Below are 144,179 nucleotides of genomic sequence, written 5' to 3' on the forward strand. Positions count from 1 at the left end.
TTCGGGTTTGATGTTAATAAATATTATAAAAAGTTTTTTTTACACAAGGTGCCCGAGTACGAATCTCTTTTTGCAAGATGTATGTATAAGACATTATGGGACTACTTTGTTTCTTTGTATGCTTGGGTATCAAGGAAAAGCTTTATGGCTTCACTTATTTAAGTGGTATTGGATTATGATTGGTAATTGGAGGCAAACTTCGGTTATTTCATTTTCATCGACGAGATTAATGTGCTTGGTTTCATTACACCAAGAATATGAAGGGATGAGGAGAGCTTTCCAAATACTTAAGCGGACTGGTCGAGTAAAAGAAGAGTGGCTTTGTTGGATTATGGGAAATGTCATTTGGTTCGGAGTCAGCACATTAAGCGTGAATAGGACAAGTGAAAAGGGCATTGCAAGTGCTAAAGTGTATCGTTTTAATGGCAGTTTGTCTTTTTACAAAGGCGATATGTGTTGCTTTGAAATAGGAATGGGACTGATTTTGGTACAAGGTCAATTCAGGGTCTCATTATACCTGGCTGCTTATATCATGGATGCAAATCCTTAATTTTTTTTCTTTTATAAAAGTTTTAAGTTGGAATTGTCGAGGAATAGGTAGTAAATGGACTATGAGTTATCTGAGAGAGATATAGCACAAACATAAACCAGATTTTTTATTTTTATCAGAAACAAAGCAGGAGTTTGAATTTGTACAGAGATTTCAACTTCACTCTGGATTTGATAATCTGGTTACAGTGGATCCAAATGGAAGGAGTGGTGGATTAGCACTTTTTATAATAATGAGTATCAGATAAAGATTCTATACTCAAGTAACCGGATGATAGATGTGAAAGCAGTGGCTCTGGGGAAAAGGGTGTTTCTAACATTTGTTTATGGAGATCCGGTCCAAAAAATGAGGGAACAAGTCTGGGAACGATTAATTCGGTATGGGCTTTCAAGATCCGAACCCTGGTTTATTATTGGTGATTTAAATGAAATTATTGGAAATCATAAAAAAGATGGAGGAGCTTTGAGAAGTGTGGATTCGTTTATTCCCTTTAATGATATGATAAGAAACAATGGCTTGTTGGAGTTTCCGGCCTGGGAAAACAAAATTTCAGGGCAAGGGAGAAAAGGAAAAGGAAAAGGGGCAGTGACGGTTAGATGTCGTTAAGATTGCGCCCTAGCAAATGAGGAGTGGCATACTCTATTTCCCTGTTCTTATACAGAATATTTAGGGATGGTGGCATCTGATCATCGGCCCGTGGTGGCGTACCTAGAGGATAAAGTCCCCATGAGGAAGGGGCAATTTCGTTTTGATAAGAGATGGGTTGGACAAGAGGGTCTCATGGAATCCATTTCATTGGGCTGGTCAGATCATAGTGTAGGAAGAGAGGATGATATAGTGGCAAAAATTAGCAATTGTCGCCACGAAATTGCAAAATGGCGGGAAAACAATCCACCTTACGGAAAGGAATAGATTAATGATTTACAGAAAGCTCTCAAAGAAGTACAAACAAATAATACTAGATCTCAGGAGGATATTGTGTAGGTGTCCAGGAAATTACAAGATGCATATAAGGATGAAAAAGATTATTGGCATCAGAAAAGTAGGAATATGTGGTATTCTTCTAGGGATCTTAATACAAAATTCTATCACGCTTTAACTAAGCAACGACAAGTTCGTAATAGGATCGTTGGATTACATGATGCTGCGGGGAATTGGATTACAGAGGATAATGGGGTGGAAAAAGTGGTTGTAGACTACTTTGAAGATCTATTCAGTACCACTTCACCTATAGAGTTTGAAAGTTTTCTCGCAGAGGTAACGACGGGGATCACTCCTCAGATGAACCAAATTTTGTTGAGGTTAGCGACTGAGAGTGAGGTTAAAGAGGCTTTGTTTATGATGCATCCAGAAAAGGCACCAGGACCAGACGGCATGACAGCTCTCTTTTTCCAACATTCCTGGCATATTATTAAGAATGATTTGGTAGAAATGGTAAACAATTTTTTGGTTTCCGGATAAATGGATCCAAGGTTAAATATTACTAATATCTTATGATTCCAAAAACGGAGAGACCAACAAGGATGACGGAGCTGAGGCCAATTAGTCTATGTAATGTAGGGTATAAAATTATCTCGAAGCAACTGTGTCAGCGGTTGAAATTATGTCTTTCGTCCCTCATTTCAGAAACTCAATCGGCATTCGTGGCTGGGAGGTTGATAACTGATAACATTCTTATAGCTCAAGAGATGTTTCATGGGTTACGGACTAATAAAGCATGTCAAGGAAAGTATATGGCAATTAAAACGGATATGAGCAAAGCATATGATAGAGTGGAATGGGATTTTATTAAGGCTTTACTAGAAAAGATTGGCTTTGATCTTCGTTGGATTAAGCTAATGATGGAGTCTATATCATCGATTAAATATTGGGTTCTACTAAATGGCCAACCATATGGTCTAATTATTCCACATAGGGGGTTACAGCAAAGAGATCATTTACCCCCTTATCTATTTATATTGTGTATTGAGGCCTTGATTGCAAATATTAAAAAGGCGGAGAATGGGCAACAACTGACAGGTATGAAGGTAGCCATAGCATGTCCATCGATCTCTCATCTGCTCTTTGCGGATGATAGTCTTTTCTTTTGTAAAATCCAAAGAGAAGAAAAAGAAGAATGTCAAAATATTCTTCGGATCTTAAAGGAATATGAGATGGTATCAGGTCAACTCATTAATTTTGATAAGTCTTCGATCCAATTTAGGCACAAGATTGAGGAATCAATCAGACAAGAATTGAGAGATATTTTGGGCATTCAGAATCTTGGAGGAATAGGAACTTATTTAAGATTACCAGAAAATCTTGGGGGTTCAAAGATTCAAGTTTTCAGCTTCGTGCAAGATAGGCTAAATAAAAGGGTTAACAAGTGAACTTTTAAGTTTTTCGCGAAAGGAGGAAAGGAAATGATCATTAAATCAGTGGTTACGGCATTACCAAATCATGTGATGTCTTGCTATCGATTACCTAAAGCAACCGCAAAAAAACTGACAAGCGCGATCGCACAATTTTGGTGGAGTCCAGGGAAAGCACAAGAGGAATGCATTGGAAATCATGGGACAAAGTATGTGTTAGCAAGGAGGAAGGGGGATTGGGGTTCAAAGACATCACTGATTTCAACACAGCCATGCTTGGTAAACAGTTATGGTGACTGATTGAGAAGCCAAATACTTTATTTTCTCGAGTTTTCAAAGGTCGATATTACATGAACGCCTCACCCCTGGAACCGATTCGTTCCTACTCTTCGTCATATGGCTGGCGGAGTATCACATCTGCTAGATCTATGGTAAGCAAAGGACTAATCAAACGGGTAGGATCATGATCATCTATCTCTGTATGGAATGATCCCTGGCTCCCAACCACTCGCCCGAGACCAGCTAATAAAAACCAACACAATCATTATCCAGACCTCACAGTGGATTCTCTCATTGATCCTACTTCGCAAAATCGGAACTCGCAGGCACTTCGGGCTTTAGTGGACCCACAGGATGTGAAAATTATAGAAAGTCTACCACTGAGCAGAACTCAGATGGTAGATAGAGATGGATGGCATTTCACAAACAATGGGAAATATACGGTCAAATCAGGTTATGAGGTAGAACGGGTTTACCTACACAGGGAAAGATCACCAGTAATGTTTGGACCCACAGTAGATGTATTGAAGTCATTCTGCTGGAAAATACGGTGCTCACCAAAGATAAAACATTTCCTATGCAATTGGTGACAGGGTCTGTAGCAGTCAAGAAGAATTTGCAAGCGCAAGGGATAACTGGTGATATATGTTGTGCAAGATGCGGAACTGACGAGGAATCGATAAACCATGTGTTTTTTTAATGTCCTTTAGCACTTTAGGTTTGGGCTCTCTCAAATATACCATCAAATCCAGCAATTTTTCCAACAAGGTCTCTATTTACAAATATAGATCATCTTTTCTAGAGAGTCTTCCTGCAATTAGATGATCATCAGTTTGCATGGATACTATGGTATATTTGGAAAGGAAGAAATAATAAAGTTTTTAGCAATTTGGATATTGATCCTAGGGATACGCTCAAATTGGCAGAAACGGAATCATCACTTTGGGCGGAAGCGCATATAGTAAATGAACAGAGGACAGTATCACATGTAGAGGTTACGTCTTTACCGTCAATTCCAGGTATATTGTGTTTCACAGATGGTTCCTGGAAAGAGAATGATATTTTCTTCGGACAAGGTTGGTTCAGTACTTTAGAAGGGTTCGATGGGCTGATGGGGGCGATGAATGTTTGGGTTAGTCTTTCTCCTCTCCATGCGGAGGTAGAAGCACTACTCTGGGCAATGAAATGTATGTGAAACTTACGTCAATTTCAGGTTGCGTTTGCAACAGATTATTCTCAATTGGTGAAGATGGTTTCGGAACCAGAAGAATGGCCAGCTTTTGCAAGTTATTTGGAAGATATTAAAGCCCTGAAAGAAAGTTTCATCCAATTAGAGATTGTCCATGTACCAAGAACGCAAAATTCAAAGGCGGATAGCCTAGCACGCAGTGTCAGGAAGCAACCGTATTTCCTCGTTCACATGGATCAATATCTCCCGGTTTGGTTTACAGAGTCTGTATAAGTTGATGACAAAAAAAATCATTGATTGTCATATATACGTTAATCATTTTAGAGAATTTTGTTTCAAATTAAACGATGTTTTCAAATTCCAATACTAATTTTATTAACTGTACATGTTATATAACTTTAATATTCTGTTTATTTGTATTTTTTGACATCGAACGGCTATTTTATTACTCAAATTTGAGGTGGTTTTGGAAGTCACACTGGAATAGAACAACCTACATAATAAAGTTTCCTATAGAATGATCGATAAGTTCTAGCTAGAAAATCAGAAATCATATTTTGCCTCTGTGGAACATATGAAATCTTGAATGCTTGGAATTGACTTTGAAGGGTCTTTATCTTTTTCTACTCCGTTGAAAAGTTTGGTCATGCATGAAGCTCTTTAATCATTATGATCAGGTCTTTGCAATCTGTTTCAAAGTTTATTCCTAGCGTCGAAGGTTACTTGTCCCTAATAATTGGTTTTCTAAACTTGTTTTTCCATATGCAACCGCAACCACTGAATTGAGTGGGTTGAGTCCATGATTCATCTACCTAACAAATGTTCTCCAAACATATGGCTTGTGAGTCATTGTTATATAATGGATGTGATGTTGTTGGAACAATCACATTCACTGAAAACCAAGCTTGGCACTCTCCTTTCGCGTGTCTGAATAGATCTTAGGAATCTATATATATTCCTCTAAATAGTTTATCGTTCCTAACTTTCCAGAGACACCAGATTATCCAAAGGTAAGGATCACTATCTAGCTTTGGGTCCTCAAAACTATTATTCCTCTAAAAAAGATAATCCATATTGGCATAAACACTCGGTAACAAAAAGATGTTTTGCCAAGAAGGAGTTGCTAATAGTGCACATACCTATAGCAATACATGGCTGGTAATCAGCTGCGAAATAAGATGGTGCATCTTCTGAGGAGCTTTTATTCTCCAAGCAAAGATTTGTAGCGCGGTGATATTGGGCTTTGAATAGACTTCCTCTGTCTCAATTTTGAAGACATTCATTGCCACCTAGTATCCAGAATTAACAGTATATCGACCACTTTTTATTTAGCTCCAACAAAACGTATCTCGGTAAGTGGTTCGGCTTATGGTCAGAATTTGATACGGTGAAATTGTGAATACAAAACTATTGTCCTTCTTTCAAAACTGAAGCACATATCCAACTATTTCAGGATGAGTGGTAGAAACTTCAATCTTCCAACCCTAAAGTTCAAATAATTGATAAGAACACAATTATTTTATAATAAAAATATAATGTGAACAAATTTGCAGGCATTAACTTACTTCATGATCAATTAAGATGCATGAAATTAAAATCTTCACCGACTTCATTACATGTTTGCCATATTTTAAAGCTTTTACATGTATGTTGTTTCTCCATGGATGAAGGTCTAAATTCTGAAAGGGAAGCACAAGGAAACAATATAAAAATTTATAATAATGTATAAGTTTGAAAGGATGATAGGAAACATTCTTTTTGATTAGGTAAAAGAAGATCTCTATAATATTAATTACTAGGATCGGCCCGGGCTACGCCCGAATTTTTTATTTAAATATTAATTATAATCATATATTTATGTTATTTTGATATATAAATATTATATAAATATAAGTAGCTAGATAATTATAAAATTTTATTTTATTATTTATTATTTTCTGTCTTATGAATTTCAATTAACTCAATTTTTACAATAAATTTTTCCGTTGATTTATTTATTGAATGAAACTTGTGTAACTTAAAATCATGCATGCATTTAAGCTGAATCGAATATAAACTAAACCGAAGTAAATCCGGTTATGTTATGTCGTTTTTCTTTGAAACAAAAGGCTCAAAAGAAAAGACTCAATGAGAATTGAACGCATTGCTTCCTGTCTATTTCCCTTTTAAGTTTAAAATATGTATCTCATATCTCACCAACACGCATGTCTCTGCGCGTGTATGACACTTCCATTCATGTTAATTCCCAATAACTAATTAAAAAATGAAATAAAAACCTTTGATTGCTTCCCTTATCTTTTTATGATTCGTTCGGAGCAATCTTAGCTTTGATAATATCTATATTTATTTGGACAAAAAAAAACTATATTTCTCTCTTGATCGAGTCATAGCGGAATTGAGAAACCGATCTGATTTACTCGTCACCGCTTAAACTATGGAATATTTTTATTAATTGGCTCGATATTCTTTTTAACCTCTTCAGTGATGTTGCTCATCATCCTCTTCTCTTTGCCAATAACTTTAAACTCTTGAATGTTATTGAGTTACGGCGGCGGCGAAATGAACCCTCACCGTTGACATCGCCTCCAACCAAGGCGAAGTCAGTAGCATCCAGAAACTCATGGTACGCTCCTTCTTTTCCTTCTCGTTTCCAAAGTTTCAGTATTTACAGATGTTTTCATTATAGTGGTTATCTCTCTGTATTTGGGCTTATATCACGGTGTGAACAAAAAGCCCACTAAACCGTAAAAAATTATGAAACGCAGCAGCCCACATCAAAACTTAATGAAACGATGAGTTTTAGGCAAAGAAGACAGATGTCGCACTCACAATCAACGACTTTATGACGTGGCGCAACAGGAGAGAGGCAAACATTTTATATATATAGATTACAAAGTTTAATTACAAAATTATCCATAATAAACTACAAAGAGTATACCTAAGATTTTTAAAATGATTTTGATTTATTTTTATTCAATAATTTTAATTAGGTTTTAAATTTATTTACTTTTTCTTTATATTTTTTACAAAGCACATAAATAATAGGAATCAAATCAAACAATTGAGTCTGGCATTAATTAAATTCGTTAAGGGAGTCTATAGAAAATGAAACAAATCTTTAGAATATTAAGTAATTTTAAGAATTTGTAAATATGTGGCAAGAAGATATGAGAAATAGTAAATAAATCCTAATTAAATAAATTCATGGCTAAATAATAATAAATATATGATAAACGAGTTATTCTATCAATATTAAGAAAAATTGTAGCCAGGAGAAACAAACCATCAAATCACATTTTAACATATCAGTTTCAATAAATTTTATCGCAAAAACAAATATGCAGAAACATAATTAGTTTTTCAAATTTAAGAAAATGTTTTACTATATCAAGCTCGTGAAGATAGTTTTGAAATCTGATGCAATATACGTGAAAGAAATACAAAAACTGGAAGAGAGTTTCAGAATTTTGAGATAAAACACATTCCCATGATTCAAAATACGATGGCAAATAATTTTGTGCATAGTGCGAACAGTCAGTAGCGAATCTAGACAGAAGTAACGAAAGCATCTGCCTCTGGCCACTGACAATATATATATATATATATATAACTTTTGGCTATTGTGTAAACGTTATAATTAGCTTCAGATTGTTAAAAACTAGATGGTATATTGGTTATAGCCTTATAGGTGGTAGGTTTCAAAAGACAGTCTTTATTATTTTTTCTTTTTCAGCCCATATTTGTTTTGGGTTTTTCAGGCCGGGGCATGAGAAGATTCAACTACCTTAATTTATCCATATATATACTAAATCTCCTTTCTAGATAAAATCTATATATATATATAAAGTAGACATGAATTCTCTTCTCCTCTTTCCACCTAAGAAAATAGAGGAAGGAGAGCTCGACACGTGTCCACCTTTATTTGAGTTTCGTTGCGTTTTGTTTTGTTACTGTTAACGGGCTTCCACGAGATTTTTACTTTTGGTTTCGTTACTCTTATTTGGGCTAAAAGAATTGAACAAAACCTTAGCTCATTATCATCTTCACCTTCCTCAATAACGAAGTCACTAAATATTTCTACGGTCCTTCCTGTTTTCGACCTTTCGTTCATATCGATTCCCTGGATAGAGATGTTTCAATGTCATTTCGTATCATTTTCTTCTCCTTGGAACCGTTACAGACTGAGTTGATTCACTGACATTAACAAGGTACTTAAGTCCTTTGACCCATTTCAACCACGATTTCTCATTCATTACATCTTTCCTCTCTTCCAAACTGTGCATCTACAGCTATAAAAAGGTATGCCTACATACATAAACATCATCCTCACAAATCCTAATAACAATTGAAACTTCTTTTTGCAATAGAATGGCGAACACATCTCTCTAAGAAAAAACGAGGATATAGGATGGAGTAATCTGGGGTTAAGAGGTGATAAAGAGATTATTGATCTGAAACCTGAGCAAAGCTGAAGAATTTAACGAGCCAATCAGAGAAAGAGATTACAAGTGGAAAAAGCAAAGCGTGATCTGAATTTAAGATATGTCCATATAATCTTTCTCTTAAATCATTTGCTATCTCTTATAATGCTTTCTTATATTCAGTTTTCAGTTTTATAATGATGAAAACAGGGAATCATGCTGACAAAAAAAATCAGCGCTCAGATACGCCAGACGATCCGGTCAAAAATGTTGTTGTTTTAAAAGCTTTAAGCTAAGGTGGAGTTTAAGAGATTGAAGAGGATCCAGTAAAAATGCAACAAAATCGCTGGAAAATCAGATCATCAATCAAGTTGAGGCAAGTAATGAAACCATGATTCTATGTTCCACCATTTGCTTCAAATATTAAGAATCTTTCTGATCTCCCTCTACTACTGCTGTTTCACATCACATTTGTATGCTTCAATGTTTTCACAATCAATTATGTGGACAGAGCGTGGAGTTTTTCTGCAGGAGAAGTTGAGAGTATTGATACTGCAAAAGGTTGGTGCTACACCTCATAATGCTCTAAAAATCTTTCATATGGTTCTGCATCATTTACATGCGGAGGATGTAATGACGACAATGTCGTTGGGGTTCTAAGGTAATACTTCTCAAGCTCATGGTAAATGACATTAAACGGGAATACACAGCAGCCATGAACCACCCAACTCTAACAAATCTCAACTCACTATCACATATGCAGGTACCATGTCCAACTATGTGTTTCAGATGGTTCAGACTCTGCATTGTTTATGGCTTTTGACGGTGAGATGACAAAACTCACCAACACCAGTGCTATTGGTACCATTATGGTACCATTATCCAATAACCATTTTAATTATTCTATCCTACCCTTGACCACCACATCCACCTAAAATCTTAATGCTAGCTTTATGGCATGAGCATGATGTTACAGACCCAGATCAAAGGTCACTTCCCAGTGCATTCAGGACTTGGTCGGCCGCACTTACACCTTTCACTTGAAGCTTTCCTCGTTCAACTTCTCCACCAAGCATGAATCATTCACCATATCATGGATCTTTGACCGCAATCAGCGCTCACAACCATTGTCCATATGTGTATCTTTGTTTTATTTCTAGCTTGCTAAGAATGTCATATGCTTGGTTCGCAGGGGGTGATAACAATCCCATAGACGATATTCCTGGCGTTGGATCAGTAAAAACCAAAGCCTCGAATGGTGTAACCATCGCCCCAATTTTGGAATGATGATTCTGTAGTGATTAAGGGGCTACATCCACTATTGGTGTCTTACCATGGTGAACCATTTACTGCTGGAATCACTGTTTGATCAGCAGCTCAGCCTTACATACTCATTTGTTCTTCAAAATTTGGTCTTTGTAGTAGCCATGTTCAAGGATAAATAAATTAAATAAAAAATCGGTTTACAAATGACTTGGTTCGTTTCCACTGGTAACTTATATACTTTAGACAGATTAGTGTTAGTAAATCAACTTAGATTATATTTATTAAAACCCCATTTGTAGGCTCATTAGCCATGTCCAGCATCCACAAAGTTCTACAACTCCAGACAATCAGACGTTACATTATATTATTTAGGCGATCCCAAAAATCTGGCAACATATAAGTAAAACTAACAGAAAGGAAATGTTTTGAAAAACAGACCGGACATTGACTCGGCATTGTAGTTGGATCAATGGCCAGACGGGTCCCACCGGTTCAACCGGGGTTTTAAGTTTAATTTAATTTTAGATTAAGTAACTATATATGTATATGTATAATTATAAATCTATTTTTATAAAATTTATTCATTGTTAGGATCTAAAAATGATACGAAAATAAAATAAAAACTTGAAAAAATAATATTAAATATAATGAAACATAGTTTTTTTAGATATCTATTTAAAAAACAATATGAATTTCTTATGAAATATTTTTTTAAAATTTGCAGTTTTTTATATTTTTTAACTTGAATTTGAGAAAAACGAGTTTTAATATTGAACTGGGTCACCGGTTTTAGCGAGTTTCACCAGTTTTTGACCGGATTTGCCGGTTTAACTCAAATCCGGTTTTTATTACAACTCGAAACGGGTAAAAAGGCTGAGTCACGGTCCGACCGGTCCGGTTTTCAAAACACATCAAAAAGGGGTTGTCCTCTACATATAAGCATCTGCAAAAAAAAATTGCCTCAAACTTTACATAATCTACGCAAATGCATGTTTGGCAATATGGTGAAAAAAACTCTACACAGAGCAGACAACAAACTCCAAGACTCCAAAAATCGAAAATGTACATGAACTCAAAAAAGGCTCACAAACTCAACAGGTTCAATACGAAACCATTTAGATAGAGAAGGTACCCTCGAGTTTCATCATTCCGCTACACATCACGTGGACTGTTCTAAACAATACTTTCCACTTTAACGCTACGATATTACCAAACTCAGAAATTAAACTAAAACGGAAAAGTGCACATGACCACACAGTCAACTCTTTCCTTTATGTTCTCCCAATAAAATTACTTACTCACTACTCTGTAACAACCCTCATCGACTTACAACTCCTAATATATACATTATCTCATATAATTAAACAACCCCACAAGTTATATACAAGAGTATAGGTTCCACTAACATATATCATCACATTTCCTCACTTTCAGTTCATCCCATAATTACAACCGTCCAGTTGTTACGACCAAATACATAAGTAACAAACAACAACATATCCCGCGCAAAGTGCGGGCACGCCCTAGTCTATCTATAATAATAAAGGATATTTTTCTACTTCCTTAGGCCGCCACGTCAATATGGAAAGGTGGGAAAATTTGGACACGTGGCTTACTTTCTTAAACCAGACTGCTTTTTCAGTGGCTTTAGTTTTAATTTATCCATTTAGTTATTATTCATTCACATTTTTCATTAGCCCAACCAGTCTGGCCCATCGTATGTCTGAAATCTAAAACTCTATGCAATCTAATTGTGTAGTCTTCCTCAAACTGAACTGTTACTGTCGGTTCCGGTTCTTCTCTTCAGCGTTTGCTTCCCACTTTTACTCTCATAAAGCTCCACTCTTTACTGCAAGAAACCAAATTGCATAAATCTATTCACATACCCTCGGCTCAACACTTTATATATCCCTCTTCTTCATGAGTTTTCTCTTTCGCCCAAATCACGCAAACCTTTTTTTCAGAGCAATCGATGGTATCCATAATGGCGAAATCTACCGGCCAATCCCTTTTGCTTTTCGTTTGTGTGTGTGTAGGTGGAGCAAACAGCAGGTGAGAGATCATGCCCCTGAATTGTAAAAGCTCTCTCACCAATTTAGTTTAGTAGCGAATCATTTATCGTTCCTCTAATTGACTCCCTTGATAACTTACTAATAAATGGTTTTGACAGCTTCAAAATCTTAGACGAAAGGCACAGCTTTAAGATGTTGAACTAGAAGAACAACCAAACAACTAAAGGAGACACTAGAAATTTCTAGCGAGATGCAAGGCAGCCAAAGAAGTTATTAAATAAAATTACCGCTCAGCTAAAGTTGTCCCCTCTGCTATATGAGTGCGTGCAAAAAAAAAGAAATCATGTATGCAACTTACTGATTGTTTCAATGAAACCATGCAGTTGAAAAACATGGCTGAAAGAAACCTTTTAAATCAGCTCCGGCCATCAAGTGTTCTTGTCATAACTCATTTGGTTTCAGTCATGATTACTTTGCCCCTTCTTCTACCACATTAAACTGTAAGGGTCCTTACAGTCGAGAAACAGAGCCTTCTGTCTCAAAAACTGTCCCAGCATTTTCTGAGGGACCAGCACACCTGTTTTTGGTGGTGAAATTTACCTTCATCAAGCGAATCAAGCTGCTGAATCGATATATAGGATCAGCACTCTCACAACCTTAGCAGGAGGGGCAAGTGATATCAGATTCTCAAACGCGTCTGTTTCAGGTACATAATATTCTTTCTTCTTATTTTGAGGGATTAGGTTGAAGATGAAATGAACTTAACTTGATGATGATAGTGATGGCAGCCTAAAGTGGTTTATCGAGAAACAAGAAGAAGAGTTGTGGGCGGAGAACAAAGGACGTGTTTATGAACAATACAAAGTATGGATAATCACTGACAAATCAAGTGTCAGTTTAGGAAGTGGAGACTTGTCTCATCAATATTATTATTCAGTTGAGCGCATGGTCGCATTCAACATCTTCTGGGTGGCATTGCATAACCGAAGAATCTTCAGATTTTCTTGGTTTGGTTACACTTTGTTTACTGCATTTTATGCAGTTATAATTAAAAAAAATTATGACGCAGGACAGAAACCAGTTCCAAATAAGATCAAAGCTTTAAACCGGTAAAGGCAAAGCTCCTTGAAAGATTTCACTCACAACTCGGTCATGTCCGAGCTTGAAGCGAACATTTTGGTAATTGAGTTAAGACAGGTTTAGGTTCCATACATTCAAAACGAATTGTGGTCTCAAAGGTCATCTCTATGGTAAGTTATATACTGTTATCTACTACAATTAAATCTGGAAATAGTTTGTGTTTGATGGAAGTTCAAACCACCCTCCCGGTTGCAATGTTTCTCCTCTCCTGCGGTCTACCAAATCTATTGCCCTTAAGTTTTCAGATTCTTCTTCTGGAGTCCCAGTAAGATTACTTTGTTGTTTCGTCTTCAAGCCTTTTCACTTTTGTATTCAAGTTTGGTTTAAAATGTTTTTGAATGAAAAGATCAATCATAATAACCGGGAAGCCTTAAAGCGTTATCTTTTTGTTCATTTCACTGATGCACACAGTATAATGCAAATATATTATTACTTTATATTAGTTTAGAAACCCTTGGAGGGAAGTCATTGTTGATGTCGTATTTTCTCTTCTTCACAGACGCTGGACGAGAGGGAGAGTGTAAGCAGCTAGGTCATGGTTGTCCTTCAATACGGTTCTACTGTTCTTATCAATGCGCCAATGCCATTGTCTCTTATCTCAACATGGTTCGTGGACGTGCTGCTGGGCTGTTTATAGAAATGAGAAAAGATGATCATTGTCCTATAACCTTTCTGTTAAAAATTATAGTCTTACTTCATTATTTGTCAAGTTTTACGATGAACAACCCTTATGTTGATGTTGTGTTAGATTATGTTTTAAGTAGAAGCCTCTATTGACTGAGGAAATGCAGGTGGCCCTGACTACATTGTTCTAAAAACAATTTTCTTAATATATAAAAATATTAAGTTTAGCTTTCTTGTCAACAAATGTTGATCAAACTCCTCTGTCTAATTCAAATTAACATAATATATATACTCTATTTTATAGTGGTTAGACAACAATGATGTCCAATAAATAGATTTTTCTTTTATCACAAATAAGAAATTAAAATAGTAAATTAGTCAAACTCACAAATTAAATCTCCACAAATTTCTCTTATATTTTACAAATATAAAGATCATATAAATATGGTAAACGACATTTTGTCTCTGGCTATAATGTGTTTTTATACATAGAACTTTGCATACGTAAATCGTTTACATATAAATTTTGTCCCTGTCTATAATTGAATTTTAAGAAGTCAATTGTCAAAGAAAAAAATGTAGTAACCACCAAACATATACAGCCTACGTTTCCATCACATAATGTTATATTCATTTCAAAAGAACCTATTTAAGTTAAATATATAATTTATGTGTCTTAATATCAAATATTAGTATGTATACATATAAATGATACTGATATTTATATCAGTCTACTTTTAAGAAAATATAAAATTTTAGTCCTGAAAATATTAAATATTAAAATATAAATTTAATTAAGTTTATTAACTTAATATTTATCAAGAAGTTATGTTAAAAAATATTTCTTATTTAAAAGTGTATCTAATTTGGATTTAAAATATACTGTTACATATAAAATATGGGTTATTAGGTATATATCTGATTCAAATAATAAGAGGATATGAAAGATGTATGATTTTATTCAAAAAAATGTTGATATGTTGTTTTTAGTTTAATATTTAATGATGTAACAATTAATAAATAATAATAATAATAAAAAATAAAACAAATGAAATATGATTAAACAAAGTACAAATTATTTCAACTTCAGTATTTATGTAGAAAATGGTCAATTTTATTTATTGATTAAAATCAATTTAAATAAAAATATATATTATGATAACTAAAAGGGCAAATCTCCAAAATATCACATTTCTAATTTTATGTCACAAAAATAGTCCTCAAAAACTAAAATGACCAAAATAGCATTTTATCTTTTGAAAATTTTAAATTTTTTTTATTTTTCAAAATTTGAAATCTTATCCCAAAACCCCACTCCCCAACTCTAAACCCTAAAACCTAAACTCTAAACCCTAAACCCTAAATCTTAAACCCCACCCCTTAACTCTAAACCCTAAACTCTAAACCATAAACCCTAAATCCTAAACCCTAAACCCTAAATCTTAAACCCCACCCCTTAACTCTAAACCCTAAACCCTAAACCCCACTCCTAAACTCTAAACTCTAAACTCTAAACTCTAAACCCTAAACCCTAAATCCTAAACTCTACCCATTAACTCTAAATCCTAATGTCTAAATTAATTTACCACTGGGGGTATAAGTGTATATTTATCTTTTTTTATAAAACATTAAGTGCTATTTTGGTCATTTTTATTTTTAGATACTATATTTGTGATAAAAAAAATTTTATTGCTATCCTAGTTCTTTTCTCTAACTAAAATAAAAAAATTTGAAGATAAAATTGACAGAAATAAAAATAAACCATTTAAATATAAAATCAAATTATTAAATGATAGATTTTTAATAGAGTAAAACTACTAGCGAAACGAGAAAAAACCTCTAGTAATCTTAATAAAATTTGTTTAAGGTGATAACAAAAGAAATGTATAGATGTCGCCAAATTAATATAGATCTATATGGATAAAAGTTTATTATTTAGGTAACAATGAAATAAATATGTTGAATGAGAAAACTGTAAAATACTGCTGAGTTGGAAAATATGAACAAAGTTTTTGCTGACAAATGATTCGAGAATACTGAATACATTAAGCATTTAAATTACTAATTAAAATAAATTAAGAGTTATTCTAGAAACATAATGATGAATTACAGTCTGACAAACTTCGAATCTGACTGGGTTTTTGTTACCGTCCGCAAACGCAACTTTTGATGTTGGTAACGGTTAACAACATTTCAAAACAATCATACAAACTGTTACAAATTGTTTTAATCCGCTTCAAACCTATTAAAATCAAAAGCTGGTTCGAGCTAGTATTTGTGGTTGTGGATGGTTGCGGTTGGGTAAATAAATATAATATTTTTGAAAATAGAAATATTATAAATAAAAAATATATATATATATATATATATATATTAAATTCACAAACATTATCATAATTTGTTTTATAAAAACTTTAAACTAACTATTCATTAGAATTTTTAAAAATTGATATACATACATATATAAAGATATACACATATATAAAACAAAACAAAATATTCTTTTAAAAGTTTTAATATAAATCTTCAAAAAAACTTTATTAAAGTTATAACTTTCAGCTAATTTTAAAAATTAAATAAATAAACATAATATTATTCTTAATTACATTATATTGATAATTATTATATTTTATCACAATAGTATGTTTTTATAATGTTATAATATGTTAATATTGGTAATTTATTATTAAACCGCTGCAATAATTTATAATCAACCAGTCACAAATATCCGGCAAACACAATAATTTTTAAACGTTGTGTCACTTATACAAAACGATTTATAACACTTGAAACCGCAAACACCTGCATCCACAACCACAACTGTTGCCGGTCTAGCTCTTAATATAATCTCCTATAAATTGTTAAATTGATTGAGCAAGATGCTTTCTTAGTCGTCCGATTAGTACCTAAGAGAACTTCCAATGGTAGTATTAAGAGGATTTCTTAGCATTTAAAGAAAAAAAAGAAATGAAATTAAGAGAGAAAATAAGTAAAAAAATTTAGTTATGAATTTTTGAGAAATTATGGGATACCATAAAAACACGTGTCATTCAAATAAATGATTAACTAGTTTAAAGAAAATAAAATATAAATAAATAATTTTAATACTAATATTTTTTTTGTTTTAGAAACCTTATCTTAGAAATTTCAAACATCGATAACAACGCTTACACGTTGATTAGTCCCACCAATTAAATGTATTCACCTAGCTTCATTGACTTTTGTTCCTTTTTTAAAAGGGTTTTCTGCGGAAAAAAAAACCTCAATGTAGTTTTTTTTGCAAATTAATCCGCGATCTCAAAAACCCACGGATCAACCCTCTAAGTGCCAGTCAAACCGTAATATAATTTTCGGCCATATTTATGTGTATTTGACTGTGTATAATTTTAACATTTTCTCAATACTAGGTCGTTTTGGCGCTAATTTTTTAATGAAAAAAAATTGTTGAACTCGTGGTTTGAAATTTGAACCTTAAATACCATGTGCATGCTATATAACCATCTCGGCTAACAAATATATTTGTTTATTTAACAAACGCAATTATATAGATTTCTAAAACGAAATGACCTTGTTTTTCTCGGACATGGGAGCTTGCGTAAATGCACAATGAAGGTGGGGTTCAAAACCCAGAAAAACACTTTTTAAAATACAACTAATTTTGTTAGTCTCTGTTAATTTGAGTTCGTGCATTTATATCTTTCACAAGTCCCAACGACACAGAAACGGTCGACGACACGAACTAAACAATTCCAAGAAGTTAATGGAAGATCCTCTTTTACCGGAAGACGAGCAGTGTACCACCGGGAATCCAAAGCCAACGCCGACATGGCCGATAGATTTTACGGCGGAGCTGAAGAACGTCAGCCGCATGGCCGCACCTATGGCCACCGTGACCGTTGCTCAGTTTCTATTGCCTCTTATATCGGTCATGGTAGCCGGCCACCGTGGCGAGCTCCAGCTCTCCGGCGTTGCTCTAGCCACCTCCTTCGCTAACGTCTCCGGCTTCAGCATCATGGTAATTACATAACCTCCTCTTATTACAAGAGCCGTCGTAAGTGCTTGGTTTCGGCTTTGGACCATAGGTTGTACTTATGTCTTTTTAGTCGACGTTCAAAATCTTGAAACGCTAAACTTGTTTTTGTGCAGTTTGGGTTAGTGGGTGCCCTTGAGACTCTGTGTGGCCAAGCTTATGGAGCCAAACAATACTCCAAACTCGGAACCTTCACGTACTCTGCAATCGCCTCCAACGTACCCATTTGCGTCCTCATTTCGATTCTCTGGATTTACATGGACAAATTATTGATTTCCATCGGAAAAGACCATGACATCTCCAAAGTAGCTGGCTCCTATGCGGTTTGGCTTATACCGGGTTTGTTCGCTCAAGCGGTGCAACAACCTGTAACTCGGTTTCTCCAGACTCAGGGTTTAGTTCTACCTCTTCTCTACTGTGCTTTAAGCACATTGTTGTTCCATATACCTGTTTGCTGGATTCTGGTCTACACTTTTGGTCTCGGAAGCAATGGAGCAGCCTTGGGTATTAGCCTGTCTTACTGGTTTAACGTATTGAGTCTCGCTTGTTATGTGAGATTCTCCAGTTCTTGCGAGAAGACTCGTGGCTTCGTGTCAGATGATTTCGTATCTGGCGTCAAACAGTTTTTCCAGTATGGAATACCATCAGCAGCAATGACTTGGTAAAGACAATTCATCATCTTTATCTTTGGTACATGTTGCTTTCATCTCGCTGCTTTATTCGTCTGTTTCTTTTCCTGTGTGCAGCTTAGAGTGGTGGTTGTTTGAGCTCCTTATATTGTCCTCAGGACTTCTCCCTAATCCGAAACTCGAGACCTCTGTTCTTTCTGTTTGGTAATCTATGATACTCTTTTAATCTGACACTCCCCTTTTACATACCTCAGGATTAAATTAACATATTTGTCAAGTAAATGTTGTTAACTTAAACTAAATTCGTTTTGAGTTAGAATGTATATATATATATAACCAAATTTTTGGTGTACATTTCATTAATGAGAGAAGGAATTCAAATCTAATACCTGTTTTCCAAATTCATGACAGTCTTTCAACAGGATCTTTACACTATGTCATACCAATGGGTATCGCGGCTGCTGTGAGGTATGATTTCGATAAGCCATCTCAAAGTTTAGTTTGAGAATTTTGCAACCGATTGGGCCCTGTTTTACTTTTGGCAGCACAAGGATTGCAAACGAATTGGGTGCTGGGAATCCGGAGGTTGCTAGGCTTGCAGTGTTTGCTGGTATTTGCCTTTGGCTCCTAGAGGCTGCCATTTGTAGCACAATTCTTTTCATTTCCAGGAATATTTTCGGCTATGCCTTCAGCAACAGCAAAGAAGTTGTGGACTATGTGACAGAGCTAGCTCCTTTACTCTGTCTCTCGTTTATTGTAGACGGGTTTTCAGCAGTTCTTGGTGGTAATAAGATACCCATATCAACTTGTAGACGGTAGAAAAGAACTCCCAGATCAAATCTTGTTTTATATACTTGGCTAGGTGTTGCTAGGGGAAGTGGGTGGCAACATATTGGAGCTTGGGCAAATGTGGTGGCTTATTATCTCATTGGAGCTCCGGTTGGACTTTTCTTAGCGTTTTGGTGTCACATGAATGGTAAAGGGCTATGGATCGGTGTGATCTTTGGTTCTTCATCGCAAGGCATCATACTTGCTATAGTCACTGCTTGCATGAGTTGGAACGAACAGGTCAATTCCAATCTATTTGTTTTCTTTACTCTTTGTTTTTTTCTCTACTGAAGTTGCTTTGCTGCTATATAATAATTGCAGGCTTCCAAGGCAAGAAAAAGAATAGTTGTAGGGACTTCTTCGTTTGGCAATGGAATTGCTTGAATGGTTCTTTATGTATTTTTGATACAATTCACGGAGATTTTGCTTTTCTTCGAATATGGGATATTATCATGGGCAGCTGTTTCGCAAGAGAAGAGAACATCGGAGGGTGATAATGGAGGAATACTATCATATTATGTCACACCCTTAGTCCCTCACACACTATACTGAAAATTGCTCTTTACTTGATGATCCATTCTTAAATTGTTGCTCATCACACATGGTTATCTACAGAGCTCTTTCAGACACAAATTTTCGGAAATACAAATACATTCTGTGATAGATTTAATTTATTTGTAGAAAATTTGTCAAAGATGACATAAAAGTATTAGTTTAAATAGAAAACTTTTTTTTTTACCACGTTTAAATAGAAAACTAAAGCGCTTCATTCCCAGCTATTTGAAGATATTATACAATCACTTTTTAGAGAAAAATAAAATATATTTTAGTTGGATTTGTTTATAGAAGATTTTAATAATCAACTAGATCATGCGGGACCGCGCATATTTTTTTTAATCAAATAAACCAAATTAGTAAATGTATGGGTAATAGAATAAATGTAAGAAATATGTATATCTATCTATCTATTATTATAAAAACATGTTTCTTTCTTTCTCCTTCATCTACGTCATCTGCCACATAGATAAGTCGATGCTTCTCATCGCAACACGTGTCAAATCTATTATTATAAAATATGTTACTTTCATTTTTCTTCACCCACATCATCTGCCAAATAGATAAGTCAATATCTCTCATCGCGACACGTGTCAAATCTATTATTATAAAAACATGTTCATTTCCTTTTCTTTCACCCACGTTGATGTGCCCTAAAATAGGGAAGGATCACTCAATCGGACTAAAGGGATATGAACTCGCCAACAGTGAGAACTGATGGATTGAATAGTGACACAATGGATAGCGGATGGCCCAATGATACTACCAGACTTCAGTTGGTGCTTGATATGACTCACAAGTCCACCAAAAGAAGGATTTCTAAATGTTGCCTGATATGACGCACAGGTCCAACGAAATAGAGATTTGTTTACTCGGAGATAACCTCACCAAGAAACGAAAAGTGTTCTACAAAGAACAAAGAGATAAACTCAAATAAAAGAAAAAAGGAAAGCTTTATTTCGTGGCTCATAGGCCATATTTATAGGATTACAAGTTGTAGAAATCCAAAGAAGAATGTGCTAAAAACAAGACATTGAAAATAGAAACAAAGACTTGACTAAATAAAGTCTTTGACTGAAACTTGGACTGCCTCTTGATATAGCCACGACCAGGACTTTGAAAAGTGAAGAATATGCTCCTGATATGGGCCAAGACATGTCTCTTTAAGGCCTGGTCGAAATCCATCTCTTTTCCTTAGCCAATTTTTATCGGTTTCTCCATTTGGCTCAAACAAGTATGTTTTTTATTCTTTTTTGTAAACCATCAAGCCCAAGACTTTCTTGGACATTTTGAACATGAATAATCACCTTTAGCATGATTGAATTGGTCATTGGTTCATCAGAAAGAAGGTTAGTCATTTCCAACTTCTCGGGTGGTCTGAATTCACGAGAACTGAAGATCACTAGATTTGTAAATGGCATAACTGTCACATATGAACTTCGTTTGATCTGATTCTTCTTCGAGGAGCTCCGTAATTGAGTTGAGAACATTATCCAAGTAATTTTCTGCGTACAAGCCTCATGGTTTGGAAGATATGAGTCAAACAATGAACATATATCTTTACTGCTTCCCATGATCAAGCCATGCATGTCTGTTTTGCGCGGTGCGCTACCCAAGGGCACATCATTCCCTCCCTCTTTAAAAGGATTTGACCTCAAATCTATTTTGCCTGTATCAAAAGAAAATGAATCAGGAATAAAGAATCTAAAGAACATGTAAAATATAGTGAAGGAAAATTTTGGAAAGAAACTTCCTTGGAGTTTTGAAGTTGTTTTCCTCAAGTACTTCCATCTCCAAATCTCAAACTTATAAGCACGATCTCTGCTTCGGTTCCTGACACCTCTTGGAGACTGATCCTGTTTATCCAGGACACTCAAAACAAACATTAAAATACAAGGATCATATGTGCAAGACAAGTACTTGTTCATATCAGAAACCAAAGTTTCTTTCTCTTAAACATGTAGCACACGTTTCAGATCATCATGAAGCCTATCAAACTAAGTGTTGTACACCAGAATGGTGTCAGGGCACGTGATAGCACAGTTACTAAAGAACAAATTCAAAACATGCGCAAGTTTCTCAGATTTAGAACACAAAAGATCAATTTCAAACCGAGAATTACTTATCCAAGGATCATCACTTTTATCAAAGAAGGTGTTGTAAATCAGAATGCTTTCAAGGCATGAAATATCATAGGACATTTTCAAAACGTACCTAACATGATCAGAATTAGAATACAAAAGTTCAAGATCAGATTTCAAAACAGAGTCACAACAAAAATCGGTTTTAGCTCTAAGTGATTTTTGTTCCAACAAATTCTTAACCATAAATTCGTCCAAGGCACAAGTGGATGCAAACAAGTTACCAGTGATCAGTGCATATCTATAACAACTCAGATTAAAGCTATTTTCTTTGAAGAGAAATGAATCAAACGAATTTCTAGCACAAAAATCAGGTTGTTGCAAATCAAGCTCAAGAGACTCTTTAAAATGATCAAAACCTTTGCTATGTTTCAAGAACTGATCAAAACTCAAAACAAATCCAGAATTGATGCCATTGTCATGTTGAAAACGTTTTTGATCAAGAAGTTCATCAGGTTCAAACACTTTAAAAGAATTAAACATGTTTTCAAAACGTACCTAACATGATCAGAATTAGAATACAAAAGTTCAAGATCAGATTTCAAAACAGAGTCACAACAAAAATCGGTTTTAGCTCTAAGTGGTTTTTGTTCCAACAAATTCTTAACCATAAATTCGTCCAAGGCACAAGTGGATGCAAACAAGTTACCAGTGATCAGTGCATATCTATAACAACTCAGATTAAAGCTATTTTCTTTGAAGAGAAATGAATCAAACGAATTTCTAGCACAAAAATCAGGTTGTTGCAAATCAAGCTAAAGAGACTCTTTAAAATGATCAAAACCTTTGCTATGTTTCAAGAACTGATCAAAACTCAAAACAAATCCAGAATTGATGCCATTGTCATGTCGAAAACGTTTTTGATCAAGAAGTTCATCAGGTTCAAACACTTTAAAAGAATTAAACATGTTTTCAAAAACAGAATCTGAAACACGAAATTCTTTAACCTTGTCAAAACCAAAACGTTACACATCTTGAGAACTGATCTTAACACACATTTCAGACAGAAAATTAATCAAATCAAGTTTCTCACATTGCTCTTGAATGTCTGTGGTCAAAGGCGTAGGAGTTGTGCCAAGATCAAAGCAAAGATGATTCTCCATGTTGATGGATGTCATGCTTGGTGCTTTCTCATCAAAGGTAGTACCAAGTTCGTGTTCCTCATCAAAGATGGGACCTAGGTCATCGTCCAAGGGTCTCCTAGTATTAAGAAGCGGTCCTTGATGTGGGTAGTCGAATGGCTTTTCCTAAAAATCCTGTGAAAATAGAAGAAGACTACTCGGATGCTCCGGTTGCAAAAAAATTAGTTCTGCAATAGTCTGTTCTTCATCAAACATAAAATCAGGTTCTGGAAAAGGAAGATCACAATTATCCTCACAAATCATCAAACTTTCAATGAGCTCTTCATCATACTCATCAAAAATTGGTAAAGAATCTGAAAAATCTTTTAGATCTTCAAGGTTGTTTTCAGATTTACCTTTGGGTTTTTCATTGATGAATAAAGATGGCTTAGCTACAGGTGCACGTGTGGTTGTGCTCTTCTTTTGGATCTTACTGACTTCCTTGAGGGCTTTCACCACACCCTCCACAAGGTTGTCACAAAACTCCTGGACTTCAAACTGACTGAAAAGCCTTCTTTGTTCAGCTTCAAACATCTTAACCTGAAAGTTCTCAACACAAAAGGTTAACAGATAAAAATAGTCCTCACACTCTCAAGTGTTTGATCTCACCCACACAAGTGTTTCTCTCAGATTTTAGTGGTCACTCAAGAGTCTCCTCTCAAAGTTCTAAGAGAACAAATCAAGTAACCCAATGGATTTCTCCAAGCAAGCAAGAGATGAAACACATGATAGAAAGATAAGAGAATTGATTTTGAAATTCGTATTAACCACTCCAAGGCTGGATTTCTCCTCAGCCAGCAGAATTTCTCTTCCACCACCTAGCCAAATAAATCAAAACTTTTCGATTTTTTCTTTTTCTTTTTTTTGATAAATCCTTTTCTTTTCTTTTCTTTTCTTTTCTTTTCTTTTCTGTTTTTTTTTATAGAAGAATGGCGATAGGTAAGGTAGTGGCCCGAATTTGAGATAGAAAGAAGAAGAAAAAGTGTTTAGAAATGGAAGATGAGAAAGATGGATAGATAGTACCGGTTGAGTGGCTCTGATACCACTTGATGCGCCCTAAAATAGGGAAGGATCACTCAATCGGACAAAAGGGATATGAACTCGTCGAAAGGGAGAACTGGTGGATTGAACGGTGACACAATGGGTTGCGGATGGCCCAATGATACTACCAGACTTCAGTTGGTGCTTGATATGACTCACAAGTCCACCAAAAGAAGGATTTCTAAACGTTGCCTGATATGACTCACAGGTCCATCGAAATAGAGATTTGTTTACTCGGAGATAACCTCACCAAGAAACGAAAAGTGTTCTACAAAGAGCAAAGAGATAAACTCAAATAAAAGGAAAAATGAATGCTTTATTTCGTGGCTCATAGGCCATATTTATAGGATTACAAGTTGTAAAAATCCAAAGAAGAATGTGCTAAAAACAAGGCATTGAAAATAGAAACAAGGACTTGACTAAATAAAGTCTTTGACTGAAACTTGGACTGCCTCTTGATATAGCCACGACCAGGACTTTGAAAAGTGAAGAATATGCTCATGATATGGGCCAAGACATGTCTCTTTAAGGCCTGGTCGAAATCCATCTTTTTTCCTTAGCCAATTTTTATCGGTTTCTCCATTTAGCTCAAACAAGTCTGTTTTTTATTCTTTTTTGTAAACCATCAAGCCCAAGACTTTCTTGGACATTTAGAACATGAATAATCACCTTTGGCATAATTGAATTGGTCATTGGTTCATCAGAAAGAAGGTTAGCCATTTCCAGCTTCTCGGGTAGTCTGAATTCACGAGAACTGAAGACCACTTGATTTGTAAATGGCATAACTGTCACATATGAACTCTGTTTGATCTGATTCTTCTTCGAGGAGCTCCGTAATTGAGTTGAGAACATTCTACAAGTGATTTCATGCGTAGAAGCCTCATGGTTTGGAAGATATGAGTCAAACAATGAACATATATCTTTACTGCTTCCCATGATCAAGCCATGCATGTCTGTTTTGCGCGGTGCGCTGCCCAAGGGCACATCACATGTCATCTACCACATAGATAAGTCGATGCCTCTCATCGTGACACATGTCAAATGAGAATAAAACTATGTGTTTCATTAAAACGTGTTTTGTGATGGGTTTGCATGTTAGGCTCCGAATAATAATCATGTTACCGGCCCTAGAGGATATGTGCTTTGCATTCTAATCCTAATTGCTACATCGTGAAGTTGCAGATCGTCTTCCCATTCCAAAGGCGGCGACGCGTGACGTCTGAGATTTTTCATTGATTGAAACGGGTGGAGTTGTAACTTCGTGTTTATTCCAAGGATCGGCCTTCTCCAAAAATATACTTCATTGAAACCCTAATCGATGATTCTCTTCATCTTCCTGATTGTGAAAAATTGGAAATGTTTCGTGGTTAGGCTCAAGCGTAAGGTCGTCTCAACGCAGTCATCAACCATTGTCGATGTATCATTCAATGCTTCCTCACTTACTGCCTTCACCAAAAACTTCAACTATAAAAAGCTATGCTTGACCCCGTGAAATTCATCAGTTATTTCTTCTCCTTCTAGATGCAAAGGTAATTCTGGCTTCACTATGTAGTTTTTTATTTTTACTTTTTATCATGTCTTTCGTTGATCATGCTTTAATTATCAAACTTTCAACCCTAATAGTTCGTTCAACGGAGATCGATTTGTTCATGTCTTCATTATCAAAATCATTTCCCAATTTTTTTTTTTTAAATCATGCCAGCTTGCGGGGAGAAGCGAGCTTGAAGTTCCTTACTTTGTTTATGGCTGTGGAAGTTCTTCTCGCTATCCTAAGCCACAAGGTCCTAACATACCTAAGCAGAAGTTTGAAGTAAAAAGCATTTGAACTGGCTGAACAAACCCGATGTCAAGAGCATTCAGGTCAGATAAATCTTAATCTAATATCTTTTTTTTTTTAGTATTTTCTGCTTGGACTGATTTTGGTAAGTCTCATAATCCAGTTTCTATTTCTTTAGCTTTTGGTTTTGTTTATTTTGTTCTAATTGAACAATACGTTCAAATTGTGATAAAAAAATCCCCCAAAAAGAGATGTAATTGTTGTGTTCCTATCACAAAGCAACCAGATTTTTATCATCATTTCCTCAAAGATCATAAGATTCAGGTACATAGATACAACGTTGACACATATTTTATTTGGGCTTTGTGTTTTATGTTTTAAGTGCTGATGTTTTGTTTAGTTTACTTGCAGTTCCTTTTTTAGATGAAGCACAATTACCATCCTGAAAGACTCTTTGATAACAACAAAGTGTCTTTCTGAAGTCAGAATAGAAAGATGTACATATCCCTCAGTTATGGCATCAATATGGTAAATGTGCCAAAGGAACCATTCCAATGAGGAGAACAAAAGAACATGATGTCTTGAGAGAAAGTTCATTCAAAAGATATGGCAAAACCAAGCATAGAACTTTCCTGTTTCTTAAATCTGAGGAACCTGACCTCATGAACCAAAGTAGTCATCAGATGAGAGAAAAGTTTTTTTTTTGTTGATTTATTGATCTGAGATGTGTTATTTGTTTTGGTTTGATGAGCTATAACATGCCATTGCTTACGTGGAAGGGGATAATTACTATGAAGTATCATCTTTATTACTAGACGGTTCATAGGGGTTCTTTCAAGTCTTATCTCTCTATTCAAACACAAATTTATTATCGGATACTGTTTACTCTCCGTTTCTCACATGTGCAACTACAAAGTGCTTCTTAACCTCCTCACTGAAGTAACTGGACATGTTATAATACGGGCTCATCTCTTATAATTTTCTTGGATCCTCACAACAGAGGTTCAAGTCTTTATGTCTGTTCCTGGAATTGTTAGGTCATTCCAAAATTATTACTCTTCTCTCCCCATTTCTAAATCCTAATCATAGTTTAAATTGGTTAGCAGTAATTTAACTATAAATTGTTACTGTAAGTCCATAACCACAATTATATATACAGATATACAACCAATGTAAAAAAACTTATACTACAAAAGGAAATCAAAAATAATATAATCACTAATTATACTTTTAAAAGTAATCAATAATATTTGTTTTAATAAATCTTTAAATAGTAATGTGTTAAGTTATCAAGTTGAATTAAAAAATGGTAGTTAAAGTTTACTTTTTGCATAATTTAAAACAATGGATTTTACAGAAAATCTGTAAAATGTATTCTGAAACAAATTTATATTAGAGAGAAAACAATTAAGTGTTGAATCTCAACTGTAACTCTAAATAATTTAGAGGCAAAACCAGTATTGAAAAATGTAATATAATTACATGATTAAAAATGAAAATTTTCTTATTAGTTCCAATAATTTTAAATAATAATAAAAAAACAAATGGTGAATATATATTAAAATCACTTTCAATTGAGAATAAACTAAATATTATTTTAGTTCTTCATTTTTTTAGTTATGTTTTGATTCACTCTAACTTCCTCCAAAAACTTATTTGATATGAAGTGGTATATAACTAAAGTAAAAATTTGCTATAGTATACTATTTCATTAATTTATAAATTACTATTTAAAAATAATATTTCAAAATATCATGAGAAAAATTCCTAACAATTTATTTTGTTACTAAACAAAGTTCAACAAAAGATATACTAAGTTACAAACATAACCAGTAAAACACTAAAGTTACATTAATAATTCATTCCAGATATAATTATGATGTGAAACAAGTATATTTCAAAACATCATTTTTCCTGTTAAATTAGAAAATATTAATTATTACTTATGATATTATTAAGGTCCTATTATTAAACTATATATATAGTATTTTAAAATTTAGATTTAATTATTTTATCAAATTATATAATATTTTGGATACAGACAAATTTATTAGAGAAATTTCCTAGAATGGCATTTTTTAACTTTTTGTCACAAAAATAGCCTCCAACGAAGAAAATGAGCAAAATAAGTTTTATTAAAGAGTAAAAATACATTTTTACCCTAGGGTTAACTAATCTAAACTTATGGTTTAGAGTTAAGGAGTTAGGGTTTGGGGATAGGGTTTCAAATTTTTTAAAAAAAATATTAAAAATTTTAAAATAATAGGAAGCTATTTTGGTCATTTTTTTTTTTTATGGCTATTTTTGTGACAAAAACTTAAAAATGACTATTTGAGAGAATTGCCCAATTTATTATCATAAAAGAAATAATTTGTGTAAAAGTGTTTTAAAACTCAATATTTTTGAAATAAATTTAGTATTACTTATTTATAGTTTATATATTTTTATTATGTCAAATTGAAATATAAATAATAGTAATATAGATATTATTATATTTTTTGAATTATGTTTTTGCTATTTTTTTCTAAAAATAGAGAATAATGAAGGTTACTGTTATTTTAATCCAAACTAAAAATATTTATTAAAAACAAAAATATTATCTCAGAATTATTTTAATTATATTTTTTGTTTATAATATCGTTTTAAATCTATAATTATTATAAATATTTTATACAATTAATATAAATTCATAAAAAACAGTTTTTATTATAACTTCTCGCCCGTAGGGTGGGCATACCCTAGTGAATTATAAATTAAAAGATATAACTATCAAAAGATACATTATTCATAAGAGAGGGATATTTAATAGATAAATCTATAAAAAATGTTGGTTTATAAAGAAATATAATTAAAAGTGTTGGATGTTTATTTTCTAACACTTGAATCATAAGGAAGGAATAATTAATAGATATATGTAGGTATAACTTTATAATCGAAAAATGTATTTAATTTAAAATTTTACAAAAAACAGTTGGGTCAGATAGAATGTTTCAGTTTTAATAAGATAGATGAATTTTAGTAATTGAAGTTTGTATTCTGGTCAGTTTCTAGTGCACCGTGGATTTGATCGCTTAGATTTATTGAAGGGAATTCATATAATATTGGATGAGAATTCATACAAGTCTCGACGTATGCTCTTTGATTGAATGAGAATTCATATAAATGAACGGTGCTAGTTGAAGATGACAAATCACTGATGTTATCTTTCTCAATGTGTATATATTCAATATTATCCACATACTGGATTTTCTGACGACTATTATGCATAGCTTCAATCAAGTCAAAACGAAATTTGCTGCTCTTACATCTACTTCGGCTGCACGTTTGACACCGTCTAGTTGTTAGCGTCTTAGTCGTTGCTTCGTTGTCGTTGGTAAGAAACGTGCTCCCCAAGTGTTAATTATTATCATGTATTTATTTATTTTTTATTTTTTTGAAAAAGGGTTGCAAATCATGTATTTATTTTCCATGCACTTTTTACGATAATATTATTATGCGCTAAACATGAAATTAAAAATTGAATTATATAATATTGTATGTTTATAAGTTTGTTGATAATGTGATGCTAACTAGTATTTTTCAGGTAGTTAACAAGCTTTTTAGTCTTTATTAACTCTTTTCAAATTAAAAGATGGTGTTGGATGAAGTATACAAACTTTGGAGTGTAAATAAGTAAAACAAATAAAGAAACAAAGAACTAAGAATTTTTTGTCGGGAACTTGTGGTCAAGTGGCAAAGGGAAAAGTTTGGGATGTCAATATATTTTAGATTCGATCCATCATGCGAAACAAAGTCACATGTTATCTCGATACCCTACATGAATATGGGCTTTTGCTTTTGGTCCATTTGAATACCCGGAAAAAATGATCTATCCATGGACTGCACCTCTACTTAGGAATTAGTTTGGGCTTTTCCATAAATCCGGAATACCCCAAATTAATCAAAAAGAAAAAAAGAGCTATGGATCGGTGTGATCTTTGGTTCTTCATGGCAAGGCATCAGACTTGCTATAATCACTGCTTGCATGAGTTGGAGCGAGCAGATCAATTTGCAATCTATTTTATTTGTTTTTTTACTCTTTGTTTTTTTGTCTACTGAAGTTACTTGGCTGCTACCTGAATATTCCAGGGTTCCAAAGCAAGAAAAAGAATAGTTGCAGGGACTTCATCTTTTGGCAATGGAATTGTTTGAAGAGTTATTCTTGGGTTCACCCCAAAGATGAATCTATAGGTTCACTAACCAATAGTATTTTGTTATGAGTTATTTTTGGGTTCACTCCTATAGTTTCAACCAACCAATAGAAACCAACCAATAGAAATTTGTTATTTCATATTCAGTATCATTTAAAAAAAGAAACAAAGTATTACCAAGTTATATTATGTTTTTAAAATAAAAAGGTAAAAATAAATGAAAAATAGTAATAGTTGCAAAAAAAAAAGAACATTTTTAAAAAATATTTTTAAAACCGTCAGCAAAACACTAAACTCTAAATCATAAACCATAAACCCTTGGGTAAACCCTAACCCTTGGATAAATCTTAAACCCTACATCAGAAACACTAAAAACTAAATCATAAAAATCCTAAGCCCTTAATCCTAACCCCTAAATCCTTAGATAAAAAAAGTTGTAGTTGCTAAAGAGAATTTTTAAATATTTTTAACGGCAAAACACTAAACCCTAAATACTAAACGTTAAACTCTAAACCCTTGGATAAACCATAAACACTAGGGTTTAGGATTTATCCAAGGGTTTAAGGGTTAGGATTAAGAGTTTAATGTTTTTAAGATTTAAGGTTCAGTGTTTTTGATTTAAGATTTATGATTTATCCAAAATTTTAGGGTTTGGGATTTAGGTTTTACCCAATGGTTTAGGATTTAGGTTTAAGGTTTAGAGTTTTGCTGATGGCGTTATAAATATTTTTAAAAAAATTCCAACTAGTCCTATTTTTTTATTTATTTTTTACTTTTTATTTTATTGTAAAAACATAATATGAAGATAATATTTTGTTTACTTTTTTAAAAGATATTGAATATGAAATAACAAAAGAGCTGTTCCTGGGTTACCAACCAATAGTATTCTTTTTATTTCATATTCAGTATCTCTTAAAAACGGAAACAAAATATTATCTTTATATTATGTTTTTAAAATAAATAAAAAATATGACTAGTTGGAAAATGTTTTTTTAAATATTTTTAACGTCATCGGCAAAACACGAAACCTTAAACTTAAATCGTAAAACCTTGGGTAAAACCTAGGGTAAAACCTAAATCCTAAACCCTAAACTTTTGGATAAATCCTAAACCCTAAATCAAAAACACTGAACACTAAATCTTAAAAACATTAAACCCTTAATCCTAACCCTTAAACCCTTGGATAAACTCTAAACCCTAGGGTTTTATGGTTTATCCAAGGGTTTAGAGTTTAGTGATTAGTGTTTAGGGTTTAGTGTTTTTCCGTTAAAAATATTTTAAAAAAAAATTCTTTAGCAACTACAACTTTTTTTATATCTAAGGATTTAGGGGTTAGGATTAAGGGTTTAGAAATTTTAAGATTTAGTGTTTAGTGTTTTTGATTAAGGGTTTAAGATTTATCTAAGGATTTAGGGTTTACCCAAAGGTTTAGGATTTAGGGATTAGTGTTTTGCTGACGGTTTTAAAAATATATTTTTTTAAATGTTATTTTTTGCAACTATTATTATTTTTAATTTATTTTTACTTTTTTTATTTAAAAAAAACATAATATAACTTGATAATAGTTTGTTTCTTTTTTTAAAAGATATTGAATATGAAATAACAAATTTCTATTGGTTGGTGAACCTGTAGGGATAAACCCAAGAATAACTCTTGTTTGAATGGTTCTCTACGTATTTCTTATACAATTCATGGAGATTTAGCTTTGAGTTATTCTTGGGTTCACCCCGTATGGTGAACTTCTAGGTTCACCAACCAATAAGATTTCATTATTTCAAATTTGATATCTTTTAAAAAAGTAAACAAAATATTGTCAAGTTATATTATGTTTTTAAAATAAAAAAGTAAAAAAAAAGTAGTTACAGAAAAAAGAATTAAAATAAAATATTTTTAACGTCGTGAGCAAAACACTAAATCCTTAATTCTAATCCCTAAATCCTAAATCTTAAACCCTAAACCCTTGGGTAAACCATAAACTCTTGGATAAATCATAAACTCTAAATAAAAACACTAAACACTAAAACCCTAAACCGTAAACCGTAAACCTTTGAGTGTTTTAGTGTTTAGTGATTTTGATTTAGAGTTTATGATGTATCCAAGAATTTAGGGTTTACCCAAAGATTTAGGGTTTAGGGATTAAAATTTCGGGTTTAGTGTTTTGATGACGACGTTAAAAGTATTTTTTGTAGTTATTACTATTTTTTATTTATTTTTTAATACTTTTTAATTTTAAAAACATAATATAATTTGATAATATATATATATATATATATATATATATATATATTTTTAAAGATATCAAATATGAAATAACAGATGAACAGCTGTTTCGCCAGAAAACATCGGAGGGCGTTAATGTAGGAATACTATCGTACTATGTTAACCCTTAGTCCCTCACATACAATACTGAGAGTTGTTCTTTACTCGACGATCCATATCATACCCATTCTTAAATTGTTGCTCATTGAAGAGCTATTTCTGACACAAATATTTGAAAATATAAATACATTATGTGATATATTTAAATTCTTTTTTGGAATTTGTCAAAAATTGACGTAAGAATATTTGATTAAATAGAAAATTATAGTCTTTCATTCCCATCTATTTGAAGATTTTTTTTTTTTTACATCAAAAGACTATTCTTTCATTCACTTGAAGTGTTCTTAATAACTAAAACGGAATAAAATAACTAACAAAACAAAGAGCCGTATAAAAAAACTAAACAGTTGTAGCTAAAAAGTCAGCAGTTTCATTATGTTTCCGAAAAATGCAGGATATCCTGAAATCTTTTCTTTGAGCTTGTATCACCTTTAACTCTGTGAAAAAATATGGTCATGCTAAAAGTTTCTTTATTATCTCTATCAGATCTTTAAAATATGTCCCAAAATGCTGACCTTCGTTGAACTTATTGTATCCACTCCTATTGATAGGTGTATATTATAGTATTTATAGAAGAATCAATACCAAGACAATCTTACTTTTACAAAAGATTAATAAAATTCATTAATGACATTTAAGTCTTTTGGTTTTGGGCCTACAAATACACCTAAATAGATCTATAAATAATGGACCTATATATATTTAAATGATATACTAACTTTAAATTTAATATAAGTTTAAATATATTATGAACTATAAATAATTAACAAACATGAAAATATCATTTTCTTAAATATATGTATCAATATTCAAAATAGATCATTTGAATATTATACAGATTTTCAATACAAACCAAATCATATATCCTACACCATATATCATATACATATTTGAATATCATTTTTTCATGTATAATGTTATTTTATACATAATATTGATATGACAATTACGGGTGTTCAAGAATATTTTAAAACTTATATAAAAATCAATTTTTAAATCTAAAATAAAAACACAAACTTATAATAGGTTATTAATATCGAAAATAAACTAATATTGTCATATCAATAAGTTTTTTTTTTTTATATTATCATTTTTTATTTGGATAATATAATAAAATTTCATCAAACTCTAAGGAATCACTAATTTATGTAATATTAAAATATATGAGTAATTTAATTAATTTTTAAAAAAAATATTATCAGATATTTTGTGTTTTATCGAATCAATGGTATCATATTGAAGGTTAATAGTGAATTTTTGGGTTTTTACAGGGTTATTTTTAATTAACGATTTTTTCATTAAATCCGAACCGGATTATAGACAATGTATCAGGTCTATAGGTTCAACCATGAATCTAGGTCGGATATGAAAACAAATTTTAAAACTCAAACATTATTATAGAACAACTACCATATTTCGAACAAATACCATATTTTGAAAAGAAAAAAAAACAAATGATAAAACATTATTATAGAACAACTACCATATTTCGAACAAATACTATATTTTGAAAAGAAAAAAAAACAAATGATAAAAACCTAAAAACTCAATTGTTATGGTTTGAAACAAAAATAATGGTAGTTTGCAAATCAGTTCTAAGTGCGGATCAAAATCTAGTTTAATATTTAAATCTCCTGAAAGCTGGCATATTGAATATCACAATGGTATAAATCTGTTTTAGTTTTTGAAAATCAATGGATTTAGTAATTGAAGTCGGTATCTCTGGTACACAATGGATTTGATCGCTTATATTTGTGGAAGGGAATTCATATAGGATTGAATGAGAATTCATATAAGTCTTCACATATGTTCTTGATTGAGTAAGAACTAAACTTTGATCTGCGGGGCGCGTTGATGTAATTTTTTTTTATAAAAATAAATAACTTATATATTTAATACTATAAATATAACATTTACCATATTACATATCTTTTTTATATAACATGTCTGCACATAATATTTTTATTGTATTTGGATCATCAATATATTATATTTGGTTTATAAATCTTCTAAATTAGTATGGTTGTCTAAATAATCACAATATACATTTTTCTTAAAGCAAATTTATTATGATTTGAAAATAAATATTAATTTGCAAATGTCTTTTTGTCGAATTAATTGTTCTACAAGTAATTTTTCAAAACTTGAAAATATATATAACATAGTTATTGTGATTACCACAAAGTGAGAATTATATAAATAACATAATATTGTAACTCTTGAAAAGAAAAAAATGGATCCATCTATATTATGGAAAAGATTGGAACTATATTTTGTGCTAATGTTAAATCCAATGTCATGTTAAATTAATGAATGGTTCATATAGTAATATAACTAATTAGCTTTAGAAAATAACAGTTATATCAACGTTAATAGAAAAAAGAGACAAAGCGATCATAATATTTGTTAGGATTTCGTTGATTCCTTCCAGGTCCTTCAAATTTTTTTTGTTATTTATACCTAAATAAAGATTTAAAAGCTTTTAGGATTCACGAGTATGTTGAAGTACCTTTGGAAAATAACTCTTAATAATTATAACTTGTGCCACTTATTTAATAATTATTAATTAATTAACTATAAATTATTTATTTTGTTAGACTGCTCTCTAACCAAATTTACCATTTATTCTTTAACCAAACAAACCATTATTTTCCAACCGAATTATTCTAATCGATTCTTACAATAAAATTAAATAGATTTATTTAAAATGTGACATGCAAACTTTAAACATTAAATATAGAGAAGTTGAAAAGTTTAAACAGATATTCATACCTTAGAAATAAATAAATAAAAACTAAAAAGATAACAGAAAATATACAATAGTTTCTTAGAGCAACTTTGGAACACCAGCAACGGGGTATTGTGATTGAATCTCTAAAAAAGTAAAATATTATTTTTAATTATATAATTGTATTTATTTATTCTTTTAAATTAGTAGAGTACTTATAGGATTGACATATAGAGACGAGAGACTTGATTCTCTTTATGAGAAACCATTTTCTTTCTATTGTATTTATTTTCTATTTATTCATTTATTTTAAAAATATTGAGAAATTCATAAATTTAACACTATGCATGCTTTTATTGTTTGGTATCTCAAAACACGTATCTAAATCATTTAATACAATTATTCTAATACATTTTGTTTGTATAACTAAAATTTAAAACGTCTAAACGAATTAAATCAATATGGGTGGACAATAAATAGACATGTGGTATCAAAGGTTCTAATGAGTTTCTTATAATTTTGAGAACCCAAACTCATACTATCTCATATTGTTTCAATTTTTGTATTTATTTTAATAGTGAGATACTCATTCAGATACTTCCATTAAACAAAATATATTAAATAACCAAAAAAAATCTTACACAACATGTTAGCTTTTGAGTGGTTTGATTTCTTAAAAAAAATCTAACACATGATAAATATATATAAAATGAATATAGGGTTCAATAACAGAAATAATTTTTCAGTACGCACTTTTTTTTGGAAATTTTTCTAGAAAACTTACACTTCTTTCAATCTTTCTTGTCATGAGAATTGATTTTATGGTAGTTAGTGCTCCTTAGGACTGAGAAAAATGTATGTAAAATTTGATTTGATTTGTTATCCGTTTAGATTCGAATAAAAAAATTAAATATCCATAATTCTACGAAGCAAAGCAAGTACTAATATGCAATATCCGTAAGAACAAAAACTAATTTTTTTTAAGAACAAATATCTGATCCAATCCATTATATACATATAAATACATATATTCAAAGAGCTCTATATATGAATTAAATAATTATTATATTTTAATATTTTATGTACGTTTTACAATATTTTATTTATTAAATTGATTATTTTAGTTATTAGAATTTTAAAAAGTATGTAAATTTTTTATCTTTGTAATAAAATATGAATATTTATATTATCTATGATTTTTTTAATTTATATGGATCGGGTAATCGGTTAATAATATAAATTTTGGATATCCACACTGAATACCCAGATAGCTACATATCGAATCAGATCGGATAATTGATTATTCGGATGAAACAAATAAGATCATGAATACCTCTAAAACCCCGGATATATGATTTGTGCCCACTTAGTGTTCCTCACCGTTTTGAGAAGATGTTTTATCTCTTCCATATATTCATTTTTAGTCGTGTTTTAAGTCTTCTATGTCGTGTTTCCTCTAGAACAGATGATCTAGAAAGGTGTATATATTCGATATCAGAAACACTAATAGGAAGGATGGTGTATTCAATAAGATCCAAGTTTGAAAACCTATAAGACATTCAAAAATTACACGGTTTATTGATTTGTTTGTAGCCCTATATCGAGAACAACGATTATCGCATATGACAGTGCATGAAATTTTATGTAATCGTCAAGTGGCCAGTCGTTATGGCGTATATTTTAAGGTGCATTTATTTTCAGGCAAAGGCTTGAAGTTGATGTATGCCAACATCTGTACACATAGATATAGTTTCTATGGGGGTGATTGGTAGTTGCTGTAGGTGCTGTCCACAACCCTATTTATTTCTAAAGCATCAAATTCAGAGCAATCAAGCTTTAAATTTTTTTTTGAAACCACAGCTCTTGAAATAACCTACGGCTGTACAAGTGCTCTGCAGAGCCAAATATCTAAAGCAATTTTTTAGTGCTTTCCATAAAATTATACAGCAATAAAATCTAAAGCCACAGCAAAAAGTTTACAGATTTTTTTCTACAGCAAAAATTTTAAAACTACGGCCATTACCAATCAGACCCTATGTTAAAGGATATTTTTGACCACCTAATATCCAAATTTAACAGTATACCGATAATTTTTTGTATAGTTAACAGAACTCATCGATGTGCAGTGATTGACTCACTTCCAAACTTTGTATCAGTAGAATATCGCCTGACACCACTAAAGCTTCCAATGTCTCATTATTCTAGTTCTTTTCGCCATAGAAGAAATCACTTACTGCCATCACTGGATTAACAACTGGCGAAATAGCTTGAGCAGGTCTAGCTGGGTTCGTTGGGATCCAAAGATATTTTCAAGCTCGGATCTCATGGCTATAATGAACTTTTGCCTAATATCCATGGATAATAAAGACTTTGCTGCTGAAATACTTATATAGACGTCTGATGAACTATAACAAGGAATATATCACAATGTTGAACTAAGTTTGTAATACTTACCTCACAATACCAGTACTAGAAAAAAATTGGATATTGAATTAGCCTGTACAATTGTTTAGCTTACAAGACAATATTGAATTCATGGATCGAAACAAACACTAGACCACTTTTATCTTTCATTTACACATTTCTCCCATTTAGCCCAGTAAACTCCTTTCTAGGTGGATTTGAAATCTACGAGAACTATGTAATGGTATTTGCAAACTTTTATACAATTATTTAGTGGAAATAAAAAATTGGACATGACGAGACTGGAAGATGGAAGAAGAGTCAATGCTATATAGGTTGGGACAACTCTAAGAGTGAGGTTAAGAGAAATTAATAACATTAGTGAATACAATATTCATATATTAGATTAGCCAATAACATATTTAGAAAAAAAACAGGTCAAAACGAATTTGATATCTTACTCTTCGGCGTCACGTTTGACATGATTCCAAAGTATGCTGTCTAGCTAGTTGCCTTTGTTGTCTTAGTCGTGGATAACTAGAACGTGATTCCCAAGTATATTATCCTGTATATATTTTTCACGCATTTCCGTACAATTAGAGTGATGTTATAGTTTAAAAAGATTCAGTATCATCTGAAACCAAAGGGCAAAGGCCTTCAACACTAGGAAGACTGACAATGGAAGAGCCATTTCTTATAAGAGAGGAACAGTTAGTCCCCAGTACAAGGACATGGCACAGAGGTCAGCTCACCGTGGAGCTGAAGAAAGTATGCCGCTTGGCCGCTCCTATGGCCACCGTGACCAGTGCTCAATACCTTTTACCTGTCATCTCAGTCATGGTGGCCGGCCACAATGGGGAGCTTCAGCTCTCCGGCGTCGCTCTTGCCACCTCTTTCACAAACGTCTCCGGTTTCAGCATTATGGTAACTATGCTATGACTCTCTCCACTCCGCTTCAGTTATAGAATCCAACTGACTCTGAAATCTTGAAAACTCTTTTGCGCAGTATGGATTAGCGGGTGCTTTAGAAACTCTCTGTGGCCAAGCTTATGGAGCTAAACAATACGAGAAACTCGGAACCTACACATACTCTGCAATCGCCTCCAATATCCCAATCTGTTTCCTCATATCAACTCTTTGGATTTACATGGACAAGCTCTTGGTCTCTCTTGGACAAGACCCTGACATCTCAAGAGTCGCTGGCTCCTACGCCTTTTCGCTCATACCGGCTTTGTTCGGACAAGCCATTGTCATACCACTGACTCGGTTTCTTCTGACGCAAGGGTTGGTTCTTCCCCTTCTCTACTGTGCCGTAACCACCCTTTTGTTCCACATCTCCGTTTGCTGGATTTTGGTTTTCAAGTTTGGTCTGGGAAGCAATGGAGCTGCTTTGTCTATTAGTGTGTCTTTCTGGTTCTATGCTGTGATACTCGCATGCTATGTGAGATTCTCCACCTCTTGTGAGATGACACGCACCTTTGTATCCGATGATTTTGTGTCCTGTGTCAAACAGTTCTTCCATTACGGAGTTCCATCAGCAGCAATGTTGTGGTATGCCAATTTAAATTTCTTGTTGGTCAAGGTACATACACGAATGCTTCCTCTTATCTCAATTGCATTTTTTTTCTTCTCATCTTTTTGCAATATAGCCTAGAATGGTGGCTTTTTGAGCTACTCATACTCTCCTCAGGACTACTCCCAAACCCGAAACTTGAGACCTCTGTTCTTTCAATATGGTAAGTAAAATATACACATTCTTTCTAAATGTTCTTCTCTTATCTGTTTATTGAGAAAGTATTAATCATATTTGTTTCATGCAGTCTTACAACAGAAACATTGCACTATGTAATTTCAAATGGAGTTGCCGCGGCTGTGAGGTACGATCTCAATTCCTAATCCAAAACATCTTCAACCTCCTTCCTCAATATTAGTCATCATCTGTTGGTTTCTTGCAGCACACGCGTGGCAAACAATTTGGGAGCTGGGAGTCCTCAAGTTGCTAGGGTATCAATATTGGCAGGGCTTTGTCTCTGGTTGATAGAGTCAGTTTTTTTCAGTACACTTCTCTTCACATGCCGGAACATCATAGGCTACGCATTCAGCAACAGCAAAGAAGTCGTGGACTATGTCGCGGATATATCTCCTTTGCTCTGTCTTTCCTTCATCCTGGATGGGTTCACTGCAGTGCTTAATGGTGTAGCTAGGGGAAGTGGGTGGCAACACATTGGAGCTTGGAACAATGTGGTGTCTTATTATCTGGTAGGAGCTCCGGTTGGACTTTACTTAGCTTTCAGTCATGGGTTTAATGGAAAAGGATTGTGGTGCGGTGTTGTGGTTGGATCCGCTGTTCAAGCGACTATTCTGGCTATCGTCACAACTTCCATGGATTGGAAAAAACAGGTTATTCCTTTGAGTATAATATTAGCCATTTCAGCTTGTTACATATCTACATTTTAATAATGCTATAAAGTAATTGGAATCTATAATTTTTAGGCTGAGAAGGCAAGGAAGAGAATAATCTCTAGGGAAAATGGATTAGCTTAAACGAAGAGTGTTTCTTAATTAATACATATTGAGAGATACGAAGGACTTTGATTTTCTTCAGTTTTGGTATACAAATGTAATTGTTTTCTTATAAACAAGTGAATAAAAAAAACAACATCTCGGTTACATTATTGGTTCCAAACGGGAATAATCCCTTGTGCAGCAAGGCGCTTCTCCACCCAAAACACAACGTGGTTTGCAGTTGGGTTCCTCTCGTCGACTAGAAACGGCTCCACAGTGCTTGGACCTGATCCGTACGAGGAGATTGAAAAGCCCTTTGCACCTATTTTTTTTTTAAAACTCCATTCAAATTTGCAGCAACAAAGTATTTGAACCAGATGATTATTAAAAGAAAAAAATGTTTATATTATTACCTGTGAGGTTCCCACTGGGGAAGAAGGCCCAGAAGGAATATTGAATACCTTTCTTAAAGAAAAACCCCTCGAGCTATAATCAAACAAGTTACGTTAGACTAGAGATGAACTAATGATGATGATATTTTGTCTTGAATGTTGGTTAGATTCAAGAAACCTTATCGTCATGGAAAGATAAATCAATCTCAGAGATATCATCTTGAGCTTCAAGAATGGCTTTTAGGGGAGGAATCACGTCTTCTTCCATCATTTCTCTCAGCGGTTTTGCCACGGCTGCCTTCGCAGCTGCCGGTTTTGGTTTCTTTGCTGGAACTTCAACTGTTGAGTCTTCTTTTTCTTTCTTCTCAGTAGCAACTATAAGATAACAAGAATGTAAGTTTCCTCTGTTTTCAATAGTTCCACCAACCAAACATTCTGTTTCACAAATTACCAGCAGAAGTGGAAGACTCTTGCACGGCACAGCGCAACTGACTTTCCTTTTTATTACCTGACTGATGCTGTAAAAGATACAAGACAGAATCTGTGTCAACTCAATACACTCGGATGAGGTACAAAATCCATGGAAATCAAGACATTACAGACCAATGTTAGTGGTGGAAACAAAGAAGAGGATGAAAGAGTTGGGGTGACTATAGAGATATGAGAGCTGGTAGCTACAAATGATACTCCTACTATTGCTGTCATCTTCAGGATCAACACAGAAAAATTTAACTGATCTTCACCAGCTAAAGATTCGTTACACTTAGATTCTTCTCTCCTTCTTCTGCCTCAGACTAAGTAGTCATGTTTTCCTCTCTTTTTTTTTTTTTGTGGAGCAAAGCGAAAGAAGAGAAGAGGGAATAAGACAAGACACTAATGTGAAAAAGGCTAAGTCCAAGAGTTGTCAACCACTCATGAAAAAAAGAGGATATACCATATTTTAATAACAAATTTTAAGTCTGCATAAATGTTTCCAATAATCTTTTGTGGCGAGTAGAAGACCAAGATAGCAGATTGTTAGAATTTCTATGCCTAATCCGGTAGCCTCAACTACTAAATTCAAGTCATAGCTACCTCGTTGTGCAGATTTATGGATATGATTTAGCAACACTAGTTCTTAGTCTTGAGCCAGACGGAATTTTTTAAAAGATATCTAGCATTTCTTTAGGAGACTAATGTTTAACATTTGTTTTTCTAATTAACACTGAGTACTTAATACATATATTTAACTGAGCATGATTCATAAACTAGGTTTTTTTTTATGCTCATGCACGAATATAAATATTTTTTAAAATTTATTTCCATAAACTTACAAAATTTATCTTATTTTATAATATATATATAATTATTTATAATAATAATATGTTGTTCTAAGGTAGACATGCTTTAGTTTTAAAAATATTATTAGGTAAAAAGAAAATTTGAAATAGAAATCATAATAATGGAAATATGCATAATATTTTAGTTCATTTAATATATCCATGTAATTAACCATTCTAAAAATTATGATGAAGATGTCTTCTCAAATAATATTATAGAGATTGAAATATTTTGTTGTTTATTAAGTGATTCATAGGTTATGCACTTGAAAGCTACATAACATTGTTGTTTACTCAATTTTTTTTTTTTGTCAATATTTTACTCTCTGGTTTGAGTTTCCAATCTATAAATTTGTGAATTATGTTTAGATACTTATATTTGTTTAATGTATTTCATCTTAATGTTGACAGCTTTTGAGTCAATTTTTTTTGTATTGTTTTGTGTTCAAATCCACTGAAACATATTACTCCATCCGTTTCATATTAAGTATCGTTTTAGTTTTTCAATTTTGTTTTATTATATGTGTCGTTTTACATTTCTAATGCATGCTTTAAACAAAATTTTCAATTTTTATCCTTATTTTTAATTCATTAATTAATAAAACCAAACAAAAAATTATATTAACTAGGGGTAAACAAAATATTTAACATTTTTTTTTAATTCGTGCGTAAAAATCTTAAAATACACTTAATATGAAACGGATGGAGTATAATAGATTTGAACTTTGACTTGTGGAAATTGTTAACAAAGAAAAAAATTATATAATTATTACTGTCAACTATTTTAAAGATGCATAAACAGCTTAAAACGGCAGATCATAATAGCTGAAGAAGAAGCTAACAAGTTATGAACAACGAATTGCTCAAACTCGGATCTCAAGCTTGCAAGTGCACATTGACTGTTTAAAAAACCAAGATCATCTTCATCGTTTATGGATTTCATACATCCTGCCACTCCGCCAACCACTGCAACAACTACCTCACCAAATTTGTCATTTATCCGAAATTAATCATCTTCACACCATTTTTCTTAGAAGTTTACTTTACTTGTATTTATGTTTAAGAAACAAATTTTTTGCTTTAACTAATTTTTTTGGTTGTAGAATATTTAAATTTCTATATATTTATATAGTTTAGCTTCTATAATTCGAATAATAATAACATTTATTGATGGTTCTAATAAATTGATATATTGTCACTAATTGTTTCTAAGGGAAAAAAATATATATATAAAGTTGGTTTTTTCCGTTCTTCTGACAAGTGGCAGGAGGTTTTTCGACACATGTCCTCATAATTTTTTTTTGCATTTTAGATCTTTTTTCTTTTATATTATTGCAATTTAGTCCATCATTTTCTAATTATGCACTATCTAATCCTTCTCACACTAACCATCATCATAATTTGAGATTCTATTTTATTGGTCACTAAAATTCAAAAAATAAGTGAAATAATATAAATATATTTTAAATGTTTAATTTATTCACAACTGAAAGTATCATAAACTTTCACTATTTTATTATTTTTACTATTTTCTATTATTTCATTTATAAATTATATTTTTATTAAACTATTAAAATCACAAAATAACCAAATTTAAGCCTAAAATCTCCACAATCACTGAGAAAAATAAAATGCCATAGTAATACTAACTCAATAAAGGTCTGGATCTTAAAAGAGATCAAGACTAACTTACCTTACCGTAACATAGAGTGTCTTGGCCAGAACAAGTAGAAGTAAAAAAGGAAAAAAAGATAAAATCTGAAACAAAGTAATCCCAGAATACAAAGAAGCTTGATCAAGCACCAACAAAATCCGCAATACACCGGTGCCGTCCTCGAGCTATGAAAAATAGCATAGAAGTCAAATATCCAAAAATAGATCTTAAAAACCAAGACGAGCAGGGACTATTGACGGTAAGCCAACAACGAGAAAGACAACATCAAAGATGACTAAATTTTGATCCAACCGAAGGAGATATAGTTCCTAACATCAGTTGAAATCTAAGGAAGAAGAGGAACATCCAATATTGAATGGAACAGCCTAAAACGACACGAGAAACAACCGCACAATTGGGAACTCCTAAACCCGATCTACAACAAATACCAGAAATCTCAATGTGAAGAAGGTGATAAAGAACAAGAGCAGGATGTGAGTCTTTTTCGGTGATGGTGAGAACACCGTTTACCAGAAAGGTAAACAAAATACATAGATGTTGATGGCTCAATGTCAAAATATGGGAAGAAAGCAAAAAAACATATTAAAAGTAATAATGTTCAAGAATATGAAAAAAATAAAAGACAATTTTGACGCTGAAACCGTTAATCTTAGAATCAACAAATGCATAAATGCAAAGTCATTAAAAGTCAGTATATTTTTACATTAGAGGCTCACTTCACTACTAACAAGTACTATACACACAAAACACATTATTAAAAAACAAAAGACAAAATATATTAACATATCAGTACTACTACTACAAAACACAATAAAAACACCAAATAATGTTATTAACAAATAAAAGTGACCACATAATTACATTATCCAAAAAATCATACTCTTAACCACAATAAAACAATATTTTGCACGAAGCGCGGACATCATCCTAGTTAATATAATAACATAAGACAAAACGCTTACTAAAGTGACTTTTCTGATTGTATAGTATCATAGTCATATATAGTTTCATGTTAGCATATATATATTGTGACTATTTATTTTTCCAACAAAATATTTGTGACTACTCAAGAATCTCGCTAAATAGTCCTAATTGCGGATTTGAGACTAATTTGTGATGCCTTTGTTGGTAGAAAAATAACATGATTTCCGGTGGTTTAAGTACAACTAGATACAGATCCGGATATGCTTAGACTAATCTTTTTAATAATTATTGAGCTTGCTTATTTACATTTCATATTTATGTGTTTTTGATTTTTTGTTATATAATATGTGGCTATAATATACTTTTTACATATATATTTAAAATATACTTTCTTACATGTAAATAATTAATTTGTGTTTAATATGTGTTGTACCTAATGTAAGATTATAATAAATAAGTGTTAAATATATATTTTTTCACGGTGTCCAATCAAGATGTCGGTTCAGTTTAGGTTTTTTCTTTTGGCTTTTCGGTGTTTTGGTTTATACAGTCGCTACCATATTAACACCATATCTACTTTAGTTTGGTTCGATTTATAAATGGTCGGTTTTCGGTTTATTCAGTTTATATCAAAACCTATAAGTATATTTATCTTTTATAATTTTACTTTTTATGATTAGATATCGGCTTTAGTATACAATGAAAATGTTTCTTTTAAATAATTAATGAACATATTAAACTAATATTATTGATAGGTTTTATAGAATAAAAATAAGAAAAATTAGTAGTTTATATTATTATTAAATAACTAAATATTAATATACATATTTGTATTATTGTAAATTATCCATGATAAATTGCGGTGTAGATATGTATTATATTAAGCATTATACTTAATATTTATTATCAAAAATTAATTTGAACCGATTATCAAACACATCACCTTTTTTTTACATTGCAAATTAAAGGTTTTCTGATAAATTTTAACACATTTGGCCCACATGTCACAACGTCACACATGTCACAACGTCACACATGTCTCAAAGGCTGATTAGGATTAGCAATTCTTTCTTTGTAATATTGGTCACTTTTTTGTCGCACCTTACACAACCAAAATAAAACCATGCCCAGTCGGTGTTCATTACCAAAACCATGCCCAGTCAGTGTTTATTACCAAAACTGTTGCTTTAACAATGCATTTCTCAATCTAACAAAAAAAAATGTGTCTATCGCATACCAGCTAGGTAAATCGTACGGATATATTACAAAAACTAACCTCAGTTGCCATGATAATATCCACTATTGATCGCCCTGGATAAAGACACCAAGTATCCTTCTGGCGTTTGATTCCTTTGGGTTTAACAACTTCAACATTTCCAGTTGCGAGAGCAAGTTCATTTTTTGGCAACCTAAATATTATGTAATATTTTAAAGTAGTTTAAAATTGTTTATTTACATAAGAATTTAGTGGAATACAATTTACTGTCAGGAAAATTCTTGCACATCAGAGCCAGTAGGATTTATGATCACACTGGAAGCTTCAAATGCATTTGTAACCTGACTTGTCCTACAATACAAAATTTTTGGTTTAATGACTCGCAGAAAAAATCAAAACCTTAAAATGTTATTTAAAATCTTACCCTTGTAAACAGAGATTTTTGCAAATCTCACCAAACAGACAATGGTGTTATCTTCACCAACATGTTAAGCATTTAAAATTTGCTCAGCAAAACGACCCCAAAGACAACATGCTATATGCTGATCACTGTTAAAAAAATGTAATTCAATTTAGCAAATGTTCTCGATATTTTTAGTATAGTAAGACACAATAATAATATTTTGATCTTACTTTGTGTCTGTTAAAGTAAACTACAGTTTCTGCCTTTCTTTATCAAGGACTTGCACAACTTGAAGATCACCGATAACAATCGCTTGACCAATTACATCTGAAACCGCAAAACTTTTATTTAGTTCATATAACGGTTCTTAATCTGAAAAAATACACTTACCAATGAGAAAATTGGAATCAAGACTTCCATTAATGATTGATTCGTAAGGGGTTAATGACAGAAAACTATCATCAATTTTCAGGGATGAACTGGTCACTAAGGAGCTGCTGATGATGGAAAGCTTGTATTTGTGGCTTGTCGCTTTATACTTTCCGGTAGCTGGGGTTAAACCAAAATTCTCGGTGAAACACCATTGACCAATCTGCATGTGTTTCTTAGCACGCGGAGTGAAGATTCGTTTATAGGTACAATGTATCTTATCGCCCTGCATAAAGCATATACACATAGTTTTAGTCAATGATATTAGATAAATAATCAGAACAATTACCGTTACATCTACGAGTATGAATTCAAGAGTGTCTCCACCACCATAAGATGAATGTTGAGTCCATGAGTGTAGAACTTTGATTTTCAACTTTCCACCCGGTTTTGAATGGCTTGACAGCTTTCAAGAGAGTAGTTCCATTAGGAGTAACCATTGCCATTTGAGTCTTAGATGTTTCTGGTGATGTGAGTTGTATTATGGGGTTCAGCGTTAATTTATAGCGTAGCATAAGATTTTTTTTGTCTCGCTAGGTATATTTTTTTTTAAGTATCGATCCATAAATTTTGAAATCAGTTTAAGTCAGTTAAGATATTAATTTTAAAATATAGCTAGAAAGTTGGTAAATACCTAACACTAAATATCAGGGAAGAAATAATTTTAATAATCTTATTTAATTTGAACTAGACCCTGACCCGCGCGCAAGCGCGGATATGAATTTTCAGTTTTTAATTATTTATTTTATTAAATGATGTATTTGTAATATTCGTTCATATTATATTCATTAAGTAAATATTTTTTTTCCATCTTAAACTATCTATTTTTTACGAATGTATGATATCATATAAAAAACAATGAGTATAGAGTTAATTAGATAATTTTAAAAACAAAAATTTTTCTTTCGTGTGCGATATCGTATAAATAATGATCCGCCCAGTTAACAAAAATCATGATTATTTTATGTGTAATTATTTTTTATTTTTACCATTTCCTTAAAACTATATTAAATTTTACATATTTTAATTAGAATATTTTTAATATTTTTACCTTTTTATTTGAAATGCAACTCAATATTTTTTTAGCAATTAATTTAAAAAATATTTTTAGAATTTGTTAGAAAAATATGAAAATTACATTTTAAATTAAAATTATCCTAAAATATGATAAGTTTTGATGTAAACGAAAACTCAAATTATGCCAAAAATAATGATATTCAATGATAATAACAATTTTAATTGATTATTTTTAAAAAAATACATTTACAAAAATATTGTTCGAAAGAAAATTCATTTATCTTTCAAATATAAAATGAAAATATTATAATTAAATAATAAAAAATATAAATAAAAACCATAAATTTAGCAAATGATAACTGAGTTATATTATGCTAAAATTTTCTTTCTAACAATTTATCAAATGACAAATGAGTTATAAGCAAATAATACCATATAATTTTTAAAAACATAGCCATTCTTAAATATTTTTTGAATAAATAATTATTTTTAAATTTAATCAACTGAAAATAATATCCATACAATTGTGTGAGTCAAATTCTAGTTTTATTGATGCATGTTATATATTAGTGCTTCATGTTTTAGGTAACATTTTAATGATGCACATTTTTAAAAATCTCCATTATTAAAATTATGCACGTAAGGATAACTCATGAGTTTTTTTGGTTGATTAAATGACATTATGTCCAAATTTATTTAAGGATATTTCATTAAGGTAACTGAAAAAGACAAACAATAAAATAGAAATTTTAAATTCATTTAAGCATATTTCATTAATGTAACTGAAAAGACAAGTAATAAATTAGGCAGTTTTATTCGTTTTAGGATATTTCATAAATGCAACTGAAAAAGACAAGAAAAAAAAAAGGAGTTTAGTTAATGAAGTAAGAACATTTTCAAATGAGTACTTCTCTTTTAATAATATAGATATAGCTAGATTTGAGCTAATCTATATATATGTTGTTAGAATGTTCCGTTTAACAAATTTAAAAAAATTGATAATTTATATATGTATACATTCTGTTTTTAATTTATATGATTCAAGAAGACCAAGTTAAAATGAAGTGAAACATAAATGATTTTCATATATTGAGGTTGTAAGTATCGTGTAATGCACCATGCAACGTAAATACTTAGGAGCCTAGAATGATATATTTTGAACTCTTCTTCAAGTAGATTACTGCATGGAATGGGGCATTACATAAATTTATGTAAATATATACGTGGTGACAATTTTGGAATGATGAAAGTTTGACAAACTTGAATTGAGTTGGTGTACCAGGTGGAGAACGTGACAAGTAAAGAGAAGCAAATTATAAAGTTGGTTTAGTCTAAGGCACTAGCGTGGATATAATGAATGTAATATAAATGTATACAAAGGTCGCACTTGTATTGTTAAACTGATATTTTATACAATAAAGTTGTTTTGTCTCTTTCCTCCTGCCGCCGCATCATCAAGTAAGGGTGGACAAATCTCAACACGTGTCGACACCTGAGTGGTTCCGTGTTTTTTTCTCCTGCTTTTGTTTCTTGCTTTGTTGAATAAGAGAGTCTGATGTGGGCTTTATGGTATTTGCGCATGAAGCCCAAAGTGGAGCCCAGTCTCCTTCACTCTGTTTCAACCCACAAATGTTTAGGGTTTTCTCCCATTTTCTTCTCACGGCTCGAACTCACCGACGAAACCAATGTTTGGCTCAGATCGCCGTTCGGCGCCTCAGATTTCCATATGGAGGCCACTACAAGCTCCTCCTTCGAACCGTCTTTGTCATTTTTTTTTGGAAAAGCTCTCCGTCGTCTGTATACTTCTCTGTTCCACTGAAGAAACCAGAACGATATGTAACGCTTTATTCACAATTGAGAACTCTATTAAATTTCACCATTAAGTCACTCCGTCTATCCCACTACTCGAATTTAATTACTACTCTTCCCATCTTCTTTGCAAATCCCTAATTTTCCATACTATAAATAGTGGTGCAGCCATCTCCATATCTCATCGTTTCACCAGATTCATCGTTTCGTCCTTATAGTGTTGACGCGTCTCATGCGTTTCTGGGAAGCATGTTTTTGCTTGATGAAAAGGTTTGCTTTCTTCGTGTGTTTCCCAATTTTCAGTTAAAGCTTTTCCAAGGTTCCATCTATGTTCATCGCCTTAATACTTTCAAACATCTCTGTTCAGTGGGTTTGATGCTACGAGAAGCAACCACCACTTCAAGAAACAAAATCACCTGTCACAATATGCTTCACTGACCTAACTAAGTTTGTTGAGATTCCGGCAGGACCTGCTCCAGTACCCCTGGAGTTCTTTAGTTTTTGTCTTTATGAGCAACTCATGGAATTGGCAAACAAAAATACTCAATTTTTAGGTCTGTCTTTTAACTTACATTTGGAACAAATCTAGATGTTTTCCCGTTAATATATCCACACTCTGTTACACTTTCTTTGCATGCATCATAGGGGAGGTGACTCAGGTGAGCAACGTCAATATAACTTTTAATGACGAATCACAAACAACTCAACACATAATGGAGGCCATCCAAATTGACGGGTACTTGAGTGTTTCAGGACCACTAAAATGTTAATATATCCTCTTGGTTTGATTGTATACTACCAAACTTGAAATATGCATCATGACATCTACATACTTCATTTTCTGTTAATATATTTCCAACCTTCTAAAGTGCTCTACAATATCTACTACTGTCTGTCTAAGTGTCTTTGACGTCCAGGCCAGCAAACTCCACCAGAACTTAGATGGGGTTGGTGTGGAGCCTAAGGTCATTAATATCAAAGAACATTAATCCAAAATTTGTAGGAGGTCAACAGCTTCCCACGAACCTTTCTATTTCATACTTGTGTGTGCATAACTATTCCAACACTAACTAGGCTAGACTTGCAGGACGCTTATATTTGAATGCAATTTCAGGGACCAATTTCCACTTCGACAAAGAAGTAAGTGCAAGCCAGTCCTACTTCGCTGCCTAAGTCGCTCAAACGTTTGTTCACTATATTATATGTCTGTTACACCTAGCATCTAAATAATTACTGCCATCACCAACCACAGCTTCGGTGAGGATGGTGTCACCAGCTCTGCAAGTTATACCAAATATGGAGATGTTCAGAAAATTGAAACTGTTACGGTGCTCAAGCTTAATGCGTACGTGCTGAAATCTCGCTGCAGGTACATTTCCTTACTGGTGACGTCGTGCTATATGGTTTCATAAATATTAAATTACTAGAGTTCCTTCATTCCACCACAGGTTTCTGAGTTCCTTTGCACCAACAAAGTAGACGCCACTGAAACCACCAATGGATGGTGCTACATTTTCTGCTACAAATGTTCAAGAAAGCTACAGCGAGGATTCCCTTCATTCACATGCACCTATTGTCATAACTCTAGCACTATTGGTGTTGTCAGGTATTGCCCGGTAGATTTATCTCACTTCTCACTTTTTAAAATATTCACTAAACAAGCCATCTAACATTCTCCCATTGGCGTTTTAAAATTTTGCAAACCGTGTGGAGATTTGTGTCTCTGATGCGAGAGAGTCATCCATGTTTGTTGTCATCCATGTTTGACTACAAATTGGTATTTCAATATTTACATACACAAGCTACGTAATGATGTCTACATTCTTTTCATTAAAATGCAGGCTGCAAGTGTTGCAGACCCTCTAGAGTCTGAGGTTTCACAATTTCTCCAAGAAATAGTTGTGAGACGTTTGATTTTCAATTGAAGCTTTTTGAGTTCATTTTCAACTCCAAACATCAATCATTCACTGTGTCCCACATATTTTATTGTCATCAGCGTCCCCTACTGAAACTTTTACTTAGGAAAGTTTTACGCCCTATTTGGCGTGACTGGGAAAGAAATTGGTGTGTTTTCAGTCGCTGGGAAGTGAGAAGGAATATGCAGGGACAGCACTATCACCGGATTCATTTGATTATTTAGTCCCCGCGTCTTTTGTTTCAAACTCCAAATGAGGAAAATATCATTAACATTTTCTGTCGCTGATGCTAATCGTTGCGTTCTTGAAACGAACACACCCTTAATATGTTAACAACCACCTCTTTCTCATACTGTCCATTTCTCCTTTTAACAGACAGTTGAAACATATTATAATGCGTTTGGACAGGGAGAGAACAACAACCCAGGAGCTACATCTGTGGCCTGCATAAAGCCACAAGTTATGTGCAACTAATCAGGGCACCGGCAGTGGTGACGTCCAATTGAACCCTACATGTCCACTTACTACAACAACAGGAGCTGAGGAACACACTGGTGTCGGGAGCTCAGCAGAGGAACCACATGTATCATCAGCGGAGAGGGAACTTAAGAAGGCACACAAGGCTTAGGTGCTGAAGATAGCCAAATGAAGAGTCCTCTACTTTCTCGCAAGCTTTGTTTTCATTTAGTATTTTTTTTTTAAACCTATAGTTCTACTTTGACGTTTTCTATATTCTACATCAATAAAATCATGTCGACAAAAAAAATCAATAAAAGCATATTTCATCTAAATCCACTCCCTATTTGGTTGACATTTGTTTCCAAGCTCTAGGTACATATTAATGTATTTAGAAAACTTTTCCTGGTGACACAAAAAATACACTGTGATCTTATACTCTAATAAACGACTATTCGGATTTGGGAAATATAGTCATATATAACGACTATTCGGATTTGGGAAAGTATCATTCAGGCAGAGGCTGTCATCAACTTAATTAACTACATATAAGACATGGTTCATTGATATGAACAAAACATCAATCATTCCCTCCCCTCCTGGCATGTATCCATGAGAATTTATAATTTCAAAAGAAAGTGGTAAATAAAGACAAACTTCAAAAAGTGTGTATGTTTATATGTAACGATTTATGTTGTTTGTCAAGGAACAGAAGGGAGGAATCAAGAACAAAAAAAAAAGGTTTCACAATGTCAAGAAGGGTCTAAACCCTCCAACATTACCTCTTTAAAAACTTTAGTCAAGAGTTTCGAAATCTTTTTGTTGAACCAGCAAATAACACAACTACAAGCTGATCACAAGGAGATAATGTCACACACAAACATGAAGACAACCCTATGAATTAATATAAAATCCCCAACAAATATTACTAACAAATAATCAAATTCTGCGCGAAGCGCGGATCTCCCCCTAGTAAATTTATAAAACGTGGAGCTTCTTATTTTATTTGTAGATGATAGATAACCGAAATACTATTTATCTGGAGGTTGGTTTAAATTAAGTGATGTCGATATTTTTAAGGAACCAAACATGATCCATGATAAGATTATTATTAGATTCTAGAAAAGGTCCAAAAGTTAATTACAACCTTAAACAGTAGATAAAAAATAGGACTCTAAATTAATAGGTCTAAGGCACGTAGGGTGGATATAATGAATGTAATCTATATTATAATAGGGCAGTTGCATCACTCCTGATGCGACACGTCAGCGATATGTGGGTCCCACTTTTAAAAAGTGTGAAAAAGTGTCAAGTTTATGACTCGAACCCGGGTTATTGAGATCTAAACAACAACATTTATACCACTGAGCTAAAGGATTCTTTGTACATCGATTGCTGAAACAAATATATATTTATGAAGGTCAGAAACTTTTGCTTCTTCGGTTTTCTCTCTGGGACCCACACTTATTTATTTTATCTAATGATTTAATAAATACTTTATAACTCACGTTTTGAAATTGGATTCGTTAAAAAAAACTCAATAAACCTCTTTGGTCTGTAAGCGTTCTCTTCAATGGAAGTTTAGGGCTTTCAATTTTTAATCATCGGTTCATGACTCATCCAAGAAATACAGATTGGCTCTTTGAGTTTCATGAATCAGTTTTTCTTCTTTAATCTCTACATCTCTCCATTTTTGATAAATTCATCATCGGTTCTTTTATTTTGCCTGATAAATCATGATTGTGTGGTTTTAATTTTCTTTGGTCATCCTTAGCTTGCACCCTTTGATCTAACCAAGAAGAAGAAGACGACATTTGTCGTTCAGGATGTCATCGAGGACTCAGCTGAGTCACACGGGAGACATACTATATGTTGCCTGATTGTTCAAGAAGAGTTTATGTGCTATGAAACATATTTGTTTCTTTTCATCATTTGCTTTGTTTAATCTTTTTTCCTGTAAATAATTTTGACAGTTCATTCACGGGAGCCAAGAAGTAAAAGAAGAAGAAGCCAGTGAGTGTTTGACATTTTCTGTTTTCCTGAGTTTTTTTTCCATTCATTAAACTTAGATTTTGAAGATTATGTGCCTCACATTCTTTTTATTTTGATGGTTGTTAGGTTGAATGAAGATCATTGAATAAAGAAAATGTCGATGCTCCTGAAGATTTGGAGGGTACTTTTTATTTCTTTCTCTGATAATTCTAGCGACATAAATTTGAACCTTACAGAGGGTATATTGCAGAACATCCTAATGATGAGGAAGAAGTGGAGGGAATTGATCTGCACCAGCAACGTTACCCGTGGGAGGGAAGTGACATGGATTACTTATACGACGAGGTAAGCTTATCATTAGATGGTTTGCGGTCCATCTTTGAGAGCCGTCGATTGTAAGTGTCTATCGTTTTGAAGTTGTACGACACTAAGATGTAAAGAATTACTAATCACGATTACCTTACTAGCAGAGTTCTTTTGCACAGCTATTGTCAATGAAATTACCACTTGAAATTGATGGTGTTATATTTCATGTTCCAAATGCTAACGCAATCTCCAATGTTGATTCTCAGCTTTAACATGCCAAAATCACAATGCAGTGGGTGTTGTAAGGTAATTCAGTAGGCACAAATGTTCAGTTGAAAAAAATTCTAAACTGTATTTATGCATCAAACTTATCATCCGTAACATAATAATATGCTTTTTATGTGCTATGAACCGTTTGTAAATAAATGTCTCAGATGTATATGACTGCTTAGTTTGTTGCTTTTGACAGTGAAATCACTAAGCTTGCAATGTGTCAGAACAGCAAAAACATCTCAGTTGATGGTTAGCTTTACAATTTCGTTGGTTTCTTTTTTCTATTATGTTGGATGAATTATTTTAGCTAACAAATATCGCAACAGAGCGCTGGCAATAACTCTAATAGATTTATATATACATTTAGAATTGCAAGTTTGGTGAGAACAGGAACAAGTACTTCTGTCACGCTATTGGCCAGTTATACGCCATTTCAAGAGAATTGATTTCTTATATTTCCCATAATCAGTAAGATTTTAACTGTTTTGTCTACTTTGCATTCATACCTCATTCTCCATCTAACTTCTCGGTGCTACTATATAATGATCAAGTCATTTTCTGCACAAATAGGCAAGTGGGGATGTTACGTTGGGTGCTTGGTTTATTGGACTTGGCTATACAAAGTCTGTTGTGACTCTAAAACTTTTACCTCATTTAACATTGATTCTGGTTCTTTGGAGAATTGCAGATTGTGGATGAAAGGCACAAGCACGAAACATATGTGTAGTTGCGTTCGACTCGACATGTAGCGGTATCTGCAAATCCGCTGATCCCATTGTGGAGGTTAACGTGCAATGTGTTGACCTGGAAATCATTATTTGGAAGGTACATTTCGAGGCATTTTCTCAACATATAAATAGACCATAGACATAGTTTGATATTTATAATACCAAGTGATCATAGAGTCTGCAGAAAACAGTCATTTTGCATATTTTATATGGAACCAAGAGATATGTCCTTTGTTTGATGATTGTATTATGATAGCTACTAACATAGGAGATGACTAGAGAAAGAGAAATGAGTATGAAACTCTTATATGGGTAGCTTTTGTAAACACATTTGGGTTTATTAACAGTTGGGACAAGCAATTTTGTTTATAGTAAAGGAAACCCGCCGCAGCGTCAATAACAAATGCGCATGTTTTTTTGTTGTTTGGGATTGAAATATCTTATGGGTTTTCTAAATCAATATAATTGATTTGACTAAGGCTATCTTGGATGACAAAAAGAAGGATTTCAAGTTTAATAACTTCTACTTTAGACTTTAATTTCAACTAAATTATAATCAGTCTTTTATCCATATCATCTTAGTTATAATCGTAAGAATTTATTAGAATAAATAAACAGTTGCAACAATATTTAATATGTGATTTAATAAACAAAAGAACATGTAGGATTTTTAGGATTTAAAGAGATTGGAGACAATAGTTAATGAATATGAAAAGAATACGAAGCAGATGATGAAAAATGATTCGAGAAAATTAGTGGCAACACAGAGCTAAGCGAGATAAAAATATCAATCAATAAAGAATGAAAGAAGAATGAGCAGAGTTAAGTTATTACACAAGCCAAAACTAAGACAAATCAAACGACAGAAAGTGAAAACAAATGTAAACAAGACAAGAGGAGATGGTGAAGATAAAATGCATTGAAAAACTGAATGCTAGATTAGTAAGCAAGAGACAAAAATAGATTAAAATGCACAAACTCCGCGCCATGGCGCGGGTAACGATCCCTAGTATAAATGTATACAAAGGCCGCACTTGTATTGTTAAACTGATATAAATTTATAAAACGTGGAGCTTCTTATTTTATTTGTAGATGATAGATAACCGAAATACTATTTATCTGGAGGTTGGTTTAGATTAAGTGATGTCGATATATTTAAGGAACCAAACATGATCCATGATAAGATTATTATTAATTAGATTCTAGAAAAAGTCCAAAAGTTAATTACAACCTTAAAGAGTAGATAAAAAATATGACTCTAAATTAATAGAGCAGAAGTGAGTTTTCCTATCAATGTTTCTGACTTAATATATTTTGTTGTACGTGACTCTTATTTGATGTCAAATTATTCACAAGCATAAGGGAATAATACTATCATGAATATCACAAAGGAAGAGGATGGATACCTTTTGTGTATCGGTTGTAGGCTGGACCAATGTTGAGGGTTGTGACTAAGAAGTTGAATGATGCATTTAATGTCTAGTTCGTGAAATGTTGATGAAGATGGCCTATGTATATAATCAAGCCCAAATTTGTGATGGTTTGTTACTTATTCAAAAATAAGATATGGAGCCCCAGCAATTTTACTCCACCATCAATTGAGTACCCGAGAAGTCATTCAAATATACATTTAACTAGATGATAGCCTACGCGTGAGTGAGTTTTTAATATTTATTTGTTACTTAAATAGTTTTAACATTTTGCACCACTACAATTTTTATCGATTATAAAAAGATGAATACAAATATTGGTCTCTTAAATGTGTCATCGTTGTCATCGTTGTTAAAGAGCTAACGTATTACAACTTATTTTAATTATTTTTAAGAATTTTTAAGTTTTGCGGCTGAGACAAATCACCAAAACCAGATAGGCAACCTCAATTGTAAAATGACGAAAGGGGATTAGGTTTTCTGCTCTTGATTTTTTTACGATTGACTATACATACGTGATTTCATTTTCTATCTCTATAAAATTGTAATTTCGTTCTCGTTTTTGTTTCACTGATATGAGATTTGTTTCTTTTTTTTTTAACTTTTATGTGAATTCGGTGAGTTACACAAATGTCAATTTAAGAAGATGGACATCTGTAAAAATTAGTTGCACTCCAGATATATATCTAAGAATCAATTTTTTGAAGAAAATCACCAGCAAACTCTATTCACAGATTAATGTTCAAATCAATTATATCAAGTTGTTATAGAATATAAGTGCTGACTTGAAATATAAATATTTATCTAGTATATATTCACCATTTCAGTCTAAAAATTATCTAATTCTACAACAAAACAAAATAACTTTTTTTGAGCAACCAAAACAAATTACTTATTTTATTAACCTAGACTTTTTGAGGTTTAATTACTTAAGAGTATACCGATAAAAAATATATATAATACTTTACCATTCTAGTATATGTAAACTATATACGTAAAAACTCCATAAATTAATAACCGATAAATTAATAAAAACCACAAATTAATAAATTTCTCTGGTCCCAAGTTGGGCATGTTCAAATATAAAACAAATCAATAAAATAGTAAGATAATAACTTTATAGAAATCCTATGTAAATATTTAGTCCCACTAAAATTATAAATTAATAATTTATATGTATGTACCATTTATATAAGTACAATAAAAACCATTATATTATTTGTTTCACATTCACAATGAAATTATTTTTATATTTCTTAACACTTAATATAATGTGATGAGATTTTGTAAAAAAATTTCTAAAACCACATTTAAATTCTATGAAACATATTTTTATATATACCAAATAATATGATAAAACTAATATAAATGTCAAATTTCAAAAAAATAATTAATCTATATACACTAAAATCATTTTTTTTCTTATTTTAGAAAAGAAATTTGTTTTACATAGAAAAATCTAAAAACTGAAACTTTTGTAAATTAATAATGACTTACTGTATAAACTAAGAATTATTTGATTTATTAAATGATAAACCAGAAAACTTATACTCATTCTTACAATTATAATAGCTAGATAGGGTATTAGGAAGCATGCAAGATGTGGTTGTAGTGGTTGACGGTGGGAGTCTTCAGACCGGTGCTTAAAATCTTAGATTAAGCGTATAAATCCGTGCAATGGAGACCAAGCGCCACAACTCCCGGCGGCGAGATGACTCCAAGGAGGATCATCGTTGCCCCGCTGAAGTGTTGGTGTAGATCTGCAGACTTTTCGAATCAAAGTGTGTCGCAGCGTTGAGGTTCGCCGGAAAGATTCTCCAACAAGAAAAGAACACATTCACTCTAAAGTTTAGTGAAGTTGAAGATTTGCCGAACAAACTCGGATCTGATCGGAGGATGCTACGGATCTGGCACCGGAAATGGAAGGGAGCAAAACCCGAGAAGATTTTGGACTCAGATCTTCCTTGATGAAGAAAGAGAGAGCTCACATTATGCTCCATGGCAGATTGAAGAGCTTGGACAGAGCCATCCGTGTGACTTGTCCGTCGGCGGTAACACATGGGTTAAACAGAGTTTACCCCCGATAAACAGAGCACAGCGGCGGTGGGAGAGTCCTCCTGACTCATCGCTGGTGAACAAAACAGCCGATAGGGAAGAGACGCCGAGAGGACGAGAACAGAGAACCAGATGGATGGTCCTCGCCGCGTGCTCCGTCGGGATCTCCTTCCTTCACAGAGCATGACGAAAAACAAAAAGGAGCAGAAACAAGGGATTTATAGTCATTTTAAAAAATTCAAAATATAACATATAAGAAAAAATCTAATTCTTTTAGTAATATAAAATTAAACAAAAAAGAGATGATACAAAAATTATTATCAAATATGTAATATTCATAATCATTAATTGTCATATATATGTTAATTATATTAGAAAATTTCGTAGCTTTTATTTAAGGAAAGAATTGAGAATATTATTTTGTACACTATTAATCAATTTGATAGTTAGTTTAATAAAAAAAATATAATATATATTTAAATGGACCAACTTATTTTTCTAAGGATTCTAAAAATCATCCTACTGATGGCACGTGGCTACGAAAACATGTTGTAATGCTCCATGATTAATATATAGGGGATTTTTGGTTAAGAACTTTAATAATTTACCAGGTAGTAACCTACATTAGGCGCGGAATTAAATAGTTTATTAGATTATTTATTATATGTTGTACTAAGGGACTTGTTGTATAGTTTTTTCTAGGGATGAGCATTCATATATCCGTCTGATTCAGTTAATCTATTCTGATTTCGAACTTTTTGGGTTAGAAATTTAAATCATATTCGAATATTTACAAATTTTGGTTTGGATTTGGTTCGAATCATTGCGGGTTCGGTTTGGATTTGAGTTTGGATACCCATTCTAATTATGTATTTTTTTTAACAAAAATCCAAATATACTTAATATTAAAATTAAATAATATAAAATATAAAAATTTGAATAATGTAAGACTAAATATTTAAATTTACATAAAATTTAGTTCAATGTAAATATTTTGATGGAGAACAAATAAATATGTTCAGTATTTTGAACATTTTTCTGTTATTTTTAGATATTTATTTGTGACTATATTGGTAATTTTTAGATATTTTCATATTTTTAATATCTAATAGATATAAAATTTAAAATAATTAAAATATTTAAATATATAATTCTGATTTAGATATTTTTGGTATCCAAAATATTTTATTTTGAATTAGATAGATCTGTTTATCTGGATATTAAACTTTTAGATAGATGTAAGTACTTAATCAGTTTTAGTTTGTGTTTAGTATTGCTTTCAAATCAAGTTCAGTTCGGTTCTTTGGATCCATATGTTTTAGCTAGACTTATTTTCTTCTAATAATATAAAGCAAAATAAAATAAATGTACAACAAATATTCTCGGTTTATTTAATATACATAATTATTGAACTATATTTTTAAAATACCAATAATAATGGTTGAGAATCGTGTAAATATTTTTGAGCATGTTGCAAAATTCACGTAGCTTAAAACAATAACATGTATTTTCTTATAAAATATTCTTGGTAATTATAATAAACACACAATATAATCGAGTGAAAAGTGTTAGAGTTGCGTGGAAAATAATGTGATCTTTTCACTCAACACCTGAATTCTGTTTTCAATCGATTTCACGATTTTTTTTTTCTTTTAAAACTTTTCGGATTTCTGTTTTTTTCTTGCAATCGGATTATGTTTCTAATTTTTGGCCTGATATGAAAACTTCGTAAAGAAAAATAATATTTGACTTTACTAAAGATCCGACTTTGTGTGTGATATTTTTTACCTCAATTTTCTTAATTCATAACCAATCGTAATTATTTATTGCCTTTGTGTACATAAGCCTCAACCATGGCTAAGTTCGGTAAGATATGAAACTTTCAATTTATAAAAACATTTTCAATCCAACATTTTAGTTGATGTGAATCTTAATCAATTTTTAATTTATTTCTATCAAAATGATATTATTTAGTAGTTGTACGAAAAGAACTTCAGTTCACTAATACAAAGGTTAAAAATATAAGAACTAAAAATAAGTTGATTAAAAAATAATTAGTGTGAACGCATTAATTGTTAAATGATTGTGAAGCCGACACGTTAACATACTCAAATTGAAATTAATGTGAGGTTGCCACATGTCCAATGTAGTGTGAAAACATCAAATGACAATGCTTCTCTTTTAATATATAGGAGATAGATTCAAAATTGCATAGAATCTCTACATTATTGTAGTTTTATATCTTTTCTATTTCTAATTAAACTATGTTGACATCATTTCACATGATTGCATAACATTTTATAAAAATTTTACTTTAGGAAGATTTTTTTTGTTCCATTGTAATCTTTTCAATTTATCTCGGTGTATTATTTTAAAGATAACTATCCGTTTCTAAGTAATATATGCGTGCCGCATATGCGGTCATTCACTAATTATCATTTCTAGTAGCACTGGCTTTGTTTTTTTTTTTTGTCAGCGGTTTTGTTAGTTATATCTATTGAAGTGGTCATCACCTTGCGCCATTGAATGTTGTAAGAGACTTATTTTTTTAGGTTTCACATATCTAAAAACTCTAACTTCGGAAGTGATCTAGAGACAAAAATTATACACTAATCACCTTTCTGAATACACTCTTTTGGTCAACTCGATATTATTAGCAACCAAAAAAAGGAAAATAGTAAAAATAAATAACAACATAAAGTTATTTGAAATATATTTTCACTGGATTAATTTTAAGTATCTGTCCCTTGTGCGTACAGTTCAATATCAGATTGATTCGCAAAGATGTTTAGATTATTTCATAGGGAGTATTGATTCATTGATTGTTCTATTCTGGTATAGTTACAAGACTGACATATATTAGAATGGAGAGACAAAACTCGATACCTGAGAATCACAAACCATAAGCATAAAACTATCTAAAGGACCAAACAACGATTTGAGGTTAAAATCAGCACAAGATAACCAAACCATAAGAACCAAAACAATACCAAACTAGAGACTAGAAACATCACAAACGGAAAAAAGATGAAATGCGTTCTTTACCACAAGATTAAACTGGCTAAAAGTGCCGTCTTTATACTGCTCAAACAAAGTAGAAAAGGTACATAATATTTAAATTTTGTGTTTTCTACAACGCCAAAGAAACTGTTATTATGAACCCCCCCCCCTTGAAATGAGTACAGTTCTCGAAACACTCTAATAGGCTAGAAAAGACAGGTGGGTAGACAAAAAGCCCAAATATAAAGCCTAGTTGGGCCCTAATAAAATTAAGACAAATCCAGGGCATTGAACATCTGGGAGCCCAAGAAGGAGTCATCTAGGGTTTTTCATTATAAGATCTCGCATTTAGGTCATTCCGCCTCTTGTCTTCTCCTCACTCATCTCTCACACAAAAGCTAAGCTTCGCTTAAACAATGGTAATCCCTTGCTTTTGTTGATTTTCTCTCGTATCTCTCCTCAAAGAATCGAATTTTGTTTTTCATTTCATATAGAAATCTCTTGCATTATATCTCCAGAGCGCTTCTTTAGCTTTTTTCATAATCTCTTGAGCTATGGTAACGATATTTCATGAGTCTATGGTTTTATTATTCATGGGTTTTGTAAATATCCCATATTATAGTTAGAGCGAAACTTTGTTGCATAAAGGTTGTACCTTTATGCTCTGTTTTAGAGATCACTGATGCGTTTAAATGGATCTTTATTACCTTGGAATGAGCAGTTATACTGTTAGATCTTAGTATCTGATTAGAGATTTTATGATAGACTAATGAAATAGAACGGTTTCTATTGTTAGGTGTTTGTGAAGCCATCCAAGTCGAATGCTTACTTCAAGAGGTACCAAGTCAAGTTCAGGAGAAGGAGAGGTATTGTTTCTTCGTTACTTCATTGTTGATATTGTCTGTTTGGTCTGTGAGGTTCTGAAAATTTACTTCTTTAAATGCAGATGGTAAGACTGATTACAGAGCAAGAATCCGTCTCATTAACCAGGACAAGAACAAGTACAACACACCCAAGTACCGTTTTGTTGTCAGGTTCACCAACAAAGACATTGTCGCACAAATCGTGTCTGCAAGCATAGCCGGTGACATTGTCAAGGCTTCTGCTTACGCACATGAGTTGCCTCAGTATGGACTCACTGTTGGACTTACCAACTACGCTGCTGGTATCATATCTGTCCTATGTTTTCTGATTTTTAGATGTTTGATTCTGTGCTTATCTTTTCTTTGTTGGCTTTGTCGAACCAGCTTACTGTACCGGCCTTCTTTTGGCTCGCCGTGTTCTCAAGATGTTGGAAATGGATGAGGAGTATGAGGGCAACCTAGAGGTATGTTGTTTGTTTTAGTATCATCATATCTCTGACCTAGACGTTATGTATTTATCACTGGTTAAACCTCAATTGTTAACTAATGATCAGGCCACTGGAGAGGACTTCTCCGTAGAACCAACTGAGTCAAGGAGACCTTTCCGTGCTCTTCTTGATGTTGGTCTTATCAGGACCACCACAGGAAACCGTGTTTTTGGTGCCCTCAAGGTGTTAAACCTGTCCTCTGTTGTAATTGTCTGGTCATTGTTCTTGTCTGCATCACTGTGGTTTCATGGCAAGCCTTTAAAATACTTTTGGTTTTTTTTTATGGTTTACTGTAGGGTGCCTTGGACGGAGGGCTTGATATCCCTCACAGTGACAAGAGATTTGCTGGTTTCAACAAAGAAAACAAGCAACTCGATGCTGATATCCACAGGAACTACATCTATGGTGGCCATGTCTCCAACTACATGAAGATGTTGAACGAAGACGAGCCTGAGAAGTTTCAAACTCACTTCAGTCAGTACCTGAAGAAAGGAGTTGATGCTGAGACCATGGAGGAGCTGTACAAGAAGGTTCATGCAGCTATCCGTGCTGACCCCAACCCCAAGAAGACCGAGAAACCTGCGCCCAAGGCACACAAGAGGTATTAACGAGCACTTGTCACTCTCTTTTTTTTGATGTTGATTGGTCGTTTGTTCATTGGTATCTCAATTTGTGTTTTTTGATTTGATAAATAGGTACAACTTGAAGAAGTTGACCTATGAGGAAAGGAAGAACAAGTTGATTGAGAGAGTCAAGGCATTGAACGGAGCTGCAGGTGGTGCTGATGATGATGAGGATGACGAAGAGTAAATCATTGCAGTTGCCTCGTTATGTTACTTGTAGCTGTTTACTTTTTAAGCTTATTGTCTCAGTTTTTCTATCTTTCAGACCTAAACACTCGGTTTCTTTGGCATTTCAATTGCGTTCGAAGATTTTGAATTTAAGGATACTTTTCTTTTTTAAGTTGTCGTCTTCTATTACATTGTTTAACATTTGGATCTTTTGTCATCAAGTTTATCTTTATTGTTCAAAAATCTTTCAACGACATTGATCTTTAATTTAGCCCCCAATTTTTTTGTTAAAACAATAAATTCTTGACTTTTCGCCTGGAGTTACTGTGAAATATAGCATTTAGTGTCTAAATTGTACTAAACTTTGCATGTGAAGGTGTTTTGAATCCTTTTGGTAATCTCCGTCACAATGGTTTCCATTTGCAACTGGTAGCCGTCAGATTTTCTCTCGGCCACTCATGGTCTTCCTGAAATCATTTGGTTTGTATATTTTAATGGATTTTTAAATCCAAATCATTTGGTTCGTATATTTTAATAGATTTTTAAATCCAAACCAAATCTAGTGTTATTGGTTTCATGATTTTAAAATTCTTATTCAAATCTAGTGTTATTAGTTTTATGATTTTAAAATCTATATTCAAATCTAGTGTTATTGGTTTTGTGATTTTAAAATAAATTTTGAAATCAAGTATTATTCAATTATAAAAATTTGTTTAAAATTTGATTTAGAATTGTATTTCAATGGATTTGTGAGCGATTTCAAAATCAAATACAAAGGAACAAATATAGAAGTGAACCCTGTTATTTTGATTAGATTTGTATTATTGGTTTATTATCTTCAAATTTCATAAAATAACAGATTATACATGTGCACGAGAATAAACCCGAACCACATCACCTAGAGCTACAACCTCATCCAGATTTACCGTAACATTACAGATAGAAATGCCCCATAGCATCTTCACACTTTCCCACCACTTGTCACGGAACTTCCTCTCCACAACAATAAAAACAAAAGAAACTCAAGTTCTCCTTTGTTTTCAGAGAGATCAGTTTTTAATGGCGCTCGCGGCTCTTAGCTCACCGAGACTAGCTTCTCTGGTTGACTGGTTCCTCCTCTGTTCAAAAACTCTTCAAGATTCCATGGCGACGAACACTTGACCAAAGGTAAAAGATCCAAACGTTGAAGATCCGATTTCCACCACCAGAAACTCACTGAAGAAGAGTATCTCGCTTTATGCTACGGAAATCGTCAGCTTTTTCCTCTTCCTCCGGTAACGGTAGTAGCTGAGAAGTCGTCATTGAGCTGCAAGTGCAGCGTCTGCGACAAGTCTTTGTCAAATATTATTGAAACTGAAATTTGCATCTCTCTCTGAGTTAATTCTCAATGGAATTCGTACAAGAACGTGTTGACTTAACGTAAGGGTTAGCTTTTTCTTAGCGATGCCTCAGCAGCAAATTGTTAGTTAATTGGAGGATACTCAAGCTTGACGTACTTGTCTTCATACTTGACAATTCTATCGAAAACCTGCTTTGACTCCAACCAATAAATTTCTTCACATAGACGAAACTGTTTTCTGGATTACTAAGCCCAGCTCCGTTTCTAAAAATGATGATAGATTGATTGCTAGTTCTTGAATATATATATTTGCCTGAGAATCATATTGTAAAACATGTTAGAAACGGTGAGACACGAGGAGTACACGTTGATGCCATCTCAAACAATAGCAGCGTCATGAAAACTAGGGAGGTTACTGAATATGTTGTTAGTCCACGAGATGTTTCGGTTTCAGATCCTTTTCAAATGTATCATGCTGCGAGATCATTGGAAAAGTCAGATTTTATGCGGCAGTTGATAGAAATGAAGCAAAATGGTTTTCTTTCGAATCCTTTGAGCAGTACTCCTGTTGAAGTACCTGTATCAAAGTATTTCTTTTAAGAAGAAAAAGTAGATCTTGAACTACGCAACCGCGCAGGTTTTTGTTTTCATTTATTTTTATATAAATATTTTGTTTTCAATTCTAAATTGGTATATATTATAATATATATGTGTCTATCAATTTTTAAAACATAATAAATTTACTGTATATTTTTTTATTGAATAGATTGTTTCAAACTTTCGCATGTATTTGTATCTTCTTCTATATATATATTTTTGGATTATTATTTCATTATTAAAATCGTAACTATATATATAAAGATTAATAAAATATTGTTTTATTGTCATATTCAAAGATATTGTAACATTTCACAAATTTAGAAAGTTTTTTAAAAATTAAACTTTTCGCTTCATAGATTTATATTATCGAGTAAATAATTAAACATTTAGTTTTTGTTTAATTTTTAAAATAAACTATATAGTTTAAAATTTGTTTTCATTGGTTTAAGGTAGTAAACATTAATCATTGTTAGATAATATGATTTTTGTTATTTAATTTTTTTTTTTATAATTTTAAAAGTTCACATCGACAAATATTTAAATATTTAGCATATAGAGGTATAGTATTACAATATTAAATTATATCTATTTAATTTATACTATCTATAAATCCAATGAATCATCTATTGTTTAAATCCAATTATTGATAGCCCAATAAAAATTTCTGGTATGCCCAAAATTTAAATGATAAGATTAGATATTAAATATAACATGACTTTTTAGGAATATGTCCATTAGGTCCATTTAAAAAAAAAAATTACACATGAATCAAGGTTGTGACTTCTGTTTTAATCAGAGCCGTGCGAGCACTAATCACTGCCCGAAGCGACCAAATTTTTTTTTATGAAACTATGTCTACAATCGCTAATAGTTTATTGTAATAGAACTGCAGAACAATTTTTTTGGTCATCTGAAATGTATAGAAAAAATTATCAGTAAAAATGTATAGAGAAAATATTTTTATTTAGTTATTTACCCAGATTTTTAGGAAAAACAAAACAATTGTTTCCGTATTTTGTTTGGTTTCTTAAACAAACCATGTTTTCAATTATATATCAGTTTTTGCTTATCCATATAAATATTAAAGAGGCTATGTTTTATAGTTGTTTAACATAAGATCTAGTTAATGAAAGTTAATCATAATTTTTTTTTTTTTAAAGATGTGCTAGGCCAATGAGGCAATGATTATTTCTCTCTCCTGTGAGCACAGATGTTATAAACTTAGTTACCAAAGATATGATATCATAGCTTTTTTTAATATAAAAATGATGTCGTAAACGATAGTTTCTTTTTCCCTCATGTGGGCGGCTCTGGTTTTAATATATAAGATATTTCACGAGCCTGTCACAACTCTTTTAAATTCATATGGCTGATTTATAATAATCTACTTATTTGATTTTGATATCCATCTGAATTCTTGTGAAATCCAGTTATTTTGATTTTAAAATCAATGAATTTATCGAAGATTTTCAAATCTAAAAAAAAATCTAAATCCAAGCAAATACCACAACCAATAACCCTCTCTTTCATGCTTATGTTTGGTCTCTCAAGAATTCATGGATGGTGATTCAATGAGTTCCGAGGAACAACCCAAACCCCCAAAAAAGAAGATAGATAGATTGCACGATATTTGGTGGCAAAGGATTAACCAAGATATTTCTAGACTGATTCTTTTCTCCTTTTTTGATCTTTTTTATAATAGCTGGCTCACTTGCAGATTAGATAGACAAAGAAGAATAAAATGAAAAAACAGAAAACAAAACCCCAAAAGATGATACCAATCTATTATGTGTGCTCTAATACCACTTGATGCAATCTTTCTCTAATTCGTCCACTTTAATTTTGGTTGGATCAGATTTGATATATGGTTTGATGGATTGATGGTAGAAAGTTTGTTAGGAATTCTATCCAACTTGTGCTTTAGAATAACAATGAATCAAAACGTATCTTTTATTCAAGAATGCAAAAGAGTCTCACAATCAACTATTAGAGATCACAAGGTTAATAAGTAAACGAAGCCTGTTTAATATTGCTCTTGATCTTTCTCTCTTGCTCGTTATTGTCTGTATTTCCGGATGATCTTAAAGCCTTTACTACCTCCCTATTTATAACTCCAGCCACCGACATTAGATTTCCTATTCCTGATTGTATTCAACGCTTTGTCTCTTGTCGAACGTGAAAAGGAAACTAACGTGATTATTCCTTTTGTTGCAGGTCTTCAAACGTTGCTGGCTGTGTGGGCCAGGAATTGGGCCTTTACTTCACAATTCTCCACCTAAGACCCATATTGCTGTCCACACCTTATGGCCCAACTGCTTTTCTCTTTGTCTCTGGAAACGTCGACGAACCTGGAGCGTTTCTTCTCCTTTCTCGAGTTTACTCCATAGACCACTCCGCCTGAAGATCCGTAATCGCCATCAATCGCCATCGTCATGCTCCTTGTTCTCTTCGAAGCGGTGATGAAGTCTATCAGCGAATCCTTTTCGCCATAGCTCCGATGTAGCTCGTACGCCGCTACCTTTTCCTTCACCCCCTTTTACGGATTCGATTTTTGAGATCGACTTATCTTCCAAATCCTCAGGTCTCTCTCTTTCAATCTCATCAGCTACTCCTACATGGTAAGGGATCCGTAATCCTTTTTTTAAAAAAAAAGCTCGCGAGTTCCTTTTTTTTTCTTGATGATTATCAAATCGGTATCTTGCATGTTGTAGATGATGGATGAACTGTTTCAACCTTGTCGAATTATTACAGTACTCCTGGTAAGATTCTCTGTCTTGAGTTTGCTTTAAATGTTAGTGTATCTCTTTTGAGTATGACAGTGAGATGCGATTCTTCAACGTCTCGGTTTTGAGTTATATGAACCTTTAGAAGCTTTCACCATTTTTCAGACACATGTCTCCCTTCAGCTCTTGATAAAGCCACTGTCTTTATGCTGTAGCTGTTTAAGACTATGTCTAATGAACACTATTTTGCTTCCCTTGTAGCTGAGATACTCGTCTCCCTTCAGCTCCCACAGCTGTTTAAGACGTTCTCTCACGGTGATCATCTTTGAAGCTTCTCCACCTTGAGCTAAGAACCCTTATCCCTCGCCTCTCCTTCCCCACAGGTAACGTTTCCTTGGAACTCTAAAGTCCCTTTATTGTTGTTTAAGAAATAACCGGAGTGCTCAACTCATTATTTCTTCTGTGGCGAGGTTACAACAATGACGTTACCTGTGGCGCCTAGCCCTTCTAGGCGATGTTTAAGAGATCACAACAGAGATCAAACTTAGGCCCAGGTACGGCTTTAGTTAAGAAATCTGCTGGATTCTTACTAGTATGGATCTTAGATAGGTGAACCTTGCCTTCTGCTACAACGTCTCTTATGAAGTGGTATTTGTTGTCTATGTGTTTAGTTCTTTCGTGATGAACATGATTTTTTGCTAGGGCTATAGCACTTTGTGAATCGCAGTGTATCGTAACAATTTCTTGTTCAAAACCCAACTCTGCACTTAACTTTCTTAACCATATGGCTTCTTTCGCGGCTGCGGTAAGAGCCATGTACTCTGCTTCAGTCGTTGAAAGAGCTACCACTTCCTGTAAACTCGATTTCCAGCTAACTGTGTTTCCCCAAACTTGAAACACATATCCAGTTACCGACCTTCTCCTGTCAAGGTCAGTTGAGTAGTCGGAATCACAAAAACCTTCAATACTAAACTTGGAGTGTTTAGTAAATGTAAGACATCTTTTTGTAGCACCTTTTAGATATCTTAGAACCCACTTAACAGCTGACCAATGCTCCCTTCCTGGTTCTGACATGAATCGGCTTATGAGTCCGACTGCAAAGCCTAAATCAGGTCTTGAACCGACCATGGCGTACATAAGACTCCCAACAGCACTTGCGTACGGTATATCTTGCATGTACCTTCCTTCTTCTTCCTTTTGGTCTTTTGTAAGACTCCTCAATTTAAATTGAGTGGAGGTTGGCGTAATCACTTCCTTTGCTTCAGCCATCCCAAACGAATTCAGAACCTTCTCCAAGTAATTTTCTTGAGATAATACTAAGGTTCCTTTCTTTCGGTCTCTTATGATATCCATTCCCAATATCCTTGAAGCTTTTCCTAAGTCTTTCATCTCAAACTCTTTGTTTAAGCTCTCTTTCACATTTCTGATTTCTTGTTTATCTCCCGAAGCTATAAGCATATCGTCGACGTATAGAAGTAAGTACACGGCTTGTTCTGTGTTCACGTTTCTCATGTAAACACATGGATCTTCCTTGCTTCTTACAAACCGCTGGCTCTTCATGAAACAATCAAACTTAAGATTCCATTGCCTTGGAGATTGTTTCAATCCATATAATGACTTCTTTAGTAAACAGACTTTGTTTTCATCTCCTTTCTTTATGAATCCTTCTGGTTGATTCATTAAAATTCTTTCTTCCAAATCTCCATGAAGAAAAGCTGTCTTAACGTCCATCTGCTCAAGCTCATAATCCCTGTTGACCACGAGAGACAATATCAATCTGATCGACACATGCTTCACGACAGGTGAAAATACTTCATTGTAGTCAATTCCTTCCTTTTGAGAAAATCCCTGTGCAACCAATCTTCCTTTATACCTTGGATCTTCGACTCCAGGTATTCCAGGTTTCAATTTGAAGATCCATTTGCTGCCTATAACTTTTGCATTCTCGGGTTTTTCAATCAGTATCCATGTGCCAGCTCTTTGAAGAGAATCCATTTCATCCCTGGCAGCATTCTTCCAAAACTTGCTTTTCTTGCTCATCATAGCTTCTTTAAACGACTTTGGCTCGTCGATTTCTATCTCTTCAGATGCGGCTAAAGCATAAGCTGCAAAATCAGTATCTTCAAACCTTGAAGGTGGCTTGATTGTCCTTCGAACTCTGTCTCGTGCAAGCATATATCCCTCGAGTTCTGGTTCTGCTTCTGAGTCTTTATCTTCTTCTACAGAACTGGTTTCTTCTGAGCTTTCTGATTCTTCTGTTTCAGTAGCTCCACCTTGAACCAATGGTTCTTCGGTTTTACTAGTGAGTAATGTAGGGCCATCTATTAGGTTTTCCTTAAACGTCACTCTTTTTGTTTTCTCCTTTTCTGATTCTACTTTTTCTCGATGGGTCACTGTGTGCTTAAACATCTCTTCCTCGTTAAACACTACGTTCCTACTAGTGACACATTTTTTCTCTTCAGACAGCCACACTCGATATCCTTTTACCCCGAATGGGTAACCTACGAAAATGCCCTTTAATGCCCTAGGGCTTGTCTTTCCCTGAGTAGTATGAACATAAGCAGAGCAGCCAAAACTCCTTAAGTGATTCAACTCAGGTTTTACACCTGACCATACTTCTTCTGGTAAACGGTAATCTATGGCAGAACTTGGTGATCGGTTAACAATGTAGACCGCTGTTGATGCAGCTTCAGCCCAGAATTCTTCGCCTAACCCAGATTCTGCGAGCATGCATCTCACCTTCTCCATGATTGTCCTGTTCATTCTTTCAGACACACCGTTTTGTTGTGGCGTGTATGGACAAGTCTTGTGTCTTTTTATACCAGAGTCTTTGCATAGTTTGTCAAACTGTTTATTGCAAAACTCTAACCCGTTGTCCGTCCTAAGACACTTGATTTTCTTCCCTGTGCTGTTCTCCACGGCATCCTTCCATTCTTTGAATTTACTGAAAGCTTCATCTTTAGATTTTAGGAAGTAAATCCAAACCTTTCGAGAATAATCATCTATGAAACTTATAAAGTACTTGCATCCTCCTAGACTCTCAGGGCTTGATGGCGCGCCCCATAGATCAGAATGCATGTACTCCAAAACACCTTTTGAAGTGTGTTTAGCCGTTGGAAAACTTTGTTTGTGGGACTTTCCCAGAACACAGGTCTCACAAAACTCTAGTTTATCCACTTCTTTATTGGACAAGTATCCATCTTTCACGAGCACATTCAGATTCTTTAAGCTCATGTGTCCCAGACGCGAGTGCCATATTTTTGTCTTGTCAGTTTCTGCCCTTGACACATTTGCTTCCCCTTTCATAACTGTTCCTTGCAAGTAATACAATCCTTCATGGTACTTACCGGATAAAATCTCTTTCCCATCTTTGAAGAAACGTATTAAGAAGTCTTTTCCTTCGTATTTGCAACCTGCTCGTTCTAGCATCCCGTAGGATATTAGATTCCTGCTCATATTAGGCATATATCTTACATCTGTAAGAATAACCACGGTTCCGTCGGGTCTCACAATCCTTATCTTGCCAATCCCTTTGACGTCGCAGTGAGTGTTGTTTGCCATCAAAACCTTGCCTCCTTCAAATTCTACTAGGTCAAACAGAACATCTTTGTTGGGTGTAATATGGAAAGAACAACCAGAATCCATGACCCATTCTGAACTGGCGTCGTGTGTACTAACTGTTAGTACAAATGGCTGCTTAGGTTCTTCAGCTACATTAGCAGCTCTATGCGTTTTCTTCTCCGGACATTCCCGTTTCCAATGTCCTTCCTTCCCGCATGTCCAGCATCCTTTGTTGTTCTTATCGTATCTTGGCTTTGATTTGGATCGTCCGTGTCTGCTCTTAGATCTGCCTTTACCGTTTCGGTTTCCTCCTTTGTTAAATGATCTTCCCCTATCTTCCACGTACAGCCCTTCATCTTGTGATTTTGAAAGCTTTCCACTTTCAAGTAACTCTCGTTCTTTTGACTTCGCGGCACCTGTCACTTCATTGATCTTGAGAGTGTCTCTACCGTATTTGAGAGTTTCCTTAAGATGATCATACATACGAGGCATTGAGTTTAGTAACAGGATAGCTTGAACTTCTTCTGAGACGTCCACGTTCAAGTTACTTAGGTCTGCTACTAACTTTAGAAAATCATCAACGTTTGCATCTATGCCCTTGGAATCGTTCATCTTGAACGTGTAGAACTTATGTTGCAAGTAGATACGATTCGGCAAAGAGGTTTCTGTGTACAACGTGTTTAATGCGGTCCACATTGCAGCAGCGGTTTCACAGTGGCTGATCTTCCGTAGAACTTGGTTACCTACGTTGACGACGATGAGGTCTTTTGCCTTCTCCGACTTTTCAAGTTTAACGGGATCGATCTTTGAGCTTGATTCCGTAGTTCCATCTCCTGTGACCTTCGTATCTCCTTCTGCTTCCTCTTTTGGCGGATCCAACAGAAGGTTCTCATCAGTTAGGATGTCCTTTAGCCCTAGGACTCCAAAGTGAGCCATCATACGAACTTTCCACAGCGAGAAGTCTCCGGTTCCGTCGAACCTATCAATTTCGATCCTTGTTTTCCCCATCCTTTAAGCACCTGCAATCTAACCTGGATTGCTCTGATACCACTTGTTAGGAATTCTATCCAACTTGTGCTTTAGAATAACAATGAATCAAAACGTATCTTTTATTCAAGAATGCAAAAGAGTCTCACAATCAACTATTAGAGATCACAAGGTTAATAAGTAAACGAAGCCTGTTTAATATTGCTCTTGATCTTTCTCTCTTGCTCGTTATTGTCTGTATTTCCGGATGATCTTAAAGCCTTTACTACCTCCCTATTTATAACTCCAGCCACCGACATTAGATTTCCTATTCCTGATTGTATTCAACGCTTTGTCTCTTGTCGAACGTGAAAAGGAAACTAACGTGATTATTCCTTTTGTTGCAGGTCTTCAAACGTTGCTGGTTGTGTGGGCCAGGAATTGGGCCTTTACTTCACAAAGTTGATGATTAGATGGTCGGTTAGCTATTTGCTTCTTCCAGATAGACAGATGGATCTATTAGGTCTCACAAGGCTTGCGGATATCCCATGATTCACCCACTCTCTTGTCCTTGGATATGACACCAAGTCAGCTCAAGAATTTGTCGATTGATCTGAGTTCACACATATTCACAATCAAGTTGCTAGCAAGAGCAAATAAATCACCAAATTAGAAAAGAGTTTGTTTGATTAAAATGATTATTGAATTCAATTAAAATCGTACAAAGATTTATATAGAAAAAAAAGCATGAAAACACTAAGAAAAATATATAAAAGCCAGGAAAGACAAGTTAAAAACTAGGTAACTAGGTGAGTTGGAAGACCGAGATGTTGAAAATTGAATTGGTTTCTTTATTTCGACCAATGACTAACTCCTCGTCTTCAACTGAATGGATCAAACAGAAAATGGCTTTTTGGTCTTTGCTCTTCGGTACATCATCTTGCCTGCCCCTGCATCTCATGGAGCAACCGCGGAAGGACCCGTTATAAAACGTGGACTTTATTTTCTTTTATTTAATTGAGATAGTATGTAAAAGACCATAACACCGTAGGAAAGTTGGGTTATTTACGAGGTATACCTAGTTGTACCGGACTTCAATCGAACCTAATTTGAACCGCGACCCAAACTAAACTTAAACCGTAAATCATTCTTAAACCGAAGGAAACCCAGACCGATTCCATCAAGACCTAATTAATTAAACCCTAATTTCGGATTTAACGAACCCAATTTGTTTCCCCCAATTCATGTCCCCTCTCTCGCAAACAAACGGTTCTCTCTCAAACCCTAGAGAAAAAAAATCGATTTCGAAATCCCCTCTCTTTCTTGGTCGCTTTGTGTGTGAATCGAGAGAGTGAATCAAGAAGACGGAGACGCCAGAGGAGCCAGCAACGGTGACGGTGATAGATGGTCCTCTCGGAGCCAATAAATGTCCTCGTGGAAGTTGCTGTGACAGTTACCTCTGGAGAGGAGAATGGCGGTGAGGATGATGTCCTTGAGGATAAGGAATTGGAAAGTGTAGTCGAAGGAGATAAGGATGGGGACGAGGAGGACGACGACGATGAGGTAACAATTTAGGGGAGTTCCCAATTTTGGATTGGATTTTGAATCATAGTTTTGTTTGAACTGGTAATGTTTTGGTGAAGGAAGAAAAGATGTGTAGAACTAGGAATTATGGTATAACTATACGTAATACTAGTACCACTTGGTGAAACATTGATTACTTGGTAAAATTAGTAATAGGTAGGTATACTATAGGGAATACTATAATAACTTGGAAAAACTATTTGGTATTACTGGGATAACTGGCGTAGAAGTAAATGTAACTTGCAGAAATTTGAGCCCTCCGAGGCAATCAAAGCAGAGACGAAATAAATGTGGTTTATTGTAAATGGTGTTCCTATCCGGTTGTGAAAGAAAGGCATAAGGGATTGAAGAGGAAGTGAAGAAAGGAACCCGAAGTATGTATTTAGGATTGGAAAATTGTTTTGTTTATGTTCCATGTCAGATTATTTTGCAAAACTCTATGCTTTCTCAGTTTGTAGAAGTTTGAAACTATCATTTTCTGGATGTTACAATTTCAATTTCATTTTCTGGATGTTGCAATTTCATGAGATCATGTTGCAATTTCAATTTCATGATATCTTGTATCAATTTCACTTTCATGATATCAGGTTGCAATTTCAAGATTAGTAGAAGAAGAACCCAACATACATAGATCGTGCAAGAGTACACAACCACAAAATAAAGAAACGAAAGATTATGTTTACTTGGAACTTATTTTGTTGATGTTTCCTGTTTCATGTCGGATTATGTATTTAGGAACCTCTTTGATCAAGCCTTTTCTGGATGTTGCAAAACTCTATGGTTTGTCGATTATGGTATGTTGATTATGTAATTTCATTTTCGTCTAAGACAATCCAAAACACTTAAACATAGAATATTACAAAACTCTTTAAGATTATGTTTACATCTCTAAGACAATCCAAACAGTTAAACATAGAATTCTTCAAACTTTCTAACAATTTCATCTTCATTTTCGTCATTCACTGTCTCTTTCTTCTCCAAATTGCTTTTCATTTCTGAAATGGTTTTATTTAACTGTTCAATCACTCTATTCTTCTCATGGATCTCATCATGGACTTCAATAAAAGCTCTTTTTTTGCCATTTTGTAGTTTCCTCATCATCAAACTAAGAGAAGTACTTGCATTCATCTCCAAGCTGCAACATGGTCCAAATTCCATTTTAAATCTATATTTCACATCTAAATCACTAGTTAAAAACTTCAATTATCATATTTCATACCTTAAAATGCGGATAGCCATAAAATCGTCGACCTGGGTTTTTGTCAGTCCAAGCTTGCGTTATATTCGCCGGTAAGCCACAAAAACACAATCTCCGACCAGAATTTTGGCTCCTCGTCGACGATCTCGGACCCACTTCCATCTTCACTTTTTCCATCTTCATTGGTTGGTAGATTCGGGAAATAGACTGTTTTGACTCTCGGAATTATTAGAGAGAGAATTGGAAGAGAGAGATGGATAAGAAAAAGTGAAAGTGAGAGGATGCTGTGTGGGTTGAGATGAGAAGAGAGAGATTTCGACGATTTTCGGAACACATAAAAGAAAAAGTAAGATATTTGGAACAAATGTTTTAAATAGTTTAAGCGCCAAAAAAAAATTCATTTCGCTCCATAGATTTGTTCTTAGTTATACCGAAGATACTAGTGTTATGAAATTTGGTTATAGTCTACTTTTGGTGGTTTCTAATTTATTTAGTGTTACTAATCTTTTTAGATTGGTTTTCTAGTTTTACTTTCGATTTTAGTACTTTAAAATGTTAGCTATATTTTTTCTGTGCAATACTATTTCGCTAATAGATATAACTCAAAAATTTCATGTGTAAGATGTTTTTCATTAAGAAAGTGAATCTAGTTTAACTTCCGATTTTAGTACTTTAAAATGTTAGCTATATTTTTTCTGTGCAATACTATTTCGCTAATAGATATAACTCGAAAATTTCATTTGTAAGATGTTTTTCATTAAGAAAGTGTGATTGGCATGACAAGGTTTTATAATGGATATATTACGAGTTTTTAAAAAATTTCAAAAAAATTTACTACGTTTATTAGAATTATAAGTTAGAGTTGAGAAACCAAATGTAAAACTATGATACCCAAGTTTTGATATAGATAATACTAATGTCATTACAAAACAAAGTAGATTACCAAGTTTTACGCAGTTTTCCGAACCATAGAAGAGGCTAAATGCATTACTCCTTATTCATCCAAGTTTTACGTAGTTTTAACTCTTTTCCTTCCCTTCCGCGTGATGCGATCCAGAGGTATGATCTTCACCTCCTCAATGTGATCCGGTACATTCCAAGAAGACATGTCGGGCAAAACATAAAGTGTTCTGGAATACGCCACAACCTACAGTTCCATCCAATAGTATTTTGAGCACAGCTCATGGATGTCAAGGCGCCTGCCAACGCCGCCATCAACGTTCTTAGTGAAATATATGTAACCAGCCAGTCCGTGCAGACAAGGAAAGTTTTCATAATCCCACACCTTGCAAGTACAAGTTTTCCAAACCAAGGTCGCCAAAAAATCTTTCCTTCAGTGTCTTTGATCTCGTACTCAAGCTCATAACTATCAAGCTCCCGTACAGGTAGCTTTTATGCAACAGCCCATAGATCGTGCAAGTAGTTCTCAACCAGAGGCACCAGTTTGGTATCGATTGATCCAGAAACATCATCCTTCCGATGTTGATTGAGCCAATCAGAGAATTTCCTGATGATACAATCCAGCATTGGTATTAAGGCCACCTTGTTGCCTCTTTAAACACGTTCTTCATTGATTTCACACTTTTGCTTGTATCCAAGTTGTACCTGTCACGTGAAAAAAAACTTAGCCCATTTTTCCTTTTTAGTATGTTCCTCTGCATACTTGTACAATGAAGGATATCTTATCTTAAATGAATCGTAAGCAGAGTTGAAGTCAGCCACCGTGTAATATATGCCCAACTCCATGAATCTATGCACCACTATATCCTGTTGAGGTTACAAGCATGCCCTTTCACATTTTTCTTCAAATACCATAAACAATGACCATGGTGAGCCAGTGGAAACATGTTTGCTATAGCGTAGATCAGACTTTGATTTATGTTACTCATGAAAAGCAGTTGAGAAGAGTCTGGTATAACACTTTTAACCATCTCCAAAAAACCAAGTTCAACTAACATGATTCTCTCCATCTAGTACTGCAAACGCAAGTGGATAATTGTAACCATTAGGATCTTGAGCATTCGGGAAAACTAGAACACCACCATATCCGTTCTTCAGCCATGTTGCATCCACAACTATCACTTTCCTCATAACTGCAAATCCTTCAATGCAAGCTCCCAAGGCTATGAAGAGATACTTGAATTTACATGCATCATCCAATTTCACACATGTTTTTGTTCTCGGATTCACTTGCTCTAACATGTACAAATAGCTATACATCAGCTTGTAGCTCTCTTCTGGACTACCACATATATCACAATCCGCCAGATTTTTTCCGTGCAACGCTTTGACGTGATTTCTCATTGTATCCTACCAAAAAAAAAGAACAAACTCAACACACTGACTACAGTTATCCAAAGTTATACCAGTTGTTCCTAGTTTTTCCAGTTATCCACAGTTCTACCAATTGTTCCTAGTTTTCCAGTTATCCACAGTTCTACTAGTTGTTCAGAGTTATACAGTTTTACTACAATTATCAAAAACAAATTGAATTAGGTCTCAGGTGTGGATCGATCTAGGTCCCATTCTACTGCCTTTACACTCTCATCCCACCACCGAAATGCATTATATGCCAATTTCCTTTACAAATCGACCCCCAAACAAAACAATGCTGTTGTGAATACTCCTAATTAGATCCAATTGCAAATCCATTAGAACCTACTTCTGAAAGAAAGTTCAAGACAGAGAAGACAACTTACGGTGTGCTAGACGTCGGGTTAGGATTGATCCACGATTGGTCTACGCTGAGAGACAGCGGCAATGGAGAAGCTGCGGGAGAGAGGAGTGGAGGAGGAGCTGAGCTGCGGGACAGAGGAGTGGAGGTTCCACGAACCGAGCTGCGGTTTTTTTTCAAGGTTTTCTTAATTTTTTTTTACAAAATTAATAAATACGAAACCGATTTTTAATCAAACCGCAATAACCAATCCCGATCCGACCAAACCACAATTTATGTTTTTTCTATTTTTTATTTATTTTAAACATGATTGCATTTTTGTCATTCCACATTTCATTAATGAGAGTGGGGCATAGGCGATTAGGGCTGGGCATAGGCGGTTGTTTCTTGAGATGCAGGGGCAGTCGAGATGATAACTCTTCTCACCATTAATGATCTTTTATTCTCTTTTTGGGCTGATAATGGATTAATTGGACCACCTTTATTTTGGATCCAATCCACAACGTTTTCAACTTGTTTGAAATGTTCCCTATGAATTTTTGGTCGAGTAATAGGTCTATCTTCGTCCACTCCAAGATCATATGTCCAGTTTGCTCTGGTCCAAATCCTTCTTTCGCCCACCTGGGTTCGTCCATCTGTCTTTTGCTCCATTGTCGGGTGGGTCGTCCATGTTGACATCATCGGCTGGTTCGACCAAGACATCGACTGGTTAATCCACGGTTGCATGCTTAACTGGTCCGACAACCATCGCATCCCTAGTTCGTTGGACCATAATTGCATCATGAAGCGTCAATTGTTGGAACTGATAATTGATTCAAGAACATAGCCTAATGTGGTATGCAGATTCGCGTTCTCAGTACTCCCTTCTGCTTTCAGGAATGTTCTTTTATTTTTGTATTTCTCTCCCGATTTAGTTTCTCCCAATTTAGTTTTTTGCCTCAATTTTGCAATGGCAAGACCTGATGAGACTACAAGACCACTGAAGCATTACGACGACAAAGCTTCTCTAGACAGAAAAAGACTTGATATATATTGAATGACATGTTTTAGATCTTAAACGCAGTCTTTGCTATGTAAAAGCTAACTTTCTACAGACTGAATCATCAAGCTATTCCAATAAAATGAGAGCTATTTGTTATGAAAGTTCGTGAATATATTGCATTGCATGATAAGTTTCAACTTTAAAAATTCGAAGGAAAAAGTACACGTGTAAACCGAAAATACTCTCTAAAATGATTAGTCTTGGATCGGTTTGGTAATTATCTTTTAAGATTTAAGACATTACCAAAACAAACAAAAAACAGTAGTAAAATGCCTAACTTAAAAGGTTTTTTGGTTGTAAGCCTAACTTAAACGTTAAGTCAAGGAAATGGGTGAAAGAAGAGAGAAACAATAAGCATTTTGACGCAAGGGAAATATAAGTCTTAGTATTCTTCTTCTTCGCCTTTCACTGTCCCTCGATCAAAGCGAACCAAGAACTCTATGTTTCCATCAGCGCCCTTGATGGGAGATTCGATAAACCCTTTGTTGGTGAATCCATAGCGCTCAATACCATTTATTATCTTCTCAAGAACCTAAACCCATACATAAACAACACATCAAAGATAGTAACTAGCTTTATTGCTATACAAAGTTAGGAACAAAAGGAATTCAGCAGAGAAATTAACAACGAACAAAAGATTCAACTGTCACAAAAATCTACAGGGAAATACAAACATACCTCCTGATGTACTTCAGGATCTCTCACAATACCACCCCTCCCAACCTTCAAGGGAAACAAAGTTGTTGAAGAACAAATTGTAAGAACCGCGGAGATGATTTGTATAGTATGCTCTACTCAGAGTTTACCTGTGATCGCCGAGCTTCAAATTGAGGTTTAACAAGGGTAACTAGAGTTGCATCTTCATTCATCACATTCATAACAGCTGGCATCACCTGTTCACAACTATGAGGCTTGTAAAAACATAACAATCATAGTATCTGCAAATAAAATGAAAAGAAGCAAACATACCTTGAGAATTGAAATGAAGGACAGATCTAGTGTCACTACATCGACTTTTTGTGGGAGTCCTGGGAGGTATCTCAGATTTGTCCTTTCTATAACAGTCACACGCTTATCATTTCGGATTTTATCAGCCACCTGCTACGATACACCAACTAATTAAATAACTAAATACTAACTAGAAGAGTTGGGATTACGGGAAAAAAAATAATCAAATAATCTGTTTTGAACAAGACATAGCACCTGACCATAACCAACATCAACACCATAAACACGAGCTGCGCCATAACGAAGCAAACAATCTGTAAAACCTCCAGTAGAAAGTCCAGAATCAAGAACTACTTTCTCAGAAACATCAACATCTAGTTTCTCTATTGCAGCTTCCAGCTTCAGCCCACCTCTGCAAGATGAAAAAAGCAGAGAGAGAAAGAGAGGACGGTCGACAAAAACGAGGTCTCTCAAAGCACAAAGAATAGAGGGTAACAGGGAGAGGAATAATCACCTACATACATATTTGGGAACCTCAGCGGTAATCTTAATGGAGACACCATTGGCTACAGGCATTCCAGCTTTACTAGCTCTTTTCCCATCCACTAGCACTTTGCCTAAATAACATAGACGCTAGAGTTAAAGACAAATAACATTAACCTCTATGTGCTTTTATATGTATGTATGTATGTATGTACCTTGTAAGATCCATGATTGAATTAGTGCGCGACTGTATTCCTGATACCTTTCGAGACATGCCTCATCCAGTCTCTGCTTCTTGCTGTTGTTACAGAACAAGAAGAGTTTCATTCAAAAAGATGAAAGGTTCTTGATTTCATTCAATACTAGAGAAAAGAAAGACCCTTTCACTTTTTTCCACGTATAGCAGACGCAATACATCTGATGGAACTGGCGGCGTCTCCTGCTCTAACCCATCTCGCTGAATATAATCATCACATTATCATTAACAAAGCTAAGAGTGAAACAAAAAAAAAATCAAGGCTTTCGTTAGAAAATATTGTTATCTTTCCTCTAGAATTTGACTACTGGGACTGTAAGTTCCCATTGATTAATTCGATTGTGTCCTCTTACAATGCATTCTAAGTGTTTGTGGAAATGACTCAACCAAGAAAACTTCACAAGGAAGAAGAGAAAATACCAGAGAGAAGAGGATTGTGAGATTTGGAGAAAAAGCCGACTAGGGAGCTGCTGTAAGATCGCAAGCTTATTGGACACTTAAGAACGTGAAGAAAACCCATCGGAAAGCTTCTTGATCTTTCTCTAACAAGTGCAGAGTATTTCAGCATTTCACACAAAAACTTTGGATAATTCTTTTAGGGTTTAAAAAAAAAACGAAGCCTCTTTCTGAGAAGAAAGGTTTCCGTTTTCCATCTTTATTATTTACTTGACCGGCAAACCAGACATTATTAACTTTCCATCAAACCGACGTTATTTGAATGATGTCAAAAAAAAAAAAAAAACCAACGTTATTTGAATTATTTTTTTTAGAAAAAGTAAACATAATATTTTTTTTTTAAAAGAATTTTATTCCATAAACCCAGAAAGGCAAACGAAATTTCATTTGATCAACTTCAAAACATTTTTCGTGTAAAATGCTTTCTCTTCGTTTTTTTCTTCACAACTTCGAATCTTTCAAGAGACAATGAGGAGTTTTGTTTGTTTGTTTTCCTTGCTTCTATCAAGAAAATGATTTCTTTTGTTCGCTTTGACAATTTTTGTAATGACCCACCATCTCCACTATCCCCACTATCTCCACCATCTCCACCATACCCACCATCTCCACCATCCCTAACTTCTTTAGAGAGAGAGAGAGAGAGAAAAAGCTCACCTGAGCTTGTCGCCGGAGCAACCGTGTGCCGTGATCACGTTCAGCTTGCCACCACCGATAAACGCCCTAGGTAATCGCCGGAAACCGCATTCCTTAAGCTCAGTTTCGTTTCCGTTTAGTAAATCGCCCATAACTTCCTAACCATTGATCATCTCGTGCATTCAAGACCACCATCGTGTTCCTCTCGTCGAGACGAAGCCGTAGACACCAACCACGCCTCAATCGGAGCCCGCTCGAAGCCGCACGCGCCTCCGGAAGTTTCGCCTCTACGCGCGCATGAGGTACACACGCCGCCGCCGTCCGCCGGAGCCACCGCGAATTCCGGCCACTCGCCGCCGTCTCCGACCAACGTTCGCCGGAGCCGCCGTGACCGACCACCGTCCGTTCGCCGCCGAGAAGCTGCCACCGCGTCGCCGCCTCGCCGCCGTCGCCGCCGTTGACTTTCCGGAAACCGCCGCGTCGCCATCGCCGCCGGTGACCGACACCGGTGACTCGCCGGCGACTCGCCAACTCGGCCGAGTCAACCCGGTGAGTCAACTCGGTGACTCGGTCAACCGGTGGTTTGACCGGTTTAAATCGATTTCGATTCGGTTAGGTTAAACCGGTTGGTTAAAATCAATTGGAAATCGGTTAGGAAAAACCGGATTAATTAATTAATTAATTAATTAATTAAATAATTAATCTTTAACCAGCGGGTTGACTTTCCCGTAAATACCCGTTTTAAACCGTTCGAAAGGCGTTCTGACTCGAAATTTCGATCTGATTTCAGATTTGGAGTCCATTTGAGCAGCTGGAGTTCATAGATATCACTTCTTATTGCTAAGGTGAGGGTCTATTCCCGAACTTCTCGTACACGGCTTAAAACCTCGAATAAATATAATTTATTTCTAATGTGTTCCGTCTGTGTGAAATCGAGTCTATCATTGCTTGTTTAGTTTTAGGTTCTTTGCATAAACCGGAACTAGGGGGTTAGAGGATTCAACATTGATTGTTTCACTTAATGTAAATTCTTAGCTAGGATTGTTTTTTGTTTGGAGACGGATACAGAGACGGACTTATGTATGCTGGATTGTATGGAGGTCACAGCCAACTTTAGTCGACCGGTTGAGCTGTAGACTGGAAGTGTCGATAAATCGTCTACGGGCGTGTGTTACCGAGCACTTTTTCGGTGTGTGTATGAACCGAGCACCTTTTCGGTAGTGTTTTGGCCTGTTAGTGGGCGGCGAGTGTGCACCTCGCTAGGACCATTGTTTGTTGCTTGAGTACTTTAGGTACTGTGTTTGACATGCATTAGAATTAAATTATATTTATTCGGAGTGCTATGTCCGGGTCCATGGACTTCGGGGTGGCATCCCATACCTCGCTGAGCGATTCCCCTGTCGCTCACCCCTCACTCTTCCACTTTTCAGGTGAGACAAACAAGTATGTGATATTTGGACGGACTTGGTGCTATTGGACTTTTCTTTCGGATTTTTATTTGGGCATGGGTGAGAGTTGTCGGGTTTATGGGCTTTTATATTACGGGATATTGTTGGTGGCCCGTCGTCCTTAGTGTCAGGGAGACGGGTGTCACATTGTTGTATGATGACGCGTCGGGGGTGACACGCTGTCCTCCATATAGGAGGTGACGGGTGTCACAATTTGGTATCAGAGCGGGTTCCATCCCGGTTCCGTCCCGGGATGGCGGTCAGGGGATTCGGTTTTCATCGGTTTTCAACATTCTTTTTGTTTTAAAAAAATATATATTTATTTATATATTTGAAAATTCTTTTAGCACCATTATGTCCAGTAATTACTAACTCAAATGTCTCTTTCTATGACGATGAGTAAAATCATCGTCATTCGTCCTTCGACTATCAGAGTTCTCGCCAGATGTTCAGTAGTTGCGTGAAGTCCAAGTTCGTCAGTTTTCTCGGGAGTTATCAGTTTCTCGATCATGATTTCGAGGCTATCCAGGAGTGGATATGTGACGTTTCTGCCACCAGCCCACTTCAAGCAATCGTTCCACGAGTTTTGTTACTGGAGATTATGTGGTGTGTGGTATGAGCCATTGGTTGGCATGTGTTGTTGTGTGTACGAGTATATTGACTATTTTGGAGATATATTGGTTTTGTGAACTCGTGGAGATCGCTTTTGAATTGGGGTGCAGCAGCTTGCGTTGTGTGGGTGTTGGAGTTACACTTTGGTATGTTTACCAATTTTGGCAGTGTTGATCGTTTCAGAGATGTGTCGGTTTGGACAATTGATATAGGACATTGGGAGCTGTTTATGTCCATCGCAGTGTACCAGTTATGCTTGGAGGGCCGATTTGTTCGGATATTCATCAGAGATGGAGCTACGTTTTTACGATGTTATCCTTGGGATGGATTGACTGTCACGGCATCAAGTAGCGTTGGATTGCCTGAGGGCAAGAGTTCCGATTGCTGGAGAAGATGGAAGTTGTTAGTGCATGCATGCTACATACTGAGGAGTTATGGGATACAAGGACAGAGAGATTTTTGACTACCATCTCGATGGTTAAGGATGATGGACAACATGAGCTGCAGGATCTTCCGGTTATTGCAGAGTATGAGGACATATTTGTGACCTTTGGAACGGTCACCACATGACACGTGAGAAACTCTTGCGATTTGTTTGGAGCAAACAGCACCAGTTTCACAAGTTTTATACCGATTAGCACCAACAGAGATGACAAAGCTGAAAGAGCATGTTGAAGATTCATCAGACAAGGGTTTTATCAGACCGGGTACTTTACCGTGGGGAATATCATCATTGTTGTTGTAAAGAAGAAAGGTGGGAGTTTCAATTTTGTATCGACTACAAAGGTCTGAACAAAGTGACCATTAAAGATAAGTATCACTTCCGCGCGTTGATGAATTATTGGATTATTTACAGGAAGTTTATAGTTCTTGAAGGTTGACATGGCATCAGAACACCATCAGATTACTATATTTGAAGAGTATCTACTGAATGTGAATTTTTGTATACATTATGGATATTATGGGATACAGTGATACCATTTGGCTCGACAAAGGCACTGTTGCATTCATGAAGATATGAATGACGTTTTCGTGAACATTTGGATAGGTGTGCGATTGTATTCATCGATGACATCCTGATTTATTTTGGAGTAGAAAGGAGATTTGTGAGCATTTCGCGGATTGCGTTGGATAAGCCTGGAGAGCATCAGTTGTTTGCTAAGTTGAGGATGTGTAGCTTCTGGCAGAGGAATGTTGTATTTTTGGGTAACATGGTTTTGGAATCAGAATTTTGATGGATCCAAAGAAGATTAATACCGTTTCGGGAAGGTCAAAACCTAAGAGCGCTACAAAGATCTGCCGTTCTTTTTGGGTTAATAGTGTACTACTGGAAGTTCATCAAGGGTTTCACCGGTATAGTAATGTTAAAGACGCGGTCTACATGTAAAGACGTTAAGTGTGGTTGGATAGATTTTTGTTCGAGGAGTTTCACTGAATTGAAGCACAACTAATGAAGACACCAGTTTTGGGTTCTACTGAGGCTGAGGCTTACTGTGATGTGTCAGATACTGGATTGGATTTAAATTAAGGTATGAGGATTAAGTCATTCATATGCATCACGCCAGAGAGGCTGTAGTGGTATTTGCGTTATCGTTTTGGAGATCGTAATTGTACGGGAAGGAAGTTCAGATTCTCTGGGATTATTAGAATGTGAAATTTATCTTCATTTATTAAAAACTTGTACTTGGGCAGTGCAGTTGGATTGAGTTTGTAACAGGCTATAGTCTGGATATCGCATACTATCTGGTAAGGACAACCAGGTGATAAATGCCTTGGGTAGGCGTATGAGCTGTATCCCAGGAACCAAGAAGGTTCATGAGTTGGAGATTTGCTAATCTCAGATTGTGTGTTATTACTGTCAAAGGAAAGACATATGACCTTAAGGTTTGGAGCAGGCAGTTTTGCTATGGAGGATACACAAGCACGAGTTAGCATTATGGATTTGGTTGAACAGATCGAGATTGGGAGTATTGGATATCATACAGCTTTGAGCAGGATATACTTGTACCGAAACCGAGTTTGTGTGTTGGACGATAAGTTGATAAGAAAAGGAATCTTACAGCAAACATATCACTCGTGTTTCTCTACGCATCGGGAAGACCAAAGGGTACAAAGATATGAAGAGTTAACTATAATTGGTGTAGTATGAAGATGTTTGTAACTACATTGCGTCGCGGTGCCAGACATGTTATATGGCAATGACAGAGGATCAGTCATCTATCATGATTATTTTTGAGCTTGCTTTTGCCGGAGTAGAAATGAGGCATGGTGATTATGAACATTGTTATTGGATTTTAAATCACCATATGTGGAAAGGATGCCACATGGGTAGTCATGGATAGACTTACCAAGTCAGCCCATTTCCTAAGTAATTAAGAAGACAATCAGAGCTAATTAATTGGAGCAGACCTACATTATTGAGTTTGGGAAGTTTCATTGATGTCAACATTGTATCGGATTGGGAATCGAAGTTCACATCTACATTTCAGAGAGCCTTTCGGAAGGCACTTGGGACAAAGATCATATGAGTACATCTTATCACCCGTTGACATATTGTCAGTCAGAGAGGACTACTCAGAACTTAAAGGATATGTTCAGAGATTGCGTGGGATGGAATTTCAGAAAGCATCTACCTATACCAGAGTTTGCCTATATCGACAGCTATCTTTTGAGTAAAAAAAAAAAAAAAAATTTATATGAGGGTTATTTATGGTAGACCTTATAGTATACCACTTTGTTGGACCAAAGTGGGGGAGCAATATGAGTTAGAACTATTAATGGTTCAAGAGACAGTAGAGCAAAGGACATACTCAAGGATTGGCTTTCGGAAGCCCATGACATCAAAAGATTTATGCAGCTAAGCGCCGTAAGGATTTGGAGCTACATATGGGCACCTAATATACCTGAAATTAAGGACATTTCAGGAGGAGCCTAAGACTCAGAAGATAAAGGAGCTTAAACCGAGATATATGGGACCATATCCTATTTTGGAGCGGATTGGAGCAGTTGCTTACCGACTAGATTTATCAGGAGAGTTATCAAATTTCCATGACGTGTTTCATGTTTCCGTTTTGAGGAAACTAGTGAGAGAGCCAGAGCTCATTTTCCAGCAACCACCTAGAAACCTTGGCAAAGGTTTACGTGGGTTCTGCCAGCCAGTAGAGATATTGGATCGCCAAGTGAAAGCAGATCGTGGAATGATGACCATGTTGATCAAGGTTCGTTGGGAGAGAGACGGAATTCAGGAGGATACCTAGGAGTCCGAGCCCCAAATGAGGATTGATTATCCAGAGCTGTTTCGGGGTGTCATTGGAGAGTTTGGTGATGTGAATTCGGGGTCGAATTCCTTGTTAGTGGGGGAGAATTGTAATGACCCACCATCTCCACTATCCCCACTATCTCCACCATCTCCACCATCCCCACCACTTCCACCATCTCCACCATCCCCAACTTCTTTAAAGAGAGAGAGAGAGAGAGAGAGAGAGAGAGAGAGAGAGAGAGAGAAAGAGAGAGAAAGCTCACCTGAGCTCGTCGCCGGAGCAACCGTGTGCCGTGATCACGTTCAGCTTGCCACCACCGATAAACGCCCTAGGTAATCGCCGGAAACCGCATTCCTTAAGCTCAGTTTCGTTTCCGTTTAGTAAATCGCCCATAAATTCCTAACCATTGATCATCTCGTGCATTCAAGACCACCATCATGTTCCTCTCGTCGAGACGAAGCCGTAGACACCAACCACGCCTCAATCGGAGCCAGGACGAAGTCGCACGCGCCTCCGGAAGTTTCGCCTCTGCGCGCGCGTGAGGTATACGCGCCGCCGCCGTCCGCCGGAGCCACTGCAAATTTCGGCCACTCGCCGCCGTCTCCGACCAACGTTCGCCAGAGCCGCCGTGACCGACCACCGTCCGTTCGCCGCCGAGAAGCTGCCGCCGCGTCGCCGCGTCGCCGCCTCGCCGCCGTCGCCGCCGTTGACTTTCCGGTAAGCCGCCGCGTCGCCGCCGGTGACCGACACCGGTGACTCGCCGGGGACTCGCCAACTCGGCCGAGTCAACCCGGTGAGTCAACTCGGTGACTCGGTCAACCGGTGGTTTGACCGGTTTAAATCGATTTCGATTCGGTTAGGTTAAACCGGTCGGTTAAAATCAATTGGAAATCGGTTAGGAAAAACCGGATTAATTAATTAATTAATTAATTAATTAAATAATTAATCTTTAACCAGCGGGTTGACTTTCCCGTAAATACCCGTTTTAAACCGTTCGAAAGGCGTTCTGACTCGAAATTTCGATCTGATTTCAGATTTGGAGTCCATTTGAGCAGCTGGAGTTCATAGATATCATTTCTTATTGCTAAGGTGAGGGTATATTCCCGAACTTCTCGTACACGGCGTAGGACCTCGAATAAATATAGTTTATTTCTAATGTGTTCCGTCTGTGTGAAATCGAGTCTATCATTGCTTGTTTAGTTTTAGGTTCTTTGCATAAACCGGAACTAGGGGGTTAGAGGATTCAACATTGATTGTTTCACTTAATGTAAATTCTTAGCTAGGATTGTTTTTGTTTGGAGACGGATACAGAGACGGACTTCTGTATGCCGGATTGTATGGAAGTCACAGCCAACTTTAGTCGACCGGTTGAGCTGTAGACTGGAAGTGTCGATAAATCGTCTACGGGCGTGTGTTACCGAGCACTTTTTCGGTGTGTGTATGAACCGAGCACCTTTTCGGTAGTGTTTTGGCCTGTTAGTGGGCGGCGAGTGTGCACCTCGCTAGAACCATTGTTTGTTGCTTGAGTACTTTAGGTACTGTGTTTGACATGCATTAGAATTAAATTATATTTATTCGGAGTGCTATGTCCGGGTCCATGGACTTCGGGGTAGCATCCCATACCTCGCTGAGCGATTCCCCTGTCGCTCACCCCTCACTCTTCCCCTTTTCAGGTGAGTCAAACAAGTAAGTGATATTTGGACGGACTTGGTGCTATTGGACTTTTCTTTCGGATTTTTATTTGGGCATGGGTGAGAGTTATCGGGTTTATGGGCTTTTATATTACGGGATATTGTTGGTGGCCCGTCGTCCTTAGTGTCAGGGAGACGGGTGTCACATTGTTGTATGATGACGCTTCGGGGTGACACGCTGTCCGGTGACGGGTGTCACAATTTTCCTTTAGCATATGCTATTTTGATGTGTAAAGTGCATCCAAATCAGAGCGGCTTGTGATTCTCATCTTTCTCTGATATGATTTGAACATAAATAAAGTTTCCCGTGTTCAAATTGCCTTCTTTCTCTTCTAAGTTACTTTTATATCCCGCTTGAATCTGAAGATTCCTTTCTGTTGTTGCTTATTCACTGTTCAGATTGTTGTCAATCTTTGCTTCATTAGTGGGTTCACCAAAATAATCTTGATGAATGGTTGAATTAAGTTTCTCGAAATAACTTGGTTGATTGCGTGCAGGTTCAGTAGAGATGAAACTTTCTTTTTGTGAAAGTGTTCCAAGAAAGGATCTGCTCTTAATCTTCACAAGATTTCGCTGTGCTACCACCTCTGGCGATTTGCGATGGAGTTCCGTTGGATTCAGCGGTTGTATGAAAAAAGACTGCGAGTGGAATCAAGTAGTAAGCTCTTTACAGCAAGTTCTAATTCTCTGCTGTGGCAGAGAGAGACAGAGGACGGAGGAGTAATCGTGGAAGACCACGGTGGTGAAATCTGGCGACCATCAGATACTGGACCTTTGCATGGACTTACGCGTGTGTATTTGATGCTTCTAGAAATAAACACGTAGGGAAACGCAAACATCTCTTCTATTTAATGGGCTTCAATTAATTTTATAATATTTTGTTGGACCTCGTCCGTAGAAAAATAATTTCACTTATAATATCTGTTGGGCTAAAGTTAAGGATATAATAACCACCAGAAGTTGACTTTTTTTTTGAACACATCATCCACAAGAAGTTGACAAAAAAATGATTTCATAAACTTTTTTTTTTTTTAATTTATTTATTTATATTAATAAAGGTCTTAAACCGGCTAAATAGTTTATTGGTTACATATTAATTTGAACCGAAAAGCAAAACCTGATTAAACCGGAAACAAGCATTGAAAACCCTAGAAAGGGTGGCTTAGATCGTCCCCAAACCGCCGCCGCCGCTCTCACTGGTATCTGCTTACCGCCTTCAACAGCGGGCCATCCCGATCTCTCCCGGTCTGTTGTAACCACTCCGACGGCAACCACACGCCAACGTTGGGGAGCGCGACCCATAGAAGCCTCTGTGGACCTCGCCGGAGCTGTGGACCTCGCCGGGGCAAGAGATCTCCACTAGCTAATCTTGACTCGCCGTGTTTCCCTCCATGCCGATCTATACCCGAACATGCTCATCACGACCTCCACCGCTTCCGCTCGAAACAGATCTAAAAAACCACCACTTCGATCTCACTGTCCTCTAGCAAAATTGTGAAACAGAAGAACCCAGATCTGTGCTTGCTTCCAAAGCTTCAGCCGTTTTGAAGCAGCTCCGCCGGACTCCACACCACACACGGCCGGAGAAGGAGAGGGGGTTTCAGAATCAAACATGGACCACAAACCTCCTTGTCGCACCGCCGAAAATAAAAAGAAAAGCAAAAACGGAGAGGACAAGCCCTCTCTCACCTCCGGCGAGGGCCGGCGGCGGAGAGGCAAAACTCAGATCTTGTTTTTAGAGAGAGGTTGGAGAAAAGTGTTTTTAGAGAGAGGTGATTTCATAAACTTTGTCTCTACATTTTCTAATCCGTTGATTGTTCTTAGGGCTACCGACATCTGTCGGTGGCACTCTCTCTTCTTTAGCTTCTTCTTCGATTATATAATTCCACAAAACGGTATTACTACAAAAAAGACGAATTTTGATAGAGAAATTCGTCAGTTTTAGCTCGTCAAAAAAAAAATTCCGTCGGAATTTGCTCAAGCTGTCTGATGAAATTTTGACGAAATTCCGACAGATGTTTTTCATCAAAAATTTCGGATGAATGTTTTCTGTCAGAAATTTCCGACGAGTATTTTCCTTCAGAAATTTCAAAAATTTCTAACAGCTGATATTCGTCAAAAGTTTTATAAATTATTGTAAAAATACTATTTTAAATATAATATTTAATTAATTAATTAACTTAAAACAAATATACAATCGCTTATAATAAATATATTTCAATTCTTTATATATAAATATGATAAAAATTAAAATTTGAAAAATGTTTTTATTTTTGACATATGAAAAATGTTTTTATATAAATCATATTTAAATCGTTTATATATATAATTAATATAGTTTATATATAAAAATATAAAAACTTTAAAACCTTTTTAAATATATTTATTTGTAAAACGTTTTTACAACTATAAAAATTCCAAAAACGTTTTATAAAATAATTTATAACACTTTCTAAATTTCACAAATAGTTTCGATATATATATAATAAATACGTTCTAATATAAATTAAATATGATAATAAGTATATATAAACGTTTAGATTATATTAAATTTAATTAAATTCTTTTATATTTATAATAATTTTTTTTTTGATAAAAAATATTTTATAAATGGTTTATATATATATATATTTAATAAGTTTTAAATATTTAAAATATCTAAAACCGTTTTAAAATTATTAAAAAAGCTAAAAAGCGTTTTAATAATTCAAAATTTTATAAATAATACTAATTTTATAAATTTCACAAAAACAAAAATAAAAAACCACAAAATCACAATCAAAACCTATCTAAACCACAACCTAATAACAAAATCTAACACCTAATTCATAAAATTCATAAGAAATTTCATCCCAACATTTAATAAAAATAATTTACAAATAGTTTTTATATATATTTATATATTTGTAAAACTTTTTAAGTATTAAAAAAACTAAAACTTTTTAATAATTCATTTTTTTAATAAATAATAAAAATTCATAAATTTCACAAAACAACAAATTAAATAAACAAACAACAAACAACAAAATCACAATCAAAACCTATCTAAACCACAACCTAACAACAAAATCTAACATCTCATTCACAAAAGTCTTCATCCTAACATAAATCTAACATACAAAACCTAAAATCAACAATTTCACAATCAAAAAGTAATACAAAACAAATGAGAAAAGGAAAGAGAAGACTTACATGATTTGTGAGGGGGATTTGAGGAGTTTAAGGCTTAGACTCGCCGGATTACTGAGCGAGAGAGTCGGAGATAATTTGTGTGTTTTAGAGAAAGAGAGGAGAAATGAGAAGAAGAAGGGGACTACATTTTTGTATTAAAATTTCTGAGTCGTCAGAATATTTTGATATTTGGCAGTTCACGTCGGTACTTTTTCCCGGGCAAAGTCATTTCCTACGAAATTCCAATGACTCTATGTCAGAGTTTCGTCGGAATATATGATAATTGGTCAACTGACCACATTTTGAGACAAAATATGTCATATTCATCAGAATGTGCATCAAGAATGTGCCATATTTTGTTGTAGTGTATCAAGAAAAATGTTGCGAGGTGCAACACCAAAACAAAAGCATGGATCTCTGTTTCTTAATCATATTTTCGTTCATTTATCGAAATTTCATCTCCATTATTATACCGGGTATCTTCCAGCGGTTTATGCTGAATTCTTGTCAATTCTAACATGTATTGTTCGTTTTGTGTTATTTTATGATGGTTATCATGAAAGTGTGGTGACTATTCGGTGTTCAAAACAAATCTTCACAGATTTCTTATGGAAACACCAACCACCAATGAAACCACCATAGATTCAGGATGTAGAAGTTTGATGTTGGACAACCACATTTTCACTATTTTGATACAATATAATTGGTATCAAAATATTTGTATGAAATCAAGAAATGCATCTACCACAAAGCAACAATATAAAGTGAAATATGTAATCTCTTTGTTGTATGGCGAATCCTTATAATCATTGAAAATTTGTCATTCCAATAATTATTTTTCTTATGGTTGAATCAATACATTGAATTCCTAACCGAAGAATATTTATAGATCTAAATTAGAATGGGTCAATGTAATACAACAAAGAGAATTTATACTCAAAATGCGACAAAGATTTCAAAGTCACAAGAAAATCACGGTCTCTCGTCGTTTTAAGTTTTTATTTGTTGTTTTACATTACTGTATATGTATTTGTGAAATTTGTGGACGATCTATCTAATAAATATATTTAAGTTGTTAAAAATAAAAATAAAAATAGAAAAACCCCAAAGAGGTATTGCAAGCACATATACAACTGTGAACCTAAAAAGTTAAACAACCCAATGACATTAATATCTCAATTCAATTTGCATGTGTACTGAACAAACCAGGGTCGTCAAATAGCATAAGCAAATGAATCGGTTGAACATGACTCGAGTATAAAAATAAGAATTAAAAAAAATATAAATTATGGTCTATATTTTTTAATTTTCAGATATACTACTAAATTTAGAGCTTATGTGTTCAAAATAAATGTCATATATATATATATATATAGCTATAAAATTTTACATTGTCACTAGATCAAACCAAGTGCATCCAACCTAGATGTCCTTGCACTATATGATACATGTATTCTCTGGGATCTACAATTCATGGATGATTCTTCATGTCACTCTGGACTGCAAGTTAGAACTTGTCTATGTGAATGTGTCTTTCAAGGAAAATACATACTGGTTTGCATTATTAGATGAAAAAGAGAAACAGTTCGGCATTTTCTTATAGTTAGTTTTGACTATACAACTGGACGTCTTCTTTTTCCATATTGTCAGCATCCTAAGGTGATCCGTTGTTAGAGAAAATAAAATTTATGCGTTATATCAATGCGAAATTACATGGAAGACAGAGATAAGATTGGTGAGACCAAAATGCTGTCGTGGATCAAGAAGGTCTTAGCACCTGATTTGAAGCATGAGTTCCATACGTGGATTAGTAGAATGTAACCTGCTATGTAATTGTAAAGTTACCCTGTGTGTTAATTTTTTCAATAAATAAATAAGTTTATGTTAAGTATAAACAGTGTAAAAATTTGTGGAAGTCCATTTTGTTCAGTGGTTACTGAGGATTTATTAATGATTGTACACTAGCAGGTCTAGTTTTCGAGGAATGTGAAACTATACAAATTTAATGGAGAAAGGCTTTATAGAAGATATGCATCGTGGCGCAATGAGTACCTTTAAACGTAGATCCCATAGTGCGGGTGAGGTGATGCAGTCAGACAAGAATCTTCATAAGATAGAATTCTCGGCTTTAGAATCGTCTGTAAGTGGAAGCACCATGACCTAATGGTCAATGTTTAAAGGCTTCTACACCAGGTGTAGAGTTCAATTCCGAGAGGAAGCACAATTTCTTGCAGATTATAAAATACAAGTTTTTCGGAGGTTTCAACGTGTTGTAAGCAAAGCCGTTTGTTGTAGTTGTATGCTGCGGAGAGAGCATGTCCACTGAAGATGTCGTACATTCAGAGCCGTTTGTCGATCCAAGTGTTATGGAGAGAGCTACATCGTGGAATCGCTTTTCGTGAAGCTGTTCATTATGTTCGTATGCTGAGGTAGTAGATCATCATAGGTAATCAATAATTTGACCCAAAAAAAGAATCGTCTGTAATCGGACAAGTCACGGCGCCATTTTCTTGATACCAACGATGAATCTCATTCAGAGCCCGAAAATTCATAGGAAGAATCTCGTGGTGGCAACGCAGTACCAACGCTAGTTCAGGAAATATCGACACCTAATCATCGAATAATAACCAAGATTATAATGGAGATATGTCAAAGAAAGATAACCCGAATACGAGAAAAGTTTTAGAAAATCACGTACGTCAGATAGATGAGTAGGTGAGCGGCCATTTTTCCAACGATAGTGAAACAAAGAATCGAGAATATGACCAAAAGACCACACTATAAAGTCGCGTTTTAGACTTAAAGTTGGACCATGATTAAATATCCAATCGACTAATTTAGGGTAGCCAGGACAAAGAGATACCTGTTTATAAGAAAATAAATATCATTCGGATATATTTAAGATAGTATGAACTCTGTAATCTTCACTCGATCAATACGAAACTCTCAATACAAGTTCAGGTTACAAATACTCAATATCAAAGTACTACGATCTCATAGCGATCGTCCTGAGACTCATAGCGTCAACATAATTACAATGATATCAAGCATAAAGCAAAGTAGAAACAATACAGCTCTTAGTTATACTTCCTTCAATTTTGTTTCATAGTAAAGACTCTGAATGACTCAGTGTCTTTACTTTACTCTTCCTCCAACGGCCATTCCACGTCAGCCACTTCTTCGGACTCTTCATTATTCAAATCATCTCCCTCCACAACTTTACTCTTCAAATTCCTCAATCGCTTCCTCACATAAGCCTTCTTATACTTATCAATACTCACCCCCCCCCTCCCCCTCCCCCTTTAAAACCCAGCTTTTCCTCAAGCTTAAAAACGGATACATCTTCACAAACTCATCAAAATGCATCCAAGAAGAATCATGAGAAGGACTGTCACTCCACTGAACCAAAAGCTCCAACACTTTGTAATTTGGATTGTCAAAAGAGGTGTTCTGAATCTTCAGGATCACGCTCTGTATGTCTTTATCCATCTCGATCTCCTTAAACACATCTTGTAACTTTAGCACAGATGGTACTGTCAATCCTAATAGCTGAAGATGTGTAGATTCCAAACAGCGAGAAAGACCATCAGCTGCCTTATTCTCACACCCCGGTTTATAGAGAATATCAAAGTCAAAACCCAACAGCTTAATCAATCATCTATGATATTCTAAATTCACCTCTCGCTGCTCCAATAAAAACTTCAGACTGCGTTGATCAGTGTGTACCACAAATCGACGCCCCAATAGTAATGTTTCCATTTCAAGACTGCCATCACCGCCGCCATCAGTTCCCTTTCATAAGATGGTTTCAGTTGTTCACGAGGAGTTAGAGCGTGACTGAAGAATGCAATAGGTTTCCCTTCCTGCATCAACACCACGCCCACTCCAAAACCAGAAGCGTCAGACTCCACAACAAACTGTTTAAAAAAATCCGGAAGAGCCAATACAGGGGCAGTCTTCATCGCAAACTTAAGTAGCTCAAACGCAGAATTAGCATTCTCAGACCAACAAAACTGGTCTTTCTTGAGTAAGCTTGTTAACGGTCAAGCAATCACCCATAATCCTTCACGAATTTTCTGTAATAACCCGTGAGACCCAAGAATCCACGTAGTTGTTTGACTGTTCTAGGCATTGGCCACACACTCATAGCCTCCGTCTTTAAACTGTCAGACGCAACCCCATCATGAGAAATAATGCCCCAGATATTCCACTTGAGACACTCCAAAGACACACGTCTTCCTGTTTGCAAACAATTGTTGGTCCTTGAAGATTTGCAGAACCAACAGCAAATGCTGAACATGCTCTTCCACCGTTCGACTAAACACCAAGATATCATCAAAGAAGACTAACACAAACCGACGTAGAAACGGATTGAACAACTGATTCATCAAACCTTGAAACATGGCAGGAGCGTTAGTCAAGCCAAAAGGCATAACTAAGAACTCGTAATGTCCCTCTATGGTGCGAAATGTCATTTTCTCAATGTCCTCCTCTCTCATACGAATCTGATGATAACCAGAACGAAGATCAAGCTTAGAGAATACAGAGGCATTGTGAAGTTCATCAAGGAGCTGATCAATAACGTGAATAGGAAACTTATCAGGTATGGTAGATCGGTTCAACGCTCGATAATCCACACAGAAACGATAAGAGTTGTCCTTCTTCTTGACCAGCAACACATGACTAGAGAAAAGACTACAACTCGCTCTGATTATACCGGAAGCCAACATCTCTGCGACCATCTTTTCCATAACAATCTTCGTCGCATGTGGGTAGCGGTATGGTCGAACTGAGACGGTCATAATTCCAGGAGCAAGAGTAATAGCTTGTTCCCTTCCTCGAATAAGTGGTAAGCCCATAGGAACAGCAAACACTCCAGACCATTCTTCCAATAACTGTGAAACCGCCAAAGGAACAACGGAATTTTTTGATGTCATGGCAGGGATAATGTTAAGAAGTTCACTCAGATTAACATTAGATGCGCATGATGGTTGCAAAGCTTTCAGAGATACCGGTTACCTATGTAAACTTCTATCACCATACAGAATCACTTTCTCTCCTTCATGGACAAATGAGTACATCTGCTTCTTCCAGTCAACCTCACATGTGCCAAGAGTTTCCAGCCATTGCACGCCAAGAATCACATCAATCGATCCCAATTCCAAGGAGATGAAGTCAGACGTGAAGCTAGTTGAGTCTAACTTAAAAGGAACTGCTAGACATACGCCTATGCCCTTTACAATCACCCCGTTTCCTAGCAACACGTCAAGGCTACTTGCAGCACATTCTTTCAAATGTAGCCTCTTCACAACCAATGGTGAGATAAAATTGTGGGAAGCTCCGCTATCGAGCATGACTATCACCTCCAAATTACCAATTCTGCCATGTAACCTCGTGGTTTTGGGGGGAATCAACCCCGAAAAAAGCATCAGTAGACAAAGTCTTCAGCTCCGTCTGTGAGACAGGAAACATGGCGCTCTCCTCTCCTTTTCAATCCTCCCATAACTCTACTTCAAAACTATTCAGAACCAGAGTATACAGAACTCCTTGTTAGGACAAATGGCCTCATGAGCCTTCGACCATTTATCCCCACACTTGAAACAAATGCCATTCCTCCTCATTTGATCCAACTCCGCATATGAATGTCTTTGTCGAGGACGTTGAGAAGATATGTTGGGATGTGAATTCTCCTTCTGTGATCTCGAATCATTCGTCAATAACTTCTGTTTATCTGAGGTAAAGCGAGCATGATTGTTATATGTATTCCCAGAACGCGCAGAAGAATTCACTGCCACACGTTGTTGACTTGAATCACCCTTCGGTGCTTCACTCAATACCTTACAGAAAGTGCTTGTCTCCATTCTTAACACTGCCGCAATGAAATTTGATAAACCCTGAGGATCTTTCATACGAATAACTTCTTTCATTTCCACGTTTAAACCATTGTAGAAGAAATGCTCCAAGTGATGATCAGCCAGATCCGGAACCTGAGCAGAAAGCTCCTCAAACTCTGACACATAATCTTGGATTGTGCATGTTTGCTTAATAGCAAATAAACGCATCTCAGGTTCTTCCTCAATAGACTCTGAAAATCTAACTAACCCTCTCTGTTTGAAATCCCTCCAGCTACGAAAACCTCCACGACGCATCATGCATGCGTACCACTTCGTCAACGCTCCATGTAGACATAAAGGAACCAAATCCAACTTCGCTTCATCATTATACCTCCCCAGATTATAGAAGTATTCGATCTCCAAAATCCAATCGGTAACCTTAACCCCATCGCAAGACGGCATCTCAATTTTCTTCAACATACTCTCACGATTTTCCAAGTTAAAATCACCAGATCAAAAAGCTAACGGACTACCTCGATTTTGATCCCAGCGAGAACGAGGTAGCTGAGAAGTTGTAGCTGAAGAACCTATTTGTTGATCTTCGTCGGATAACGGCTCTTTCCCAACGGATTTCATCATCGCTTGAACAGATGAAGCCAGATTCAGCATCGTCGTCTCCAACGATGACAATTTGTTATCGATCGAAGATGTTTTCAGCTCCACCTTCGCAATCGCTGCGTTTGCGACACCTTGCTCCTTATTCAAACGAAAGAACGCCCCTCCGAGAAACTCCACTTGATTTTCGAATCCCAAACCTCGCCGATCTGCCTCATCGCCGATGTTTGAGTACACCGGAGAACCGCTCGTCGACATCGGAAAGTCTGAATCGTCGTAATCAAACTTTTCACCGCACCAATGATAGATTTAAGATAGTATGAACTCTGTAATCTTCACTCAATCAATACGAAACTCTCAATACAAGTTCAGGTTACAAATACTCAATATCAAAGTACTACGATCTCATAGCGATCGTCCTGAGACTCATAGCGTCAACAGAATTACAATGATATCAAGTATAAAGCAAAGTAGAAACAATACAACTCTTATTTATACTTCCTTCAGTTCTCTTTCATAGTAAAGACTCTGAATGGCTCAATATCTTTACCTTTACTCTTCCTCCAACGGCCATTCCACGTCAGCCACTTCTCCGGACTCTTCATTATTAAAATCATCTCCCTCCACAACTTTACTCTTCAAATTCCTCAATCTCTTCGTCACAGAAGCCTTCTTATACTTATCACATTCAGCTTCACAAATCAAAGCTAAGACTTTTTGATTAGAAAGAAAGGAAAAATAAAAATGTTACAAAAAGAAAATGCTTCCACGTACATCCAGCGTGGACGAAAGAGGGTCCTTTGATATGTCCTCCAACGCAAATGATACTCCGGAAAAAGCACTCGCAAAGTAATCGATTAATCTTACTAGCCGAAGCGCCGACCCCTTGGAAAACATTTTCTAGTTTACAAACAAACAAACAAAAAGTAAGAAAATTTTGAAAAAAGAAAAAATTGAATCAGAATGAATTTGAACATGGCATGAACATACCTCAGCTTCGTCGAGGGAAGTCTTAGCATTTGGAAAATCGATCATTGACCAAGCTTGGGGAAAAGAGGCTTCTGTCTCCTTGGAATTCTCTCTTTCTGGTACAAGCCTAAAGAGATCCAAAGTAGACCAATTGATATATAGCAGGTCTCAATCAAAAGATAACTTTTATTAATGGTAGGGCTTTTGTTATCACTATATAGAAACTTCAAAACCTAATCGGTTCTTAGAAACAAAATTAATAACAACTAAACAATAGAAATAATTAAGAAAACGAAAACCATGAGAAATTTTTGTACCTTTGATACTTGTTGAATCCTAAATCCGGTAACAGGGATTAAGGACTAAACAAATTCTGAGTGAGATTAAGAAAGGGCCAAAGGTTTCGTTTATTGAAGTGTTTAACAAAAGCCGAAGAGGATAACTCTTTCTACTTTATCTCTCTAACTCTTTTCTTTCTCTATTTCGCTGCCCCCTGTTTACTGAGCGTTCCTTCCCTTTTATAGGATTTAGTTGCGTGGTTCGTGGATGCGTGATTACTTTCTGACTTGCTACAGTGATCGGCGGAGCTGTTAGTGGGTAGGTTCGGCGCCATGGTAAAGGCCTCGACCTATTCCTTTCTGCTGTTCGGTGGCGTGTGTCAGGTCGCTCTGGGGAGTTGGTGAACTTCCCGTTTCGAGGTGATGATGGCGCTCGTCTTGGGCCACGTTTCTTCTCAGGGCCTTCATATCTTGTGGATGGGCTTTTCTCTTTCGGCCTGGCCGAGTCGACTCTTGGGCCCTGGTGCTCTGACGGCCCATATCCAACAATATTCTTTCATGTACGCTTGCAAGGGATCGCTTGAGTCCAGAAGAGATAAACCAAAAAAGCAGAAAAAAAAAACTCATGAATATTAATAGAGCATGCATTAACAAAAGACTACCACTTAGATATGAAGCAAGAGTTACTCTTACCAGATACGAAGAGATGGTTGATGGTTGTCAAACTCGTCAATGACCCTAAAGTAGACACAAACAAAACTCAGACGAATTTTAGAGCAGACATAGATATATGATGAAGAAAAGAACAAGCTAGAGTTACTCCTTACTCGTGGGAGATAGTATAAGAGGTTGCAGATGATTGGGCAAGAGATAGGTTGATGTCAACACCGCCACTCAATTGACTATCATCGATTCCGATAATCTCCTTTTGCTTATCCTCCATCTGATTCCCCTCGTCACAATGTGAGTTATCATCACAAAAATAACTATAAAGCCGTAGATTCAACTGATCTGAAAATAAACTGGAGAACACAAACCGGTTTTGATTAAATCTTTCTTCCCAATTGTTTATATATAATATCCACCCTAGGGTTTCCATTTTTCATCTTTGTTATTTACTTGACGCGCAAACCAAACGTTATTAACTTTTCCATCAAACCGACAATATTTAAGAAAGTAAACCTAAGAAATTTATTTTTTTAATTTGATTTTATTCCATAGACCCCAAAAGAGCATTGCAAGAACAAATACACCGGATCACAGACAGTTATTGTTAAATACTGATGGAAAAACACTAAATTATTTAGATACGACACTATATGGAGATTAGTCCCAGGACTGAAACAAGTGATTGAACAAGTCTGTAACCAAGAGGGTACTAATCTGTCAAACGGTGATATGCATAATCTTATGAAGAAATGTCGTACTGCTTTGTCTCAATGGAGAAGCAAAACAAGCACAAATTCAACAAAACAAATAAACCAGTTGAAGCAGGATATTCAAAAAGCATATGAAGCACCCTCTATTGATTGTTCTCTTTTTACTAACTATAAAGCTCAGTTACAGCTGCAGTACATGTTAGAAGAAAAATTATGGAGAACTAAAAGTAGAGTGATATGGCTTCAAGCTGCAGATAAGAACACAAAGTATTTCCATTTCAAGACAAAGCAAAGAAGGAACTATAATCGGATTGTTCACATTCAAGATGATCACGGAAAGATCCATAAGGAGGCAAAAGGACATTCATCACCATATTGAAGATTATTTAAGTCGCCTTTACAGTAGTAAAGGTATCAAGATAAGTTCTCAACTAGTTGAGGGTATTCCGTTTACACTTACACTATATGATTTTCCCGTGCTCATGAAAAGATATATATATTTATAAAATAAATATACTAGAGAAATTATCAATAATACCACATTTGTAGAAATTGTCAATAATACCATATTCGTAATACCACTTTTCATGTTTACCTTAATCATTTTTACCTTCACTTTTAAAGAGGAAAAAATACACTTATAACCCTAAGGTTAACTAATCTAGACTTAGGATTTAGAATTGAGCGGTGGGGTAGGTTTTTTGGAATATGAAGTTTAGGATTCTAATAAATATATAAATAAATACTTAAAAACATTTTAAAAATTTTTAAATTTTTTAAGGAAGTAGTTTCAAAAATAATTTTAGAATTTCAGAAAGAAAATTTGGAAAATAAATACTTAAAAACATTTTAAAAAATTTTAAATTTTTTAAGGAAATAGTTTCAAAAATAATTTTAGAATTTCAGAAAGAAAATTTGGAAAAAAAGAATCAGAAAAAAAAATTCAAAAATATTTGTTTTATAAAAAGGTTTGAATTTAAAAAAAGTGTAATTCGAAAATATAAATTGACATTCCTCAAATTATCCTACGGAGTGATTTATACTCTGTCAAATAAGAGGTCGAGTTGTAGTACTTAGGAATCAAATTCACAGGGAGCTAGAGAACCAATTAGATCTAATAGTTATATGTTTAAGCTAGACTGATAGTTTATAAAGTAGTAAATAAATATAGCAAGACAGTAAATTAAGCAGTAAACAAGTTGAACAATACAATTGGTTAGCTTGGCAGGGAGTTGTTTGATGGAAGGATGGTTGCTAGATCTAGGGTTTCTATTCAGGTAATCAGGATTATAATGATATAGAGGCTAATTGTTGCTTGCAAGATATTATAGAACTAAAAAAATAACAATAATCTACCAGCTCTCGCATGTCTAGATTATCTATTACTAGATCTAAAATCTCAGCTATCGCATGTTGATATGTAGAAAGTGTCGATCGATTATTCTATAGGATTATCGATCGATACACCTTTCACAATATCGATCGATTAATCTATTGGATCATCGATCGATATCGCTTCTAGCAAGCTCTACGATCGGGTTGAATATGTGTTCACTAGGGTTCCTAAATCAACTCTCGTATGTTTCTAGCAATCCTAGTTCAATAGAATTCAGCTCAGAGAAAAGACCAAGCGATGGCATTGTGCCTAATGATTCTAAGATTAGGGTTCTAGTTCATGACTCTAGAACACAAGCAGTAAGAACAATCCTATGATGAATATCACAACTTAGCAGTTCTATATTTTGGGGTAATCCCTCATAACCTATCTGAACCCTAAACCTAACAGGTGGATCTATTCAGACATGAAGTTTGTCACAGAAATCATTGATAAAATAGATGAAATTTCAATAGATATAAAAACCAAAGAAAACGGAGTTCCAGGAGGACTCTGAAGGAGTTCCTCCTTTCTCTCCTAACTAAGAACAATAAATTAAAGAAAACTTAGATAGCGTAGCCGTCAACAATGGCTTATAAATAACATAAATAGGGTTTCTGATCGTCCAAGGGTATTATGGTAATTTGTGGTTGCTTCTGGGCTTCAGTCGGTCATAAAATATGCTCGGCCCGCATTCTGGCATCCATATCGGTCGATGTCAAGAGTTCTGCATCGATCGACATACGTTCCTCTTCTCGACAGCTTCCTCTCGCGAGGCAGAGTGACCACTCCTCAGTAAAACGGGCATAACGTCTGCTACAAGATGCTGATTTACCTCAGACCGGCGGCATTGGAAAGCTAACTCAAAGATATATCTTGTGTCAAAATATGGGCTCAATATAATGGTGGAAAGATCTCCATCCATAGCTAGACATCTGACGCGTCTGTGCAGTTTTGCACCTCAAAAGGCTCCAAAATCACCATATTTCTCCAGAAAGTACCTGAACATGTAAACACTCTTAATAGACTCTATATAGTAATAATTAGTTATTAAAACACTTATACACCATGACTAAAAGTGGGTAAACTCCATGGTCTATCATAAATAAAATGGGAAATTCATTCAAATAACCATTTTTAAGTTTTTGTCACGAATATAGCTCTGGAAAAATAAAATAACCAAAATAGTTTCATTTTATTTCGAAAATTTTAATATTTATTTTTATTTTTAAAATTAAAAAATGTATCTCCAAAACTCCACCCGTTAACTCTAAATCCTAAGTCTAGATTAGTGAATCCTAAGGATTTAAGTGCATATGTACCCTTTAATAAAACATCTTTTAGTCATTTTCCACTTTGAGAGATATTTTTGTGAAAATAAATTAAAAAAGGCTATCCAAGGAAATTTCTCATAATTTTTTTTCATTATTTATTTAAATAATGATCTATTATATATATATATATATATAACAAGGATATAAGAGTCTTTTTCCTCTTAATGAAGAATGTATTTTTGAAAATGTCTCTTTAATGAAAATAAACATGAATAATGATACCAACAATGTGGTAAACATGAAAATTCCATATTGCTAAAAATACTATTTTCTAATACCACTTTTTATGTATACCTTAATCACTTTTATCCTCATTCTTAAAGAGGAAAAAAAACCTTATAACCCTAGGGTTAACTAATCTAGACTTAGAGTTTATAGTTGAGGGGTGGGGTAGGGTTCTTGCAATGTAAAGTTTAGGATTCTAATAAATATAAGAGAAATTTTCTAAAATACCACATTCATAGTACCACTTTTCATGCTTACACTAACCATTTTTACCCTCACTTTTAATGAAAGGTAAAAAAAACATTTATAACCCTAGGGTTAATTAATCTAGACTTAGAGTTTAGAGTTGAGGGGTGGGGTATGGTTTTTGGAATGTTAAATTTAGGATTCTAATAAATATATAAATAAATACTTAAAAAATTATCAAAAAAATTTAAAAAATAGTTTCAAAAATAATTTTTGATTTCAAAAATAAAATTTGAAAAGAAAAAAATTTTCAAAAAAAAAATCAAAAAAAAGTTTATAAGAAAATTTGAATTTGAAAAAGTTTATTATTTTTATTTAAATAATTATTTATTATATATAGGGAACAAGTGTATAAGGGCATGCACAGCGGTGGTTTCTCCACCATGTTCTCCAAATTAATATAGTTAAAAAATGAAGAGAGCGAGTCTTGAATATTACCGACTGTTTCTTTATAAAGAGATGAACAAACAAACTGGAATAGACTTCATGCCACATGTAGACTTGTAAGTGGTTTAGAGGTTGAAGACAAAATAAAAATAAATGTGTAAACTAATTATTAATATTTTAGTATTTTAAAGAAACCCACTCATCTATGACCACTGCTGATGCTCTAAAACTTTTTTGCCTAGTAACGAAGAATATATTTTTGAAAAAATGTCTCTTTACCGGTAGTAAACATGAATAATGATACCTAAAAAGTGATAAACATGAAGTTTCCCCTAAATATAAATACATACTGGGAAATTGCCAAAAATACCACATTCCTAATACCACTTTTCATGTTTACCTTAACCACTTTTACCCTCATTTTTAAAGAGGTAAAAAGACATTTATAACCCTAGAGTTAATTAATCTAAACTTAGGATTTAGAATTGAGGGGTGGGATATGGTAGGATTATTGAATGTGGAATTTAAGATTCTAATACATATTTAACTAAATATTTAAAAAAACTTAAAAAATTTTTAAAAATAGTTTCAAAAAATTTCGAATTTAAAAAAGAAAATTTGAAAAAAGCTATAAAAAAAGTGTCGAAAAAAATTCAAATTTTTTTTTACCAAAAGTTTAAATTTGAAAACGTATAATTCGAAAACTATAATTTTTTAGTTTTTATATATTTAAATAATTATATAACGGTATAAAAATCTTTTGCTTCAAAATGAAGAAGGTATTTGTGAAAATGTTTGTTTAATGAATGTAAACATGAATAATGATACCAACAATGTGGTAACACATGAAAATTCCCCATAAATACTTGAGAAATTGTCACTAATACCACTTTCCTAATACCACATTTAATCTATATATTAACCAACTTTACCATTAAAATTTTAATAGGCAAAATACCATTATACCCCTAACTAATTAAACCTAAAAATATTCTTTTCTTCCCCAAGTTTTTTTCAAATCTTAGATCCAAATTTAACAACAACTATGAGTTATCTGGCCAGATTCGATGACGCTGACGAGTTCTCCTGCCAGATCCAACGACGCTGACGAGTTCTCCGACCAGATCCGACGACGCTGACGAGTTCACCGGCCAGATCCGACGACGCAGACGATATCTCCGGCCAGATCCGACGACGCTGATGAGTTCTCCTGCCAGATCCGACGACGCTGACGAGTTCTCCTGCCAGATCTGACGACGACGATGAGTTCTCCGGCCAGATCCGACGATACTGACGAGTTCTCCGGCCAGATCCGACGACGCTGAGGATCTCAAACGAACAAGACGATCTGTGTGAGAAGCTAACAATGATGACTGGAAAATCGATGGTGATCGTCATCTCTTTGTTTAATTTTAGCGTGATTTCTCAAAAATCAGTTTCTGGAAAGGAAAACAAAGATTTTCTCATGAAGTTTTTAAATCTCAAATTTATAAAACCTTATAAATATTTATGGATTATCGTTTTTGATATATGTTGTTGATCCTTCCTGCTTTGAGTATTTTTGTATTGAATATTTTTGAGTATCTTCTTCTTCGATTCAATGTGTATCTTTCTTCTAGTTGTGGACCTTGAAATGGTACTTTTTGTGACTCTACTTGGTTTGTGTGTTTTTGGTTTCAGATGGATGGTAAGAACAATCTGATTTGTGACGAACCAGAAGAGATTCCATCTCTCAAGTTTACTGATTGCCTGAAGAGCTCATCAACTCCATGGCGCTCCCCAATCCGCCATGGCTCTGTGATGATGATGATGCCTTCTACTCCTCTTGCTTGGCGGTTGATTCAGCTGAATTCACACTCAAAGAAGAATATGATGACTTCTTCTAAATGTCTGTTTCTTAATGACTTTAGAAGCATTCATCCTTCAGATGAAGTAGTAGTAGCAAGCAACTATCTTTTAACAATGCTTCAGTTCTTAATGTACTTACAACGCTTTGTCAGACACTCTAAAACTGATTTCATGAAATAAAAAGATGTAACACTTCAAAACACCACCAACCTGATTCTTCTGATATATTTTCTAGCTGGATAGATATTTCTCTAACAGCTCAAGAAGACTCTCTAAACTATTTATAAACCTTTTGATAAAGTCTTATAAAGCCTTTATAATTTTTTATAAACCCTATACAAACTGTTCAAAACCCATTAAAACCTTTTATAAACCCTTACAAATCTTATATAAACTTTTTATAAACTTATTTAAACCCTTTATAAACATTTATAAACCCTTATAAATTCTATATAAAATCTTTATAAACACATGTAAGTGGTTTTGTAAACCCTTTATAAATTCTTATAAACCATTATAAACATTTTAAAAAACCCTTATAAACCGTTTATAATGGTTTATAATATATCTATAAGTTCTTATAAACCTTGTAAAATGATTTATGTGAACTCTTAGAAATGATTTTTGAATTTATAGAAGATTTTATAAACTCTTATAAATTTTTGTAAATGGTTTTATAAACTCTTATAAATATATTTATAGACTTTGAAATAATTTGTTAACTCTTATTACTGATATTTGAATTACTTTTTGATGCTTAATATTACCAAAGAGATATCCGTTTTTGTAATTATAGGTACATAGGAGAGGCCGAGCTAAAGACAAGTGTGAAAACATGTGACAAGAATTTGCTGTTGCGTTTGGATACGTTGAGATGTTGGGTTTCCATTAAAATATAAGGAAACTAAACGGTGCAGTGAAGTAAGCAAAGATACAAACTCTTTTAAATTCCCACAATGGAAATACAATACATATTTATAAAATTTTATTAATTGATTTATATGGGTTTATAAATTTATTTAGTAGAATTTATAAAATGATCTATTAGGGTTTATAAATTGATTTATAATGGTTTATTAATAGATTTGTAAAGTGTCTATAAACTGATTTATAAATGTTATAAATATTTATAAACTGAGTTAATTGTTTATAAGTAGAATTACTAGTGTTTATAAACTGAATTTTTATGTGTTATAAAATGATTTGTAAAGATTTATAGTTTGATTTATAAAAGTTTATAAATTGATTTATTAGGATTTATAAACTGATTTATTAGAGTTTGAAAACTGATTTTAAGAGTTTTTAAGTTAAATTATTAGTGTTTATCAGTTGACTTTTGTTTTACGTGTTATGAAATGATTTATAAAGATTTATAATTTGATTTATAAAAGTTTACCACCTGATTTTTGTATATGTTATAAGATATAAACTATGATTTGAGATGTTTGAGATTATGACGTCCATTGAGTGCTTGGATCACTAGGTGTAGTTGAATTCATCAAATTCGTCTCTCTGCAATCACATTAGCAATATAACCCATAAATAGAGCATTTCTAGCAACTGTAACATTTTGATTTGGCACAAAAATCACAGTAATAGCTTCAGAAAATAAACCAGTTTCATTATCATTATCTTTCCACTGAACTTTATGGGATTCGTCTTCTGAGATGTTGCTATGACCACTACCGCTATTGCTGCTGCTAGAGCTCTTGTCATGATCATGGCATGAATTAGTTATCTCTATACCCTCGTTAGTATCAAGTAAATTACTTTATAAAATGGTGATGTTAACTATTAACTAGGGCTGTTCAATATGGTAAAACCGAACCGAACCGAACCGAAATAGACAATATGGTTTGGTTTTGGTATATATCATATAAACCGAATGGATATAATTTTATAAAAGCCGTAGGATTTGGATATGGTTTGGTATATAACCGATTAGACCGAATAAACCGAACAAAACCGACTAAAAGTAGAAACATGTAAATATGTATCTATTTTATAACAATACATGAATATCTATTTGTTATATAAGTTAAATTTGTGTTAATAACTATTACCATAATGTTATAGTAATAAAGAACAATTTGTAAAACAATTGAACTATAATTAAATAACAATACATCGCAATTCAGACATCTTATTTTTAAGTTTTTTTTTATCTTTTTGCTTTATTTTAGTATTCACTAAATTAATATGAAGATTATAAATTTGATAGAAAATAATTAATAGAAAATTTTCATAACTTTTTTCTTATCTATAAACAAACAGAGTTTCGTGTTCAATCGAAAAAGCATGACTTTAATGAACACTAAATATGGAAGAGTGGAAAAAATTTTCTTTCATGTTTCTGTTTTGTTTCATATTTTTATTTTCAAAATTTCAGGCTCTGATTTTAATTATAGATTTGATTATTTTATTTGGTGGTAGAAGCATTTTTACTTTTTTGTTCATTTATTTGAACATGTAATATATTTTTAATAAATGACTGTGTTGACAATATGACTCTAAAATTCATTTTATATGATCTCAAACTAAATAATTATGTTTTTTTGGTATAAAACCGAATAAAGCGAAAACCGACAGTATATAAACCGAACCGAACCGAAGTAAATATGGATTTAGAATGGTAGTTATATTTTACTAACCGAAATACCGAAAACCAAAAAAAAACGAACCTAAACCGAACCGATATCCGGATTGAACACCCCTACAAGTATTAATCATGATCTAAAGATACCTTTTTCAAGCATAATGTTTATGTATTTTTATAACAATCTTACAAAGAATATAGGATAATACAAGATAAGACTTCTCAAGTTCACTCATTTATATGTTGTTTTATAGACTTATATGATCAACTCTTGTTTAAAAACTTCTTTATAAAACCTTATAAATCATTGAGTTATACTATCGACAATATCCTGAAACCCATATTTATAAGGGGTTATAATTCTTTAAAATGCAATGTTCACTATCCGAAAATCTTTCTCTTAACAAGACCTATTCAAATGACAAGTCTAAATCAACCTTATTTGTTTTTTTGGATAACAGAGGGACGAAAATCCTAAAATTACTTGAACCCTGATTTATAAAGGGTTATAATTTTTTGAAAACTCAATATTCACTATCGAAACTCTTTCCCTTAGATCGACTTGTTTAAGCCAACCTTTGTTGATTTTTTTAATAACACAAAGAAAAAAATGTTTTATAAGACTTTCTAAATGGTTATAGATTCTTATGAATGATTAAGGGACTTTATAGAGGCATAAAGAAACAAATTGTTTACATACCCTTTATAAAAGGTTTATAAACTCTTCATAAATCATTAATAAGCCGTTATAAATGGTTTCTAAACTTTATAAATGTTTTATAAGCCCTTATAAATTATTTACATACCTTTATAAACCTTATAAATGATTTTACAAACCTTATAAATTGTCTTATAAGCCTTTCTAAATGGTTATAGACTCTTATAAATGATTTAAAGACCTTCTAACTGATTTCTTTTATAAACATTTATAAACGGTTTATAAACTTCTTTATAAGCCTTTATAAATGGTTTATATACTCTTACAAATAATTTATAAACATTTATAAATAATTTACAAACTTTATAAATGATTTACAAACTTTAAAAACTGGTTTTTTTATAAACTTTACAAAAGATTTATAAACTCTTATTAACTCTTATTGATTATTTACATATTCTTGTAAACCCTTATAAATTATGTTACAAACTCTTATAAATTTTTTTATAAGCCTTTCTAAATGGTTATAGATTTTTATGAATGATTTAGGGACTTTATAATTGATTTGTAAACCTATATAAACCTTATAAATTGTTTATTAACTTTAATGTTTTCATAAACATTTATAAATTGTTTATTAACTTTACCAAAAAACTTATAAGTCTTTATAAATTGTTTATAAAATTATCTAGAACCTAATCAGACAACATTCATCCTTTAGTTGCAACAAAGAATAGAAGAATGCAAATTGTGTAGAGATACTGACTCAGCAAAAAAAAAATCAGAGGGCAGGTTGGATTATATCCTTTGAAGGAAATTCATTATGGCCACAGAGACGCCAGCAAGCTCATGTGTGGAATAGAGACTTCTCAAAGACCCATATGTCACGTACTAGCACCTGCAGAAGCAACAAACTTGTAACCCACTTGCAATTTTTGTTTTAAAAAAACTTTTCTAGGAGAAAAACTATGCTCTGCCTTTCAATGACGAAAGACTAGATTATACTTGGAAGTTTAAAAAGTGATTACTAGTCAAAGAAATGCAGACATGTTGACTCTTGGCATTAGAAACAACATTTCTCAAAACATATAAGTAATAAAGGTAAGTATAATGCCAAACTTACCTTCACCACCACAAGATTTTCTCATGAAGTGCATAAGATTCGTAAACAAATCCATGGCTTACCGTCAACATTCTAACAGCAGCCTGCACTCATAAATAGTTGATGTGAGACATTATATGTCCTATGTTTAGATTCATTGTTAATTTGTGAACTTGGAAATAATTTAAAAAATATCCACTTGACTAGTATAATTTTGTTGCTAAATATTTTGAAATAAATTTTGAAGTTTATAAATTTTATTAATTAACAATTGACATATGAGACAAAAATGCAAGAAAGAGCAACATAAACTGAGTTATTTAACACACTGTTTTCTGCAGCTGAGGTTGTAGCATACCTTTTATCACTGCTAAAGGGAACAAACTCTGCAATCTAAGACACAAGAAGAAACTAAAAAAAAAATGTCAATGATTGGTCAATAAGACTTAAGAAAAAAACAAGAGCCAATGATGAATTTGGTGATTACCATTGTAGATCGAAGCAAATGTGTGATGGCAGGGTTGTGGCTCTCATATAAGCTTGTGAATACGCTTCTTTCATGAGTGTCGGGAACTGAATATGTCAATTACATTACTGAATAATTTAGATTTATAAAGGGTTATAAATTTTCAAAAACTCAATGTTTACTATCGGAATTCTTTCTCTTAGATCCGACTTTTAATAGATAACTCTTTCTCTTATATCGAAACAACAAAATCCGAGAAAATTACATACAAGTTTTGAATCTTACTGAGGATTCAACATTTTGAGGTTTTGAGTTTCGATCTCATTTGCTTCATGGATCTGGACGGAGACGGCGGATCTGGACGGAGACGGCATATCTGGACGGAGACGGCGGATCTGGACGGAGACGGCAGATCTGGACGGAGACGGCGGATCTGGACGGAGACGGCAGATCTGGACGACGGAGATTCGCGAAAGAGATAGATCGAGAGAGAAAGAGAGAGAGAGAGAGAGAGATATGAGTTGAAGATAAGTTAAGGGCAGTATTGTCTTTTACACATTAATGAATGTGGTATTTATGAAAATGCCTTTTCATCGATGGTAAAGTTGAATAGTTGTATCAAGAAAAGTGTATAAGTAAAATTTCCCATAAATACTTTACAAATTTTTATTTTTTTTAAAATAGTTTCAAAAATAATTTTTGAATTTTAAAAAGAATTTTCGAATTTTTTTTAAAAAAATTGAAAAATAAATTCGAAAAAATTTATTTTTTAAAACATTTTATAAAAAATTTGAAACAGTATAATTTGAAAGCATAAAAAATTATTTTTTAATTTTTATTTATTTATTATATATGTATATAGAACAATAATATAAAATAAGAGAAATTTCCTTAGATAGGTTTTTTTATTTTATTTTCACAAAATAGATTTCAACGAAGAAAATGACCATAATAAGTTTTATTGAAGGGTAAATATGCACTAATACATCAAGGGTTAACTAATCTAAACTTATGGTTTATAGTTAAGATGTGTGGTTTTGGGGATGGGGCTTCAAATTTTAAAAAATAAATTTTTAAAATAAAAATTAAGAATTAAGAATTTCAAAATAAAAAGGACTACTTTCGTCATTTTATTTTTTTAGGACTATTTTTGTGACAAAAACTTAAAAATGGCTATTTGAGAGAATTGTCTATATAAGAATCTTTTGCCTTTGAATAATATATTTTTGAAAATGTCTCTTTAGTGAAGGTAAACAAGAATAAGGGTACCAACAACGTGGTAAACATGAAAATTCGTCAAATTTTTAATATATTTAGAATAAAAATATTATAGTTGAATTCAGAGAAATAGATACAATCTAATATGCTCAAATGATAGCTAAATTGACTTTTAAAAGGGGAAATTTTACTTTTACACTTTTTCTAGTACCACTATTCAATTTTACCATCAATGAAATGACATTTTTATAAATACCTAAACCCTTAATAGGTAAATGACTTAAATACCCGTAAGTAACTAGATCAAGCGACAAGATAAGGTTTCTCTCTCACGACGGCAATACGATCAATCTTCTCTCACGACGGCGACAAGATCAATCTTCTTTCTCACGACAGCGACTCTCACGACGATGACGAGATAAGGTCTTCTCTCTCAGGACGTCTCTCTGGAAAGAGCATCCGGTGACGACGAGTTCAAGATCATTTCTCTCAGGTGACAAGAGCAATCACACTACACGATTCAAAATCTCATCTAAAAAACTATCGGCTCCTCTTCACGATTCTCAACAAGTATGTTTCTAATTTGGATATTTTTTGTTTGTTTCAAGTCATTTTTTAGTTTTGTTCTTTCTATAATCAAAAAAATCAAAGAAGGTTGGTTCAGAATTGTCATTACCCTAGTCAGATCTAAGAAAGAGTATCGATATTGAACATTGAGTTTTTGAAAAATTATAACCCTTTATAAATCTGGGTTTCAAGTAATTTTAAGATGTGTGAACTCGAGATGTGTTGTCTTGTATTATCCTATATTCGTTGTAAGATTGTTGTCAAAATACATGAACATTATGCTTGGATAAAGTATCTTTAGACCATGATTAAAAGTTCACATCATCGATTTATAAAGTAATTTTTTTTTTGTTTTGTTTTGAGTTAAATAGCAATGAATTTTGCACAATAACATGATTATAAAATAATCCTCAATGATGTAAACATGGATACTAGTAAATTCACTATAAATACTGTATCTACCGGTTCCCCACAGGTAACATGATTATAACTGCTTATAAACCTTTAAATTTTAAATTTTAGATTTGTATTATAGATCAAAAAAGTTATATTATAAGTTATCTCTTATGTTCTTAGGCCAAATATATTACTAACACATTTTTGTTTAGGTTCTTAAAGTTTATGCATTGAAACTGATAGAGTGTCATGCAATGCGTATAGTAGACTCGACAAAGCTGGGTGAAGAAAAAATTGCGTACATCGGAGAAAAGTTGGCGGTTGATATCTTCTCGGAATTACAATGAGTGCTAATGTGAGAATGAAGAAAAACTTTATCACTTGCTTATAGTTATGTGTGAACGACTATCTATTTTACGCATATTTGGTGAACTTTGTTTGTAGAATTCTGAATATTATGAGTTTATGACTTGAATTTATGCTCTACTTTAATTTAGAAAGTTAATAGGTAAATTTTTATTTCAGTACCTTTATAACACCTTAATAAAAATGGTTTATAAACTCTTATAAAATCAAAATCAAAATGGTTTATTTCCAAATTTGTATTTCAGTACCTTTATAACACCTTATTAAAAATTATTTATAAACTCTTATAAAATCAATTGAGTTTATGATATATCTAAAGGCCTATTTATAAGTTATAAAGACTTATAAATCTATGTAAATAATTTATAAATGCCTATAAATAATATATAAAGGCTTATAAATCGGTATAAAATATTAATAATTATTTTCAAGAGCTCATAAAATCAGTTCATAAAACAAAGAATTAGGATTTATAAAGTCCTATAAATAATGAAAATGACTTATGAATCTGTATAAAATAATTTGTAAATGCCTATAAATAATATATAAAGGCATATAAATTTATATAAGATAGAAAGTAAATGTTAAAAAGACCATGTGTCATATTGGTTTAAGCTTCTTACTATTAATTTTGAAGGTGAGACATAGCTAAGATTACACTATTTCTGTTGTCATCCATTCCAAAATCTTCTAAAACAACCCCAATCAAATCATTGTAGCTGATATCTTCATGAATCATACTAAGAGAAGATCCTCGTTCATCATCGACTATGAATCCCAGTGAATTCCATTTACTCGTTTCCATTCTCCACATATAGAACATATTTCGATAATCATAACCTGATTATAAGAATATGAGAAAAATACTCAAAGTAGGAAGGATCAACAAGATATATCTAAAAACGAGAATACATAAGCACTATGTTCTTCATCGATAAATATCTATAAGGTTTTATAAATTTGAGATTTAAAAACTTCATGAGAAAATCTTCCTCTCCCTTCCCAGAAAATGATTTTCGAGAAATCAAGCTAAAATTAAACAAAGAGATGACGATCCCATCGATTATCTGGTCACCTTTGTTAGCGTTCGTCACAAAGATCGTCTTGTTCGTTTGAGCTCGTCAGCGTCGTCGGATCTCACCGTAGAACTCGTTAACATCGTCGGATCTCGCCGGAGAACTCGTCTGCGCCAAATAACTCGTCAACGTCATCTGATTCGTCGGATTTGATCACCGGATATCGTTCAATTTGGATCTGGGATTTGAAGAAATCGTGGAGAAAGAAGAGAGTAGTTTTAGGTTTAATTTGGTAGGGGTATAACGGTATTTTGCCTATTAAAATTTTAATGATAAAATTGGTTAAGGTAGAAATGAAATATGGTACAAGAAAAGTGGTATATTTGGCAAATTTCCCTTTTAAAACAACAAAACTGACTAGATATAACATATCTAATATTATATGTCTAATTAAAGAAATATAATATTATCAATATAAATAATAATAAAAATTATAAATTAATTTAAATTAAAAGTAAATATCAACCAATTATTATATGGGGAATTTTCATGTTTAACACATTGTTTGTATCATTTTTCATGTTTACCTTCATTGAAAAGACATTTTCAAAAATATATTATTCATTAAAAGGCAAAGGATCTTATATCCTCGTTCTATATATATAATAAATAAAACAAATAAAATTATTATTTTTTTAGGTTTTTGAATTATATTTTTTCAAATTTGAACTTTTTTGTAAAAAAATTAAGAAATAATTTAAAATTTTTTTTTTTTTGAAATTTTCTTTTTAAATTCGAAAATTCTTTTTGAAATTTGAATTCTTGGGAAATTATCACAAATACCACATTTATAGTACCACTTTTCATGTTTACACTAACCATTTTTACCCTCACTTTTAACGAAGGGTAAAAGACATTTTATACCCCTAGGGTTGATTAATCTACACTTAGGGTTTAGAGTTTAGGGGTGGGGTAGGGTTTTTGGAATGTGAAATTTATGATTCTAATAAGTATATAAATAAATACTGATTTTTTTAAAAAACATTTCAAAAAATAGTTTCAAACATAATTTTCGATTTTTAAAAGGAAATTTTGAAAAAAAAATTAGAAAAAATAAAAATTCAAAAAAAAGTTTTATAAAAAAATTCGAATTTGAAACAAATATAATTCGGAAACATAAAAAAATTATTATTATTTTTTTTTTTAATAATTATTTATTATATATATAGAGAATAAAAATTTAAGAGTCTTTTGCCAATTAATGAAAAAAATATTTTTGAAAATGTCTTTTTAGTGGTGGTAAAGATGAATAATGGTACCATGAAAGTGGCAAACATGAAATTCCCTCAAAATTCTTTTTGATTAATTTTATTATTTTCATTTAGGTTTGTTGTTGTCTTAGATATGTAAATATATTTTAGGAAGATATGTATAGCTTAAGATATATCGTGTTTAGAATGAAATAAAAATAAACTAAACATACAAATTTGTTTTTTTTTGTATAACTTATAGCTTATGTCAGGTCTGTGGTGCGGAAATTGAAACGGTCCAGCACATGTTAGTATCCTGCAGGGTAGCTAGAGAGATTTGGTTTTTCTCCTTTGGCGAGATCCCTGAATTCCCACAGCCGGACGTGGCTTTATTTCAGTTCTTTCAACACCTCAGCTTTGTCAAACCCAAAATCCAACCTCAAAATAATTTACTTTTCTTTAAAGGATGGAGGATTTGGAAAATGTGCAACAAGCTTATCTTTGAGAATAAAAAAGGAGCATTTCATCCAGGTTGTTCATGCAGCGATAATGGATGAAGTAGTTTGGAAACATGTCGTATCCAACAAAATAAAACTCCTCATCAGGTCATTCAAAACTCCTCCCTTGATTCAACCAAACCCCAAACAAACAAGTATTGTATTGTAGACGCTTCATGGAAGTCCCCAACAGAGAGAATTGGAATAGGGTGGTCCTTGTTCAGCAAAGAAGGCACTCTTCGTCTCCAAGGAAGCTCTGCAATTGATCTTACCATCTCACCCTTTACAGCAGAAGTACAGCAGTGAACCTAAAAAAAGTTAAACAACCCAATGAGATTGATATCTCAATTCAATATGCCCGTGTACTTATCAAACTAAGTGCATCCAACCCAGATATCCTTGCACAATATGCTACATCTATCCTCTGGGCTCTACAAAGACAACATATCCAACGATAATAGTAACCACACAAAGGAAAAACTCTACTTCATGTATGATCAGGTTCGGCTCTGGGTTCAAGCCCATGCTTCCAGCCCTCATTTCAATAAGTATACTTTCGGCCCTAAGTTAGATAATATCTCATTTAGCCTTGTGGTAATATGTAGTGATTTTCCTTCAAAAGGTTTTCAGTTCAAGTTCCAAACCTGTCACTTTTTTAATAAAAAACTAAAGCAGCCCATTTTTTTCTCCAGGCTCCCGGCCTATTCGAACTCATGACCGCTAGTGTGCATGATCTTGTCTATGTGAATGTGTCTTTCAAGGAAAACACTAACTGGTTTGCATTATTAGATCAAAAAGAGAAACAGCTCGGCATATTCTTAAAGTTAGTTTTTGACTATACAACTGGACGTCTTCTTTTTCCATGTCAGCATCCTAGGTTGATCCGTTTGTTAGAGAAAACAAAATTTATGCATTATATCAATGCAAAATTACATCGAAGACAGAGATAAGATTGGTGAGACCAAAATGCTGTCGTGGATTAAGAAGATCGTAGCACTGGATTTGAAACATGAGCTTGAAATTCTGGACAGCGTAAGTTTCTTGGTGGATTGGGGGAGAAGAAAGTCCTCGTGTTTAGTGAATACGTTGGTAGACAAACACAAGGGATAGATCGTGACAATGAAGTTAGGGTAACTACTTTTGGACTCGAATTCAGTTCATTTTTTTCTCAATTATGTTCCAAGTTTGACTCAATCCAGGAAGCAGCTTTGCATTAGTTTGGAGTTTGTTTTTTTTAGCTTCCCAAATGAATAAGAAGCAAGCATATTTCTCATAACCACCACATTATCAAAATTTCAAACAGAGAGTAACCCCTTGAGCAAGTAGAGAGAAAGAAGATAGTACTCGTGACTTTGTTGTGAGATGAGCAAAGCTGCATAGATGATGAAAACTAGAATCTCTTGGTCATTCCTCATCATCGTCTTTTCTTCTTTAAAAGTGAAGCAGCCCGAAGAAACATCTTGTCCACCTCATCAAAATCTGGAGACTCATCCTCCTTATCATCTCTTGATTTAGTTTTCCTTGGATCCCCAAAATCCTCTTCTTCGTCTTCTCCTACCTTGTTGTTTATAGCTGGAAATTTCTCAAACTCCTCAAGAAAAAGCGGCCGCTCTGCCTTGTCGTTCTCTGATTCCGAATCAGTCTCAAATATATCAGAAAGGTCAGAATCCGTTGCCAATTCTTCTTCTTCTTCTTCTTTCTCATCCTCAAAACACTCTTGGCTTCTTTCTATAATCTTCTTCAACTCTTCCGACCTTTGATCATCATCATCATCATCATCAATCTTGACTACACTCGGAGAGTCTCCCTTACTAGCCTCACATTGCGCTTGAAGCAACTCAAGCTCTTGTTCAAGCCTCGGAATATACTTTCTAACAGCACGAAGCGCATCCCTACATTTGGATTTGTCCAAAGCCTTTTTTCTCGGGAGAGTAACCCTTGGAGACATGATCTCAGTCGGAGGCTGGACATAGTTCTTGCCTCTGTACATAATAATGGTGTCCCCTTCATGAACATCAAGCACGATCCCACCAGTCAACCTAGCTAACTCAACAGCGATCTCATTGACTTCCTCCGGAGTAAACGTTTTGATGACAACCTGTAGCGTCTGATGCTTCTTCCAGTGAAGATGCATGTTCAGAATCACTCCTTGGTAGATCCCACGTCTCCCAACAGGAACATAGTTCTTACACTTCAAACCCATTTTCAGAAAATAGAAATGCTCCTCAGGTGTCAAGATCTCAGGGTCATGCGTCGTTTCAGATGACTCTGAAGGTTCCAGCTTCTTCATCGTCTCCACAAGTCGTTCCTCTTTCTTACGAGCCTGTCAGAACAACACAAGGAACATAAGAGATGTAATAACAATAACGCATGTGCTGGTCTGAAAGAGTAACAAGAAGACGAAACCTTTCTTAGTTTGTTGAGAATCTTTTCTTCAGCAGTCATTCTTTCAACCTCTTTCTTCTTCTTCCACCGGAAAAACTTGAGCCACCGCACAACCGCACGTTTACCTTTGAGCTTTTTCCTCTTGGGTTTTGTAGGAGATACTCCATCTTGACTCGAACTGTTCTCAGGGTTGCTCGTGGTCTCATGAGATGGAGTAGAATGAAACCAAGAGGAGGATGTCAAGAAGTATCTAGCTTTCCATGCAGGTTCTTGACAAGACTCGTTAAGCAAAACCTTGCACAAAAGATTACCAGAGCTACTACATTATCAGTTTAAATCTCCTACGATTTAGTTACAAACAATAACAAGATCATCAAACAATTCATACAAATTTACATTTCGACTAGATTCGATATTTTCCCACATCAATGAACAATCTCTCATCACGAAAGTGAATCGTAACTCCGAACAATCCTAATAAAATCAAAGCGGAGCTCGAATGCTTTGAGTGGTACCTGATAGTGCGAGGAGGGATGGAATTAGAGCTGGGGGAAGAGGCCAACGACCATAGCTGCCGATAATTACGGCGTAACAGTACTGACATCGATGTCGAAACCCTAGCCGCCGTCGGTATCACCATTTCTTCTCCCCCGACGGTGTTAACTATCTCCGGGGGGTTTATACTAGGTTCATTAACCGTCTTTAACCGGTCATGGTTATTGACTCTATTCAAAGCTGAAATCCCTCGACCGAATCAATGTTTCGGTTTGGTTCAACTTCTCTTGTTAGTATCTGGTTGATTGGTTTATTATGGTCGAGGCGTGATTTTGTAATGAATTTACTGAAACAAACAAAAAATAGATAATAGAAAAACGAATATTGGACACATACCGGGTCAAAAACGGTCCAGTGCCAGTCAGTGAGTAATTTGGCCAGTTAAGAATATAAATTTTCTCCCACATCGAACAAAACTGAAACTACACTTCGAAGGATTCATGTATAAAACCGATCTGGTGCCAATATTCACAACCCATGGAGCCCTGTGGTGGGCATACACTAATTTTTGGAGGAGTTAACTTCTATACGAAGTTTGCTCCACTAATCTCTCAGTTTCATCTTTTTTTTTAAAAAACCTCACCTTGTCTAGTTTTGTTACTCAATAGACAGACTTAAGCCCTGTCTGGTTGTAAGCCCTATTGTTACTGATCCGATAAGCTGTTACTAGATACAATAATTGCCTGCTGTAGTACTGTACCATTGATTATTATCCTGTAATAGCAAGAAAAACAACTCAGCCTTGCCTTTGTGCTTTACATTCCCACAAAATTTTTATTATTATTATTATAAAGCGTAGCAAGCTTATTTTCATAAACCATAATACGAAAATTGCTAACACAACTGAATCTAGATCAAGTCAGAAAGAAGACTTAAAGAATTAAATCATAAGCCACATGGACGGAGAATCCATTACATTGGTTCTCTAAAGACCAAAACTATTCATAGCTCATCAAAATTGATAGTTAACTCGCTCGACCAACTAATATCTGATGGTTTGGTGTCTAAATCACGATCAGTATCTGAAGATTCCAATGTTTTGTCTAGAGCTTCTGCTAAGTCAGCCTCCCAGAAACCTAATCTACATGCTCTCCTGTAAGTCTCATAACCTGCTACTCTTAGCCCTTCTGCGACCATCTCTCTTAAAGAACCAACAAGCTGCTCTTCATTGTTAACCTCCCTGAGGAAAGTCTCCGAGGAACCTGACTCCCAAAACACCACAACCGCACAGCTCCTGTCTAAGTATTTAACATCAAACTCTTGCGCAAAAACAGCGTGCGACTTTTGTAGAACATTCTTCAGCATTGCAGCTGTCATCTTTTTCGACAGTCCCCATATGAACACCAAATTCTCAGAGCTTACTCTCCTGCTGTTCTTTGACCAGACTTTGACATTTTCATCGTTTGAGGTGATTGAATTTGCATGTTCAGCAGAATCCAAAGCTTGGAGATCTTCATTTGATCGAGCAGGGGATTTATCTGATTTCTGGATGGTACTTAGTTTAGCAAAAAGCTGAGATATCATCACAACATTCTGTCCATGCATCTGATTGCCTTCGTCTGGGTTGGCCGCACATCCTGATAACAGAAGCCATATTAACAGTCACTAATGTGTTTCACGTATTTACGAGGAGAGGGTCGTACAAAGCAGAGATCTGACCTTGATTTGCTACTTCCACATCCACAGGAGCAAAGAACCGATTCAAGGAGGACATAGCTGCAGGAAGATTACTTATATTACTTAAGGGGCTAATTTCTTTCATGAGTTGACTGAGATCCACGAAGTTGGGAAAGGCTGAGCTCAGTGAACTGCTGAAGTCATCAACATTTGAAGGTAGAGGACCTAAGAATTTGGCATGAATAGAAGTGAAATCTGCAACACATTGAAACTAAGATTATCATCAACGGAGGACGAGAGGAAAAAGCTTAATTCATGTGCAAACTAAGGAGAAGATATTAGGAGATAACCGCTAAGATAATTCTGAGAAACAACAGGTTTCTGTGAAGAAGAAATCAAATCAACCACTTCTCGGAAGCCACGAACTCGCTGGTTCTCTTCATTTTCAAGATCTTGAAGCTCTCTCTGTCCAAGAGAATAAATTCAATTAAAGAGATTCACCATCATTATGATTCATACTGGATTAATATAAATCCAATTAATCTCCCATACCTTAAAAAGATCCTTGTCCTCCTTCGAACTCATGAAGACAGTACGAACTGCTTGTGTTCCTCTGCTCTTAGAAGCAACGAGTAGAGGGACAACATCACCAGAGAACTCGGTCAACATCTGTGTTGACAAAAAATTAAAAGCTTATCAAACTAACCATCGACACAGACTGCAATCATGGTGGCAAGTATCAAGTAAGCTTTATCATCTACCTCTAAGATGAGTTGCACTTGGCGCTCACTGCAGACATCAATAGTCAAGCATAACCTTGAACCATACTGCTCACTCCCCAACACCAGTTTCCTCAGAGAGCTCACCAAATCATCTGAAAATCAACAAAATAGATGCCTTATATTAAAAAAACTGTCCAACTTAAGGCAAAAGAGATTCATACTGAAAGTGTCTTAACACTAGCAAGTGCACCATCTCCTGTCTTTGAGCTGGAGTCAATACAAGACTGTCTCCAACTTTTGACGCGTGACCTTATCCTTCCAACAAACACAGTATCAGCTACAGTGGATGGAGAAGAAGGTACGGTGATGGGATCAGGTAAAATCGGATTCCCTGACAGAAACTTGGACGCAGATTCTTGTTCTCTGGACAAGTACGAGATCCCTGTCCATAAAAAAAATATCATTAAGAGACAAACTCCTAAAGAAACAAACCGAGAGATGAAGTAGCAATAAACCTTCATAGATACAGGTGTTGAAATCAAACCCTTCCCTAGCCATGGCCGTTAAACGAGAAGCTTGACAAGAGAAGCTATAAGAAGGCATTCCTAACTTCAATTCATCTCGGGGAAACAAATAGAAGTTATATCTACATAAAGCCGAAACCCTAATCAATCAATATGCAGTAAAGAAGGAGCAAAGAGAGAGACTTGGCAATCATACGGGTGAACGGTGAGCTTGGAGCCGCGAAGGGAGAAGGGACAGAGAGCGAACTGGAAGATCTGGTAGCGTTCGGCGGCGTATTTAGCCTTCAAATAACTCGTCTGAGGTGTATCAATGGCGGAGACACGGTGCCAGGCGGCGGCGTAGGAGCCGGTGTTCTGTAGGGAGAGGGCTACGAAGTCTGAAGATTCGATGGAAGTGCGAAACTCATCAAGAGAGGATTTGAAGTTGGATTTTGTGACCTGCTTCACACTCCATCTCCGATTATTTAGGGTTTTACTATTGCCGGCGGAAGCGGAAAGAAAGCGCCTTTGCATTTTCAGCAGCATCGGCATGTCCAGAAATGAGAGGCTATTCTATTTATACGTGTTACACAAAAAAATATACTATCTATTTACCATAAAGTAAGACCTCTTTGTACATTGAAGACTCTAATATAAGAGTGTAAAAATGTTTCAAGAAAATAAAAGTGTTTAGAAGAATGTTTCAAGAAATTATTTTTAAAAAATTATGCATAATTATAATATAAATTTTGAATTTAAAAAAAAAAATTAAGATAATTAAATATATTTATATTCAATATTTTTTATTATATATTTTAATATGTGTGAAAAACTGAAAATATATTAATTTGGAAAAGAAAGAATATTATAAATATTTTAAAAGTATTTTTTTATTAAGGAACTACAGAACAAAAAATGACTAGACCTTCAATTACATGAAAATAAAAATGACCACAAAACATAAGAAATTTAGAGATGTTTATAATCTTTTCTCCGGTTAAAAACAGCTATAGAAGTCCAATGCTTCACGAGGTTTGTATTCTGGAACTGTATGCAGGAAAATGGTCATTTCATATTCAACCTATCATGAACTATTCAGTTCATATTTTGTTTATACGACCGTACAAAAACATATATGTATTTTAGAAAATTTCAAATAACATACATGTGATTTGGTTTTCGGCGAAAACATACACAACCGCCACATTACCTACTACGTCATCTAATGTTGCTCATGTAGATGTTATGTCAGCAATTTTTGCTGACGAAGATGCCACGTGTAAAATATTTTTCTTAAACAAAAAGTCGTTTTATAAAAAAATAACTTTTTAGAAAATGAAATTTTTTAAATTTTTTTTATTATTTAGTAAAGTAAACAAAAATTAATTAAATAATTGAATTATAATCTTATATAAGAGATATATTTTAAATGTTTCGATTCTATCACAAGATCATCCTTATTTGAGTTATATTTGTGTTGTAATGATTTAAATTCAATTCTAGTGTTGCAGTCGTGTTACTCTCGATTAATCATAGTTATGTTGTTTACAATTAAAGAATTTAGAGTAACATATTATAAATTCTTAATCTATTAAAACAAAACTATTCGCATGATTACATAATCGCTCAAAACAAATTCTATACAAACATATAACCAAAATTAACATAAGAGTAACTGATAGGATCAAAACATTATAATGGATATCTCTTATATAAGATTAAAATTTCATTATTTAATTAAGTTTTTTTAATTTTTAAATATTAAAAGTTTATAAATGTTTAAATTTTCTAAAAAAAATTTTTGATTTATTTTACTTTAAAAAAAATTGTACACGGTCCATCTTCATCAGCAAAAGTTGATGACATAACATCTAGTAAGCAAAATTAAATTATGTGGCAGATGATGTGGCGACTAATGTATGTTTCGCTAAAAAAGTAAACAACATGTATGTTATTTGAAATTTTCGAAAATACATGTATATTTTTGCACGGTCATATAAGCTTGATATAAATTGAACATATTGCGATATGTTGAATACGTAATGGCCATTTTCCCAATGTATGTCCTACCCTTTACAAAGCAAAACTTTCATACATCAATCACAAAGAGCACATTCATGTGTACGTATATTTGCTACCAAATTGTACAAATGATGAGTTTTGAGAAGCAAATCGATGAAAAGAGAGTTAAAGAAGAAAAATAAATTACTCGGTAACTTGGTCATTTGATATCCATGGCTTTCATTTATCAACTATCTTGTAACCCACTTATTTAGTCGATGATCAGATTCGAGCCAGTATAAAGTACACACATATCAATGATATCCACTGCACAAATTCAAAATCTATGGTACTCTCTATACATTTTCTTTGCTTTTGTAAATGTAAATTATATAAAATTAAAATGAGTGCTTCCAGTGCTTCTAAATGTAGATGCCATGAGATAGTGTGCCGGAGAGATATCTGAGAATCCGCTCGGCCTCTTTCCAGTGCTCATCGGTCAGCTGATGCATAAATTGTGAGAGTCGATTGACACTATAAGCAATTTTAGGCCGAGTGAAAGCCAAATATTTTAGGTTTCCGATGACCATTTGAAACTCGCATAGACAGGCAAGAACATTTCCGATGTTGAGTGTAAGCTTTGGAAATGTAGCAAGAGGCATAGACGCATGATTTGTCTCATGCATATTAACTTTAGCAAGAAGATCAATAATATATTGCCGTTGCATCAGAGGGAGACCACCGGCTGTTCTAGTAACCTCAATACCCAAGAAGTAATTCAAGTCCACTGGTTGCTTGAAGGAGAAGCGATTGGAGAGAACATGAATACAAGCTGAGACAAGATGCGGGCTACTTCCAGTGACAATTATATAATCGACATAGATGAGAATTTAGAGTTCTTGCCTTCAACGTAGATGAAAACAGAGGTGTCAGAAGTGGAGTTTGTGTAGCCCATCTGAGACAAAAACGTCTTGAGTTCCTGGTACCAAGCACGAGGTGCATGTTTGAGCCCATATAGCGCTTTCCGTAGACGACAAACGTGATGAGGACGATCTTGATCCACAAATCCTTGAGGTTGACTCACATAGACTTCATCGGAAAGTGTTCCTTGAAGGAAAGCATTGTTTACATATAGCTGCTTGATCGGCCATAACTGTGTTACAGCAAGATGAAGAACGAGTCGTATGATTAGAGACTTAACAACATGAGTGTTGTGTGTATCCTCGTGCAATCCACCATGATTTATACCTTCCCACACAACCGTTAGGCAAAAATGTTACGGTATGTATCCACCTTGTGTCATTGACATGTTGATGTGGTTCGGGAGGAACAAGCTCAAAGGTGTGATTTGAGAGCTGAGCATTATAATCATCACTCATCAAACGTCACCAATATTCATCTCGCATAGCTTGAGCTACAATGGTCGGGATTATGGGTTTTAGAGGAGAGGTTTTAGCTAGGAGGTGAGCTTTTTAGTGGGTTTAGTGATTCGGTTCTTTGCTCGAGTTTGCATTTGGTGAATATTTGTGAGAGTTTGGTTTTGCGGAGGTGGAAGTATTTCTCGGTTTTGATGGTTTGAAGGCGATGGGTTTGGATTCTCTGCAGTAACATATTAGGGGTTTGAGAGTTACCTGCTGTAGACGGCTGAGAATTACTTGATGATGTGTCCGATGAATTATGCACTTCTTGAGCCTCGTCATTCTGCTCTGCCTGGACAGAGTGTGAATTGCCTGGACAGAGTGTGAAGAGGATGTAGTCGACAACTGTTGCAGGTGAGGATTTTGGCTCGGGGAAGGCATTGAGGTGTGCTGTACGAGTGTGGACGGAGTTACTTGAATGGGAATTGGTGGTGAAGTGTTTTGTTCATCCTCTGGAGTTTGAAGAGGAGAGGCATGTGGAAATTGATTCTCAAGAAACTTAATATGGCGAGATGTATAGAGACGTCCAGTAGGAAGATGAAAGCACAAGTATGCACTTTGTGTGAGTGAATAACCCTACATGGCAACGAACAATCCTCCAGTTTATGTTTGGTATATGGTCGAAGCCAGGGAAACCACAAGCAGTCAAAGACTCGTAGCTTCAAGTAGTTTGGCGACTTGGAAAAGATATTTTCAAATGGTGAGAGGTCGTCTGTAACAGGAGAAGGTAGGCAGTTGATTAGGTAGACGACAGACGCAAAAGCATATGCCCAATACGATGTCAGAAGAGAGGACTGATGAAGGAGAGTTAATCATGTATCGATGGTGTGACGATGTTTCCTCTTCGATATCCCATTGTGTTCTGCTGTATATGGAGGTGAAGTGAAGTGAGAGATGCCATGTTCGGCAAGCTATGAGCGCAATGCCACAAACTCTCCACCATTATCAGAGTAAAAATTTCTGATTTTCGCTGTAAAATGTGTTTCCACCAGTGTTTTGAATGCGATGAATGTCGGCTTAACTTGTGATTTTGGCTTCAATGGATAGCACCATGTGTACTGAGTATATTGATCAACCAACACTAGTTAGTATTTAAAATTATCAATGGAGGTGATAAGAAATGACCAGACTTTGAATAGATGTATTAGAGAGGTTGGGTTGAGGTAATAGAGTTTGTATAAAAAAGAAGTTTATAACTTTTATTAATGAAACAATGAGAACAAGGGTTTTGTTTTTATGAAAAAGACAAAGGTAATGAAAACTTAGAAACAAGTGATTGCAAAACAGCTAATGAAGGATGTCTGAGGCAAGATTGCTAAGAAGAGTAGGACGTTTTTGGTGATGGTGAGGCAAAAAGGGATATGATGTTCTTGTCTGTAATCGGCCACTCGTACAACTCATTTCTAGTTTTGCCATGAAGTAATCGGTTCCACGTGCTGAGATCCTTCACCTAAAAGTGTGCAGGAAAGAATTCAACGGACACATTATTAGTAATACACAAGCAGTAAACAAAGATAAGATTTTTTTGTAAGTTTGGAGCATAGAGAACATCTTGTAAGGCAAACTAATGAGATGAAGTTTTAAGGTAAGAGTGACCAGTATGAGAGATGGGGAGAGCTGAGCTGTCATCAATTGTGACTTCTTCGCCTCTAGTATACGGCTGGTGCATCGACAAATTGTTTAGATCAGTGGTGAGGTGATGTGTCGTCCCACTGTCTATAATCTAGTTGTTTGGATTGTATGACTGTGTTGTTACCAAGTTGGCCCTAGGCTGCCTAGAGTTCGACTGGGGAGAGTACTTGCACAATTTGGAATTGTAGGCCGCATTTCCATTCTGAAGTTGGGAGCATCGTTGTGCACTATGACATGTATACCACACAGCTGACATCTACCTTGGTACCCACGCGTCGGATGATCAGAATGGGAATAGCTATTGTTGTTCTGCTGCCACGTCTGATGATTACGATTTCCATTGTTGTTGTTGCGATGTCCTTTAAAGTTGTTGCAGTTGTTACCACTGTTGGACAGATTGCGATATGTAACCACATTCGATGTGATCGGTACTATGGTCGAGCTCTTGATTTGCATTTTAGCTTCATGATTCAGTACCTTTTCATGGAGTTCAACAATGGTGGGTGTGGATTCGCGGCCTTCAATCTGATCCACGATTGATTTGTACTCTTCTGGGAGACCTTCAAGTATATGATCTATTTGATCCTCGAGATCATACGGTTTCCCCAATAATGAAACTTGATCAAACCATGTAGTAAAAGCTTGAACGTAAGCATCGATCGCGAATTTGTTTGATGTGACCTCTTCTCGGCTGTTTTATTTGCTTGTGGAGTTGTTTGATGTGACCTCTGCTCGGCTTGGCGTAGGTACCGACAGATTTTCCCAGATTTGAGCTGAGTCGTTATAGTAGAGAGTATCGTCTGAATCGATATGGTTATGGAGCCTAGGAGAGCGCTTTAAATGAGCCTGTCTTGGCGTCTCTACAACTTCTATATACTCTACATGTAGTTTATGTTTTGTTTCTTTTTTGTTTAGATGGACCGAAAGTGTTGAATACTAACTTTTGCATGCGACTGTGAGATAAATTTAAAGGAACTAATTTAAATTTGATAAAGGATATAGATATGGAAGTTACATAATTCATCTAAATAATGAAAACAAAATTTGTCATTTGCTTATAATAATAGCATGTGTCACACCGATTGTCAATGTTGTCTCGGTGACATGTTATGGTTGCCCTTGTGTTCATGTAAGTGGTTATGTAAGACTGAAGTCTTGTGACTCTTACTCCATAGATTGATTGTTTGATCTTTTTTCCAGCAGGTGTCTGCTTGTGTTTTTTTTGTCTCCATCCAAGGCTATCTAACATTGTGTGTCCGATTGCCGGTTCTCCCCTACATAATATTATTATACCGTAAAAGTAAATAACATTGTCGTACGAACCTTATGATGTGATGCGTAGATGTGGCAAGCCCCATCTATGTTGTTATTATGGAAATATTCTTGTATCCCACATACGCAATGAGCCTGCAAGTTACTGCTGGTGAGGCAGCGTTCCATAAGATCGTTGTACCTGTGTAAAGATGATATTGGGTGAATGGTTAGGAGGTGGAGATTGATGTTCCTATAGATGAGAGGGTCGGGGCAGAGAAGGCAAGATGAGGGATTGCTACCATGATATTTTGGACTGTGGATCTGGAGATCTTTACTACACGTGAAATAATTTCAGTTTGGATTTCGGTTAGCAGGAATTCGAGTTTAGAGAGAGGTATGTTTATTGTCATTGTGATTGTGATTTTCTGAGTGTTTTGTTTTTTGTTTGGATGAGTGCTTGCCGGAGGCTCATATTTTATATGTAATATACGATGGTTTGATTTGATAAATATGTGTGGAGTTATGTTTTTGAAAAATGAATGTTTGGTGTTTATTGCACTAACACGTTCGTTATGTATAATTGATTTTTTGTAACGTAATTTTGGAAAGTATACTTGTTTTCCGAGTAAGTGTTGGAATTATTTTTGGTGACCATTGAAAATTTGTACTTATTGGATTTAATGTACATTTTAAATTGAATCTTGAAGATATTTTGTTGACATATTGTATTTAATGTTTCATAGATATATATGGTAATTGGATTAATGGTTTATGTTGGTCATATGAATTTTTAATGAGTAAGAATCATTTTAATTATTAAAACGCATAGACGAAACATACTTTCAAGATACTCATAATATCTTTTGAATCATTGGGGTCAGTGATTTGTAATAAAAAAATTTTAAAAAAAATATTGTGGTTGTTCATTTTCTTCAATGTGATAAATCCTAGTAATATCTAAGTTTTGTTTTAGCATGCAGTAATCAGAGATGTTAAATTAGTACATTAGTGGGGGTTATAGTACACCTTATTATCTGTTGAGAAAAATATCTAAAATCAGTTTTGGGTTTCGTATTACAAAATGAACTCAGCTTTAAAGCCCATGGGCATAAACAACTTGATGAACTTCTTTAAGTTTACAGGCGTGCTAACACCAGAGCACACACGTGTTAAGGAGGCGGAAAAAGAATGATAACGGCGCCGGAGAGTCGACAGAGAGAGAGGGAGAGTGAGACAACATCAGTAGATCGCTCCTTTCTCTATCATCTCCATCGTTATCAAATTCTGATGGGTATACAATAGTTTAGCTCTTGTTTCTATCTCCGATCTTAAAGTCTGTGTTTTGTTTGGCTTAACGAAGCTTTTAGCGGAAAATGTGCCTAATGCTACAGAATAGCAGAAATTTGAGATTTTTTCAGGCCGGTAATCGTCGCTGAGGCTAGCATAACCATTTACCAAATTCTAAACCAATGCATGTTTAATCGAACCATTTGTTATCTTTACGGTGGAATCAAGGGTGTGTAATGCTCTTCTTATCAAATATCCCCACAGAGAAAGTATTAAAACGAAATGTAAAATAAGAAGTTGATAGAGGAAAAAAAGAAACCCAACATAATAAGATATGTACACATAAGAAAACCCGTGAATTTTTCACACTTGTCTATGTTTGTGTACTTAGCTGCATGAACTCTAATTTGGTGTTCATCAGATGAATGCGATGAACTATCGCATCTGTTTGTAGTAGTAACATCTTGGACAGCGGGTGTCTAGGTCGTTCATGTGACATTTTTGTATTGGTTGGTTTTTCCTCATATTTGTTGTATACTCTTCATTATGATGATGATGTATCTTAGTGATATCTTGTTTGCTCTCCAGAAACGATCACTTTGACGCTTGCTTGCCTCCAAACCAAGGGAACGTAAAAACATGTTTCTCTCCTCTCGGTTTTGTGTGCATAACATAAGGATTCCATAGAGATACATACCATTGTCATAAGAACCTTTAACAGATTTCTTAAGGTAGAACATCCCAATGGTTGTGTTATCATGGATGACGTACTGCTTGATCCCTTCAATGTAGTGAGCAGCTGGATTTTCACTTACAATACATCTGTTCATAAGTTGGTGGTAGCGTTTGGATTCATGCCATGTGGTCGCAAGCTGAGATTTTTGAAGACACAATCATCTCTGATCATTTTTGAAGAAATTGTTCTTGATACCGTCAGGCATTGGCGGATATCTTCTCGGGTGGAAGAGGCAACTCTGAAAGTATGTTTCCCAAGCAAATCTTGTGGCAGTGATTCTAAGAGAGGTTGTTGTGATCTGCCATTTTGTTGTAAAGTGTGAGAGATAATTTTATTTTTTGCCTTGCGTTTGCTAATTTTATAGTGGAACAATGTTTTGAATTTTTTTTTTTGAACGTATGATTGTGAATTTAATGTGCCCTTCTAACTTATGAAGATTAAAGCGTTTGATTAATTGCATAATTATAGGGATTTGTTTTAAGAATATCTATGATTTATAAGTAAATGTATGTTTTTTATTAACTTAATTGCTAACGTTATGTTGTTGATTAATCTATAATAATATTGTAGACATTTTTTTCTAGGTGCTGAGTTATTATTTTTGATGCTAGTAGATTATGTTGTATTTTTTGTCGTATTTCTCCCTGTGTTATTTATGTTAAGAGAATATTTGGAAAGATGATAGCAATGAATGATTTTGTATTTAATATGATTATCTTTTTCCTTGGTTTGATTTTGAGGACTTCATTTGAGTTTGAAAGATATATTAAAAGATATATTTTGAGGAGGAAGTAGGCCATACTTTGTTTATGATGCACCCGGAAAAAGCTTCAGGACCAGACGGGATGACAACTCTTTTCTTCAAACACTCTTGGCATATTATCAAAAAAGAACAGGTGCATCATAAACAAAGCCTGACTAAAACTGAAACATAAACCCAAAAAAAAAAACAAGAATGATAGAAGTAGATGGGCTCGACTCTAAAGCTCCCATCAAATGAAGTCAATAAACTTCATCACTTGCTTGTAGTGAAAGCAACGATTGCACCGATTATCCATGTCATTTATGTGACACCTTTTTAGGATTTGAGGAGCAGCATGTTTCAGACATATCGGCTCTTCATGGCAATGTCAAAATGGTGCAGAGATCTCTTAATTCTCCCACAGCAATGATCAACTTGTTGTTTGTTGCCCTCCCAGCCTAGAGTAGCCATGTATTGTTTTCCTTCATCCAGGTTTCCTCTGGACATCATAAGCAGACTATACATGTACTTAGCGTTAGCATAATTTCCGTCAGTGGAACGGCGAAAGTGGAATAATCCTTTGGCAGTGTTCTTGAAGTAGAAATACACCATCTGATGTTCCTTGACACCAGCGGCGACGGCTTAGCTCGCTGGTGTCACTGCCATTACTCTTCTATATCGGCTCCCCTCGTCCTCTGCTACCTCGTGATGATATCTGCTTCGAATCCGGCAAGTCCTCCGGTGATGATTGGTTGCTTGAAATCAATGAAAGGCCACTGTCTCGTTCACCATTTTCTCCCCTGTGCACCATAACCTCTCCCGCTGTGCCACATCTCGAGTTCAAACCTTCGCCACCACCTCTGCTCTTCCCTCCGCACCACGTCTCTGTTTTGCCACCAACTTCTGCCTCCGCCACTCACCAAGTCTTGCTAGCTGTCTCGCCGGTCTCGCTGTCACCATCTACTCTTCCGACATCGAGACAGCCATTACTCGCCAGGGTTTCTACGGAGCCAAGCAAAACTGACCAGATCTATCTCCATCCCTGCCGGCAGAAATGACTCATCAACCGCGGCCCTGTCTCCCTCCTCACCTAGGAAAAGTAATCGTCAGTCATATGGTTTCTCTTTCTCTGCACTACGTCATAGCTTCACCAAATCGGAGAAACGCTCCAGTAAAACACTTTGCACGAGGACCCTATTGTTCCAGTGAGAAACCTCCACCAACTGGCACTCCCCGCCTTTCTCCCGATGCTCACTCACGCTGTCTCAAATTGCCTAAGTTCGATGACTTGCTGCTCAAAAGTATTTTGGTTACATCTTGTTTGTCTCGTTACGGTAATGTCGAGATCCAAAAGTTTGGCCTAGTTACAATGTCAGCTCTGTCATCCAACTATTACTTTCAATATCTCGGTGAAGTCGTATCCGTGTCAGCGACCTTCGTCCACAGCCGTCTCTACGGTCCTCCCACCCTTTTTCTCGTCGCCAGAACTACTGTGCAAGAGTGTGGACGCGCCAGATTTGCTCGCTGCTACGTCACTGCTGCGCCTCCATCACATTACGTCGTCTTAAACATCGATGGTTCTTCACAAAGTCAATTATGCAACCTTCAAACCGGAGTTGTGGCATGGAAACCCAACCATCCCAAAGCTTTTTTTACCTCTTATCTGATATTTGCCCACACACGTTTTGGTTGAACGAGTGCGATGAATGTATGCTTAGATCCCTTCGGTTACAAATTTTTGGGATGGACACGGTAATGTTGAGTTCCGAGGTTTGGACTCAATTAAACCTTCAGCTCTGTCATCAAACTTCATCCTAAGCGCCTCTTTGGAGGTGAAGTTAGAGTTTGAGATTCACATAGTCTCTTCGGTAAGCTTTGTTGGGTTTAAAGCTGATTGTGCTTGTTTAAGTGTCAAATCAAGTCAGATATGACTTCGTACTCTCAATGTTGCCTACGGTTTTGGAGCTTCTCACCTAAAGTTCTTGTCAGTCAACATCCCAACTTCTTCTTATAGGTGTATCAACATTGTTCTCGACTATCAATTGTTCTTTTCAACAATCGCCATAGGAACAAAAGTGGAGATTCCCTTTGGGTTTCTTCATTTTGCTGAGCATGACTCGTCCTTTAATTATTCTATCTTTAGTTGTTTTGTAATGTTTTCCAACTTTGTTTTACCATTGAGCATGGCTGTAAGATCTTCTGTTTCATTTGTAAACGTTATGCTCATTGAGCCTTTTTATAATATACTAGGATAAGACCCGCGCCTTGCGCGGAATTAAGTTATTATTTTTATTATATTTTGGAGAATGAAACAATAGTTTGGCTTCATTTGGATTAGGGGTGTTCAATCCAGATATCGGGTTGGTTTCGATTCGGTTCAGTTTTTTTCGGTATTTTGGTTAGTAAAATATAACTACTATTCTAAATCCATATTTACTTTGACTTTAGTCTTTCACATACTTTTGAAAGATTTCAACTGGACAACTAAATTGATCAGCCAATCTTTTTGTTTTAAATCATTAGTATATATATATATATATTATTTAGTTTGAATATTTATTAAATAAAAATTCATATGCGTTATATTTTATGATCATTTGTAACTTATTATAACAAAAAAAAAATCTATTGATCACAAAATTTTCAGAGTGAGAATCTTCAAATTTCTAATAATATATAGACGTTTTGAAAAATTCAAAATATAACATATAAGAAAAAATATAAATGTTTTTATTATATATTTAATGTGATTTTTTTAATATCTTTTAATAATATAAAATTAAAAAAAGAACTAAGATACCAAAATTGTTATCAAATATTTATTATTCATAATAATTAATTTTCATATATACGTTAATCATATTAGGTAATTTCGTAGCTTCTAATTAAGGAAAGTGCAAAAACAATATTTGGTAGATTATTTATCAATTCGAATATTCGATAGTTAGTTTAATAAAAAATATAATGTAAGTTAAGATAGACCAACCTATTTTTTAAGAATAGTATATTTTATATAGTCATTTATTAAATGAGAATTTATAATCATACACTTCTATGATCATTCATATCGTTTTATAACTGAATATTTAAATCATCGATAACAAAATTTTCAATGTGAAATCTTTACTAAGTTTATAATTTATAAATGTTTTTGAAAATTCATTGAAAGTTTTAATATTAAAATATTTATGTAATCTTATGGTATATAGTTTAATCTATATATATATATATATGTTTTATTATTAAATGATATTTTTTACTCATATGGTTTTAAAATCATGTGTATCTTCTTATAATATTAAATAAAAGTTCATATTAATACAATTTTATGATCATTTGTAACTTATTATGACAAAAAAAATAATCTATTGATCACAAAATTTTAAGAGTGGTGATCTTCAAATTTCTAATAATTTATAGACGTTTTGAAAAATTCAAAATATAACATATAAAAAAATATAAATGTTTTTATTATATATTTAATGTGATTTTTAATATATTTTAATAATATAAAATTTTTAAAAAGAACTAAGATACAAAAATTGTTATCAAATATTTATTATTCATAATAATTAATTTCACATATATGTTAATCATATTAGGTAATTTCGTAGCTTTTATTTAAGGAAAGTGCAAAACATTTTTTGGTACGTTATTTATCAATTCGATAGTTAGTTTAATAAAAAGTGTAATATAAGTTAAGATGGATCAACCTATTTTTCTAAGAATAGTATATTTTATATAGTTTTTTATTAAATAAGAATTTATAATCATACGGTTCTATGATCATTCATATCATTTTATAACAAAATATTTAAATCATCGATAACAAAATTTTCAATCTGAAATCTTTAATAAGTTTATAATTTATAAATGTTCTTGAAAATTCATTGAAACTTTTAATATTAAAATATTTATGTAATCCTATGGTATATAGTGTTTAATCTATATATATATATATTTATTTTATTATTAAATGATATTTTTTACTCATATGGTTTTAAAATCATGTGTATCTTCTTATAATAAAAATGTTAAACCATTGATCATTAATTTTTAACATAATAATTTTAATAGTTTTAGTCATTTATTGTCGTTTTTAAAAATTCAAAATATAACATATACGAAAAAATCTAAATTTTACTTTTATAACTAATTTGATTGTTTAATTTATTTTAATAATATAAAATTAAACAAAAAATGATGGAGGAGATATAAATTGTTATCAAATCTTTATTATTAAAATCATTAATTGTCATATATATATTAGTCATTTATGGTAATTCCGTAGGTTTGATTTAAGGAAAGAAAATAACATATCATATCATTATATCATATAGTTTGACCAATTTATGTATCTAACAACATATAAAAATCGAATGTGGACCTACTTATTTTTCAATTGAATGTAATTGACTACCTAATTGAGTGACACCTATGTATTGGGGGCTATTTTAATTAATACAAAATTGAAGTTACATCTTTTCAAATGTTCCTCGATTAATATATAGGGGATGTTGTGCACGAAAAAAAAGAAAACTATATGAGAGTAAACGGACTATAGGGGCAATACATTGTAAAATATAATCCTTTTTTTTAGCAAAGTAAAATATAATTCTTAATCTAATAAAACGGGGAAATATAACGGGAACCCTTAAATTTGCTTTCTCCGCAATCGCCTGTTTCTGAAAGAGACGTTCGAAAACCCCTTCTCGGTGCTTGTAGATGGCTTACAGAGGAAGAGGACGAGGAAGAGGAAGAGGTGGGTTTGGCGTTGAGTATGCGAAGGCAGAACCTTTCGTGATTTTCCCCGTAAGTTGAAAACTTTTTCGCTTTGATTCATCTCTCCTCCCATATGCAAAGTCTGAACCTTTTTTTTGTTGCGGGCAGGACATAACGTTACCTGACCGCAAATCAATCTCAGAAGACAAGCAATTCAATGATCGTTTTGACAAGTTTTGGAAAACTTCGATTTACCACTTAGGAGATGGAGTTTCAAAGAAAGGTATCTATTATACAAAACATACATAAACTCTCTTATTAGACTTTGATTTTTAATGTTTTCTTTTTTTTGGTATTCAGAGAGTGAGAGTTTAGATATTGAGAGGTTTTCAGACACGTTGAAGCCAAAGAAGAAGAAGTCTCATGAGAGGGGATCTTTCTATGACTATCTTGTTCTTAGACCTGATAACTTCCCTAAAGAACTTCTTGGAGGTTTCGAACTAATCATCTTGTAAATTTAGTTTCATCTTTTTAAAGTTACTGTTTTGATCATATGCTGCAATCTCGCAGATACTCCAAGAGAACGGCCTGTGAAGAGAGCTAAATGGACTCAAGACGCAGGTAATTGACATTGTTCTTTTTTTTTTTATTAGTTTCAACAATGTTATACAACTCAAAAGAAACTCAAAGTTTATGCTCTGTTTTTGTAGATCTGCACAAGTTGGAGGTTTTGGAGAAGCTTGGAGCAAAGCTTAAGGTATAACAAAATACAGTTTTAAGGAGCCCACAAGTCTTTACATGCATGTTTGATTTTTTTTTTTTGGTTTATAGGCTGAAAGGAAGGAAGAGAAAGGAGAAGGTGATGATGAAGCTGAGGAATCTGAGGGAGAAGATTCTGATAACGGAGATTATGATAAGGTTCTTCTCTCTTTTTTTTTCTTCTTCTAAACTAATTGGTGAAAGATGAACATGTCACTATTCTGGCTCTGAAGATTAGTTAAACTTTCTTCTTTTATGTTTTGTAGACTAAAGACTTTGATGATGATGACGACGATTATAACAAGCCGGAGGATAATGATAGTAAGCATCATCTTTACACACGATTATATACTTGCAAACTTAGAGAGATGATTCTAACTTTGTTTTTCGTTTTCTGTCAACAGATGAAGAAGAGTATTAAAGCTAATTGTCCCCATGTTTTAGTCCAAGAACTTGAGCATTCACCTATTTTCCCTCTCTTGATTCCCTCTTTAAACTTCTATGATCAAAAGCTAATTCAAATATCAAAATACGGAGTAATGCATATATTAGTTAACATTTAATGTCGACCAAGACCCGTATGGGGATGATTAAGTGAAAACATGAACAAGCTTAACATCGCAAACTTAGGTTCGAAATCAAAATTCCTTTTCCACGTGTTGTCATGAAACTGATACGGTTTATCGTTCCCAAGTTAGCTATCGGGCTTTGCAACTCTTCTTTTACTTCCAAAAAATATTATTGGAAACTTGAATTTTATTAGGAAGGATGTTTTAAGCTCAAAGAAGACATCATTTTAATGAAGTACGAGCTAAAACTTGAGGAGTCTATATATTTTTTCCTTCTAGAAAACGGCTATAGAAGTCCAAGGCTTCATGAGGTTTGTATTCAGGAACGGTATGCCCTGAACCCTACAAAACAAAACATTCAAACATCAAAAGCGCATAACAAAAGCAACAAATTCATCTGTAAAATACAAAAAAAAAAAAAAAGAGGGGGATTTTTTTACCTTAATAGTTGCAAATGTAAGATTGTTGGCATACCCTTGTGTAAACCTATCGTACCAAATTATTGTAGAAATAGTGAACTGAGAAACAAATCATTAGAGAGAGAGAGAGAGATAAAACAATTACCCAGCGACCATGCCATTTGAGATCCATGCCCTCCATTCATCGACCACCTTGTATCCCATTGACTTAGTCCATGCTTCAGAGCCGGTATATGGCACACACATGTCATGATCTCCGCTGCACATATTAAAATATTTTTCACTGGGTTTACTACTCGTTAAAACATGTAGAAACAATGAGAAAGCAAAGAAGATTATCGCGTGTTTGATCCAGAACAACACCATTGGACCATGCCACCTTGGTTTCTAGACATTTTCTGTAGTCTTACTTGTACGGTTAATATATATATGTACCTGAAAATTAGAGCACGATAGCCACTAAGAGTGAGGTTTCTATGAAATTCTATCATGCTTCCAGCATCATGAGTGTAATCGAGGTTGTTTGTGCACAATTGCCATCTTCCAATCTCGCTTTCCTATCAACGTTTCAGACATAACTTTTAGATGTCAAAATATTTTATGGCAAAAAGAAGAGAGAACATGTATGATGGATGATATAAAGACCTCTTTAGCATGAACCGCCTTCCTTACTGCAGGATCGTTCAGCCATGCCGTTGCAACTCTATCATCCTGCATCCATACCAAGTTCCTTACATTTTAATTATGTCGTGGAGAAATACATATATATGAGAAGGAATGTAGCACAAGCTTATATTTGTGTATAATGATCAAAGATCCTTTAATACAAATGGATAAACCTAATTGTACATATGTAAATTTGTGTGTAAACAAGTGATAATTTTAATTATAATTTTCTCAAGCGGCAATAGCAAATATACTTAACCAAAACATATATAAGAGGGAGGTGCATGATGACGTTAAGTACTCACAACGCAAGGAACTTGGGAGTTAGCAAGGATTTGAGGCCAACTAGGGACAAAGCCTGGACGCACAACAGCACCAAGGGGCCACGAGCGTCCAAACATTCTCTTTCTCACTGGCAACGGCCTTTCTGTTTTTCCCAACTTAAGGAAACTCGGAGGAATAGATCCCATGTCAATTGGGGACGTCGATGTTCCGTGGAAGCACGGTTCTAGAATGTTATATATGTTTAATAACTTCACATCATCTGACACTTTTCCAAGCAAGTAAGCGCATTCTTCGCTTACATCTGGCTCTTTATAGTACTCTCCTTTGCATGCTGCTTTAGTATCCTGCCAGTTTTTGTTACACATTAGATAAAAAGCACTGATGAATAAAGCAAGGATTATAAGACATCGAGCAGCAAAACCAAACCTCATAGAGTTCATTAGAGATGAGTCCCATCCCATGTGCGAAGGGGACAAGTGCGTTACCATCAAACACTGGATCAGTAACTCCATTACCCACCAAATATCCCTATATATATAATGTATATGACATATTAAGATTGACGAACCGAAACCATGAAGAACTTTTAATCTGAAAGATTATCTCCATTATTGAATTCCATTAGCTGTACCTTCAAGTCGATAACCGGCTTTGTCCCATTCTTATTTCCTACAAAGTAACAAGAGTTGAAGAGAAATACTGGAAACCATTTTTTTTCTAGCATATGAAAAGGGGTTTATTTTTCTAATAATATGATGTTACAAAAGTTAGATGACCTTTGACAACTTCGGAAGCAAGAGTTGGGACGTAGACACCAGCATATGATTCTCCTGAGATAAAGAATGGATTTGACTGAAACTCCGGAAACATCTTGAACCACTGTCGAACATAAATAATTAATAGTTAATTTGTTGAATCGCACCCACTACACATTAAACATTATTATTGTTCTAAAAAAATAGAACATTATTATTTCACCTCGACTAGGAATGCATAAGAATCAGACGCGGTTTTTGAATCATTAGTTTTATAATCCGACTTGTTTCTAGAGTAAGAGTACCCCACACCAACTGGGGAGTCAAGGTATATGATGTTCGAAACCTGACCACAAAAAACAAAAACAAAACGATTTTTTTTTTTGACATCAAAAAATACTTGAACGATTTTCTTATTTATTATAAGAAAAGTGCATATTTGATGGTTTATCAAAAGTCGTTGTTCTTTCTTTTCACCTTAGACCAACTATAAGGATTGAGATGCAAACGAGGTTCTTTTGTTTTTGTTCGTTCAAAATTGAAAGGACCTGCAAAAGTATATGCTATTATTGTATTTGGATAACATCGAGATAAATCTTGAGTCGAAAAAAACTAATGTTTGTAGTGGCTAAAGTAGAGATTATATGAAACTTACCATGCTCGTAGATAAATCCATCCATGCTAGAGCAACCTGGACCACCATTTAACCAAATGACAACTGGATCTGTTGAAGCATTTCTCTCTGATTCCACAAAGTAATACCATAGATTCTTATTACGCTCCTTATCTATTGCCACATACCTTAGATCACGTACCAACGTCCATTTGAAAAGAGAGATTAAATTCTTTAGGAATAAAATCTAAAATAAAACTGTATGAAAAGATGTGCTTTTCGTTTTTGTGAAATGTAAGCAGTTCAACTGAATTTTACCCGGCATAGTGTTTAGATGGAAAAGTGCCACTAAAACCAGAAATTTTGGTGACAAGAGCAGACTCAGGGGCAGACTCTGTTACTGAAAAACGCAAAGACAACAATACTGAAGCAGCAAGAAGAGCTTTCACTATCAAAACCATTTTGATAATGAACATAGACCTGCAACTACAACTGAAATCTATCTATCAGAGAAGAATTGTGTATTGCAGATATCTATACAGGAGAACACTAGGTATGGTAAAAAATATAGGGAATCTAATGAAATTTTTTGGGAAGCATTACAAGGAAAAAAATTATAATAAGAAAAGATTAGGTGAAAATAACAAAATAATAAATGTAAAAGGAAAGAAATACAAGATTTTAGCAAGAAATAAAGAAACAAATCTAAGAGAAAATATTTTTACTATTAATAGAGATAACATGTATGATTGGAATGACTCGTAGCTTTATGTTTTTGGCTATAGTGTTTAAGGTGTACATTTATTTCCTGTAAAACTTTTGGTGTAGCTGTAGTTTTATGTTTCCACAAGCATATTTTAATTTTCTAGAGAATTTTTGGTTGTTAACTTCTTTTAAAAAACAGAAAGTTTAATTGGCTGACATTTTTGACTCTAGACTAATTTTTAGTTGTCTAGAGCATCTACAGCTACAACCAATCACCCCTAACATTATAAAATATATCAGTCAAATACTTTTGTATCCTAGTACTTTCAGATCTTTCATGTTTGTAGAAATATACTCTTTCCGTTCCTAAATGATTCATATTCTAGAGAAAACTTTTGTTTCAAAAAGATACATATTTTATATTTCCAATGTAAATTTTGTCAACTAATAATGAGAAATTGTGAAGTTCAAGAACATTAATTGCATTTCTTAAAATCTTATTGGTTTAAAATTATAGAAAATATAAAATTACAAAAAACTATGCATTTATAGCTAAGTTTTAATATGTTTTATTAAAAAGTGTGAAAATTCTAAGACATAGATCTTTTAGGAACGGAAAGATTATTAAATAGAGATAAAGTCACATAATATGATCAAGTTAAATATTTTTGTGTCATAAACACATATGAAACTCATACAATAGTTAATTTTCAAATACAAAATTATTTCTATAAATGATAATAAGAGATTTTAATTTATTTTATTGACTTCTTATTGATTTTTAGAGTATGATTCTGATTTAAATGTGATTCTGATTTAAATGTGAACTAGATTCTTAACCGTATTTTTAAAGTGTATAAAATTTTATTTAAATCAAATAATTATTTATTTTATTTACAAAAAGTTATACATATTGACTGGGTTTAGTGTATGAACTAAAGTGATTGAGTTCTAAAATGTAATACACACATTTTATTGATTTTATAACTTATTGTAATACTTAGTAAGTAGAAATTAATAAAACTATGGCTAAAACATTTAAACCATCTATTTAATGTATCTTTTATTAGTTTTGGTTTCTAAATATTTTTATAAATGAAATATATTAATTTACAATTTTAACTATTCTTACATTGATCAAGGTTTATTTTTTCGTATTTTATAATCGTAAAATATAATTGTTTTAACTCACTTCATATGGATCTAAATATATTGCATGTTTTATGTAAAACTCTGCATTCATAAAATATCAACTATAACTTGATCTACCATTTAATCATATAAACAATATATTTTAGTAATTATTAATATTTTTCTGTTTTTTAAATATATTTTGAAATTAAAAATTTTATTTGAAAACATTGATGTGTCATGTTTTATGTGTATAATTATTTAAACTCCCATATAAATTAGCTCCATTACACCTGATTCAATTTATTGTATAAATTTTTTTTATCAATAACATAATACTTCTTAATCAAGACTCTACTGACCAAACTATGGACTCTGTGTTCATATGGGAAAAATAAACATAGTGATTTCTTGCGCAAGTGCAAGAGAATAAGTTATGAGTCCTAGGAATGTGCTTGAGTTGAAAAGCGACATATCCATTCTTTAATTTTTGAAATTCTTCTAAATATACTATAAAAGTAGACCATTCTTCTGGTTCTGAAACCATTTTCACCAACTGGGAACAATTTGTTGCAAATATTACATGAAACTGTCGTAGCCGTTTCATACATTCCGTCGCCCAAATTAACGCTTCCATCTTCTCGTGGAGAGGTGAATGCGAAGCTCTGATGTTTCTTGCCCCCATAAAACCCTCAAAGCCTTCTAAAGTGGTATATCAACACTGTCTTGATAGTAAGTCCTTTTCTTTCTAAGAAGCATCTGTAATGCACCATCTACCAATTTGATGTGGTGTACCATGTACATCCTCATTCCTTGTTCCCCTGCTCTCTATCCCCAATTGAGATTCATTCCAAAGTGCTGCCCTGTTTCTGCCAATTGCAATGTATCAATTGGATTCTTATCTAAATCATTAAAACCATTTCGTTTTGCATTTTCCAAATGTACCAAAGAATCCATGCAAACTGATGATCCTCAATGTATGATCCTATCCTCTAGGATAAAGAATCCATATTTGCAAAAACCTTTTTGTTTTGCCTCTTCACTTCACTTTCTCAGCTTCTTTCTATTACACTTGCTTCCACCAATGAAAGCAATGTTGCTTAAGTCTATGCCGATTATCAGGACCGGCCTTAAAATTCTGGAGACCTTAAACAAAACATAAAATGGGGGCGAACTTTAAATTTTACAAGAGAGAAAGAAGTTAAAGAGTTTTTTTTATAAGAAAAAAAAATATGATAGAAAAGATAATTTTTTTCACTTAACTGTAAATTAAGTTTTTAGTTCTATGGACTAAAATTTTAATTTATTGCGCCATTAAGTTGCTTTATTGTTTAGCTCATTTAACTTAGTTTAAGTTAGTAAAACAAAAAAGAAATAAGTGGGCTTTATATAAAAAAAATATTCATATGTATAATGATAGTGTGATTCTAAAACTAGTTGTGAAACATTTCTACATCAAGAAGGAAGTTACATCTAATAAATTATACATATGTATAATGTATTTTTTTTTTTGCTTAATGGATCATATATAAATAGGTGCATGTGGCATGCCCAAAGTGAATGTAATGCTTTGTTTGATGCAAATTCAAAGCCCAGCGATGTGCACAACAATCACATCAAACACAAAATACACATGCCTTATTCTTGCAAAGTATTTGTTTGATCGATGGATCTTGGACTGCAGATTCACAATACAGTGGATATGGTTGGGTATAGATAGATGAAGTGGGAAATGAACAACTCATAGGGTTGAAAAACAAGGAGAGAAGATTGTCATCTTTGCTCTCAGAACTAG

General features: G+C 34.3%; 10 protein-coding genes, 4 long non-coding RNA genes and 1 pseudogene across 20 annotated transcripts; 8 read left to right on the plus strand and 7 right to left on the minus strand.

Moving 5' to 3' along the window:
- The first annotated feature begins 4,677 nt into the window (after positions 1–4,677).
- Positions 4,678–10,264, plus strand: LOC125590214. Its single transcript, XR_007326447.1, has 2 exons — positions 4,678–9,451; positions 9,554–10,264. It is a non-coding gene; the product is annotated as an uncharacterized LOC125590214 (long non-coding RNA).
- Positions 10,265–17,435: 7,171 nt separating this feature from the next.
- On the plus strand, positions 17,436–19,896 carry LOC106402777 (protein DETOXIFICATION 6). The gene is made up of 7 exons (XM_013843564.3): positions 17,436–17,847; positions 17,979–18,523; positions 18,609–18,695; positions 18,903–18,959; positions 19,037–19,275; positions 19,354–19,559; positions 19,641–19,896. Exons 1-7 carry the CDS (start codon positions 17,593–17,595, stop codon positions 19,701–19,703), a joined length of 1,452 nt encoding a protein of 483 aa, XP_013699018.2. The 5' UTR covers positions 17,436–17,592; the 3' UTR covers positions 19,704–19,896.
- An 18,252-nt stretch (positions 19,897–38,148) lies between these two features.
- On the plus strand, positions 38,149–40,324 carry LOC106406310 (protein DETOXIFICATION 1). Of its 2 annotated transcripts, XM_013846939.3 has the most exons (6): positions 38,149–38,578; positions 38,661–39,205; positions 39,304–39,390; positions 39,475–39,531; positions 39,610–40,054; positions 40,148–40,324. In XM_013846939.3, the coding sequence occupies exons 1-6, from the start codon at positions 38,333–38,335 to the stop codon at positions 40,196–40,198; spliced, it is 1,431 nt and encodes a 476-aa protein (XP_013702393.1). In that variant the 5' UTR covers positions 38,149–38,332; the 3' UTR covers positions 40,199–40,324. The 2 variants fall into 2 exon arrangements, with proteins under 2 accessions (XP_013702393.1, XP_048619474.1); XM_048763517.1 differs by lacking the exon at positions 40,148–40,324 and having other exon boundaries at positions 39,610–40,111.
- BNAANNG40350D lies at positions 40,233–41,460 on the minus strand. The gene is made up of 5 exons (XM_013846940.3): positions 41,155–41,460; positions 41,003–41,069; positions 40,730–40,926; positions 40,573–40,645; positions 40,233–40,481 (listed from the first exon to the last, which is right to left on the minus strand). Exons 1-5 carry the CDS (start codon positions 41,254–41,256, stop codon positions 40,327–40,329), a joined length of 594 nt encoding a protein of 197 aa, XP_013702394.2. The 5' UTR covers positions 41,257–41,460; the 3' UTR covers positions 40,233–40,326.
- Positions 41,461–48,601: 7,141 nt separating this feature from the next.
- On the plus strand, positions 48,602–51,283 carry LOC106404733. Of its 2 annotated transcripts, XR_007326448.1 has the most exons (6): positions 48,602–50,079; positions 50,261–50,349; positions 50,431–50,483; positions 50,596–50,712; positions 50,792–50,949; positions 51,185–51,283. It is a non-coding gene; the product is annotated as an uncharacterized LOC106404733 (long non-coding RNA). The 2 variants fall into 2 exon arrangements; XR_001281105.3 differs by having other exon boundaries at positions 48,603–50,079; positions 50,792–51,283.
- Positions 51,284–61,786: 10,503 nt separating this feature from the next.
- Positions 61,787–63,813, plus strand: LOC106406324 (60S ribosomal protein L5-1-like). 2 transcript variants are annotated; one of them, XM_013846954.3, is made up of 7 exons: positions 61,787–61,918; positions 62,296–62,365; positions 62,446–62,664; positions 62,747–62,826; positions 62,917–63,033; positions 63,147–63,451; positions 63,546–63,813. In XM_013846954.3, exons 1-7 carry the CDS (start codon positions 61,916–61,918, stop codon positions 63,658–63,660), a joined length of 909 nt encoding a protein of 302 aa, XP_013702408.1. In that variant the 5' UTR covers positions 61,787–61,915; the 3' UTR covers positions 63,661–63,813. The 2 variants fall into 2 exon arrangements, with proteins under 2 accessions (XP_013702408.1, XP_022562186.1); XM_022706465.2 differs by having other exon boundaries at positions 61,887–62,056.
- A 15,683-nt stretch (positions 63,814–79,496) lies between these two features.
- On the minus strand, positions 79,497–81,917 carry LOC106403013 (putative rRNA methyltransferase YqxC). The gene is made up of 9 exons (XM_013843847.3): positions 81,436–81,917; positions 81,147–81,216; positions 80,975–81,057; positions 80,791–80,893; positions 80,532–80,688; positions 80,298–80,426; positions 80,135–80,221; positions 80,007–80,051; positions 79,497–79,860 (listed from the first exon to the last, which is right to left on the minus strand). The coding sequence occupies exons 1-9, from the start codon at positions 81,581–81,583 to the stop codon at positions 79,711–79,713; spliced, it is 972 nt and encodes a 323-aa protein (XP_013699301.1). The 5' UTR covers positions 81,584–81,917; the 3' UTR covers positions 79,497–79,710.
- Positions 81,918–82,058: 141 nt separating this feature from the next.
- Positions 82,059–88,055, plus strand: LOC125589900. The gene is made up of 3 exons (XR_007326088.1): positions 82,059–82,195; positions 82,292–87,756; positions 87,853–88,055. It is a non-coding gene; the product is annotated as an uncharacterized LOC125589900 (long non-coding RNA).
- Positions 88,056–88,896: 841 nt separating this feature from the next.
- On the plus strand, positions 88,897–90,097 carry LOC106418600. The gene is made up of 2 exons (XR_001283705.3): positions 88,897–89,539; positions 89,613–90,097. It is a non-coding gene; the product is annotated as an uncharacterized LOC106418600 (long non-coding RNA).
- A 7,121-nt stretch (positions 90,098–97,218) lies between these two features.
- Positions 97,219–101,376, minus strand: LOC106417978. 3 transcript variants are annotated; one of them, XR_001283562.3, is made up of 4 exons: positions 100,022–100,436; positions 99,726–99,831; positions 99,510–99,635; positions 99,051–99,427 (listed from the first exon to the last, which is right to left on the minus strand). XR_001283562.3 is itself a non-coding variant. In XM_048764413.1 (3 exons), exon 3 carries the CDS (start codon positions 98,598–98,600, stop codon positions 97,809–97,811), a length of 792 nt encoding a protein of 263 aa, XP_048620370.1. In that variant the 5' UTR covers positions 98,601–99,635; positions 99,726–99,831; positions 100,022–101,376; the 3' UTR covers positions 97,219–97,808. The 3 variants fall into 3 exon arrangements, 1 of the variants encoding a protein (XP_048620370.1); XR_001283561.3 differs by having other exon boundaries at positions 99,051–99,442; positions 100,022–100,435; XM_048764413.1 differs by having other exon boundaries at positions 97,219–99,635; positions 100,022–101,376.
- A 16,716-nt stretch (positions 101,377–118,092) lies between these two features.
- Positions 118,093–120,107, minus strand: BNACNNG00400D (uncharacterized CRM domain-containing protein At3g25440, chloroplastic). Of its 2 annotated transcripts, none has more exons than XM_013843723.3 (3): positions 119,809–120,107; positions 119,315–119,609; positions 118,093–119,231 (listed from the first exon to the last, which is right to left on the minus strand). In XM_013843723.3, exons 1-3 carry the CDS (start codon positions 119,931–119,933, stop codon positions 118,323–118,325), a joined length of 1,329 nt encoding a protein of 442 aa, XP_013699177.1. In that variant the 5' UTR covers positions 119,934–120,107; the 3' UTR covers positions 118,093–118,322. The 2 variants fall into 2 exon arrangements, with proteins under 2 accessions (XP_013699177.1, XP_022561328.1); XM_022705607.2 differs by having other exon boundaries at positions 119,315–119,587; positions 119,809–119,976.
- Positions 120,108–120,608: 501 nt separating this feature from the next.
- Positions 120,609–123,264, minus strand: LOC106402671 (poly(A)-specific ribonuclease PARN-like). The gene is made up of 8 exons (XM_013843454.3): positions 122,908–123,264; positions 122,703–122,833; positions 122,438–122,629; positions 122,227–122,339; positions 122,018–122,134; positions 121,816–121,930; positions 121,508–121,720; positions 120,609–121,425 (listed from the first exon to the last, which is right to left on the minus strand). Exons 1-8 carry the CDS (start codon positions 123,240–123,242, stop codon positions 120,791–120,793), a joined length of 1,851 nt encoding a protein of 616 aa, XP_013698908.1. The 5' UTR covers positions 123,243–123,264; the 3' UTR covers positions 120,609–120,790.
- A 7,435-nt stretch (positions 123,265–130,699) lies between these two features.
- On the minus strand, positions 130,700–132,720 carry LOC125590433 (annotated as a pseudogene).
- A 3,556-nt stretch (positions 132,721–136,276) lies between these two features.
- Positions 136,277–137,990, plus strand: LOC106405861. The gene is made up of 7 exons (XM_022705650.2): positions 136,277–136,572; positions 136,651–136,765; positions 136,843–136,974; positions 137,053–137,103; positions 137,193–137,239; positions 137,314–137,400; positions 137,646–137,990. Exons 1-7 carry the CDS (start codon positions 136,486–136,488, stop codon positions 137,802–137,804), a joined length of 678 nt encoding a protein of 225 aa, XP_022561371.1. The 5' UTR covers positions 136,277–136,485; the 3' UTR covers positions 137,805–137,990.
- LOC106405859 (serine carboxypeptidase-like 21) lies at positions 137,962–141,744 on the minus strand. The gene is made up of 13 exons (XM_013846411.3): positions 140,867–141,744; positions 140,591–140,736; positions 140,413–140,483; positions 140,159–140,281; positions 139,957–140,059; positions 139,812–139,849; positions 139,607–139,708; positions 139,201–139,524; positions 138,875–138,940; positions 138,665–138,786; positions 138,375–138,488; positions 138,251–138,296; positions 137,962–138,152 (listed from the first exon to the last, which is right to left on the minus strand). Exons 1-13 carry the CDS (start codon positions 141,022–141,024, stop codon positions 138,069–138,071), a joined length of 1,497 nt encoding a protein of 498 aa, XP_013701865.2. The 5' UTR covers positions 141,025–141,744; the 3' UTR covers positions 137,962–138,068.
- Between the last annotated feature and the right edge of the window lie 2,435 nt (positions 141,745–144,179).

This window comes from Brassica napus, chromosome C7 (assembly GCF_020379485.1).
Source record: "Brassica napus cultivar Da-Ae chromosome C7, Da-Ae, whole genome shotgun sequence".
Lineage (NCBI taxonomy): Eukaryota > Viridiplantae > Streptophyta > Magnoliopsida > Brassicales > Brassicaceae > Brassica > Brassica napus.

Coding starts and splice junctions, on each gene's coding strand:
- BNAANNG40350D (XM_013846940.3), bottom strand. CDS start 41,256: ATGACAGCAATAGTAGGAGTATCATTTGTAGCTACCAGCTCTCATATC. Junction 40,927..41,002: donor AGAGTCTTCCACTTCTGCTG/GTAATTTGTGAA, acceptor GTTATCTTATAG/TTGCTACTGAGAAGAAAGAA. Junction 40,482..40,572: donor CCCCAGTGGGAACCTCACAG/GTAATAATATAA, acceptor AAAAAAAAATAG/GTGCAAAGGGCTTTTCAATC.
- LOC106417978 (XM_048764413.1), bottom strand. CDS start 98,600: ATGTTGAAGAAAATTGAGATGCCGTCTTGCGATGGGGTTAAGGTTACC.
- LOC106406324 (XM_013846954.3), top strand. Junction 62,665..62,746: donor ACTTACCAACTACGCTGCTG/GTATCATATCTG, acceptor TTGTCGAACCAG/CTTACTGTACCGGCCTTCTT. Junction 63,452..63,545: donor GCGCCCAAGGCACACAAGAG/GTATTAACGAGC, acceptor TTTGATAAATAG/GTACAACTTGAAGAAGTTGA.
- LOC106403013 (XM_013843847.3), bottom strand. CDS start 81,583: ATGCTGAAATACTCTGCACTTGTTAGAGAAAGATCAAGAAGCTTTCCG. Junction 81,217..81,435: donor TCACAATCCTCTTCTCTCTG/GTATTTTCTCTT, acceptor GATTATATTCAG/CGAGATGGGTTAGAGCAGGA. Junction 79,861..80,006: donor ATCCTGAAGTACATCAGGAG/GTATGTTTGTAT, acceptor GTATGGGTTTAG/GTTCTTGAGAAGATAATAAA.
- LOC106406310 (XM_048763517.1), top strand. CDS start 38,333: ATGGAAGAGCCATTTCTTATAAGAGAGGAACAGTTAGTCCCCAGTACA. Junction 38,579..38,660: donor TCTCCGGTTTCAGCATTATG/GTAACTATGCTA, acceptor TCTTTTGCGCAG/TATGGATTAGCGGGTGCTTT. Junction 39,532..39,609: donor GGAGTTGCCGCGGCTGTGAG/GTACGATCTCAA, acceptor GGTTTCTTGCAG/CACACGCGTGGCAAACAATT.
- LOC106405859 (XM_013846411.3), bottom strand. CDS start 141,024: ATGTTCATTATCAAAATGGTTTTGATAGTGAAAGCTCTTCTTGCTGCT. Junction 140,282..140,412: donor ATCCTTATAGTTGGTCTAAG/GTGAAAAGAAAG, acceptor TTTTGTGGTCAG/GTTTCGAACATCATATACCT. Junction 138,941..139,200: donor ACTCCCAAGTTCCTTGCGTT/GTGAGTACTTAA, acceptor GTATGGATGCAG/GATGATAGAGTTGCAACGGC.
- BNACNNG00400D (XM_013843723.3), bottom strand. CDS start 119,933: ATGGTGATACCGACGGCGGCTAGGGTTTCGACATCGATGTCAGTACTG. Junction 119,610..119,808: donor ATCCCTCCTCGCACTATCAG/GTACCACTCAAA, acceptor ATAATGTAGTAG/CTCTGGTAATCTTTTGTGCA. Junction 119,232..119,314: donor TTCTCAACAAACTAAGAAAG/GTTTCGTCTTCT, acceptor TTGTTCTGACAG/GCTCGTAAGAAAGAGGAACG.
- LOC106405861 (XM_022705650.2), top strand. CDS start 136,486: ATGGCTTACAGAGGAAGAGGACGAGGAAGAGGAAGAGGTGGGTTTGGC. Junction 136,573..136,650: donor AACCTTTCGTGATTTTCCCC/GTAAGTTGAAAA, acceptor TGTTGCGGGCAG/GACATAACGTTACCTGACCG. Junction 137,104..137,192: donor TAAATGGACTCAAGACGCAG/GTAATTGACATT, acceptor CTGTTTTTGTAG/ATCTGCACAAGTTGGAGGTT.
- LOC106402777 (XM_013843564.3), top strand. CDS start 17,593: ATGGAAGATCCTCTTTTACCGGAAGACGAGCAGTGTACCACCGGGAAT. Junction 17,848..17,978: donor TCTCCGGCTTCAGCATCATG/GTAATTACATAA, acceptor GTTTTTGTGCAG/TTTGGGTTAGTGGGTGCCCT. Junction 18,960..19,036: donor GGTATCGCGGCTGCTGTGAG/GTATGATTTCGA, acceptor TACTTTTGGCAG/CACAAGGATTGCAAACGAAT.
- LOC106402671 (XM_013843454.3), bottom strand. CDS start 123,242: ATGCCGATGCTGCTGAAAATGCAAAGGCGCTTTCTTTCCGCTTCCGCC. Junction 122,630..122,702: donor CAACACCTGTATCTATGAAG/GTTTATTGCTAC, acceptor TTTTATGGACAG/GGATCTCGTACTTGTCCAGA. Junction 122,135..122,226: donor AAGTGCAACTCATCTTAGAG/GTAGATGATAAA, acceptor TTGTCAACACAG/ATGTTGACCGAGTTCTCTGG.